This window comes from Melospiza melodia, chromosome 22, assembly GCF_035770615.1.
Source record: "Melospiza melodia melodia isolate bMelMel2 chromosome 22, bMelMel2.pri, whole genome shotgun sequence".
Lineage (NCBI taxonomy): Eukaryota > Metazoa > Chordata > Aves > Passeriformes > Passerellidae > Melospiza > Melospiza melodia.
In genome coordinates, this window is record NC_086215.1 from 6,263,596 (window position 1) to 6,407,774 (window position 144,179).

At 44.4% G+C, this 144,179-nt stretch overlaps 1 long non-coding RNA gene across 1 annotated transcript; it reads left to right on the forward strand.

The window, feature by feature from the left end:
• Positions 1–65,545: 65,545 nt before the first annotated feature.
• Positions 65,546–104,300, forward strand: LOC134428223 (uncharacterized). The gene is made up of 3 exons (XR_010030344.1): positions 65,546–65,577; positions 100,769–100,818; positions 104,214–104,300. It is a non-coding gene; the product is annotated as an uncharacterized LOC134428223 (long non-coding RNA).
• The last annotated feature ends 39,879 nt before the right edge of the window (positions 104,301–144,179 follow it).

Here is a 144,179-nt window from a genome sequence, read left to right on the forward strand (position 1 = left end):
GTCCCTGCCATGGCAGGGGTGGAATGGGGTAGGGTTTGAGGTCCCTTCCAACCCAAACCAGTCAGTGATTCTATAATAATTCTGTGATAAAAGGAGAATAAAATAATTAAATAAATTAAGGAGTGGATAGGAATGGGGAAAATAGAAGAAAACAGAAAATGCAGATGCAGATTCAGAGGAGAAAGATGACTTTATGAGGGCAGAGAGGGAAGTCAGACCAGTGATCCAAGGACTGGCTGTGCTTTGAGAGCACTGGGGAAATTCTGGGGTCACCCACCCATGCAGACAGACCTCTTTCCACCAATTTTCCTTTTCCTTCTATCTTCCCGCTGTCCTTTTCCTATCCAGCCCCCCAGGCTGAGCTGTGCTGGTGTGGGCAGGATCCTGGTGGATCCTGTGCCTCAGGCACCATCTAGAATAGAATAGAATAGAATAGAATAGAATAGAATAGAATAGAATAGAATAGAATAGAATAGAATAGAATAGAATAGAATAGAATAGACACCTTTAGCCTGATTCTCACTCAGGGCCATGATTTGGGCACTGCTCACGGGGGAGACCCTTAGCAAAGAAAAAGGGAGAAAGGGAACAAAATGGTCTCCATGTGGAGGAGGAAAGCAAAGCAAACCAAATCTCCTTCTGTGTTACTTGGTGGTTTCACAGGAGCCTGAACAAGGTAGGAAGATCAGGGAGGTTTGAGTGCTCTCTGTTATTAAACATCTCTTCATTTGTTCTGTCTGGGCTGGGATGGCCTCCAAACATTTGCTCCTGTTGGTTATATCTGCCTTCCTCTGACACCATTAAATGTTTTATAAAGCCTGCTCTGCCAGTATCTGTAGGCTGGAAGAAGCTGCACAGGGTTTAAGGGGAGGAGAAGGAGATTTTTTTCCCCTTTGGCAGAAGAGAATTTTTCCTCTTCTATTCCCCCACAAACAACTTGGAAAAGACACACATGGTGCATTGCATTTAACAAACTGACAATGCATTTAAATAGTGTACCACTGCAAGTATAATTGCAATTTGTTGTAATTTCTTCTCCAAATTCCACCCTGACACAGTTGATTTATTTTGCAAATCAGTGCATCTGGAGCGTGTGCCGTGTCACGTTATGGGCCTTTGATACAGAACCTTTGTTTTATAACAGGGAAAATAATTAGCTTTCGGACAAGCTTGAGCTGTGATGTCAGAAGCTATCCATGGCTGCTGAAAGAAGTTATTAGTGTTGAGCTGATGAAGGTTCCCTGGCAAAGCTCTGCCTCTTTACTAATTTGTCTCTCTGGGATTTTAGTAAAATTTAAAGGAAAAAAAAGTATGTGTAAAAAAATGCATTTATTTACGTATTAAAAAGATCTATATTTGTATTGCATAAATGCCAGTAACATTGCTGCTGCTGAGATCCGCAGACAGCTGAGAAATAACCAAAACAAAAGGCACTGCTTCATTCCAGCAGCAGCAACACTTTGCTCCGAGCAGGGAAACATTTGGGCATTTTTTTTAATTAACTTTTTTCTCTCTCCTCCTGCCCTGCTCCTCGAAATTCACAGTGTTCGTTGGCAAGTCTGGTAATTATCAGTCATTAACAGTGTCAGCTTTCCTCCAAGTGCCATCAGCAGAGTCCTCTCCCAATGTCAGGGGGGGAAAATCCTTCCCTGGCTGTCCCTGCAGTAATTTCCCCCAGGCTGGAGCCATTTCCCTGCTCCAAAACAAAAACACACCTGGGGAGAAGCTGCCCCTGGAACAGTGAGTCCCCAGTGCAGCATCCCACTCCATGTCCTTCCATCATATTTACCCCAATTACTGCATGTGGGTAAATGTGATGGGAAGATGTGGAGTGGGATGAATGAAAAGTGTCTGCCTGACCCATGAAGGGTCTGATTTGACCCAGGAGGAATGAATGAACACGGATCACTCCGAGCCTGGAATGTCCGAGGCGTAATCGAATTTCTCAATGTAGTCAACCAGTTGAAATGTGCAAAATATGGACTCTGCTGGGAATCTGGCTGAGCTGTGTCTGATTAGCATGTGCAACTGTTCACTGGCAGGTTTTTGTGAGCATTTAGTCACTGCTTTAAACAGAATCATCACCAGCTGGTTATTTTTTACTGTTATTAGGTTAGAAAATAGCACTGAGGTATACAACAGTAATCACGAAGCTATGATGCCAGGGAAAAAATAATCACGTTAAATTGACCTTCATGAATAAAGAGTGAGGTTCCATTTCGCCTCATTTCTGTTCATTTTAAAACCAGCATTAGCTTTTCTGGCACATAGTTTTTCATTGTTTGCTGAGCATGGCTCGATTAGAATGATTCACTGTCTTTAATATTAGTGATTATGGTCCATTTCAATTACACAATGTGTTGTAGTTTGTTGCATTACTCTCCTGCCATCTCTCTGTTGACTTCCTTTGAGGGAAGCAAAAGAAGAGAAGGAAATAGATGCTGAAAGTGGGAGCTGAGGAAGTGACCCCCCTTTTCCTAAATGGAAATCTCAGTGGATAAGCAGCAAGGTCTGTAATGTTTAAATATTAGGTTCCAAGCCCAGATGAAGTTACACCCTCCAACCCATAACTTGAGATTCTGCCTGGCAGCCACTGTCCACCTGTTCCATGGATTTAAATGGAGAAAAATGGGCAAGGCAAGGAATGCTGCATGCTCTGAGCCTAGTGCTGGGATTAGGGCAGGATCTAGGAGATTTATACAGGGGACAGATTAAAGGTTTTTTGGACAATGGTCTCAGAAACAGGGTGGGATTGTTGGGGTGTCCTGGGAAGGACCAGAGTTGGACTCCATAATCCTTGTGGGTCCATTCCAGCTCAGGATATTCTATTCTATTCTATTCTATTCTATTCTATTCTATTCTATTCTATTCTATTCTATTCTATTCTATTCTATTCTATTCGTCATGCAAGGATGAATGTTGACCAGCTGTACTGAGGGAGGGTCCCCCAAGCTGCTCAGTGAGCCACCAGTGCCCCATGAACTGTTCCAGAGCACCCCTGCTTGGCTCATCCTGGTGTCCAGATTCAGAGTGTCCTGAATTTTTTGCCAACCAGACTCGGAATGCAGAGAGAATACAGCATGGGCTTTCAAAACTGCTTTAATCCAAGTTTCACCACAGACCTTCCAGAAATACAGAGTGATCTGTGAGCACTGGGTTTGGCAGAGTCACTGTTCAAGTGTTTCAATAGAGAGAGATGGTGCAATAGGGAGAGAGAGCTGCTGGAGAAGCTGCAAGAGCTCAGAAGGGAAAGGTGAATAACTGACCTGTATTTTCAGGTGTTCCCCCAGGCACTAGGAGTCACCAATCATGTAAACCCTGAAGCATGAGATGTAGATCAAATTCAGAACCTTTTTCATTAAAAAGATCCAATTACTTTCAACTAATTCACCATCCTTTACTGAGAGAGGTTTTTCCAATCAAAGTCAGGACTGAGTCCTCCATCAGATTAAATCACCAAGGTTCCACTGGAAACAGCAATCACAAAAAAAGAGATAAGAGTCTGCTTCTCCCTTTTCCAGGGTGGAATATGCTGCATTTAAAACACCATTACAGGGCACTTGTTACTCATTCAAGCATGAGAATGTGAGTGACAGGGGAAAACATGCCCTCTTCATATTGCATCCTTCTTTTCACCTTTTGGTTTGGTTGTGCTCTCTCACTTGCCAAGGAAATTGCGTGTGTGTGGAAGAAAGGAGGAAGGAATTTGACACATTTAATGCACATTTATAAGGGCTGCAAAGCATTTATTATAGTAGCAAATGAATTAACTAATTATAGGTGACCATTAAATTGTGTCTGCACTCAGAGAAGAAATCCTGTAAAATTAGCTCAGTTTTATTCCACTGATCTGCTCTCTTGACCAAACCATGTTCCCAACTCTGTTGATGTAAATCCAGAGTAATTACTCTGACTTGGTGAAATTAGTCTCCTTGTTCTTTGGGGTAATCAAGAGCCCAATCTGGCTCCTTCCACATGTTCCCATCCCAAATGCTCACTTCTCCAGGGAAAACAAGTGTTGTTCTCTTAATACCACACAGCCAATGAAGCTGTGGGCAAGGAGCTGCAGATAGCCTGTCTTTCTAATCAGCAATAAAGTTATCAATTATGTTCTAGCTGTAAAAGCTTAATTACTGAGGATTATGAAAGAGGCAGGAGAGCCCCAGTCCAATGAGCACATTCCAGATGGAGAATGCTGCACTGGACCTAAGGGGAAAAACAATGATGGTTTTGGTTTGGAAATTGCATCCAAAGACTACTGTGCAGGAAGAGCTCGTGGCATCAGGTGTCTTTGGTGTCTTTGCTCAGTTATCACAGCTCTTTACTGCAAGTGGCGACACATTATTCAGGTTGGAGCTCTAAACCAGCTACTCATTAGAAAGTGGAAACTGAAGATGCTTGGGATTTTAGGAAGTTTAGGATCTGGAGCTTTTACAAGGAATGCAGTGAATTTCTCTGTTACTGAAACCAAAGAACAAGCTCCAGCTGTAGTAAGTCCACGAGCCTTTGATGCAGAGGAGTTGTAGTAGGAACCACAGACTGCTGCTTTGCTCTCGTGGGTTGCAGGTGATATAAAAATCTCTTGCTGAATAAGAATCACACAGTATGGTGGCTGGAAACAAAGCAAGGGGGTTGGCACAGAGGGGAGGGATCCTCTCACAGAAGCATTTTCTCTTTGGAGCTTTGCTCCTGTTTGGAACAAGCCTGGCAAGGCCTTGCTCACACAGGCAGAACTCTCAGGATGTGAGTGTAGTTATACCACTCCTTCTCTACTAAATACATAAGAAAATTAGGTGATAAAAATCACAATAAAAACACATTCTAAAAACAACCTCCTAAAAAAACCCCAAAATCTGGAAAGAATGCAGCCAAAACAGAAAGAGGAAGAGCCTGGTTCTGTCTGAGACAGAGGATGTGAGCAGCAAGGAGGAGGGGAGAGATGGAGTCAAACTATGAATGGGAATTAATAAATGTGGGTTTCACACAAGTTCTTCAGCTCAACAGGAGAAAAAACAAACCTATGGCTCTGAGTAGGAGCACTTTGTTATGTCCCATGGCCAAATCCCAGCTAAGACTATGGAGCACTTCAATGGGAATGATGCAAATGCTATTGATGGAAAGCCTTGGGAATGATGAGGAAAAGGAAAAGGACCTCTGAAATCAGCAGATCTCAGGCTTGGAGAGGAATGTGGGCCTGCCATGACACCATGGAGTTGCTTCCTTTGGAGCAGGATTGTCTATCTAGAAACAGAACTAAAGAGGGGATCTGTGAGGGGAGGGAAATACCCACCAGCTCTGATGGGAATCTATTTTTATCTCGTGAGAAATATCTTAATTTTCACTTATATTCCATGCCTGTAGCTAAGGGCCATTAAAACTAATAAAAGTAAATCATTTGTGACAGATCTTAAAAAACAGTTTCTGCAGTGCAGCGCACTCTCAAATGCTCATTAGAAATAGTGGCTTTCTTTTCGGAAGAATGCTTGCTGAATGTTTAAAACATGTTGCCTCCAACTTTTGACAACTAGCACAGGCTATGAGAAGCTTTGAAGCAAATGTTTGACATAAAAAAGATGGTCTGATGCTATATCAAATAAGATTGGGGAAGAAGCATCAAAGCAGAAGCATTAGGATGAAATGCAGTTGGAGGAAAGAAAATCAACATACTCATTTCTGATTTTACATTTTCTGGCATCAGTATAAACAACTGATTTGCATTTTCTGAGGACAGTACAATCAATTCTTAACAAATTAGCATTGAATGGAGTATCCTCCCCAAAATCCTTTCTAGTAACATAGGCCAAGGCCAGAAATAAAATCTTGGTTACTCAGTGATGGTTCTCAGGAAGAAAAATTATTGTTTCTGATAATGGGAAGACACCTGTTGTCCTCCTCCAGCCTCCATCTTTACATCTTTAATGAAAACCAAGGATATCCCTGTATAACACAATCTCATGGTTCATTCTGAGCCAAATCCCTGCTGGAAACCAATGAGATTGTAAAACCCCACCACAGTGTAAAATAACAAGCATGTCAAGCATCTTGGCTTAACTCCTTGGAGGGTTAGTGAAAGAAATGTTTCATTTGTTTTACATGGTATTTTTTGTTAAATACACTTCAAAGTCTCTTGTACATTGATCTAACCTGAGCAGTGTGATCTTAACCTCCAGAAGAGGGCTGAGCCACTGCCAATAAACACTGGATTTCCTGCAATACCCCTCAATCAGCTCAGCAAGGCTTCAGCTGCCAGTCCTGCTAAAAGGACAGTTGGAATAAAAAAACCAAAACAACATGGAAACCTTCAGACAGGAAGGTGCAAAGCCAGGATTCACAGTGTCCAGGCAGGGGTTTTCTGGAGAGATGCTCCTCAGATGCTCATTCCTGGCTCTGATTTCCTCAGATGCAGCAGCACTTGGGGATGGCTCAGGAGAATTCACAGTCTCAAGCTGTGCCAAGGGAAATTTAGGTTGGATATTAGGAAAAGGTTTTTCATGGAAAAAGTCACAAAGTTCTGGAATGCTCTGACTGGGGAGGAGGTGGAATCCCCGTCCCTGGGTGTGTTTAACAAAGCCTGGATGTGGCACTGGGTGCCAGGGTTGAGTTGAGGTGTTGGGGCTGGGTTGGACTTGATGATTGTGAAGGTCTCTTCCAACTTGGTCATTCTGTGAATTCCAGAATGGTTTTGTTCAGCCACTGTAGTAATGTTTTAAAGGAGGGGTTTGAGTTGATCCCTGAAGTTGGGAATGTGAGAAATGGGCAGTAGGGTTTTCAATGCCAAAGTCACAAGAGCATAGAAGAATAGTTTTGTAAAGATGAAGGGAAGCGAATTCTACACACCAGCCTGGTAAGACACCAGCCTTGGAGCCCTGTGCAGTTGCAAACCAAGCCATTTACTTTGCACATTAATTTCCAGGTGTTCCATTCCAATTATACTCTGCACAGACCCCACTAAGGCAGCCAATCATCTTTAGAAGTCCTACAATTTACATTTCCCATCCATATTTTATTCCTCTCTTCCGTTTGCCCGCAGTGCCTCTCCATCGCTCGATCAGTTTCCATGGTCATTCAAGTCGTAGGGGTGATTTGTTCAGGTAAAATGGAAAATTGAAATGGAACGGGTGCTGGATACAACCTCATCCACTTTTTCTATTTTGTCAAAGTGCTGCGGCTGCTCATTTTTCCATGGCCATGAGTTGAAATAAATTAAACTTCCCAGAGGCGAAACTTCTCTAAGATCAAATTGGAATATATTGATTAGGCCCTTTGAGGGCTGATGGATTGGACTCTTATGCTTTATAAACACATTTACCAACATGCTCTCAGAAAGAGTTGCTTAGCACTCGGCAAACTGATCGTGTTTATTTAAAACTGTGACAGTGGCCTACACCTGTAGCCCTCGTTGTGGCCCATAAAGTCTCACTCACTGATTGATGGAGACAAGTTGAGCTGTCTGCCTGCCTGACTCCCAGGACTGGTCCCAAAGGTTGCCGGGCTGATGGAGTCCAGCATAATGCATCACTGTCAGGAAAACAAGCTAGCATGTCATTGAGAAGATCTGATCAGCACGAGCCAGGAGGGAGGATGAAAGCAGTAAACTGGAAGAATTTTTGAGTGCTGATGATGGCAAAGGGGACAGGGAGTCCCAGAGCAAGAGAGTTTTGAAAGAGCATGTGTACTAACAGCTTTAGATGCATGACACAGGAGATGAATGAATGCAGTTGCTGGCCAAAATGTCCAGATACAAGAGTCCCAGGAAACAAAGTTTGGATGTAATTCACTCATATGAATAGCTGGGAATAAAATCATGTATTTCACACAATTAGAGAGAAAGGTAGAACTGAGAGTTACATCTCATCAACCAGCTCCAGCTCAGGAGCGATGCACGGTCCTGAACGACCTCAGCCTGCCTTGCATTTTCCAGCCTCAATCTGCAGCTACAATTTAGGAATTGTTTTCAGAATGAGAAATCTAAGGGAAACATAAGGTGAGGTTGGCAACGAAGGACAAAGATATGGAGGTAAGAACTGTGAACTGGAACTTCACCAGATGGAGATAAGGATTTGTGGAGATCGTGTCAGGAAGTCTAATAGTCCGAGAAGAAAAATTACTTTGCTAATTTCTTATGAGAGAAAAAAAAAAAAAAAAACAACAAAAAAGGTTTTAACATAAAAGATATGATCCATTGCTGCATCAAAAAGCAGCAGGAAGAAGAAACAAAGCAGAAGCCTTTAAATGAAAGAAGGCATCTTGCTCCCATCACTCTCTCAAGGTATCTGTAGCATTTCCAGCCTCGGTTGCTAGTCAGCATCAGAAAGTGTGGGTGGCACTTGAGTGCTTTTCTCCCAGTCTCTCATGGAATCTGCGTGGATCAGACCATGTGGGATGCCAACCTGCTCAGGCACATCTCAGTGACATCTAACAGGCTGTTTCCTGCCACAGCCCAGAGCAGCGTGGGAGAGAGCGTTAAAGAACAGAAGTCAAAGAGCAGAATTTTGCCTTCAGGTTTCTGCCTGAAACAAACAACTTGACAGGGGGTGTGCCTTCCAGGAGGGGATAAGCAGCCACTCCAGGGAGACAGTGACGTATCTCGTTTCCCCCAGTTCACCTGGTGCTACAAGCAGGATTTGTGGCTTGCTTTGGAATACTTGGGCTGCAGCCAGTGTGCAGAGACACTGCACTGGATGTTAGGAGACATTTCTTCACCATGATGTTGGTGAGGCACAGAGAATTTCTGGATGCCCTATTCCTGGAAGTGTTCAAGGCCAGGCTGGATGGAACACTGAGCAACCTGCTCTAGTGGAAGGTGTCCCTGCCCATGGCTGGGGTTGGAACAAGATGATCTTTAAACTCCCTTCCAACCCAAACCATTCCATGATTCTGTGATAGGTGCACATGGAGCAAGCCCCTGAGGGATCAAGGCATGAGAAGTCAGTGTGGGAGAGTTTCAGCAGGTCAGCATCTCCCGCACAGCCTAACAAAGTGTTTTCTGCTGTGTTATGATCTGAAGTGCTTCATTTCAGCCTAGCTTAGCATGACTCAAAGCCACACATTTTTCACCAACTGGCTTTATAGACTGTCTCCCTAAATCATACATTTTGCTTTTTAAAATTTGCACCATCTTCCTTTGAGATTATTCCCCAGGCTAACAGCTCTGGAGACAACTCCTCAGCCTAACAGACTTTGGTCTTTTATTCCCGTTAGTTGGCCTAAATTTTCCCTTCGCTTAATTCAAGCCAATTATTTCCAGTGATACCCACTGGAGCACCCTTAACATTTTCTTTTTTGCTTTATGGTATTTTAGCTCTTCAAAGGCTTGCAGACATTTGTCCTAATGGAGAGTGGATAGAGAGTTATCTGACATGTCGGGGAGGAGAGGTTGCTCTGTTCCGATTCCATTACAGCAGGAAACATGCTGGATATCAAAGGGAAATTTATGTAATGTATTCCTACATTGTTCACAATACAGCATCATGTTTTATGCAAGCAAGAGGAGCATGAGGAGAGAGGGGAAGAAAACTCTGCTCAACTGGCAGTGAAATGACAATAAAACAACAAATGGGCAAGCAGCAGGAGCTAAACCACAGCTTTTATGGGCAGATCCCTCAGTCACCATAATGAGTGAAAGGCATGGGGACATCTGAGTGTGGTGAGGACCAAGAGAGGGATGCTGGGAGGGAGAAAAGGCTCTGGAGTGGATTTGGGGGTTGGTTACACACCATTCAGAGCCGTGCCACGACCTGGCCCCATACAGGTACAGGGACAGAGCATGACAGAGCTGGCTCAGCCCAGCTCCCATCATCACACAGCTCTCAGGAATGACCTGGGTGAGGTTTGGAATGGGCCAGATGAGGTGGAGCAGTGCATAAAAATGCTGGGCCAGATGTGGCATTTGCTCCTGACAATTCTAGTCACAGACATGAACTGGAAGCAGAGTAACACTGGGAACTGCACACACTTAATCCTCCAGCCTGCACTTGTCACCTTCTCCCAGCTCTCTTACCCTGCCCAAAAACAATTTTGTTAGCAGAAGGAAAAAATTTGGATATTTTCCTCTGAAATTTAGAGTCCCAAACAGCCACCTCGATTTCCAATGAAGGTAGACGTTTTTCCTCTCCAGAAAAGTGGCACAGTTTTGGGGGAGCCTGGTGTTCATAGTGCATCCTTGATTTTCAGGTGAATTCTGATCAGTGGTGGCAAAGTAACAGGATGAAGCAACAGATATGAAGATATTGAGCACAGTAGGATGAAAACATGATAGTAAAAGTCAGAGGGAGAAGCTTGATTTTCTCTTTTGGGTCACCAGATCAGCTTCTGTTCATTACATTTCAAGTCCTCTAGTAGAACAAGATGTTAGTACCCTCTGCTAAAAAGCTGTTAATCTGATGGCCTAAATACTAATATTCACCTTAATAAAACCTTTCTGATAAAGTTTTTCCTTGATGCAAGAGTTTGAAGAATTAACAAAAACCTCACAGGGTGAGAAGGTGATTCAGTTTAGGGAACCTGCCACGAAATATAATTCCTTTCCTTATTTTTTTGTTGTTGAAAGAAACACACACGCACACACACATATATATAAATAAGTGAACAGACTTTCAGAGACAAAAGAACATTTCCATTTTGCAGCAATGATCACAATGTAAAAAGGCTGCATCGCTATGGAAACGGCCCTAAGCCTCATCATATCTAATGGTGATTTTCTATAGAAGTCCTTGAAACATCTTTTGTTTCTTGCTTTGAAGTCAAAGGAAATGGTTGAGAGCCAAGAAGAGGGCTATCAGCTCCAGATCTCCAATCAGGGGCCCGGGCTCGGCTCTGCAGGCTCCTTTACAATAATTGCCACACACGAGTTAGCAAGGGGAGGAAAGCAGGACCAAATATCCACATGCACATCTAAACACAGGTGGCTCTGGGGGGAAAATTTCCTCAACAAGTGGCAAACACACCATTTCCATTGCCCAGGCAGGATCCTCAGCAGAGGGCTGTTTTACCAACACTCAGAGCAGCTGGGCAGGGTCCTGCCTGTCCTTGCTGAGCCCACTTTTCCCTCGTGGCAGGGACACACAGCAGCTCTGGTGTGCCTGATTCAGGAATTAATGACCTAATTAGGAGCTCTGGAGAAGGGGAAAGAGAGGAGGGAGGGAAGAGGGGTTTTGCCACTGCTAAGGGGGTTTCTCTCTGTGTCTCGGTGTGGAAAGACAGGAGTCTGCTAAGGAAGGCAGGAGCCTCCCCTGAAATGGAGAATGTAAACCCTCCCCACCCCTCTGAATTGCTATAAATTTTAAATTAAGGGGCTCTCAGGCAAAAATACTGGAGCAGGAAATAACAGTTCTTTAACAGGGAAAAGAAAAAAATAAAAGGATAAAATAAACAATGCAGTGCACTAGAACAACACTGACAGAGTCAGAACCCAACCTGACACCTGATGCAAGGGCTTAAATATTAGAACTGCACTTCAGTGGCAACTTTGCACAGAATAAATAATAATTATTAAATAATAATAATAATAATAATAATAATAATAATAATAATAATAATAATAATAATAATAATAATAATAATAATAGTAATAAAGTAATGAAGACAGATGGCAAGGGGCAAGCAGCAGAGACGCTCCAGACAGTTGCCAGGTTGATTTTTTCTTTCAAGAAAGGAACAGATGCAAGATGTACCCACATGAAAGTGTTCTCTGATACCATCTCTGTGCATGAGCTGAACATGAACATCCCTCACCTGCCACTCGAGGTGCAGGGAATGGGCTCCTGCCTCACATCCATCCTGGTGATACCATCTCCCATGCGCTGTTCTGAAGCCTTCAAACACTTGGCAGGCAGTCCCAGCCCTTTCACTTCACAGGGAAGCCAGACTGTTTGCCAAGAAAAGGATTCAGAACTGGATAAACATTAAACAAATGCTTCAGGGAGATTTGTTTGTGATACACCTTTGGATTTTGCATTTGAACTTTCTGTGGAGGATTAAACTTTTGATGTGCCAGCCCCTTCTTCTCCCTCACCCTCCTCCTCCTCCTCTCCCAGTATGTCAGGCAATGGCTGTGAGGCAGGAAGACAGGGAACTTAGAGGCAATTTCATCCCTCAAGGAGTTCCCTTGGAGCAGGTTTGTTGTCAGGAGTAGCTGGGTCACCTTCATTCCCAGCAGGAATACACCCAGTCCTCCAGAAACGGCCCAGACCTGCAGTTTCACCTTGTCATGGGAGAGGATTGAAGGGTCAAAAGAAAGCTCAGCCTTCCCCTCACATTGGCAAGGCAGAAGCATCCCCTTGATCTTTCTCCAGACATTCCTATGTGTAAACTGGATATTATCAGAAGCACTTTTCATTCATGTCTTGCCCTCTAACAGTCCTGTGGCATAGAAGCAGATTCAGAGCTGAGGTGCATTCTTTGAAATGTAACATTAATCATCTGTGTCCTCATCTTCCCATTTCTCTGTTTCTTTGCCTCAGCACCAAATTTCACCCATTTGGATGGAAGGGTAGAGTAAGCAAACATGTATTCCCAGCTGTTGTGTCACAAAGCAGCAGCTGGATAGAGGAGGGAGAGGAAAAGATTTGGTTGCTGAGAGAGAGGAGTAATTGCTGCTCTTGGCAGGCATCAGACTCCCCACTGGCTGTCACACCCAAGATGCAAGTCCAGAGGAAGACCAGCTTTTTAAATCCTGATTATTCACTTGCCAAGATTTTCCTGGTTCCTAACACAGGCCCTGAATTTCTGACATGGAAGTGCTTTCTCTTGGCTGTGGAGGATATTCTGGGGCCTCTTACAAGTCGCATCCAAAATAGCAGAGCTGCCTGTGGGGCTGTTTGCTATTCAAATCACATTTGCAGAAGGCCCAGACAGCAGTAGGGGGAAAGATGGGAATGAATAGAGAGGATGGGAAAGGAGGGAAAATAGAAGCAATAGAAACATTAATGTGTTTTCAGCTGGTGGGACTTTTTGGGTTTTTTTTTGGTAGATGTTCTGTTCTCTCTCACCTTGATGCCTCATTTCACCTGCTCGCTGCCACAGGCGATTGGGCAGCATGGTTGTGCTCCACGGGAAACAATGAACAAGAAATTACAATAACAAAGTGCGTCAGCAGCTCCCCAGCTCTGATCAGCTGTGGGATCTTTGGCAGCTGGGAGCTCCCATTTACACAGGGGGAAGGAGCTGCTGTACAAAACGCTCCTCTTGCTGCCCTTGGCCAGGGAAAGAGTTGGAAACCAGTGGCAGCCAGGCTTGTTCACCTTGGGAAGTGCCATGCCTGGATCAGTTTCTGAGGCTGCCTGTGTCCCCTGGCTGAGCAGGAAGCTGGAGGATTGCTCAGAGTGTGTGCTGCTCAAGGGTTGGCTGCTTGAGGGCCCACAATGTAATTGGGAAATCAGTATTTATCCGCTCGTAGAGATTGTGTTCTTTTTTGAAGGAGCTGTGCCCCCTTTAAATAGCCCTTAGTTCATTAGGGTTTGTGGGGTTTCCTTGGAGAAGAATTAAGAGTGAACTTAGATTCGTGTCACAAGCCACCAGCTATCACCCAGCTCAGCTGGCTTTTCACCTCTACTGAAAAATCATCCCACTCTATTGCCACAGAGATGGGTTCTCTCAATAACAGATGCTCGTAAGTAGCTCGCTTGGGTTTCAGGGTGGCAAATTTAAACTCATTTTGCTTGGTTTTTCTTGTCATCTAGACAATGATGCAATGAACAAGAAATTACAATAACAAAGGGCGTCAGCAGCTCCCCAGCTCTGATCAGCTATGGAATCTCTCCGCAGCTCTGATCTGCTGTAGGATCTTTGGCAGCTCCCATTTACACAGGGGGAAGGAGCTGCTGTAAAAAACGCTCCTCTTGCTGCCCTTGGCCAGGGAAAGAGTTGGAAACCAGTGGCAGCCAGGCTTGTTCACCTTGGGATGTGCCCTGCTTGGTTCAGTTTTTGAGGCTGCCTGTGTTCCCTGGCTGAGCAGGAAGCTGGAGGATTGTTCGGAGTGTGTGCTGCTCTGCATGGGTTTGAGCAATCAGGGAATTGCAGCATCTGGAGCACGTGTGGTGAGCCTGGAGCTCATTCACCAGAGTCCTGATGCCCCCATCCCTGTGTCACTGTGGAGTAAAAGCCACCAGCCTTGTGCAGGCAGAGCTCCAACTTCAGCAAAGCACCAGGAGAGCCAGTGCTGAACGAGGATGGAGCACTGTGAGCCCAGGGAGTGACCAGGTCCTGTTTACACCCTCCACACCTGGCACCTTCGTCTGGAGGGGTTTTCTGCTCTGGGAAAGGGCAGGTGAATAATCTGGGATCTATCCCAGCCTTCATTTTCTTCCTTGGCCTTATAGTGATAAATATGATAAATATCAGCCATCCTAAGCTTCAAAAGTGATGGAGCAAAGGTGCCTCCCTGCATGGGAAGCCAGACTCTGTTCCACGATTTCCTCCTTCCCTCCCCTCACAGTGCTGTAAACTGAGGCACATCCCTTCCACCTCTGCCTTCATTTCCTGCCACAGCCCTTCCTCCGTCTAGTCACTAGTGGCAAGGGACAGGTCACTTTGGAGGCCATGGCTTTCTGGTGAGGGTAAAGCCAAGATTACCAGATCAGGCTGATTCTGAGATATCTGACTAGCTTCTTTTCCACTGCCTAGAAATCCTTGGTTTTTCCTAGAGTGGGTTGACTTCCAGACAGCAAACACATCATGATCCCAAGAGATAGCCTGGGTGCTGTTGGCCAACAGAGCATCCCTGGCTGCTGTTCAGATGGAGCCACACATGTTCAGATACGGATCTTCTCCTGGTCCCAATTCCCTCCCTGGATCTGCAGCTAGGAGGCCATGCTAGCTTGTAATTTGCCTGTCTCAGGAAGAAAAATGGGAATAAAATCCAAGAGGGGTCAATGCAAGCACAGGGTCAATGTTCCTGTAAGTTCATACCACCTCCCAGAGGAGTTTGGAGCCTGCCCACTCCCATGGCACCAAGGGGAATTGGAACCTGGCGCTCATTTCTGATGGTACAAATGACAGCAGAACCACCTCTAATAATCACCTCATTTGAAGCTCTTTTTAGGGATGGATTGGAAGAAAGATCCCTGTAATGAACAGGAAGCTGCGTCCCACTGGGGCACAGTGACATGGTGTCATGCAGAGGACACGCTTCAGACACGTTGGTTTTGATCTCTGTAGGAAGTTTGTAAAATCAAACCCACAGGAGCCATGATTCATCTGCAAAGGTAAAATGAACGCCTCTGTCACCGAACAGAGAATGTGAGCTAGCTCCCATTGGGAGTATTTCTGTTGCTTTTGATGGGGTTCAGAGCCAGTTTCATTTAACCTTGTATTAATTTAGAAATGGGGCTCTTTGGTCCCAGTTCTGATGCTCTTCCTCAGACAAGTCTCCCATTCAGGTTATTGTGTCTTTTTGTCATTCCAAAGGCAATGGACAAACAGGTACAAGAGGAGAAAAAATATCTTGGCACCTTGATCTGGAGGGAGAAAAGGTTCTGGATTTATCTCTTTTCTTGGCATCAAAACCTGGTCCAGGGCTCACTTGGGTCAACAGAAAATTTCCTGTTTATTCCAGTGGGCTCTGAGTGAAGCTCTGAGGATGAATTTAATCATATTTGACATTAGCTGTCTAAAACCTGGTCAGCTCAAAGCCAGGCTGAGCAGCTGGACTCCTGTAAAAGCAGCTGCAAGGATAGGCACTTCTGGGACAATCCTTCTGATCCATCTTAAACACCACCATCGAGTGGGATGAAACACAGCCCTCTCCACTTGCTACAGACAGAGTGGAACTGTCTCAGAATAAGTCCCTAACTTTTATAAGGATTAAATCTGATGAGATCAATACCGCCTAAATTGTTCCACGTGGCCCTTGACAGCGCAGCAGAAAGCCCCGTCGACATCCAAAGAGATCTTTGACAGGAGAAGAACTAATAAATGCAGAATTCGATCCTTTATTATTTCTTTTTTTTTTTTCTTTAGAAAGAGCGTTGCTATTCCTGCAGCTCCAACCAGAGCCTGGGTTTAATAAGACATGCTAATGTGTGTGGCTTCTGGGAGCTCTGCACTGAACCCATGTTGATAACAGGCTTAGCCTCAGAATTGATAAATCACAAGGGGGAGAAGAGATATGAAAATTCTTTTCAGCCCTTGCAAATGAAAAGAAGATGTGATTGCAGAATATGTTTGGGATGTATGAGTGAGGTTCCTATAATCAATCATCCTAAATAAACCATTTTACTTAGCATCTGTTTGAAGGCAGACAATCAGGCTAGGAATAGGTTTTCTCCATGTAAAAATGCTTACAGAGTCTTATATCTGAATTTCTCTATCTTTCTCTTTATATGAACCTTCATTTTATAGCATGTGAGTCTCTGGCAGTTTTCAGAGAGCTTTTAGGCATTATATCCAAACCAGAAAGCAATGCTTCTTGCATTTTACCCATGGTGCAAGCAGGCTTGTTCAGAAGCAAACAAGACACGTTTGGCAGAACAATACAAATAAAACCCAGCACTCTCCCAGCCCAGCTGGCATCAGTCACAGGAGCAGCTTTCCTGTTCTGGCTCCCTGGATGGCTTTTCTTATCCTCACAAACTGCAATGAGTGTCCCACTTTAAGATGTTTTTTGAAAGGAAATTCCTCAGTTTGGTAAATTTTTACTGCTGTAGAGGGATTATTGGTGTTTTATTTTGAGTTAATATCAGGAAATTATTGGTCAAGTAAAACAACTCCAAAACCCAACCAAATCCAATAACATTTATTCCATAGTCCCAGTGTCACAGGGTAGGAACAGGCTGCTGGAGTTTGCTCTGTCCCTTTCCTTCAGGACAAGTCACTATTGTGTTGCTCCTGATGTTGGACAAACCCACTCACAGCTGTCCTACAAGGCACACCCCAAACTCCCCCCCAGACAGCTCATTCCAGCCTCCCTGTCCTTCCTATGAGAAATAAAGAAATTCCCTTATGGGGATGTTGGGGATTTAGGCAGACCAAAAGACTTTTCCCCCACTATCCATTGGTCCAACTGTGATTTCAGCTTATTTCAGCTTCCAATTGGATACCCAGGTATAAATGATATACAAATGATCAGAATCAGGACCAGGATGCCTGGGATTGGGAAGAGCTGCCTTCATCTTTTATGGAGATCTGAGTCTGATACATTTCTCCCTCATCCCTCTGCCCAACTGATTCTTCCTTTCTTCTTTTTTCCCCTTTTTTCTCTTCTTTCTCATTACTGGTGCAAGCAATTACTTCTAATATAAGGAATATATAGGTGTACATTTCTGATAATTCCTGCCATGCACAGCAATACCCTAAAGCCTCACCATTATTTAGTTCCAGGGAGTCTTTGTTCACCTACAGGAATTTGCCTGTAAAGCCCTCACAGTCATTTTGTAGAGTAACTGTGTTTTTCCTCATCATTTTTCTGGCAAATTTCATCCTTTATTTGTTTTTCCATCCTGGGCAGGCTCTGTCAGAGCCTGGGTAGCTCAGAGCCTGCAAAAGGCTGGTGTAGGGTCACCCTGAGCACTTTGCACTCTCTGCCAGAAGCTCCCCACCATGTGAGGCACTTGATGCCATGATGATTTTTTACCTTTTCTTTTTATGCTTCTGATGCATTCTCAGTACCCTTAGCATGCATCCTTATTCCTTAAGTCTGATGTCTTAACACAGTCCTGGTATTCTATTAAACCAGAAGACCAGACGTCCTAAAGACCTCAGATTTGGAAGCTGCAAAGCCCTACCCTACCTTGAGAAAGTGAGGCCCTCTATAAAACACATCCTGTAAACTAAGAATAAACCCATCTAGGGGGAATACTTTGGGATAGGGGCATGGCAGAAGCTCTCTGGCTACAGAGAGCAGGCACAGATTTCCCCAGGGTTTTCCTGGGAAGCTGTGAGAAAGAATTAAAATAATTCTTATCTTCAGCTGCTGCACCTGTTGTGGTGCACATGTGGAATGTGTTATGGAGATTGTTTGCCAAAGTCTGGTTTCTTAATCAGACACAGGTGATGCTGTTTTGATGGATTGACCAATTAGGTCAAAGCTGTATGGGACTGTCTGGAAGGGTTAGGGGATTCTTATTAAGACAGTATAATATACTGTAGTGGAATAAAGCAATGGTTCAGCCTTCTGCAATCATGGAGTCAGTGCTAATTATTACCCAGCTGGGGGCCTGGTACCACACAGGGGATGTCATGCTGCTCAATTCAAGCTTCTCATTGGGACATCTTTGTTAGATATGCTAATTTGCAAGGTCTATAAAATTGTGTACACAATCTATCATGTGTGCATTTTGGTGTGGTCCACCTTGACTAATTGTTGCACCATAAAAATCCTAATTAAATACTGAGGTAAAAACACTTTATGCCTTGTGTCTGGCTCTTAATTTTAAGACCAAGAGAAAGGCATTGTCACTGTTTAGTAAGAAATGACATAGACTCAAATCAAGGCTGATTGGCATAGAGAGCCATTTACTTCAGACTGCTCTTTTACACACTGTTCCCATCCAGGTGGGCTTGATTGGTCATTTAGTTAATACATTTCACCTGAATGGATAATTAACAAGATGCCCTTTTATAAACAATCTTTGAGAATAACAAGAAAACAGATATTAGGAACAACAACACCTGCAGGTTGTTTTTCAATAATAAGCTATCATTGTTTATCTCCAGCTCCCTAAAGTCTCCCAGGCCAATTCTGGGAAAACTTATCTAGTTTTGTCACTCTCTTACCAGGCTGTCACATCCACAAGGCATCACACTGCCATGATGTGATTTCAGTTGTGCTGCTGCTCCCCCAAAATTTTGGAGCCGTGTTTGTGCCCATCTCGTTTTTGCTCAAGTTCATCCTCTGGCCTGGCTGCAACCTCACACCCAATAACCCGACAGTTCACAGCCCCCTCAGGCTGGTTTATTTGCTGTGTTTGCTCACATCCTGCACAATCCCCGCACAGCAGGAGTGTGAAGACATCCTTTTGTTGACAGACACCCAGCTCAGCTCAGAGCCATCCCACCAGTGGCAAGGAGCAGCCAGGAGCTGCCAGGGAGCTCCACAAGATGCTGCTGCTGAGTCCAAGCTTCTCCCACAGGCAGCTTTGAAGGTGACTTTCTGCTCCTCTTGTTCCATTCAATATCTCCCCTTTCCCCATCCCTGTGATGGTGTTGTGGCCACATTGAGATGCCCCTGCCCTCGCCCCTGCCCTGCTCACAGCCAGCACATCCCCAACAGCCGCTTTGCAAGTACAAGCATTTGACATTTTCTCTTTGCAAAGCATGTGTAAAACCAGCCCTGTGAATTACACAAAACAGGCCAGAATTTGATCACAAAACCTGATTAAAGGAGCTGCATGAAAGAGCAGCATATATTGTATGCAAACAGGAAAAGCAGCTTCCCATTCAGCCTTCATGCTCAAGAGAGATTATTGTCTGACATCTCTACAGTCTCCTCCTCTCTTTTGTGCAATGAAAAGGCCAATATAAACACATCCTGGAAATATTTATAATTTTTCAAGAGAATCAAAGTTTTTCTTAGGCTTCAACTCCAACCAGAACTGCCTCCGAATTGGTAGTGAACAGAAGTGTATCATCAATGAAACAGAAAAGAGGTAAATTTAAAACTTTTATGATTTGCATTTATACAAAAGCACATGGAACTGAGTGCTACAGATGTGAGTGAGTAAGATCCAGATAAGAAACGGAGATTTGTGAGAACAGAAACTCTTCAGCAGCCAACCCTCCCCACAATGTTCAAAGAGATTCATTCAAGGACACAAAGCATCTCCTCGCTATGAGGGAGCTGTGAGCCTCCCTCCCCTGTGGTGCCTTGTTCCAGAATCACCACTGGGGCTTTGCAGCCCTGATCCTGCTGATGAAATCCTTCCCTGGGACCAGGAGCTGCTGCTGTGGGTCCAGGGATCTCGGGTTTTTGGTTGATATTTGCTGCCCCGAGATGTGCAGGGTGTCTCTGCTTCGGCCCGCGCGACTGAAGAACGAGTCTGGGCTCTTCACTTTTCAGTCTTGAAGTTGTTTATTAATTCTTATCTATAAAATTTTCTTTCTGCCCAGCAGGGCAGCCACAGGCACTCTGTGTTGTCCTTTTATACTGCAAACTACCTATAACATATTTACACTGAATTCCCAATACCTATCACCTATGTTAGACAGTGAGCTTCTACTCTAAACCAATCCCAAAGTGCCAACATCACTGCAGAAAATGGAGAACAAGAAGAAGAAGGAGAAAGGCTGGACATGCCCTGATTCCTCCATCTTGTCCCCATAACCTCAATGCCAAAAATCCTAAAATCTACATTTTCACCCTGTGATAATTTTATCATTACACCATTCAAACCTGTGTGGCTTTCAGGTCCTCATACAAAGCTGGTAACTTGCTCCAGGGGTCACAATCAAATCCCCAGGTGCTCTGGGCTGTGTGCCAGGGTCTCTGAGCCCCCCAGCGGGGTCCTGGGCAACTCTGGGCACCCAGAGGGATGCACTGAGTTCTGACACAGGGAGAGGACACTGCAGTGGCACCAGCAGGGCTCTCCTTTGCCACACATGCTCCCTGTGCCTCTCTCCAGCCCCAACAGCTCAGAATGCAGAATCACCCCAGCACAAATCCCACTGTGCAAGCTCCAGAGCGGATGGATGCTCCGACGCAGAACTCAGATTTCTTTGTTGGCAGCTCCCGGCATCTTTCTTTTTTCCTGTAGAGCGAAGCTGACACTTTCCCTGGGTGGGATCATGGAAATCCACCCCTCTGCAGAGAGCAGGGGTCACCCCTGTGGTGAGTGGCAGGTTCAGCATCCTCCCCGTGCTCAGTCTCGCTGGTGCTGCACAGACAGAGCTGAAAAGCACTGCGGGGAGCCCAGCACTGCACACACTTCACTCAGCAAAGCTGCTGCATGCAGGCAGTTCCTCCTCCCCACAGCTTCAGTCCAGGCCCAGGTTTACTTTACATCTCCTTCTCCTTCACTCCCAAGACTGTGGTTGCTTGAGCAGAGAGATTTTTCTCACTGCCCTCCCTCTGAGACATGGGGGATGCTGAAACCCCCCCTGATTGCTGCTTCTTTCGCTGGCCCTGTCCCTCTGTGGGAGCTGCTGGGGGCTGGTGGCAGCTCTGGGGATGGGATGGCATTATATCAGATGGGATAGGACACAGACAGTCCAGGAGTGGCAAAAATTAGGAAACTATGGGCTCCTTTCCTTCCCTTATGAGGTACAGTCGGTGCAAAGGTTTTTTGGACTTGGCTATAATCCTGGACTTTGGTTTTAAGGGGTTGCTGAGCATTCACTGACATTGTCCACGAGGGTTAAAGCTTCAGTGCCTTCCCCACAGTGAAAATCATTCACAGATGGGGAAGGCACTGAAGCTTTACCCCTCATGGAGGATGATTAATATATAATATAGTATAATATAGTATAATATAGTATAATATAGTATAATATAGTATAATATAGTATAATATAGTATAATATAATATAATATAATATAATATAATATAATATAATATAATATAATATAATATAATATAATATAATATAATATAATATAATATAATATAATATAATATAATATAATATAATATAATATAATATAATATAATATAATATAATATAATATATAGCATATTTTATATTATGTAATATAACATATTATATTATGTAATATATTACATAATATATTATGTAATATAATATACTGATTTTTAAATATATATATATACATATATATAGTATTAGACTATAATATACTTAATCTACCTGCTGTAGATTATGTAATATAATATGTATATATTATAATATGTATGTAATATAATATGTATAATACATAATATACATATGTATATTATGTAATATAATATACTGATTTTTAAATATATATATATATATATACATATATATATAGTATTAGACTATAATATACTTAATCTACCTGCTGCATTTGCAAGGCATCTATCACCCCAGGATCTGAGTGCTGCTATGAAATTCCCCACTGTACACAGGACAAATGCATGCTGGATCCCCACAAACAGCCTGAGACAAGTACTGAGCTCTTCCAGCCTTTATTTCACTGTGCACATCACGGCAAGCATGAGAAGCTGGAATAAAGCACGAGGGGAGAGGAAGATTGGAAAATTGATGGAGTGGGAGGAAGCTTGGTCCCAGTTGCCATGAGCTCCTCCACCAGCCCCAATCCTGCTTCCCCCACCCTCTTCACTGCTGCACACCCAAGCCACTGCATTCAGTGGGTTTATGGGGGTGGGATAGAAAAGAACCCGTTGTTTAAACTCACTTCTTTCTCAAAAATGGAAATCTCGAGGTTATATTTGTTTAGCAGCCTCGTCCTGTGAGTTGTGTGACAGCAGGAAGAGGTTGGTTGTGTATGAAACCATCAGCAGCACTACCTGGAGCTTGGCTCCAGCCCCATTTTTCCAACTGCTAAGATAATAAAGAGGTGGAAAATAAAAGAACTGATTCCCCAAAGTAAAGTCAAATTCATCTCCTTGGGAGTAAAACTGAGCCTCAGAGACAGTCTCCAGAGATTCTTCATAAGCCCTTGTCCCACTGGAGTGTGAGTGCAGCAGATTCCCTCAGGCACAAGTTTTCAGCCAAAGTGGGGTTTTTCTTTTTAACTTAAATAATCTTGGCTGACAGATGAGAGTTTTTTTCAAGAAGTCATTTCCAGGTGACTAAGCCCAGTCCTGGGTCTGCTTCTAAGCTTTGCATCGAGACTCCTTACAGGCAGAGTATGATGGAAAAAATCTCGGCTGGGTCTCAGAATCCCCACACATTTGGTCTCAGTTTCTGGGACTGGGTCAGATCTGTAGCCTGTCAAAAGGATGATGAAGAAATTGGTGCACAGAGGAGCTGTGCAGCTGCAGCCAGGCCAGATTCAATGTCCCTCCCAGGCCTTGCTCATGTTCAGTGGCCACTTGTGGGGGATTTCTGGACACCACCCCCAGCTGGAATGATGAGAAATCCCAGATTTTGATAGAAGTGTTCAGGGGTTTTGTGGGCAGAGGAAATATGTCATGGGTAAAGCAACAGGCCACTGGCCTGCTCGGAATACCCAGCAGAACAAAGCAGAAGGGCAGCTTGATTTTTATATCTTAAATAAATAAACCTTTCTGATCCTTCAGGCAGAGCCTGCGATTCTGCAATGCATCCTTGTGAGCTGTTGCTTTACTGTAAATATCCTTTGCTATATTAAATCATACATCACCTCCCAGTGCAGCTAATTTTCCATTCACTCTGATGCTCGTGGGCAATATCCTCGTGCCCTGATGTCCCATAAAGCACCCAAGCAGCATCCCTCAGTCACGTCTCATTTGCATACTCCCAGAAGCTCTGGGTGAGCATCTCAGCCAAAGGAAGGAAAATGAAATATTTACTTTTTTTGTTTCCACATGCCAGTACTGAAAAGATATTGATGTGGTGAGGATGGGACATTAAAATCAAAATTATGTTGGGAATAAAAAGCGAGGCATAAATTAGCACTGTTTGCCTCATCTCTGTTTTAAGAGAGTTTGCATTACCCTGGTGCCATATAGCATGCCAGGGATATTTGGGGAAATCTGCAGCACTGTATTTCAAGCTTTGGAGCCAAGATGACATTACTAAAGGCCACAGCAAAATTAATAAATGGCCACCAAAAAGTCTTTGTCAAGGGCTGGCTGTGGAGGTGCCATGTGAGAAAGTGGAGACGAGAGCAGAGCAGATCCTGACAGTCTGTCAAGACAAAAGGAAGAAGATCAGCAAGAGGGGAAATGCTTTTTATGCTTCCCTGCTGGTGCCATTATTCATCTGCCCATTTTCTCCTTTCTCACTGTCTATCTTGGTGCTGTTTCCAGGGAATTTCTGCCACCATCTTGCAAACTTTGCATTTGGTCTGACACAAAGGTTTGGGTTGTCTGTGTCCACCCTAAAATGTGAGCTGAACATTGTGTGTGACACCAGTGTGTCCTTGGTTAATCGGTCAGTGCAGGTGAACATTTCATAGCCCAGAAGGTGACTCGCCCATCAGAGGAGCTCATGGCACTGTCTGCCAGCTGTGCTTCTTCAACCATGGTCCAAACCAGCTGCCACTGAGGGCATCATCCTTCCTGAATCCCCAGAAAAATTGGGACAAAAAGGTGAAAGAAATCTGTTGTGTCATCAAATCCAGTTCTGTCTCTTCTCAGGTAGTCACACAGAGAACCCTGATCTGAAACACATTGAACACCAACTTACAGAGAGCTTGATTCCTGTCCCCTTTCCCTTATTCCAGGAGTTACTCCACTCCTTCTCATAATTCTCTTAGTGTTTGGTTCACCTGTGACATTTTATATCCAGGAACTACTGTGCTACTAATGCTGCTTAACCTAAACAGCCTTTCACTCTCCTGTATTTTTATACCTTTCCCATTTTACTCTGAGGATGCAATCGCTTTTGCTTTCTGGTTCACTGAGTTCCCTCCATCCTCAGTCCCTAGGAGGAAACATAACCGGCATAACTGGAAAATATATATTTAAACAAAACCCAAAAAAACCCCATACATATCTCCATAGGGAGGAATGAAAAGTCTCCATTTCATAGCTCTCCTTGCAAGATAATGGAGGATAAAGATGTGTGCTGGAAGCCCACAGTTCATGCAAGGACTGGCTCAACTGCTCCTGTACGGACAATACAGTAAAATAAGCCCTTGGCCAAACATGGGCCCACAATGGCAAGGAAAGGGAGAAAAACTGGAAAAAAACCCCACCCAACAATTCATGAAGCATAAGATGGCATGGAAACAGTCGTGCTCAGTGTGACAGATGGAGGGAGCAGCCCTGATCAGAGGCTCACTCCTGCAGCTGGGCTCTCTGAAGCTGGAGGGGGGCTGAGGAAGTTAATGGACCTGCTCGCACATGTAAAGACTCCTGGATGAAACCATCAATTTTCTATAGGTCACTGGGACCAGACACAGCTTCAGAAGCAATGGGAGAGCAGAGAAGTAGAGCTATTAGCACAAAACCTGTCACTTTTTTTATTAAATCAGAACTCGTGCCAGAGGGCTGAAAAGTGGCCAGTGTTGTATCCATCTTTAAATGAAGGTGGGAAAGGGGGTGAAGGAATTACAGGCTGGCAAACCTTGCTTCAATTGAAGAAAAGATAAGAGGAAAGCCATTGAAGACAGAGTTACAGTGTCCCCAAATGCTTGGGACAAACCAGCATGGAGGCTGCCACAGTAAATCAGGATGATAATTTAAATGCATTTCAAAATGTTAGCAAAAATAATGGAGATCTCTGGACGAGCTGAGGTGAATTATTTAGGTATTCAAAAGCCTTTTTTTTGAGAGGAGCCCTCACAAGGAGCTATTAAGGAAAGCTTAGTGGGTTACCTTGATTGAGGTAAGAGGCAAAAGTTCTTTCATGGATTGAAAACAAACTATGGCATACAAATCAAAGAGCTGTAATAAAAAGTCCAATTCTCAGCATGGAAAGAGGTTAATAGTGGGAGGTGCTCCAGGGACTGCTCCCAGGACAAGCATTGTTAAAGAGATGTTTCAAGAGCCTGAGGATGTGGCAGAAGAAGGGCAACATTTGTTCAAAGAACAAAATTTCCTCTCTCCCCCATCTCCTTTTTAGGTCACTCAGGTCTGGGGAAGATGGCAAGAAATTAATTTAAGAGAAACCTTAGAGAAAGATGCAAGTGGGCAAAAAAAACCTCCTGCCAAGGATTGCATACAAAACAAGAGGCTTTGGGAAGAGCAATTGGAATTGTTCACATCCAAATGAATTGCGTCCTCTCTGAGATGAAAGAAGATGTTGGCTGCTGTGGGGAGTCCAGCGCAAGCTACGTGTTCAATGCACAGTGATCTTCAAAGGGCTGGATGAAATGTAAAGCTGTTTGGAGAGATATTGTATTTCCTCCCTTGTTTTCTAACAGCAGCTGCATGTTTTTGCCCTGGGAAACATCATCACATGGGAGCAGCAATGTAAGGAAAGCGTTGTAGAAATAGAGAAGGGCCAAAGGAGGTAAGGGAAAGAAAGGATTTCTGCAGATACAGGGGGAGGTTTAGTCACCCATAGGAAAAATGTCAACACCAGTGTGTCAAGCTCTTTCAAGGGCATCCAGATGGTGAAAGTGCAAAAGAAAGAAAAGGTAAAGAATTTAAAAGTGCTCTTGCTGTTTTGTTTGGTTTTTTGTTGTTGTTTGCTGGCTCAGTTTTATTATTTTTATTTTGTTTATGTGAAAGCAAATAGGCTGAAATCCCAGAGAAGTCAGCTGAACTGTGTGTGAGTGAGCACCTGGGTTCAACAGCTCAAGAATAAAGAAATTCAGGTCAATCAGCTGCTCTGTTTGTCCTTTTCAACATTAAATAGAGAAAAGGTCACTTGAGAAAATTAAGAAGAAAACAGAGTAAATAAAAGAAAACAATTTTCCTTTTTAAACATAACTAACCTGTGCCATTTCCAGCTGCTTGTTAGCTTGGAGGCAAAGAACAACAAGAGTTTCCTGAATTTCTCTGAGGAGGAAAGCATGGGCAGCAATGACAACCTGAAACCTCAGAACAGTGGGCACATAAAGTCACTTCTCATTTTGTTACTTCAGGACCCACAGCATGGAAATGGGACAACGCTTCTCTTGGAGGGGACACATCCAGGTCTGAAGACTTGGGATAGCAGGGAAATTGGGAAGGAAATTGCCCAGGTAGTTCAAAGAGATGAGGTACCCTAAGCTGCACTTCTAAACAGAGCCAAAATTGACCTGTAGTTCATGCAGGGAGGCAGAGACCCATATGGTCCATGTAACCCAAATAACCCTATAGCCTCTATAACCCTTATAACACAAATAACCTGTATAACCCACATAACCCAAATAATCCTTGTGACCCATAAAACCCCTTTAGTCCATATAACCTATATAACCCAAATAACCCCTCTGGTCTATATAACCCTTATAACACAAATAACCCAAATAATCCATATAACCTCTATGGCCCAAATAACCCAAATAACCCCTGTAGTCTATATAACCCTTATAAACCATATAACCCAAATAATCCATATAACCTTTATGGCCCATATAACCCAAATAACCTCTGTAGTCTATATAACCCTTATAACACAAATAACCCATATAACCCAAATAATCCATATAACCTCTGTAATCTCTATAGCAAATATAACCCATATACCCCATATAACCCAAATAACCTCTATAGCCTATATAACCCCTAAAACCTACATAACCCACAAATCCCATATAAATCCTATACCCCAAATAACTTCCCCACCTTCTGGCTCTGGTCCAAATGTCCCCTGTGTGCTCCAGATCACCACTTCAACAGGAGATGTTGTCCTGAGGGATTTGTATCCATGAAGGAGCACTTGTGATGTGAACTTTTAGAATTACCTTATCAGCCATGAGATTTAAGGTCTTTTAAGGCCTGTCAGAGACCCAGGTGCCCAACAGAGTTGGAAATCAGATGTGAGATGTGGTGTTGCACAGCCCTTCTCCATGGGCTTCCCAATTCCACCACCTCCCTTGTGCCTCCTCCTCCTCCAGACTTTTAACCTGACATGGGAAAAGTCTTAAAAACTCCTTTGAGCAAGGACAGTCAGCAACAGCAAGAGAGTGACTCTCACTTGCCTTTCTAACACTAATGGGGGAAGAATTCCTGCATATTTGCAGCCTGGATCACAGAGATTTTCTCTTTCTCCAGCTTCTTCCACAAAAAATCCCCAAGCTTTTCACAAATATTAAAGGTTGGATTCTTAGCCCCTTGCTCCTGATGAGTAATTCTTTGTTCAATGTGAAATGCACTCAAGTCGATGGGATTGCTCATGGAAGAAACACTCCTGACTGTAAGTGCAGATATCCCAATACAATTTATTAATTTCTGCTTTACGGTACATTTGTGAGGCTTAACAGATGGGAATATTGACATTAGAAGTTCATGGGATTGGCTCAAGGTCAGAAAGTGACAGGGCTGGGAACTTGGCCAAAGCCTTGATTTTCTTTTCTCTCGTTTCAGTCGCGAGATTTAAAAATATAGAAACCAGCAGCACCAGCAAGTCTGGAACTCTTCAGTCTGCAGAAAGGAGCTGCCAGATTGAAAGAACAGCCCCACGTGTGGCAGGCAAGGAAATCAGGCTGAGCATGGAGAGGATGTGGAGCAAAGTTAAATATGTTGAGGAGCTGGGAAGAGGAAGGAAAGTCCTCCAAAAACATGCTGATTTTTCTTTTCCTTATTTCACCCCCAACACTTGAAAAAAGTCTGAGAATGGGCTTGGGGTGATTGTCAGGGTACTGAGTTCTTCTGTTTGCTTGCTTAAAAATGGTATTTTAGAACAAACATTGGTTTTTAAAGCCTCTAAAGGGATGGAAGGAACTCTTTGTTCCTATCAGAAGACATCACGCTATCGTGTTTGACCTGTCTAGGCTGAAAAGAAACTCCCTGAAGGGACAAATCCATGTTTGGCTCTGGACAACCACCCTATTGTGGGGGTCTGCACAAGCCTAAGTCTTCCTAGGATCCCACAAAGGCTCCCTGTGATATCTTTTGGTTCAAGAGGGCACCACTTTCTCATGCTCACTCCTCCCTCATCTCTCACCTTTCCCTCTCCATTTCTCTCTTCTAACAGAATAAAACCCAAACCTCTCAAAGAGCACTTTTTTCTCCACCCCTCAAAGGCTTTCTCACACCTGCCTTGATACGCCAGCCGCCACTTCCATCCTGCAACATCTCCATCCTAAATGGTTTGGGAACTCTACAGCACCTGCTCAAACACCTGCTCTGGGATGGCGAGGACAGATAATTAGCACCATTTTTCTAATGACCAATTTGTAGCTGATGAGGCAAAGCAAACAGAGTGAGGGTGGTGTCCAGGAGCCCTCAGTGGAGCCATGGGTGCAGGACGTGCCCCAGATGAGCCATCCATTCATCTCCTTGACTCTCAGTGGAGCCAGGGCTGCAGGACGTGCCCCAGATGAGCCATCCATTCATCTCCTTGACTCTCAGTGGAGCCAGGGCTGCAGGACCTGCCCCAGATGAGCCATCCATTCATCTCCTTGAGCCCTCACTGGAGCCATGGCTGCAGGACCTGCCCCAGATGAGCCATCCGTTCATCTCCAACTCACCAGGCTCCTGCTAAAACCTGCATCCTGCCCATATGAGGTCCTTGCTTCCATTGTGTGCCAGGCTTTCCTCTTGTCTCCAGTGGCACGAGGACCAGGTTGTCATTTCAGCGAGCAGCAGTGAACAGAAGGACCCAAAATGTAGCTGAGACAAATCCTCAATCTGGCATTAATCACCTGCTTGGAGCTGGCGGCAGGCAGTGACATTTTCTCAGTGGCACACAACCAGACATCTGCTGAACGAGCCAGCAGCTCAGTCCAAGGGGAGGTGGATGCCTTTTTGTCTCCTCCCTGTAGGAAAGGAAAGGTCATGGCAGCCCCAGGGAAGCAGGGAGGGAAAGGTTATCCATGGAGTCAGGGTCGCTTGGTGGGGAGCCCAGTGCCTCCATGAACAGAACTCAGCACACGTGGGGGTGAATCTGTGTCACCCCAGAAGCTGTTGGGAGAATTAGATTTAAATAGAGAAGTTAAGGAATGTGAATGGCTCTCCAAAGGATGCAAACTTGGGGATTCACTCAGAGCAGGATCATGGAGAGCACAAGACTTCTCATGAAGCTTCAGCTGCATCACGGGCTGAGAAGGAAATTCGCCCAGAGAAGAAAACTCCATCCTGTGCTGGTGGTGATGGATTCTGAAATGACCTCTCTGATTCACTGTCAGATGCAAAATATGAATCCAATCGAACTATGGATCTGAGCCAGCACAGCAATTCACCTGGTCCCGAGGCTGCCCTGCAATATACATTTTTCTGAAATATAACACTGATCAAAAATAAAATAAGAATAGGCAGACAGATTTTCTATTGGAAAATTCTGATTTATTGGAACCAAGATGTTTAATAGGGATACATTGATTTCTTAAAAAAATTTGAGGACTTTCATTAAAAGTTACAAGATGCAAGGTGGGACAAAGCAAGAAGCCAAATTTAACTCTTTAGTGTCATTTAAGCTGAGCCTGAAGAATAACATCTAAATAAGGGTTTTGAAGGGGGTTGGAAAAATGCTGATTTTTCATTTCCCTCTCACTTCCTCTCACTTGCACATTGGCAAATTTGTGATCATATCACATTTGACACTTCTGTAGTAACTTCAGATGAAAAGACTTAGAAGGCTTCATCTCATGGAGGGCTATGAAGATGATGGAGAGACTGGAACAACTCTTGTGAGGAGAGGCTGAAGGAGCTGGGGATGTTCAGCCTCGAGAAGAGGCAGCTGAGAGGGGGCCTCAATAATGTGTATAAATACTTCAAGTGGGTGCCAAGAGCATGGTCAAGGCTCTGCTCCTTGGGGCCCAGCCATGGCACAAGATGAATGGGCAGGAACTGATGCCCATGAAGTTCCACCTGAACATGAGGAAGAATTTCTTCCCTGCGCAGTGACCAATATCCAGTGGAATATCCTCACTGGGTATATTCCAGAACCTTCTGGACACACTCCTGTGCCCTGTGCTCTTCTGGAGCAGGGAGTTGAGACCAGATGACCCGCTCTGGTCCCTTCCAACCCAACCCATCTGTGATTCTTACCTTCTTACCATTCTTTAAAAAAAAAAAAAACAACAACAAAAGAGCACTACAACTCTTACAAATCCTGTTTTCCAGAGCTGGTTGAAAGGCCCCTGTTTCTTTGAGGGTGCTGTGCAGGTTCCTTACAACAAGAATGGGGGTGGCAGGTAGTGACACAAAGTGTTTCCATCCTTGGGCTTTGCCCAAAATCAATATGTAATGTCAGCCAGCATGGCACCCCTTGCTAAAGAAGACTGTTTCATGTCAGCTCCTGTTTTTATATCATCCAGTCTTCATTTTGATTTTCAAGGGACGTTGCTGTTGATTATTTTTTTTAATCACAGATACATATCATGCCAAACATCGGCCCCAGCCAAAGAAAACCTTTTTTCCTGGCAGGGTTTGTGGATTTTTATCACTCTTGCTCTGTTGATCAGATTAGATAGGATGGGGCCAAGATTTCTCTTGGCTCTGGTACCTTCACATCATTCAGTGCACCGCTGGGAAGGGAGCAGGAGGGACAGAATGCAGAGCGTGCCAGAGGAAATCTGCTACCTCTAGGATGGCCTGAGAGGGTTTTAATGAAAATCAGCACTGTCCCACACGGTGGGTGCAACCCTAACAAATTCTAGGAAAAATTCTCTGTTTACAGCATTCCTCCCTTCCTTCAGGAGCTGGATAAAATGTATAATATGGACAGGGAAGCAGAAAAGGGTTTCTTTATGAGCAGCCATCTTCAAGGAGCAGCAGAGGGAGGATGATCCAGTAGCTGGGAGCAACACTTTATTGGGCAGCTGGGCACAAAAGAGTGACAAATGTCACTGTGCATTCTGATTACATGAGGGGTTTGGGGGCTTGGAAGGTTAAAACTTGGCTGGTACAAATTAAAATTTGGCTGCTACAACAGCATTGCCAGAGTCTGTTCTCAGGAGCAGTGGAAGCATTTCCGTGGTAGCTGCAGTTGGTCAAGACTTTGACGTTCTCTCTAATTTCAAAAAGGGTAAAATGGAGAGTCAGGCATCATTTAAAGCAAGGTGAACCACAAACACATGAGAATGAGACCTCATATTCCCACTCATGAACAACATAGGAATAAGTAAGTGTGTGTATACGTAACTTACTTTATATATAGTTATATGTATAAAATATATATATATTGGAATCAGAGAGGTGAAAACCTTGGATAGATTTCAGACTCCTGGCTGCTTTCCAACAACACTTGAGAAATACAGTACTAAATTTACATTGGTTTCAGTAATGCAAGACTTGAATTTGCCCCTGGAGATCCCATCTGCTCTTCACTTACATGAATCCCCCAAACTGGAGAACAGCAGGGCAGACATCCTATTAAATCACTGGTTTTATCACACCCATTCAGTTTTTTCCCCTGGATCAGATGATCTGCCAGGGCAGAATGCTGCATCATTTGCTTCATCAAAATGTACAAGGTGGTGTGCAGTAATCCAGGCAGCAGAGAGGTGTAGGGACAATGGCTGGTTCCTGGAGGATGCAGCCCCTATAAAGCTTGAACTGATGAGTTGCTGGGAGATGACACACTGGGGCCTCTCCCTTTTATCCAGGCATTAGCAAATTAATTATTCAGACTAGCTGGGGATAGGGGAGGGAGCAGCTCAGAAGTTTTCTTGAAAGTTAGTGGAGGGAGAATAAAAATTAAGAGAAAAAGAAGTGAGTCAGGGATGAGACATGGCCAGGCTTCCACAGAAATTGGAAAATCAAAGACCAAGGTGGCCACCTTCCAGGATCTGAAGGGCTGGAGAGGGACTTTCTGCAATGGCATGGAGTGACAGGGCAAGGACAAGGGGGAATGGCTTTAAGCTGAAGAAGAGTAGATTTATGTTAAATATTAGGAAGAAATTTTCCCCTGTGAGGGTGGGCAGGCCCTGGCACAGGGTGCCCAGAGCAGCTGTGGCTGCCCCTGGATCCCTGGCAGTGCCCAAGGCCAGGCTGGGCAGGGCTGGGAGCGGCCTGGGACAGTGGGAGGTGTCCCTGCCATGGCTGGGGTGGGATGAGGTGAGCTTTAAGGTCCTTTCCAACCCAAATGATTCAATGACTCTGTGATCAATATGAGGCGTAGGTGACAGGAGCTCATTCAGTGGCCACACCGTTTCTTATACGCTCTGCCTAAATAATTACTCATTTTACCCCTTGACTGTTACAAGGGATCCCACAACATTTTCCAAACACTTCATTTAAACTATTATAATACTGTGTACTTGGCACCGTGCTCAGCCAAGAGCAAAGCAGGAAGAATCAAAAAAATGGAAAATCATTGTCTCTGCATGTCCTGGTGAGGACACCACAGCAGAGCAGGGATGCAGGGGATCGTGGAGATGGAAAACACAATGAGGGTGGAAAGAAACGGAGAATCCTTTAAAAGCGTGTCCCAAAGGGGCGTTTTCCGTGGCGCAGGAGCCGGGATGAAGGCGGGGAAGGCAGGCGGGGATGCGGCGGGCCGGCGATGCCGTCGCTGGGCTCACGGGGGCAGGTGCGGTCCGCGGCTGCGGCTCCACACGGATACGGACACGGCTCCGCGGCTCCCTCCTGCACGGAAAGGGGGTCCAGCCTCCCGGCAAGGCTGTACCGGCGGGGGAAAGGCCACAGGGTTCTTTTTGTGGATGCCCATATCCATAAAAGCTACACAGCATCATAGCCCAGCTCTCCGATAGCCGCGCGTGGCTCTCGAGCAGTGCCCAGCAAGGGTTAAATTTTCTTCCAGCATCTCCTTGACAGTTTGATTCCTCTGTTCAGCTGAGGAATCACCTGAACAGGAGCATTCCTCACTGAACTGAGGACACACCCTGGAGGAAATGAGGGAGATCAGGTCCATGGCACCCGTGGCACCACAGGTGCTCTGGGTCGTATCGCCCTTGGCGTCCTCTTGGCAAAATCCATAGCATTGCCTCAAATAATCCAAAGGCAAAATAGAAATACAACGTGTGAAGAGCTCAGAGTGTCTCCACCTAAGCCCAGCTCTGTTTCCTGTCCTACCACACGTTGATGTCTGACCTTGACCAAGTTGGTCACCTCCGTGGCATCCATGGCTGACACACCACAGGCACTCTGGGGTCATACCACCCTTGGCGTTCTCCTGGCAAAACCCATAATATTGCCTGAAATAATCCAAAGGCAAAATAATTAGAAATACAGTGTATGAAGAGCTCAGAGCGTCTCCACCTAAGCTCAGCTCTGTTTTCTGTCCTGCCACACATTGATGTCTGACCTTGACCAAGTTGGTCACCTCCATGGCATCCATGGCTGACACACCACAGGTGCTCTGAACTCATATCATACTTGGCATTCTGGCAAAACCCATAATATTTCCTGAAATAATCCAAAAGCAAAACAATCAGAAATACAAAATGTGAAGAGCTCAGAGTGTCTCCACCTAAGCCCAGCTCTGTTTCCTGTCCTACCACACGTTGATGTCTGACCTTGACCAAGTTGGTCACCTTCTTCTTGTCTTCAATAAAATCTGCCTCGTAAAATCTGGATAATAGCATTAATCTTATCTACATCAGATGAAGGTTTTGATGCTTAATCAATAAAGATTTGTAAAAAGCTCTGAGATCCTCTTAAATAAAATGTCCACAAAAGGTTTCAGCATAAGCCAAGACTAATGAATGAGTGAGTGAGAGGAGGCACAAGCTGCCCCATTGCCAGGTAGGTGCTGGCAGGGCTGGGTGTTGGAGCACATCAGGGAAAGGCAGCCATGGCCATGCCATAGGAAATGAGAGAAATTTTGGGCTCCCAAAGGGCTCAGCTGGAAGTGGAAGCCAAGCTGGAAGTGGCAGCCTTGCACCAAGCATGGGCTTCTACTTTTGACAGGGTTTGGATCAGCTGCTTTGAATTTCTGACACACCAAAGAGTATTTCTTTCCAAATTCACATTTCACCCTACCTTGCCTTTCCTTTGACCCCTCAGGCTCTGGCCGTTTGCTGTAGAGTCAAGTGAATTATTTCTTTGGCAGCAAAAGAGTGCCCCCAAAGCTTGATGCAGTGCTGGGTGATCACCAGAATATAACATTATAAGAATACATAAATATTGTGTTTACCCAGGCACATTTGGAGACCTATCCCTAATTTTTTACCTCTGAAAATAGCAAGAAACTGAAGAAAAGGAAAGACTTTCAGATCTCAACTCCAAGCAGCAAAAACATCTGCAGAGCAGAGAAAAGGTCTATTCTTATCGTGTCTCTTGTCTGAGCAGAATTAGGAGATCTCAAGGCAGATACCAACCTGCTGAGAGCAATTTCAGCTCAGTCTGAGATGCTCTGCTGAATTTATACTGTAGAGAGCTTCTGATTAAAGCTATGTGAATTAAACCTCTTATTCCCAACCTTCCTTTGAGATGCCCATGCCTCCTGTACCTGGGTGCCACCCCTGGAATGGCAGTGGTCAGTGCTCAGCTGCCAGCCTTGGATGCCCATCAGGCAGGCGTCCCTCAGCTCAGGAACATTTTCCCTCTGCAATATTTCACTCCAATGTTTATGTGGAGGTGCAGGAAGCAGGCAGGTGATGTCCTGCTCCTCAAACAAATGAGCCCTGGGTCTGTCCAACCTTCCTGCCAGCAGCCAGGGGAGCTCTGCACGCTCTAATTCCCAAAGATGAGCTGGGGATTCACATGTTACTTACTGAGGTATTACATGGAATTTTAATAGGCCTTTAACAGGACTCCTGTGAGTTCCACAGCTGATCCAAACAAGATCTCTGCTCCAGGGTCTAATCCCCTCCTAGCCTAAAAGGATCTCCTTCAGAGAAATTGTTTTGTCTTCAGGCAGCGCTGCCGAGAAAGAGGAAGAAAGGGGTGGACAGAAAGAAGAGAAAGAGAGGCAAGTTTAAAGAAAAAAGTTATCTGAAAAGGAAAAAGTGATGTTAATGCAGGTAGAAAATGCTAGAAAGATTTTTTTTAAAAAGAAGTGTACAGCTTTTTTTTTTTTAATCTCACTAGTTAGCACTTTATGTCAAAATCTCCTCATTTTAACAATCACTAGAACTGAGTGAATAATTTAAAAGGAATAATTTATTCAAAGAACATGGCATACTGATGCATATCCACATATTGTCTGAAGAGATCACAAAGTTCTCCAAATTTCATATGTTACTCAGATCTATTTGCCAGTTCCTGCAGCTGACAACTCTTTGCTTCCAGATACTTTGTGACTTAACCCATGAAAGGAAATAATTTATTCTAAGCACAGATTCCTTTTGTTTGTATACAAGCCCTCCAAAATCAATTGTTATTTCAGCAACCACTCAAGTTATGCTGCTGTACAGTCAGGAGTGTCTCAGAAGAACTCTACTGCTTTTCTTCTCCCCAGAGGTTAAGTATCTGAATTTTGTGTGACTGCATGCATGCACTTACTTGCCCATACAAAATTGAACAGAACAACTGCATTTCTCACTCACAGAGTTCTCAAACCCAGCCAAGAACTCAGACAAAATCTTGTTGTGGTGCTTGAAGATGGCACAAATGTCAGTGTGCTTTAGGAGGTGTGCAGAGATCTGTGCTCATGCTCCTTCTTTCTTTGTGGTTCTAACCCAACCTGATGGGGCTGGTGCAGCACCAGAGCAGCTGTTGGGATGAACAGATGCCATTCCCACATTTCCCAGGGCTGAGGAGCTGGGAGCTTTGCTCTGATGATCAGGCCAGTTGTCCAGACATCTTAGGCACAGCAGTGTCTGCCCATACTGCAAATGAAGACACTTTAGTAAAGAGTTAGAAGGGCAATAATGGACCTGAACCCACAGGAGAAGTCAGGGATCTGAATAAAAATGCACATATGGCAAAGGTCTGGCCTGTGAATGATGTGCTGCACCCCTCACCCCTCACACTCACAGGTTTTGTGGTTCCTGCTTTGCTTCTGGTGGCAGAGGAGCATCCCCAGCTGGTTCCCTCTCTGAGCCATCCTTCCTGGAGGTGCAGTTCCAGCACATCAGAGCTGGCGTTTCTGGGGCTTTTAGGACTGGCAAAATGCACAGATGACAACTTGGGATAAAGTTTAAACTCCCTTAGGGATCATTCACACATTGAAATAAAGTGAGACATCTTGGCTTGCTGGATTAACCCACTCACAAATCTGCGGCTGAAGGTTTAGTCTGTGGGGGGAAATAACCAAACTGAGTGCATTTGTCCAAAATTCTTTGTACAGCAAGAAACCTCCAAATGAACCCCCCACAAATGAATGCCAGCATGGGAATTCAGGTCAAAAATAAGCTGAAAAGCTCCCTGGTGTCAGGAGAGGCATGATTTTTATTTGGCAGGCAGCGGAAGAAGAGAAGGTGAGAGGTTTGGGAACTGAGTGAATCGAGTAGCAGATGGGCTTTTCATTAAGAGGAGTTCCAAAACTTAATGAAATCAGTCAGGGCCATTTTTTACTGGCTTTGGTGGCCTTTGGAGGAGGCCCTGATCCAGGCAGCCTGAGCTGCAGGGGTGCAATCGCCCCTTGATCTGGGGGCTGGATGTGAACAAACACTCCTGCCACGCTCACAGGGCTGACAGGAATTTGGGCATCATTTCTGAGTCTCTTTTTGTTCTCAGGCTGGCTTGGGCTTTGAACTCCAGCCTCAGGGCAATGCATAGAGATAATGGATTTCCCTTCATCTCATAGATAGAGGTTGCTGCTCATTTTCTGGCTGCTGTGGTATTTGGTTGCTGCAGTGTCCAACCAAAATATTTACAGATTGCAGCTCTACTGTACGTGCCCAAAAAGACTGAAGGTGTTTTGGAGTGTTACTATGATCCCTGGGCTTGATTTTGTTCTGCTGGAACTAAAACCAGTTGTAAAACTAGCCCAGCTTCCTAAATAACCACATCTAAGTGTAACTGATTTTATGAAAGTGCAGAAAAATCTCCACCATTGTCATATTGTTCCCACTGGCATTTCTGAACAAAAATGGATTGACACTTTCTGTTTGGAAATTCCAGTTTATAGCACAAAACCCCCAAGCTGGGATGAAGGTCAGCATTGGAGTGGAATGCAAAGCTTCATCTATCTTGATCATCCGTGACCTATGTCCCCACTCAGTGCAGGTGGCTTTTGTTCATGGTATTGGTTAAAAAGATGAATTTTCAATCCACAATTTTGTTTTTCTTTAGAAGAAATTTCTCTAAATACAGAATTTTTTTTTCTCTGCTATTCTTATTCAGATGCCACTTCATCTTCTCACTTCTTCACATTCTGATGCCACAAAGTAAACTTCTGTTAAAATGAGAACAGCAACTCTGGAGGTGATCTTGGCCATTGGAGTGGATAAGGAAGGAAGGGAACAGAAGAGGGAGGCTGAAAATAGACTGAGATGTCCCTGCTGCTGCAAGAGAACAATGTGCTTTGTCAGAAACATGGAGCTGTGTTCTATTTTCATAAGAGCCACGACCATCACAGACACTAGACTTGATTTTTTCTGACTTGCAGGGAGACTGGAAAATAAAGGAAACCCAAAAACCTCCCTTACCACAACACTACAGTAATTGCTTGGTGTAAAATAATGTTTGAAAAGAAAATAAGCAATAGCAGCACAGAGAGGTGGCCCACAGACCCTCCTGTTCATCCATTGACTGAAAAGAGAAAAAAAGCAAAAAGAAAACCCTAACAAAAAGCCAATATAACATCCCCAAAGCTGCCAACACATTCCACTAAGCATAATTTCTTGCCTGAAGTGAACACAAGATGGATATTCACTGCGTGTCATCACCTTCCCATCAGCCCTTCCCGTGTCTGGCAGAATGTCTCAGGGCCCAGGGACCAGGAGTGACACGTCCCAACAGCTGTTGTATCGATTTTAATTCCAAGCCAAGCTCCCTGTTACATACCTGATCCCACTGTAATATTAATTACAGAGCCTCCCCGGGCTCCAGCCCCACTCTGTCATCCGCTATCAAAATGCAGCCACGCAAGTGGCTGTCACCTGCAATCCATTTTTCATTAACACGAGTGGCCAGCCCTGTGTTCAGCGTCCCTGGCTCCTGGATGACATCGCTGAAACGCCGCCTGGTAGATCGTAAATCACTGCGGTGCTAAAAGAATCCCCACTCTGAGCAGCAGGGAGCTAATCTGTGTCTGCAGGTTTTTAATTGAGTAAAACAAACGAGGATGAAACCCTCTTTAGGTGCACTCCAGCCCTTTCCTCTGGATTCAAAGGAGGTGAAATTGTTCCCTCTGGGACCACGTGCTGGCTACTGAGGTGTAGGGATGTGTCCCCTGTTGAGGGAGTGACCGAATTATGCTTTGTCTCCTTAAAAAAGGAAAAAAAATCTCAGAAGTTTCTCTCCTCGATTAGGCAGAGAAACCTAATTTCTCATAAGACCTTAGGGACTTCACCTCAAACTTAAGGATAGTCAATTGTACAGAACACAAAAAGTCCCACCTAAACAATTTACTAGAAAAAAGAAGACAACAAAGGAAATAATAATTTTTGTGAGGTGTTTTAACAGGAGCAAGAACCTCTTGCACCTAGATCAGTTTTTCCTCTGTAAGGAGCTTTGCTATTTTGCCTTTTATTAATTTTTTTTTTTTGTTTCCAGCACTACCACAGAAGCCATCCTGATGATTTTATTCCATCTGAGGTGGCTGAGCTATCTCAGGTGTGATACAGATCTCCAAGAGCTTATGAGACCTGGCTCAAAGAGGTCTCATAAATCAGCGAGGGAGGGTGAGATCAGCTGAGAAGGGGCACTTTGCAATAATCCTCCTTCTGCCCATCACCTCTGCCTGTTCCAAGGAGGAGCAAATAGATATTTTGGGATGGAGTAGGAACAGAGCCAAGAAACTCAGCAGACATTTCTGAGGTGACAGCCCCAAGCACTGAGCTCCTTGGATCCCTCTCATGATCCTTCTGAGAGCTTTTCTCCCCACAAGACCCAAGGACATGTGGTCATTATTCATTCTGAAAATGAAAGCAGCGCACAGAGAGTTTAATGTTGGGAACTAAAAAACGGGGCCAGCACCGTTGTCCAGAAAATGAAGAACTAAAGGAGTTTTGTAAGTGCCCCAAAATGGGAGAACAGGACCACCTTTGGTGTCTTTGAGTGGTCACCCTGAGTCCCAGCACAAATCTAAAACACCACACATGGATTTCTGCCTGGGCTCAGAAGCTTTCATGGCCTTGCTGGAAAAAAATATTGCTGAAGTGGAATAGGTTGGAGGAGGACAAGGTTTAGATGCAGAGAAATTGGCTCAAGTAAGGATGGGGATAAAGCCCTTATTTAGGAAAAATAAATACCAAGTTGCTCTATCGTGCACTTTCAAATTGATATTTAGGGCAGGAATTAAAAGTGCATTCCTCACCTGTCATCCTGCATTCCCAGAGCCACAGTTTCACTAACAGGGCCTGACAGACCCTGAGAGAACAGCAGGAGGTGCTTTCCAAGAAGTTTTAACCACTGGAGTTGGGAAAACCCCTTTTCCTCCACTCTGGAAGGAGATTCTCAGAGTTATGAACTCACAGATGAGCCAGGTTTGTTGGATTTTCCTTCAGGCATGTATAATATAGAGCAGTAGGTGCTACAAGAAACAAATATATTGACTTTCTAAGCACCTTTTTATATTAATCTGGACCAGAATGATGCCATGAGGGGAGCCCTGGGCATATTTCCCAAGTGGGTAAGGTGCAGTTTTAAGGCAGGAAATTATGAGAGTAGTTTGTTTTATTTTAAGCCTCAAATTCCATGTTCAGAGATACGTAGCACAGCTCCTTTTTTATGATATAATTAATCATCATTCCATTCAATGGAGTAAGAGGATCTAATAGGATATATTGTCCCATTTTAATGATAAGCACGTCAGATAACATAAATAGGTCAATTGACGTAATTGCAGTAAATACAGAAAAAAAAAAAAAACCCTCAATATTTCGAGATGAATTATGCAATTTACATAATTACGGCTAAAAGTGGCATGTCACCACTAAGAGTGCTTATGCAGCCCTACCCTCTGCCTTCCTCCCTCCTGTTTGGCACTGCTAGCCCGTGTCATGTGTGACTGGAGGTTTCTCCAGCTCCTGCAGCTTTGTCAGAGCAGTTTAACGTTGTTTGGACAGCAGCACTGGGTGGGTGCAGGGGAATTGCAGGCTCCCCAGCTGTCCCAGGCATGCAGGAGGCACGAGGGAGGATGGTAATGAGGCAAGGCACAGGGCTCAGACAAGAAATGCCTCTCCTGGCGCAGCAGAGCTCTTGTAGCGTTTTATTTTCCCCGGCCGCGCTGATGGGGGATGAAGGAAGGTGATGCCGCTGTGGGAGTCACTGTCTTCTCTTCACAGGGTTTCTGCAGGAAAAAAAGGAATGCAGCCAGGTTAAAACAGTAATTTGTTGTAAATTTAAAGATATAAATATTCAAGTGGCTGACCCCAAGGTGCCCAGCGGGAAAAACTGCACTGAGCCCACTTTGTGGACAACATTCAGTCAGCTGTTGGGAAACTTGGGGTGCTGCCAGCCTGGTGTCCCTCACAGCCCTATTTTGAAACCTATTGATGGTTTCAATAATCCTAAGGCTTTTCCCTAAGTTATTCCATGATTTGCAGCTGGTTACAAACACAAGATGTCCCAGAGCTAGCAGGAAAAATTCCGCCCCAGATTTCAGCGTGTCTGCTCAGGTGAAACTGCCTTGCACAGAACAGGGAGAAAAAGGCTGGTGAGTGTCTCTGTGTTGACTTTTATTAGGACAAATATTTTATCATGGTGACTTCTCCCAAGTAATTCCACATGTCAGTTTAACAGTACTTCCATGCAACACCTCCATTAAACCTGGATTTGCCTCCTTCTCCTGCCTGGGCCATACAAGGAGGATGTATTTTAGCTCTGTGGATGTATTTTAGCCCTGTGGATGAATTTTAGCTCAAGTTCATCCTTAGACCCAGAAATCCAGGTTCAATGGGACACTCAAATGGGGAAAAGGGGGAGTGTATTAACTATGTAAGGATGAGGATAACGTGATCAAGATCTCAGACTATTTAGAGAATTAGTCATTTGGGGGGAAAATAATAATCCAAATCGTGTTTAAAGTCGAGGCAGACAGGCTGACGCAGGTCTGCTCTTGCAGCACGTACAGCTGGAGTCTCCTGGCTGGGGGAGAGAGGGGGGCGAGGGGCTGGGAACAATCCCCCCTCCCTGCCCGCAGCTCCTTTTGACTTTCTGCTGCTCTGACAGTCTCTGGGCATGTCCTTGCTCAGTTAGCTGTGCACAGAAAGCCATTTCCATTGCCCCTGCACATTTCACCCAGCCACGTCTGAAAATCGGGAGAGAGAACTCCAGCTGCTGAAGTGCACAATTTGCTTTTAGCTACAGCCCAGTAATTGAAAACTGTCATTCTGCAGGAAAATGGCAATGGGAGCAAGAGCAGGAGCAGGCTGGAGTTTGTCACACTGCATCTGGAGGTTTTGTAACTAGTTTCAGCTGAACTTTTCCCCCTCTGGGCTCTGATAGCTTGGCTGCTATTTACCAGCCCCTCGGAGAATTGCTTTAGTTATTTTGTTATTGAAATACTTTAGAGGTTGTTGTGGTTGTTTACACTTTCTCTTGTTCGAGGGCCGAGGCAGGGAAAGGGAGGGAGATGGAGCTGGGGTTGAAGACAAAGAATATTGGGCTGGTTCAGGATCCCTGGGAACTATTTATGGGTGTGAGGGGGCAGAACAAGGGGGGATGGCTTCAAATTGAGGGTGGGTTTAAATTAGGTGTTAGATATTTATTAAATATTAGGAAAAAAAATCTTCTCTGTGAGGATGGTGAGGCTCTGGCACAGGGTGCCCAGAAAAGCTGAGGCTGCCCTTGGATCCCTGGAAATGTCCAAGGCCAGGTTGGATGGGGCTTGGAGCAACCTGGGATGGTGGAAAGTGTCCCTGCCATGGCCTTGGAGGTCCCTTCCAACACAAATTGAATTCTACAATTCAATGATTCATCATTTGTTTCTAAGTACAAAGACAGAAAGACATTGGAGGGATCAACATCAGCTTGTTAAAATCCAATAAATTAAAAAAACCCCACAAATTAAAAGTACTTAATTTGAAGCGGAGATGGAACAGAGTCATTTTTATTGCTTTTAAAATTAAACTTGGGGATATGGTTTTCTTGCTTTTCTTTTTTTTTTTTTTTTCCTATTTGTCGTTTTTGTCAGGAATTTGTTCCACAGCAAAGTTTGACTTCAATAATTTTTTTTTTTTTTAAGTGAAAAGAATATGGCAAAACTTTAAAGCTGGAATATCTTTCCTGCCTTTAAAGCTAAGTAGCAACCTGCCTGGAGAGCTGCCAAGCCCTGATGGCAAATGCCAGGTGATATCTGTTCAATTCCATACAACACTCATGATAATGTCATTTCTCCATGTCGAACTGTTAATCATAATTGACATTTCTTACAACTTTTTTTTTTTATTTTTTCGTTTAAAAGCAGAAATGTATTATCTAATCCAGATTTTTATTCAGTCACTTATTTAAAAAGAAAAAAAAATACCAAAGAGGAGTGATGAAAGAGCTACAGATCTATTGGTTCTCAGTAAGTGACCCAAGACCCTGGCTGGAGGTGACTGCTGGGATGCAATAAAGGAGTTTTGGCTGAGATTTTCACCTTAAATCCCTTCATGAGGAGGGGAAGGAAGGAGGGAGCTGGAGATCTGTTCCCATTTAGGACACTGGGGTTTGATGCAAGGAAGAAGGTAAGCAAGGAACATTAGCCTGTCACAGACATTTCTTCACAGAAACCCTTTCTTTCGGATTTCTGCATCTTCTGGAGGGCAAAAGGCTTCAGAAGACAAGGTAAACAATTGTTATCAGCTGCTGTGGAATGTAATGGGATGCACCTTGATTGGCTCATTTTCTATGTTTATAATTAAGGGCCAATCACCAGTGCAAGCCAGGGACTCAGTCCTTGGGCACAACTTTGTTATAGATTCTTTCTATCTATTCTTAGCTAGCCTAGCTGCTCTGCAAACTTCTCTCTATATTCTATTTAGTATAGTCTTAATGTATTATATATCATATCTTAATAAATCAGCCTTCTGATCAAGAAACAAGATTCACCGTCTCTCTCTCACCACCAGCGACCCACTCAGGTGCAGTAATATTAGCCCTATGTACAAAAACTGCTCAAACCCTGCAATTTTCAAACCCTGACAGCTGAAGGTTCTGGCCCAGCAAGGGATCAGGCTGAGTTTGGTTAAAGGTGCTGTGGGCTGTGCAGGGTTGGGAGCCTGGGGCAGCTGTGCAGATTTTGAGTTATCAAAAAAATCCCTTCTAAGCCAGATGTGTCAAAACCTGAGCTGCTGCACTTCCCTGTGTGTTGGTTTGCTTTTTTTTTTCCTATCCCTCAACAACTGTTTTCTCCTCGCTGTAGTCAAAATAAGCTTCTCAGAGCACACTTGTGGCAGATAGGACTGGGATCAACAGGTTGCCTTCTGAAGTGTCATTCAGTGTGAAGGAGAGATGTGGCTGCTGACGTGTGATAGCTCTTCTCCTCTGAAGGGAGAAAAGGCCTCCCCAGCTTGCTGAGCAGGGATCAGGGAGAAGAGCTTTGCACAGCCTTTAGAAGTTCCCTATCTCGAGAGCTGAGGGGGCCCTGCTGCCTGCCACAGTTTTGTCATCCCCAATCCCAAATCTTGCTGCCAGGATTGAGGATTGCTTTTACTGCTGCGGTTCATGTCCCCAGGCAGGTGAGGTTTTCTCCTCTATAAACACCTCCTCTCCTCCAAATCTGAAGCGTTCTTTGCCCTCCAGTGGGACAGTCAGTGAATCCTGCAATGAGGGGACATGGGCAAGGCAAAGGGAAAGGCTGTGACAGGAGCTGGGAGGAACAGAAGGTGATGTACTGTGACAGATGCCCTTTTTGATGCTGTTTGTTAACCTTTTTTGATGCTGTTTGTGAAACACGCTGCCACTTCCTTCTGTTCAGTTCCCCAGCTTGCCTGTGTGCTCCTGACATCTGCAGGGCCTGGGGAAGGAAACTTTCCCAGAGATAGAGAGAGGGGCTTCTGATCCCCTCTGACCATCCCATCCCAACAGCTGAGATCCTGCAAACTTCCTAAACCCATCCCCTTCTCGTCGTCACCTTGTGGGGTCTGCAGTGAGAAAAATCTCTTCAAAATTTAAGTGCTGTGTCCAGTTCTGGGCCCCTCTCTGTAAGAAGGACCTGGAGGGGCTGGGGAGTGTCCAGGGAAGGGAACGGAGCTGGGGAAGGGTCTGGAGCCCCAGGAGAGGCTGAGGGAGCTGGGCAGGGGCTCAGCCTGGAGCAAAGGAGGCTCAGGGGGCCCTTGTGGCTCTGCACAGCTCCTGACAGGAGGGGACAGCCAGGGGTCGGGCTGTGCTCCAGGGAACAGGGACAGGAGCAGAGGGAACGGCCTCAGGGGGAGGCTCAGGGTGGACACCAGGAGGAATTTCTCCACTTGCAAGGATTGTCAAGCATTGGAGGGGGCTGTTCAAGGAGGAGGTATGTCACAGACATCTTTTATGGAAAATCCTTTCCTTAGGATTTTTCCCCCTGAGAAGCTGGGAGGCCTCAGGAACAAAATGTAAACAATGATTGTCTGCTGCTGTGGAATGCAACAGGTGCATCTGTGATTGGTCTTGTGTGGTTGTTTCTAATTAATGGCCAATCACAGTCAGCTGGCTCTGACTCTGTCCAAGCCACAAACCTTTGTTATCATTCTTTCTTTTTCTATTCTTAGCTAGCCTTCTGATGAAATCCTTCCTTCTATTCTTTTAGTATAGTTTTAATATAATATAAATAATATAAAATAATAAATCAAACATTCTGAAACATGGAGTCAGATCCTCATCTCTTCCCTCATCCTATGACCCATGTGAACACCATCACACAGGTGAATCCCCGTCCCTGGAGGTGTCCAAAGAATGCCAGTGGCACTCAGTGCTGGGTGACAAGGCAGGGATTGGGCACAGGTTGGATTAAATGATGGAGGTCTTTTCCAGCCTAAATGATCCTGTGATTCTGTGAAAATACACTGCAGAGTGTCACCCTGATTTTTTTAGATTTTCTAAGCCTTCTGATGTTTACATTCTTGTAACAGACTTTCTCATGCCCTTTCTGTAAATAACTTCTTGTTTTGCATTCTTTTATGGAGGAGGAGAAATTTGATGGACTGTTGGTTTGTCCAGTGTCATTGGAGAGGTGGCACTGCCATCCTCCAATCCACTGTCACTTTTGGAAATCTATAAATGTTGGGGTCAGAAATTAAACTTCCCTTTTTTGCCTTGAGAACAGCAGTGTGTGTGCATTGTGTTATTTTGTGTCCTATAGTGACAGCAGAGCCCTTGAGAGCGTCTCCTAAGGATGCTGGGCTATTTACCTCTGTATATTCAGGAGAGGTTACACTTCTCATGTAACCACCTTCCTTCCATCCATGCATCTCCTTGATCTCTGTTACCCTCACTCTGAGGATGTTCAGTGCCTCTTGCTGTCTCTGAAGGCCAGACAAACCCTCCCTTCTCCCTGTCCCCATCAGGAGAATCCCTGCCAGCTGAAGCAGAGGTGCTGGGAAAAGCCCAAGCAGCTGTCTCTGTCTGTGCTCTCCTCCTTCTCCCTGCTTGGGGGAATACAGAGGGGAAAAAAGCCATTGTGGCTGGCACCAAGGCAGATGGCAGCACTAAAACGAAGAGCATTAATTACTACTATTATTTTTAGTGCAAACATATTGGAAGCAGTGTGATTCAGAGCTGTCCAAGCCCCTGCAAGAAGCTGAGCACTCCAAGCCGAGCAGGAGGCAGCTGGCAAGAGCAGGGAGAAGGGGTTGGGTGCTCCTCCAAAGCTTTGAGACACCCAGCATTTATTTAAGGTGCATCCTCAAACAATTTCAAGAAGCAGGTGTGCACTGGATCTGAGTTCAGAATTTGATTCCCAGCGTTAGGAATTACAGCTGGGTGGGATGACAGTGTTGCTTTCACTGGCACGGTTCTGTGGGCATCAGTGACGCACAGCTTTGGTGCTGGAAGTGGGAGACAAATCAGTCCATGGATTTCAATTTCTAGCATTTTATTGGCCTCATAAAACATGGAATGAGGTGCTGTGTGAACAGGAAGTGAGCAACAGTCCTGGCTTAAAGAATTTACAAGCAGAAAGACCAAACAATGGTTGGAAAGAAAGGGAGTACTTTTAGAGCTTGTGAGCTGGGGATGGCTCAGAGACACTTGTGCAGACCCTGATTCCAGAAAACTTGGAAATAATTTGCAATTTTTGCTCCTAATATACATGAAAAGGTTATAAAGAGGTAACAGCACAACTGGTGACTGCAAGAAAACCATCACTGCAATGATTTAAGCACAAGGTTCACCTTACTGCTAAATTCTGTGCTCCAGCAAGGTGTCTCAGGTAGGATCTAAAGGTGTCCTTAAAGAAAACACTTATTCAGGTGTCTTTCTAAATAAAAAATAAATTTGTGTGAAGTTGTTGTCAAAGTTAAGTGTGTTCTTCATGAGTCTGTTAAACTGAGACCCACCCTTGTTATTGGAGTCAAATAAAGGACTGAAAGCAAATACTTGTCAAATATATTATTATGAGAATTCTGTGCTCCCTCATTAAATCATTTATTAATGACTCCTGGAGAAAAAAAAAAAAAAGAAAGAAAAATATCACCAGATGAGTTATTTAACAGAACCCTACAAATTCAGCATGTAACACATTCATCAGAATCTCTTCAAGCAGCTTCAATGCTTGGATAAACCACTGTTTTTTAATCTAATTTCCCAGGCAGGAAGACTGCCAAAAAGTGCAAATGATGCTGTAAGAATGAAGGGAAGCTTTTTGTGGCCAAATACCTCAATGATGTTTACACAGACACTCAGAATCTCACTCCCTAAAAGTCACATTTCTATGCGTCCTTTGGACACAGGATTTATTTTTTAAATGCTTATTTCAGAGTGGGGGGGAATTAAGGGCGTATTTGTCCACAGGACTGAGCATATCACAGTGGATTCATTACAGAGGGATGGATTGGAGGCAGCAATTCCTCTGTGCTGAGCTATTGAAAGTGAAATGGGATAATTGCCACAGTTACAACGAGACTGATCAAGCTGAGAGAAACAAGTTTCAAATTGTACCAATCAGGCCTAATCCGAAGGAGTTATTAACAGAGCTCTACCCTGGTGAGCCTGCATCTGCTAACTTGAGATAATGATTTGTATAACCCTTTATGAAAGTTCCAATTTATTCTAATTCAATAAGGGAAAGGCAGCGAGCACGGAGGGAGCTGGGGACAGGGATTCAGTGGGAGCCCCTTGGCCACCCTGCTCCTCCCAGGCAGGGCCAGCAGCTCCTGGTGCCATCCTCTGGAGGGCAAAAGGAGAAAAAAAAAATCCAGCTTGGAGGATTTTTATATATTTTTAATATGTGACAGAACTGCGAGGTGCTTACGAAGATCGGAACGATGGTTTAGCCTTCAAACCCCTTGAGTAAGACCAGCAGTGAGGATGTGGTACAGGAAGGACAAGGGGAAATGGCTTCAGGCTGAAAGGGGATAAATTTAAAACAAAAATGTAAATAAAAACCAAAAATATAAAAATAAAAATATGGATAAAAATTAAATATAAAATAAAAATAAAAATCCAGCTTGGAGTATTTTTTTTTTTAAATATGTGACATAGAACTGCAAGGTGCTTACAAAGATCAGAGTGCTGGGCTCATCTGGCATCAACACCCACATTTTTGTGGACACAAGGCTGGTTTGACCATAGTGGAGATGCCATTGGGGCCAGAAGAGTGAAGTAGTTCAAGGACACCTGCCAGGCACCCATGAGAAGTCATTCCCTTGAAATAATAAATGGCATTTATTATTGGTTTTTAATGGATGGTGACACCATAGCTCTACCTATCCCAAAACACACCTCAATAATCCATGGCTTGCTGGAGAAATCCTTATCACAGCCCAACCCAGAGCTGCCATGAGAGCTCATACAAGACAAATGTCCTCACTGCCTCCCCCCTGTCCCTCCCAGGTGCACACACAGCCAAAAATGATTCCCTCAGGAATTTAAAGGGGTTTAACAGCAGGACACAGCCATTCCCACTCTCTGCTGGGCCCTGCACTGAGTGAACAAAAGCATCAAGGTTTCTGCATGTTGTTCTTCTCCTGAGGGGAAGCTTTATGTCATTTGCTGTGTTTGCACAGTTCCAGTACCTGAGATGTTTGCTTGGCTTTCTTTTATTCAAACACATTTGTTCCAGTTGCATTTCTGACCTATTTTACTGTTACTCTGTGAACACTCACTGAGTGATGGTTTTTGCCTTTGTTTCAAGTAAATGCCAAGAAATTAAAAGTACCACAAGCACTTCAGTGACTGCTCCTGCAAAGTTTCATGGACTAAAGGGCTTTTCTCCAATTTCTGTCCTTTTAATTATGCCTTAATATTTGACAGACTTCTAATTGTAAAATATTTGGTTATCTGCTCAGAGTAGGAACACCACCTGAGGATTGAGATGGTCGCTGGTACTTTTTTTTGGGAGTAACAGAGCTGGATACAGAGATGATCACAGGCAGGTTGGAACATGAGATTTATTTGCTGATTTAGGAGTTACTATTCAGCCTCATGCTCCTAAAATGCTCAATGAAAACATTTCAATGGGAGACATTTCTTATACCCATTTGTAGGCCAATCCCAAAGAGTTCCTGCTCCCTTCTCTTTCAGAAAACACCATATTAGTCATAATTTCATATATAAGCGCCAGATTTTCTAGGTTTTACTGCTTTATACTTATATATATTTTGAGGTTTATATTATATATAGTATGAGGTTTATTTGTTGACCTAGGAGTTACTATTCAGTCTTATTCTCCTAAAATGCTCAATGAAAAACGTTTCAATGGGACACCTTGCTGATACCCATTTGTAGGCCAATCCCAAAGAGTTCCTGCTCCCTTCTCTTTCAGAAAATACAATATTAGTCACAATTTCATATATAAACTCCAGATTTTCTAGATTTTACTGCTTTATACTTCATATATATATATATATATATATATATATATATATATATATTGTGGCTACAGCATCTGCCTTGCACCTCCCTGAGGTTACTGCCTTGACACCAGGGGAGTTCATTAGCTGCTGAGCTGCTGAGCAGGGAATGTGCTGCCTTTCAGGAGCAATGCAGGTTTTCAGTGTGTCTTCTGAGCAACCTGTTAAAATATTGACAGAAGTTAATTTGAAGTTAAAACCATCAGTCTTCCTTTTCTCTCCATTTTTTTTTCCTTGTTGAGGACTCCAAACAATATCTGAGTGAGTCCTCAGCTGCCACCGTGGCTTTACCCTGTTTGTGTCAGGCTGTGTGGGAGCATGATATGCTACCCCAAAGCTGGCACCTCTTAAATTCACACACAGAGTCAGTCCTGAATTCCAGCTGAGCCTGGTTTTCTGACAGCTTCCACATTGTGTAGCCTGAAAAATAGGGTAGCAAAGTTTCAATAAAAGGGAAAAAAAAAACATTTGAATGTAGCAATGGAGAGGGAAAAGAGTCACTGTCAAACGTTAATGACACGTTCCTTGCAGTGTGAATGAGACAAGAATTGGATTGGGTCAGGGGGAGGAGGGAGGCATGCACAGCTCTGAGTGTGCCTGAGTGGTCAGAGGCACAGGTTGAAAGGGAAAAAAAAGTGAACTAAATTCATGTTTCTGCACAAAGAATATACAGAAGTTATTTAAGACCAGTTTCTACTCAGGATAGAAGTAGCATCCTGGAGTGTGGTGGTGCTCACAGAGGTCCCAGGATGAGGGAATGGTGACTCCATGTTTCAGAAGGCTTGATTTATTATATTATGATGTATATTATAATAAAACTACACTAAAAGAGTAGAAGAAAGGATTTAATCAGAAGGCTGGCTAAGAACAGAATAGCAAAGAATGATAACAAAGGTTTGTGGCTCGGCTCTCTGTCCAATCCAGCTGACTCTGACTGGCCATTAATTAGAAACAACCACATGAGACCAATCCCAGATGCACCTGTTGCATTCCACAGCAGCAGATAACCATTGTTTACATTTTGTTCCTGAGGTCTCTCATCTTCTCAGGAGGAAAAATCCTAAGGAAAGGATTTTTCACAAAAGATGTCTGCAACAATCCTGCTGTGCATTCCCCTGCTTTTCTCCTGTTTTCCACACTGTAGTAAGGGTCTCCTGTGTAAGCACCCTCCTTCTCCCACCCTCGCCCCACAAAAACTTCCAAAATGGGGATGGACTTCTTCACCTCCATATTCAAGATGAAAATAGAGAGGAGATGGCCAGGAAGAGGAAAAAAGAGATTTCAATTGACCCTCGGTTTCTGTTTGACCGTCACAGCTAATTGAATTGCCTTCAGTCAGTGCCAGGATTTGATGGCTGCCGTAAGAATAGGGCTGGCAGAGTAACAGGGGATGACAGCTGCTTTCTGCAGCTGGTTCCAAACCAAGGAGCAGGTCAATGAGCATGGATGAACTGGGGCTTGAAAGCAAAGAAGTACATGCGCACTCTCCTCCCAGCACAGGCTGAGAGATGGGAGGAGTTGCCATTTCTCTCCTTTTTCCCAATTCAGCACAAAATATCTGGACAAATGTCACTGTGTTGTGGAAGCTGTCGAATTTTTGAGCTTTTTTTTTTTTTTTACCCCTCTTTCCTGTCTATAATTTTCCTAAGCCCATTTTTCTGCCCAGTGACTAGGATGGAATCAGTAATCGAAAAGCAGCGCTGCTGAAATCAATTGAAAAAGTCATTAAGCAGCTGTGGTGTAAAAAAAAACCTCCCCTGCCCTGAACTCTGGAGCTGGTCCCATTCAACCAGTTCTGCTCCTCAGCCTGGTGCAGATGCCCAGCTGGGACAGCATGTCCTGCAGATCCACCAGCTGCAGCCAGGAACAGGGGGAGCAGTGGCCTGGTAAATTTAGATTTCTTGAATCTGCCACCAGGCTGACACATTGATAAACAGCCCTGATTTTAGCAAAGGTTTGGAACCCTCGCTGCCTGCTGTTAATTGCTCCGTGGTGCTGAACCAGGAATCATGCTGTGACTCAACCTGAGCCACCTCCCTGTGATGAGGTGTCACTATAAAACACAAAATAACACGACACAGACATGCTGCTGTTCTCAAGGTAAAAAGGGAAGTTTATGTTTTGACTCCAACATTTATAGATTACCAAAAGTGACAGTGGATTGGAGGGTGAAGGGTTGCAGACATCTTTTAAGGAAAATCCTTTCCTTAGGAGTTTTCCTCCTGAGAAGCTGGGAGGCCTCAGGAACAAAATGTAAACAATGGTTATCTGCTGCTGTGGAATGCAACAGGTGCATCTGTGATTGGCCCATGTTGGATGTTTGTAATTAATGGCCAATCACAGCCCAGCTGGCTCGGACAGAGATCCGAGCCACAAACCTTTGTTATCATTCTTTCCTATTCTATTCTTAGCTAGCCTTCTGATGAAACCTTTTCTTCTATTCTTTTAGTACAGTTTTAATGTAATATATACGATTAAATAATAAATCAAACTTTCTGAAACATGGAGTCAAATCCTCGTCTCTTCCCCAATCCAAAAACCCCTGTGAACACGGTCACAGTGAAGGTGCCACCTCTCCAATGCCACTGGACAGACCAACAATCCATCAAAATTCTCCTCCTCCATAAAAGAATGCAAAGCAATGAGTTATTTACAGAAAGCGTGTGAGAAAGTTTGCTGCAGGAATGTAAACATCAGAAGGCTTAGAAAATCTTAAAAAATCAGGGTGGTGAGCAGCCCTGGGGACATCAAAGTCCCTCCATCCCACTTCAGCCCCTCCTTGATGGTTCTCAGCACAAATCCCACCTGGATTTATGGCTGGCCAAGCTGTTTTGTCAATAGGAGCAGCAGCTGGGGCCACCAGGCTGTCCCTGACAGCCAGCCCTCCCTCCAGAGGCCACCAAGCTGTGAAGGATTCAGTGTGTTGGGTCCTTGGAGGTGCCCTGAGTGTGGGACATGTGTGCTCAGGTGATGGAACAGGAGAGCAGAGCACTCTGGATGTACTCTCTATGTCCAGAACTCCTCACGCAGGCATCTCAAAATGCGCCTTTGCTCTGAGCTCAGGGAGGGAGTGAAGGAAATGCAGTAAACTTAGTGGTTGGGTTTCTGAAAACGAATAATAAAAAGAAAAATCTTGTCCTTGCCCGGCTCTGAACTCTGGCCCTGAATGCTGAAAATGTTGGGCTGTTTTTTTTTAATCTGGCCACGGATATTTTGATATGTTATGTGAGGACTATAAAACATCTCACTATGACAGGTAGTTCCTCTCTAAGCTGATGCTCAAATACTTTATGGAAAACAAAGGCATAAAACACAGGGAACAGATATCTAAAGAAAGAGAATGACCTAAGTTGTCAGTGAAAGTTATCATGGCTTTTTTCAACAATGAGTATTTTTTCCTAGCTTTCATTAAAAATGGAACAAGAGCAAACCCACTCTTAAAGGAGACTGCTTCCTTTTTTGCCTTTTTCCTTTTTTTAACATGGGGTATACCACACATTATTTCTGATGGAGCCAATCTAATTCTCAAATGGAAAAAAATTAGCATGACAACAAGTGACTTCTCTATAAATAGAGCAATTATCAGGAGAAAAATAAGGTCAAAATGTATTTACTACTAATTCAAAATCTTAGTGAGCCACTGAACAAGTGATTTGCTATAACATGGAAATGTCCTGGGGGGATGAGTTGAGAAGCAGAGCTGTACATGTGGCTGCCTGCAATTTTATGAAGTTAAAGTATTTGAAAATGCTGTTTTTCAAGGCTGTGGGCACAGGGCCAGCTGTCTTTCTGCCATGTAAATCATATCTATCACTTTAAACTTTACAACCCAAAGGTACCCCTTTCATCAGGGGTAATTAATTAATGAGAGGACAGAGACTGGGCAGCAGAAGATACTGATATAAACTGAAGAATGCCTCAGCCTCCTGTTTAAGCACTCATTACTTTTATTGTCACAAGAAGTGCAACAGCCTGCCTGGATTTTTGGACAGCACTAACACATCTCTCTCTAACAAATTTCCACCTGGTCCAATGGGGTAAAAGGACAAATCCAAGGAACCACATTTCACTCATACTTATCATAACCTACTCTTGTATTTATGGGCTCAAGCACTGTGGTTACTCATTCTGTTGGTATTTGTACAATTATTTGTATAATAATTTGGATAATGGAGATTGATCCCAATACAGGGCAGATTTCTGTCATGACAGTCACTGGGAAGGGTTAAGCTGTACTTGGATTTACGTCCATGTACATACCAGTTAAAAGTTAAGGAGATGAGCAAGAACAGTCCAAAGTCAGCCAGAACACTTGCTCTGCTTCCCTCTGAGAGTGAAAAGTGCTTTTACACCCGACACTGAGTTTTTGGAGGTGCCCTGAAATTTTCTAGAGCGTGTTTAGCAACAAGTGATGTCTGGGAAAGATTTAAGATGTGAACAGTGGGTATAGAATGTCCCTTCTGCTGAATAAGAGCATGAATTGTCCATTTTTTTCCCTGCTGGTAACAGTGGTGAGAGAAAACCAACCCTGAGCGTCTCGTGGGGCTCAGCAAAGGCTCTCCCTGGTCCATAGTGTGTGTGTCCATGCCTCCTGTGAGTCCCTGGGATCAGAGGGCCCCCAAACCTTCAGCAGCACTGCTGGGCTGTGAGCAGGGCCTGATTTTGTGCTCAGGATGCTCAGGAGGATGCAGTTCCACCCCAGTGTTCACGTTGGGGAGGGAACTTTTCCCTCTCTCTGTCCTCCCTGTCACCGTGCCAGGTCACAGCCTGTGCATAGCCCCAGTAATTAAGCCAGATAAATAAAATCACATTGCTCATAATTACTGTGGACAATTTTGTGTAATTAGATGTTAAGTGTGGTAGCCACTCTCCTTTATGGCCCTAGATAAGTACCTGCACCTTGACTTAGAAGAAGCCTGGTAGGAAATATAACTGCTTTGTTGCTCTCTGTGTAATTAACTACCATTAAAGCCGCTAATTAGATCATAAGTTTTAAATAAGATGCCCTAATAATCTTTGGTACACAGTGAACTGATTTGCCAGGGCAAAGCCTTCCAAAAGTAAGAAAGGAAAACAGATCTTTTGGCAGCTCTCAGGGTTATTTTTCTCTATCTCTGAATCTGCATGTTCCAGGTGCAGAAGGTAAATTTGGTGGTTCTTATTGCCCTGGAAAACTCAGACTTGGGGAAGAAGGGCAAAGCAGTGAGTAGGAGCCCCAAAACACACAGCAGGTGATCTACAAATAGGTGCAAGTGTGTGCACATGCAGGGACATTCTTTCTTCCAGAAAGGAATTAATTTTGTAGTGGTGATCATGTTCTTCATCTGTATATTTTGTTTTTCCTTGGTGACACTGCACGACAGAGGAAATTTGGAGGATGGCAGTGAAGTAAAATTTCTCTTAATTCTGATGTGTTTTAGGCACTCTCTGAATTGCTCAGCCAGCAAACTTTCTGATCTGCCTGCCCTAGGAACAGAGACCAGTGTGCACAGCAAAGAGAGCATAATCCAGCAAAAACCTGCATCTGAACCCTGATTATATAAAAGTTTTGCCTGGTTGAAGAACAAATATTCCATGTGGCTTAGCATTCAAAGCTCTCTGACTTTGCATTTCATGAGTTTCTGCTGTTTGAGCAAAGGTGAGGCAAAGCCAAAGCAATTCGTGGGGTGAGCACCTGCACAGAGATTTCCTGGTGTAAATTCCAGCCATACAGTCCCTCTAAATATTCCCCCTAAGCTTTTCATCCATTCTAATTGGGAGAGAAATGTATGCCAGCCTGGCACTCCACTGTTAGCTCAAGGTTTAAGTTCAATCCCATCTTGGATTTTGAAGAATGACAACTGTGAAAGCCAGAGAAAGTTAAGCAGGAGGCTGAGGAGGCAAGTGAGGGCAGAACAGAGCAGCAGGAATGAGGGGAGGCTCAGAAAGAGCAACCACATCAAGCCTGCAGCCCATTTGCTGTTTGCCAGGGTCGGGTGAAGACGGAAAATCCTCAGGGTGGGACTGAGCCAGGGCAGGGTCGGACTGCTCTGAAAAACTAAAACCCTGTGTGCAGTAGAGAAACTGAGATACAGAGACAACTCTAAATTGTTCCATCATTTTGTGCTCGTAGGACCAACCCTCTGCCTGGCCAGGGGTGAGAAGAAAAGCTGAGTTTGACACCAGCAGATTCCCCACGGCACGCACAGAGAGCTGCTCAGCCTTTGTCCCGGCCGCTCGCAAGCTGGGCTCTTCCAAAATCCTTAAATGAGCCAAAATGTTGCAGACCTCAGGCTCCTGACCCTTTCCCCAGGCAAGCGCCCTCTCCTACCCCCTCTCAGTGAGTGTCAAATGAGAGGAGCTCCTCTGCTCTCAGAAAATCGTGGAAATCACTTTCCCCTCCCACCGCATCCAAGCAGAGCTGAAGTCCATTCTTCACAGGAGCTTTCACTCCTGCCACAACCCAAAGTTTCTCTGAATGAGGGAAATATGAGGAAAATTTTTTGATCCCTTTGCAGATATAACTCTGCCAATGCATGAACCTTCAGGTTTTGAAAGAGGCAAACAACTGAAGATAAATCAATCTTTCTTTTCCTTCCAGGTTTGCCCATGGTGCTGGGCTGGCTTGGACCTCATGTGTTTATACTGAATTAAAAGAAGTATTTCAGCTTTTAGAAGGTCTGAAGTTGCATTTCTGAGAATCCTGAGTATTATTTGCCTTTGCTTCCTGCATCTGCCAGTCCCTTTTAGGGGTCTGAGCCATGGTTGTAATTTAATGTTTCTTTCCTGTGCACACCTTTGGCTCCCAGGAACACTTAAAAGGGTCAAAGGAAATTTTAAGCAGTCCCTCACCTCTGTTGCTGCACCCAAAATAAAAATATGTATAGAAATACAAAAATAGTGCCTAAATAACAATATTTGGTCCCATTCCTCCAAGGACCCAACAGATTATGGCATTTCCATTATGGCATTTCCTCTGGGGTGGGGAAGGCTTCCCTTGTCCCCTTGATTGGATGTGTACAATTGTCTGAGATGGTGCTGTTCTTTTATTCTTAAGGCAGCTCCAATAAAAGTCAAATAAAAATGAATCTTGCCTACTCCAGAGTGGAACAATCTTCCTTGCCACTCCTAATTCTGCTTAGAAATCTTTGAGTGTTGGAAAAAAAAAAAAAAAAAAAAAAGACCCAAACTCATCTGACTGTTCTGTTTTTCTTTTTGCTTGCCCTGCTCCTTTTCTCTCCTACCTTTCCTCCTACAATTTTATCCTGCCAACATCTCTCCTTTGCTTTCTCCCTGAGCACAGGGAGAGCAGAACCAAGCAGAAAGTTGTGCACATAGGTAGCAAAAAACCCAAAAAAACCACAAAAACATACGCAAAGCCAAACAAACAAACAAAAAATCACAAAAATATCACCAAAAAAAAAAAAAAAATCAATCACTTTAGATACAACCCCAAGTCTCACAAGTTATTTGCTACACCTTTAATTCCGTAAATGAATCAAGGGAAAAAATAATCTTGTGTTTTTATCCTCTGGTACTGCCCAGCCAATCAAGCCCAGAAGTTTCATATCTTTCATAGAGAGCTAAAATAATGCAAGGGATGATGTTGGTTTTGTGAATAACCAACAGGTGCCTGTGCCAAGCACACAGAGAAGTAACAACAGCAACTCCAGCCCCTCCTGCAGGACCCTGAATTGCTGCTACGAAAGCTTTTGACACTCTCTCTCCAGGCTGTCACCTCCTAGAACTTCAATATAAAATTAAATTTGAAAAGTGCAATTAGTTGGCTTTAAAAAAAATCCCATTCTCTACAATTAACACCAATCAGTTGAGGCTTTTCTGAACTGCTGCAGCTCCTCTTTATTTGGGGATAGGTTTTAGGACCTTTTGAATAGATACTTTTCCAATATCCCCATGTGCTAATAATAGGCATCACATTATTAGCAGAGTGTATGGATGGGATATTCAGTGAAAGGAGCTTTTACAGGGATAGAAGTCAGGAAGAAGCCTCGGAAATAATATTAACTTTTGGAAAACTACCTAATAAAGCATTTTCTTAGAATAGATAGGGCAGAGCTTTTCTGGAAACTTGACTTGTAACACAGAAGCTGAACCCCCGTCTCTCTTTTGAATAAAGCTTGATATTTAACAAAAATGTGCCACTTTGCAGAATTCCTGTACGAAACCTAGTGTTTAAATTTGGCAATGAATGAGATGAAAATCAGAATTTAAAAAGTCACGGTGCTGAGGTTTTTTGTTTGGATGGGTTTTTTGTTTGGAGGGGTTTTTTGTGGAATTTTTTTTGCTTTGGTTTGGGGGTTTTCTTTGTCTGGTTTTGGTTTTGAAGGTTTTTGTGGGGGGTGTCGTTTTGGTTTGGTTTGTTAGGGGTTTTTGGGTTTTTTTGTTTCTTTTTGGTTTTTTTTTGTTTCTTTTTTTTAGGTATTTGGCTTTTATTTTGAGGTTTTAGGGGGATTGTTTTGTTTTATTTTGGGGGGAGATTGGTGTTTTTTTGGTTTTGTTTGGGTTATTTTTGTTTTGTGTTGTGGATGTTTTGTTTGTTTGGTTTGGTTTCTCATTTTGGGTATTTGATTTGTTTTCTGGAAACTACACAACTCAAAATGGAATTGAAAGCAGATTCATCCCTGGCCCCAGAGCAGTTTTCCCCTCTACATGTCATCCTCAGCCGCCCAACCAGACCACCAATTTCTGTCCCCTCTTCCCTTCCTACCCATCTCACATCAGAGCTGGTTGCACTCTTTGGGGACCAAACTGATCCCTTTGAAATTTTCTTAAAAGACTCCCTAGAGCTCAAATATGTGGCAGCAGCTCTCTGGCCACAGAGAGAAACAACTTTCCCAAGCATTGTCCTGGGAAAAGTCTGTGAGAAGATCAGAGGAAAGAATGAGAAACAATTCTTATCTTAACCTGCTGTACCTGTGGTTGTGAACATGTAGAATGTGTTATGGAGATTTGTTTACCAAAGGGTGGTTTCTTAATCAGCCAATGGTGATGGTGTTTGGATTGGAAGATTAATTAAGTCCAGGTGTATCATAACTGTCTATAAAAGCAACAGGTTTCTTAATAATAATAGATATAATAAAGAAATGAATCAACCTTCTGTGAATCATAAAATCAATACTAATTATTGATTAATTATCAATAATTATTAATAATCAAGAGTTATTGATCCAGGGGCCCAGAGTGACGACACAAATACGTGTGGGACCAAGCTCCATTGCCTGCTGCTGTCTGCAAGGCAATCACTCACCGGGAATGGAGGGAGGTGATCTCTGCACCTCTGGTTTATAACTCTTGCAGAACAGGCAGAGCAATTACACAGAGCTCATCCCACTGAAAGGCTGGGCACTGAACCCTCTACAGAGCACTGGAGGCTGAATATCCTCCAACAATTCCTCCCGTGCTATTAAACCTCCACTCTGCCCAGTGCCCAGGCAAGATAAGGATGGGGATTTGTCAGAACCCAGGGAATTCCTCTGGCTGCCCTGGAGGGCTCGAGCCTCTGCCCAGGGGGCTCAGAGACCTTGGCACAGAGCCCCAGACCCCTGTGCCTTTGATTTAGCCCTTAGAAAAAACAATTACCAACCTTATACGAAGGATTACAAGCCACAACAGTTTAAGTAGAATGATAGTGAATTCATTACAGGGTGAAAAATAGATTTTTGGGGTTTTTAGAATAGGGGTTCAGGGGGCAAGATGGAGGGATCTGGGCATGTCCTGCCTTTCTCCTTCTTCTTCTTCTTGGCCTCCATCTTCTGCTGTGATGGTGGCACTTTTGGACTGGTTTAGAGTAGAAGCTCACTGTCTAACACAGGTGATAGGTATTGGGAAGTAATTGTAAACATTGTACATGTAGTTTTTAGTATAAAAAGATAACACTGCCCCAGGGGCAGGCAGAGTGCCTCTGACTGTCTTGCTAAGGGGACTTCAGCTGGACAGGAGAAAGAATTTTATAGATAAAAAACCATAAACAACCTTGAGAGTAAGAACTGAAGAGTTCTGACTCCTTCTTTGAGTGCTGGGCTGGGGAAAGAGACTTTCTAACACATCTCGGGGTCACTCTGAGCAGCTAAAGCCCCGAGATGGATTGCACAGGCAAGATGAGATATTGCATGGGCAGGACAAGGATGGGGATTGTGTCACAGACATCTTCTATGAAAAAGCCTTTCCTTAGGATTTTTCCTCCTGAGAAGCTGGGAGGCCTCAGGAACAAAATGTAAACAATGATTATCTGCTGCTGGGGAATGCAACAGGTGCATCTGGGATTGGCTCATGTTAGTTTGTTTGTAATTAATGGCCAGTCACAGTCAGCTGGCTCGTACTCTGTCCGAGACAGAAGCTTTTGTTGTCATTCTTTCCTATTCTATTCTTAGCCAGCCTTCTGATGAAACCTTTTCTTCTATTCTTTTAGTATAGTTTTAATATAGTATATATAATAAAATAATAAATCAGCCTCCTGAAACATGGAGTCAGATCCTCATCTCTTCCCTCATCCTCGGACCCCTGTGAACACCATCACAGGGACTGCATGAGCAGGGCAAGATGAGGACAAGACGAGGATGGGAATTGCACAGGCAGGACAAGGATGTGGATTTCACTGGCAGGATGAGGATGTGGATGGCACGGGCAGGACAAGGATGGGGATTGCAGGGGCAGGACAAGGATGGGGATTGCAGGGGCAGCCCACCCTGCTGCTAGCCAGGCTGTCAGCTCCACAGCGCTCTGCTCTGCTTGCCCGAGCAGCCCCAGTAATTACAGAGGAAGGGTAATTGAAATAAGGGGAAAGTAACACTTGAAAAGGAAGCAAATGATTCAGAACATGCAGAGCCATCCACCCACATCAGCGGGGTCGGGAGGTCTGTCAAGCTTGGAAGCAGAAATGCTTTTGTCTGGAAGGAAAGAAAAAGAAACCCTAATAGGATGCATTTATAATCTGGAACTTTTTTTTTTTTTTTTCCTTAAAGCAGCCCCTCTCACTTTGTAAAATGAGAAGCAAGGGATGTATTTGAGAGAGAAAAAGCCTCAACCAGCAGTTACAGGCAATGGTGGACAACAAGGAAGGGACCAGGAGAGGGGTCTGGTGCAGAGCCCCTCCAAAGGATTTGTTTCTGCCCAGTCCTCCTGCCTTTCAAACAGACACTTAATCCTTCTCTTTCTCCCTCCAACCAAATAAAACTCAGGAAAATATCTTTCCTTCTGCCTGTACCGTAACAAGCAAGATCTTCCTCTGAAATCCATTCCTTCAGGATTTGCAGTCCAGGTGCTGCAGCTGCTGTGCCCCAGGTCTGCAGACTAAGCAGGAGCCTCAGCAGCTGTAAATTGACATTGCTCCACTGATCTCAACAGAGCCAGACCCATTTGCACTTGCAGATGATCTGGACCACTGTTTTATAGAGCCATTTTCCCCTCTACTGCTTTATAATCACACCCATGCCAGAAGTGTTGTAGACTCCTTGTCTCTCTTGGAAAGATTTCAGAGCACCAAGACCCTTCCATTGATGTGATACCAAAAATGGGGAGAGAAACTGGAAAGTTCCAGGTTAACCAGATGAATTTTGCAAAGCTAGAGAGCAGCACAAACCTTCCAGGCCATAGCATGGCATGTGCTTCAAAATGCTGGAATATTCTCAAATTTATCTAAAATAATTCAAACATTATATTTACATTTTCTGGAAATTCAAATAATGCTCTGTTATCAGCTATAGATTGAATCAGAAGAATCAGCTCTCAGTCTGATTTGCTGCATTTTGAATCCAGTATTCCCATCCATCCCATCAGAGAACAGAGGGAAGCCTCTCAGAAAGTGAGAGTTCAAATGTTAAAGCCTCTGAAATCAAAAACTGTTATGAGACAAATCCACAACACATAAACTGTGGATTGGAAATCTGCTTCTCCATGATTTTGACCAGCTTAGTTCAGACATTTCCTCCTGAACCCAGGTTTCCCAGGCAAGCTGGGATGGATTAAATCAGTGTCCATGCTTGGACAGGATTACCTCCCTATCAATGAGACCCCACATTTGAAAGTTCCCTATCACACAGAAATGCAGAAAATTTCCTTCTCAGGTAACACTTGTAAAAAAGCACTGATGTAAGTTTGGGTCAACCAGCTCATTTAGTGCCTTGTGAAGTATTTTATGTACAGCAGAAAACTTCTGGCTTTCCAATCACACCCTTTTCATAGTCTGATAGTTTTTGTTTTTAGAAAGAACAGATATTCTGGTAACATTTTTTTTCTTTTTCTCACTTCAGCAATTTTAAATACATCTTGTCACAGGCCAAATATTTTTCCCATCATTCCACTTTAATAATTTGACAGATCTGTGGGGAATGTTGCCCTCAAGTTAGATTATTTGTCCCAGGAGTTAGAAATAAAACTAGAAAGTACCTTCAAATTGTTGATTTTTTTCTGCCCAATTGTTTTCCCAGCTAGCACCACTTCTGCTCATCAGCCCTTTAAATCCAGGAGGGATGGGCAGCAGTGCTTTAGAGAAGCAGGGAGTAGAAGGTTTTGGGGTTTTTTTTTCCACCTGGTCTTTTTGTTTTAGTGGTTTTTAGCATTTATTTTCTTTAGGGGTCAATTTTCTATAAGCAATGAATTTTAAGACTTTTTTGCCATTCTTTCTGTATCTTTTAAGGAGAGTTAGATTGCCTATTATTCAGTTTATTTCTCTAATATGAAAATTTATTTTTTCTATCAGGTTTTAGCCTGGAACTAGGAAGTGTTTTATGTAGGCTTTGTTTTGTGGAGACCTGAAAAATACAGGATTTGCTGGAAGAGGGTGCTAGGGAGCAGGGAAAAGCAGGTCATGCTTGTTCATATTTGGTTCATTTTAGGGGATGTATTAAGATGAGCAGTGAGGTGCCTGAACAGATCACTACTATTAATTGCAGACGAGGGACTTCCAGTCCAAATTCTGAGCCCATCACTAGCCAGGCTGCTGATTTCCTGATATTTAGGATATTTTCAGTAGCTGTTCCAAATTCTGGGGGTATTAAGTTGTGGAATACAAGCCTTTCCCAAAGAGCAGCTCCTCTTCCTCAGGAGGGATCCCTCACTCTCTCCCTTGAATGGAGAGGAGGTGAAGGGTGCCAGGGATGTACCCAGGGCTGGGTTTATTCCCCTTCAAGTGAGGTCAGGGCAGTTCTGAGATGGGTGGTGGCACCAAGAGCTGATGTCTAAGAAAACTCTCTCCAAGCTGCGAATGAAGAGAGGAGGCGGCTGTGGCACAATCCAGCCAAATTATATTGATAATATGTAGTAATTATGGAGCACTTCACACGAGCAGAGCACTTTACAAACATTAACTAATTTACAGCATTTACAGAAAACAGATGTGCTTCTTTTTTTTTTTCTGGGAAAACAGAGGGAAGCACTGGCTGTGCTGGCAGAGGGGAGCAGTGGCCAGGCTGAAGGCTCCGGTTTGTGGAGGAGATGGGTGGTGGTGCAGGGATCATGGAGCACCTTTGTGTCTGCCTGGACCAGGAAAGGGAAAATGCCTTCCTTTTCTGTACTTACTGAGAATGAAGGGTGGTTTCATCCTGCTGGGTGATGTTTTAATGACCAAGGAGAACACAGGCTGCAGCTGAAGGCAAGGAAACTGCTCTGCTGTGGTGACCCTCAGCCTGTGATAACCATGGAGCAAGGCAGCTGAAGGAGCACACCTGTCTGTCCCCTGGGGAGCTGCACACAGGTAGGATTGCTTTGCTGAGCCTAAGGCTGCCTTCTGATCTTTGAGTCTTGATTTTTGTCCTCGTTCTTGGTTTTGTTTTACACCCTGTGTGTACCTGCCCAGCCTTCTCTGCTCGGAACACCAGCAGCTCCTCTGACATGGTGCCTTTTATTAAACCACTATTAATGCAGCTATAAATGACACCATGCCAGGTGTCCTGGAGAGGCACAATAAGGATGTGACTTTGTCCCTTCACCTTGGGTAGCTACAAGGTGACAGGTATCTATAGGGAATCATCTTAGAAGGTGCTGGAAGAAAAATCCTACCAGCCATGGGTATGAGTGCACAAATAGCTGAAGTTCCTGTGATAATTTGATCTTTGAGTCTTGGTTTTTGTCCTCATTCTTGGCTTTGTTAAACACCCTGTGTGTACCTGCCCAGTCTTCTGTGCTTGGAACACCAGCAGCTCCTCTGACATGGTGCCTTTTATTAAACCACTATTAATGCAGCTATAAATGACACCATGCCAGGTGTCCTGGAGAGGCACAATAAGGATGTGACTTTGTCCTTGTGTAGCCTGTTTGGTCACCAAGATGAGAGACATCTATAAGGAATTATCTTAGAAGGTGCTGGAAGAAAAATCCTACCAGCCATGGGTGTGAGTGCACAAACAGCTGAAGTTTCTGTGGTAATTTCCTTTTCCTGTTCTTGTGATCAGCCACTGCTAGCTTTTCCTCCTACTTTCTTTGCAGAGTAATTAAAAGAAAGATGTTTACATGGATAAGTGTTTTGCTATCAATGCCATCCATATTAACCTTATAAATTAGCCTTTTATGTGGTACTGTATCAAAGGGCTCTTGAAGTCTGATTGAATTATGCTTTATTTCCTTGCCCAGTCCCTTGTCATTGTCACCTCCTCAAAGAAATTAATCAAGTTTGTTAGGCATGACCTCCTGTTAGTAAATCCAGGACAACTCTCTAAAGTCTGTGCTTGCCAAGGGTGCTCTGATGTCCCTGAGCAGGGAATGTGGACTTGTGCACAAATACAGAGATTTTTAAGCTGTGCTTAAGGGGTGGAGAGAGGGGTAAAGCTCGTGGGACTGGAGGGTAGGATCTGGCTAAAGTATGAGGGGTGTCTTGAGGCAGAAGGGGAATCCTTGCAGCACCATGGGTGTGGGTTAAAGAGCATCAAAGATGGTCAAAAAAAACCTCTGGGATTCTCCAGTCTGGCGTTGAGCAGAAGGAAAACGGGAGCTGTGATGTCCCAGGGCTGGGCTGTGCCATGGAGCACGGGAGGGAGGTGGCAGAGCCAGGGAATTTGGGGGATGCTAGGGTGGAAAACTGAACCCTGGGGCTGAGAGGAGGGAGATGGAGGGGATGGGAATGGAGCAGGGCAGGCTGGAAGGCACCAGGGTAGTGCAGAGCGGGGAAAAATGGCTTGGAGTGCTGGGTTTGGCAGTGCTGCAGTGAGGAAGGGCAGGCTGGAAGGCTCCAGGGTAGCACAGAGATGGATGTGCTGGCTTCTGGCAGTGGAGCAGGGCAACCTAGAAGGCTCCAGGGTGGCACAGAGCAGGGAAAATGGCTTGGAGTGCTGGGTTTGACAGTGCTGCAGGGCAGGCTGGAAGGCTCCAGGGTGGCACAGGGCTGGGTGTGCTGGGTTCTGGCAGTGTAGCAGAATAGGCTGGAAGGCTCCAGGGTAGGAGACAGCAGGGAAAATAGCTTGGGGTGCTGGGTTTTGCAGTGCTGCAGTCGAGCAGGGCAGGCTGGAAAGCCCCAGGGTGGCACAGAGCTGGGTTTGGTAGTGCTGGAAAGCTCCAGGATGGCACAGAGCTGGATGTGCTGGGTTTGATAGTGCTGGAAAGCTCCAGGGCAGCACAGAGCTGGGTTTGGTAGTGCTGGAAAGCTCCAGGGTGGCACAGAGCTGGATGTGCTGGGTTTGGTAGTGCTGGAAAGCTCCAGGATGGCACAGAGCTGGGTTTGGCAGTGCTGGAGGGCTCGAAGGTGGCACAGAGCTGGATGTGCTGGGTTTGGCAGTGGAGCAGGACAGGCAGGAAAGCTCCAGGGCAGCACAGAGCAGGGATAAGGGCTGGATTGCTGGGTTTGGCACTGCTGCAGTGGAGCAGGGCAGGCTGTAGAGCTCTAGGATAACACTGTGCTGGGTTTGGCAGTGGAGCAGGGCAGGCTGTAAAGCTCCAGGGCAGCACAGGGCTGGGATAAGGGCTCGATGTGCTGGGTTTGGCAGTGCTGCAGTGCAGAGGAGCTGCACAGAGCCGGGGGAGGGAGTGCAGGGAGGCAGCCTCATGCAATGATGCAGTGCAGAGCAAGGAAGAGGGAAAGCTGTGCTGCAGATCCTAGAGCTCAGGTAGGATTTGGGGAAAGAGCAAGGAGTGGATGGATGCTGAAAGGCTGGAGCACAACAGCTCTGGGTGTTCTCTTGCCTCTACCAAGCACAGCAGCAGGGAGACAATGTTTTTTTTAGGGACGCTCAAAAATAATTTATTTCATAAAATAGCATTTGTATTTTATTTTTAAAAATAATTGGGGTTTTTCCAAGCCTTTTTTTTCCTTCCCTGTGAGGGTGAAATTTGATTTGACAGTGCCTCTTGTGTCATCAAATGACTCCAGGATCTGGGGATTTAGGAGAAAGATGAATGATGGGATCTGCAGGTGTGATCTTAGGAGGCACAGCCACAGTGACAGCAGGAGCAGAGCTGTGTTCCTTTGATACTTGAATGACTGCTTCCTTTCATTTCAGTTTTCACTTTCATTTTGTGTTTTGCTCCAGAAACTACTTTTTTTTTTTTTTTTTTTTTTTTTTTTTTTTTTTTTTTTTTAAAAAAAAACTGCTTTCACCCAGTCTTGCATAGGATTCTTCCATCTTGGTGTGGTGTGATAATGGCTTTACTGGACAAGAAAATGGTCAGTGTTGCTGCAGAAATACAGGAGATCCTCATCAAGCAGATTCTTTTCCAATTACATATGTATTTATTTTGCTTGTTGTGTGTTCTGTTGGTGTTGATGCTTGGGTAAAATTTCAGCAGAACTTGAAGTCAACCTACTTGAAGTCAGGAGAATGTAATTATTCTTTTGTTTACTTGATTTCTGTTCCCTTTCAAATATCTACAGGGTTTTTCTGCTTTGAAGAGTTCAGGGTTACAAATTCCAGCTTAGGAGAAAAGCTCTACTTGAGGGACAGGAGCAGATTTTGAAGCACAAAGTGTGTTGCTTCCTCCTATAGCACTTGTCACAAATTAAGACATTCACTGAACAAAAAAATGCTGAGCCTTGGAAGTTACTTAGATTTTAAACTTAGAAGAGAGATGTGTTTAAAAATATCCTATGAGATCTGTGTGAGGATATCTGGTTGTGTGGTGGGCAGGAGCTCTGCTGAGGGTGCAGAAAGACAAGAGCTGCTGATGGGGCTGGGACTGTGGGCATCAGTGCCAGGGTGGCACCCAAGCACTCAAAGGGCTGTTACCTTTCCCGTGTGCCCCGATTCATGCCAACCCATCTCAGAAATCTCAGTTTGCACCTGAAATTCTGCTCTAAATTTTGCCTGGAAGTGCCTAGCCTCCCTCACTATGTTCCTGGATAGGAAATGGCATTTTTCCTAATTAATTCCAATGTTTTTTAAAGTCTAGTTGCTGCTGGCTGAGACAGTTTCAGGAATCAACACAGGAAATCAGCACTATTGAAGCAACACCCTTAGAATCAAAGCCAGTGCTGCCTGAGAGCAGGTCTGCACAACCAGCTGGGAAAAGTGCTGTTATCTGCTGTCACCTCCCAGAAATTACAGCTGGAGAGCTGGAGCTGTTATTACTGCCTGGCACAACATCCCAGATTGTCAGAGGGACCCCTCTCCTGCAGCCCCAGGGCAAGGAGCTATCCTGGACTCTTCCAACAGGTTGGAATGGGAATCACTGCCATCTCACTCAACCCCTCCTGGAGGAGGAGCAGGAAATGCTCAGGTCTTGATTGGGAAAAAAAAAAAAAAGAAGGTTGATCCCTGTCACAGACATCTTTTATGGAAAATCCTTTCCTTAGGATTTTTCCTCCTGAGAAGCTGGGAGGCCTCAGGAACAAAATGTAAACAATGATTATCTGCTGCTGTGGAATGCAACAGGTGCATCTGGGATTGGTCTTGTGTGGTTGTTTCTAATTAATGGCCAATCACAGTCAGCTGGCTCTGGACAGAGAGTCCGAGCCACAAACCTTTGTTATTCATTCCTTCTTTTTCTATTCTTAGCCAGCCTTCTGATGAAACCTTTTCTTCTATTCTTTTAGTATAGTTTTAATATAATATAGATCATAAAATAATAAATCAGCCTTCTGAAACATGGAGTCAGATCCTGATCCCAAGACCCCTGTGAACACCATCACAGATCGCTCAGCTGATTATTCCCCAGTTTAACCATCACCCATGTCTTCCCTCTGTTCTGCTGCCTGATTTCCCTCTTCTCTCCTCACCAGGAGCAGCCGATGAGAAGATGGAGTGCTCAGTGAAAACTGAGAGGTTTTGTTGGTAGATCTGTTCATCTATCAAAGTCCAGGCTGCAGCCTTTTTTTTAAATTGACTCTGCTGCTTTTCTTCTTTAGTAAATTACTCTAAAAAAATAGAGACAAAAGGCTGCCAACTGTGTTAGTTCCCGGAAAAATCCTTCTTCTGTTTAATATACAGCTCTTGAGAGACATTTAAAAGTGAGATGCAGCCATGTGTGAATGCCTGCCTATATAGAGCCATATCACACCAAAGAATTTCAGCTGCTCACATGCTGACTTTGCTGCAGATTCCAGGTTTTTGTGGTTTTTTGGTCGTGTTTTTTTTTTTTTGTTGTTGTTGTTTTTTCCCCTCAAAGATGCTTCTTTCAGTTTGGGCAGGTTTTTGTGGTCAGCCCTTCAGAGACAAGGCTCTTCACTCACCCTCACTGACTGCATCACCCAGGGGGGTGTTGGTACCCAAATCTACCCCCTCTTCCCAGTTCTTTCAGCTTGCCTGGGCACAGGAGGTTTGCAGACATGTTGTTGCCACGTCTGCAGCCTTGTGGTTTGGGAATGTTGCTATAATGACCAAAATTCTGAATTTCTTGTTATATTTATCTATTGCCATTTCCTAGGAGCTTTTCCTAGGTCTTGGGAGCTCTGCAGATGAAGGGAGGTTTCTGCTGGTTCTACCCATGTGCACACATCTTTAAAGCCTTGTTACAATGGAAATTTCATTAAACACTCATGGTCATGGCACTGGAAATGTGGGATTGTTGCTGTGCTTCAGGTCCTTTTCCAAATGTGGTGGCAGGAATTCAGCTGGTAGCTCATAGGGAAAACCCAGAGGCACCTGTTAAAGAAAGAGCAGTCTGGAGGTTCATTGATAAAAAAAAAACTTACATCTTCTGAACATTTAGGAAACACTCTGACCTCCAAAATATCACCCAAACTGGTGATGCCATGCCACAGAATTGTGTTTTCTTGCCTTTCTCTTTGTATTTCCCCACTATTAAGTCACTGCTGCTGTCAAACATCCACAGGGAGATGGGAGCACTGAATAACTCATCCCGCTGCTGGAACAGGTGGTGATTCACATGTTCTTCAAAACTTGAAGTCACTATTTCTGTTTTGCCTTTCTCGGTCAGGGGAATTTTTTATACCTGGCATATTCCTATTAATAATCTTCATTCACTGTCATGGCACCACCTCTTAATCTTTTGCTTTAACACATTAAGTGCCTTTACTCTGAAAACAGATCTTTAAGTGAGTACTTTGACCTCTCTGTGCCTTCATTTGGGCTCTAATGTGGGGCAGAATGTCAGTGGCAAAGCACCAGGAATCCATGATGTGATCCTGAGAACCCCAATGAGGTGAACAGGAAAAAAAAGGCTAAGCCAAAGTATTTTAAATTCTTGGTTTCTAATGGAGTATATACTCAAATGGAAATGATAATGGGAGGGAAGCAGAAACAAGAATTTCTAGTGCAAAAACCACACTAAAATACTTGCAGAAACTGGCAGAACTGGTCCTAGGACATGGTTTGGTTGGCACTGAGCTGTGCATGAGAGCAGCACCTTCAGCTGAGATAAATTAACTTAGAAATTATTGAAAATCAGAGGGATGGGAGCAGAGCCTGAACCAAAACTTTCCAACTGGAACAGTTGCTTCTAATGGTCACCAGCTTTGTGCCAGCACTTCAACACCCCCTTTCCCAAGCAGCAGTGAGAGGACTTTGCCAAGTTTGCTTTTATTTTGTCACCTGGGGGAGGCACGACCCTGCTCAGCTCCCCCATTGCAGTGGGAAACAGCAATGTTTGAGCTCCTTCAAGAACACTTGACTTTGTTCTGATTTGAGAGTACAGAGCAAATAGAATAAAATAGGCGAAAGGACATCAAATATCCAAGATGTCCAAAGGAGTGGGGAGTGGTCATTACAGAGCAAGAGATGAGTAAGTCCATTCATCTTTTGCCTTTAAGGACTAAATGAGAGAGTTGAGTGTTTGTTGCCTCAAATTTGCTTCCATTAAACCGCACTGTTTGAGGGAACAAGACAGATTTAACCTGCAGCAGACACACAAGGACAGACTGGCATGGAGAGTTGGTGCCTGACTCTGAATTCCTGGGGACTCTCATTGTGAGCTGTCCATAAACAGGCTGAGATTTTCCTCTTCCCAAAGGAGTTTAATCTCTCAGAGCTGCTCTGTGCCCTGGGGGCAGCAGCCCAGGCTCCTGGCTGCCACCCTGTGCCCATGTCACAGGACTGGTCCCCTCCATCACACGGTGCCACCTCAGCCCTGCCCCACCACCACTGGGGAGTGATGCCTGCGTGCCATGGATTTTGTCACAAATCTTGATTGTATTTTATGCTCCAGTGCATTCAGTTTACAAGGGCAAAGCCCCTTTCTCTTGGCACTTTGCGCCAGGCAGCCTTCCCTTACCAAAATGGATTTTCCAACAGGAACAAACAGATGCAAAGCCAAAGCTGTTTTCTGTTACCTACACTGCAAGAAGATTTATTTATTTTCCTTTCTTTTTGCCCAGTCCAAGGTGACAGACCAGCAGAACTGAAAATATTTATCAGGCAGTTTTTCAGAATATTTCCTTTCACTAAACACTGAAAAAATTGTAAAGATGAGCATCAGAGTGGGGAACTCATCTGTGTTACCAATGAGGAAGACTCATCCTTTTTAGCTGTCAGGAAGTTTCCAAAGTTGCTTATGTCGGCTTTGGTTTCATTGTCAGACGACTTAGTTCCAGTTGAGCTCTTCCATTTAAGCTGTTAAACAAATGAAAAGTAAAATTGTCACTTTTAAATAGAGTCCGCACATAATCACATTTTGAAACGCTCCTCCGTGGTAGGAGCAGGAGTTGTGTGCATTATGATATTGAATTTTAAATAATATATTACACAAAATAGCTTCCAATTTGATTTGGGAGGGATATATTTTCATGAATTATTGAGTATTTGATTATTGTAGAAAGCCTTTGCTGTTATGCACTGAAACTGTCACTCTCCCAGGCCTATGATAGATGAGTTTGGTTATCAATATTTAAAGTTCCGGTCAGCCCGTGTGCCTGGCTGCTGATACTGGTGACACAGACTAATCAGTAGTAATGTATATGTGCCTCCTGTCTCTTGTTTGCCAGGCTGAGCTGCAGCAAATTGAGTGCAGAAGATTCCCAAGTGATTTGTGGACGGGTTTGTCATTCTGAGCAGAAGCCCCTTTGACACCAGTGCATGGAAATGAGGTGGAGAGAAGTTTGCTGGGCTCTGGGAGTGGAGGTGAGCAGAGCCCAGCAGGCAGCAGATAGGAGCCTTTCTTTGCTGGGGTGATAAGAGCTGAGCAGCATTTACAGATAGGAGCGTTTAATGTGAAAAAGAGAAACTGGCAAGCATCAAGGGACTAGAATTTTACTGTCATCTACCAAAATATTCTGAGTTGCTGAATATGAGCGCAAATTTCCTGGAGGGTTGTTAACCCCAGAGACACCTTAGAGACTTGTGCAAGTAGGGCTGGGACTTTTTAAGGTCTTTGAAAACCTCATGGCTTTCTGTGGAGAAGCAGCCTGCATGCACAGGACCTTTATTTTTATTGCTGTGTCCACTCAGAGTATTTTGTGAAGGGGATTGCTGGCACAAATACTCCTGCTGCACCTTTAAAGTATTGTGCAAACCAAATATTCCACAGGAACGAAGAGATTCATTGAAAAGCAAAGCCTGGTACTGAGTGACCTCTGTCCCTTGCTCTAGATGGTGTGGAGATGACAATGACTCCAAACAGGTTAATTAAATCCAAATTGCCTGGCTCCAGTGGGAATGCTGCAGGAGAAATCCGCACGCAGAGGTTTGCAGTGTCGGGCTGTGGTTGCAGGCAGGAGAGAACCAAAATAAAAGAAGCACTGTTGCAGTTAATGTGCTGACTTGTACTTGTCTAATTAAGGCTGGATGTGCCAGTGGGTAACAACAAAGCAGATGACAAATATTGTGGTAACTGTCACTCTGTGCAGTCCCTGTAAGAATTGAAGAGCACTGTGGTTTGGATACCTGCTTTGCAAAAGGGGTATTTAGCTTTAATTCAGTGATTTAGCTGAGATCAGAGGCCAGAGGAAAACACAACAGTTTAATTTCTGTGGCTCTTATGAAAGAAAGGCTGACAGTTCTGTTTTCAAAAGGAAAGAAAGAAGTAGGAGAAAGGAGAAGTTGCTGCTACACAAGTGTTTAAAAAGGTGAAAAGAGCAATACAAGTTTCTTTCTTAGAGCGGGGTGCAAGGCTTATATTAAGGGCCAGAGGAAGCCAAAAGAGACCCCAGGCTTGTCCTTGTGTTACTCCTGTTTTGAGTAGGTGTTTTTAATCACAATGAACAGCAAACTGCAGCACACAAACCCACCCAGGCCGAGCCCTTGGGGTTAAATAGAGCCTGGTCATCATTGCACCACTGAAAGGCAGCAAAGATGTCACAAACCACACCAAAATCACCAAGGCCACTTCAGTTCCCAGGAGCATCTTTAAGTGATCTCTTTCATTCTCCAGTTCCATGCAGGGGCAGGAGGCAGGGAAGGTTTCAGAGCAGGCTGTACTCTCTCATTTGTGTGTGAGCAGAGAGCTGGGGCAGCAAGGCAGAGGCAGGATGGTCTAGAGGAGAGGAATGGCTCAGGAGGGTGAAGATTAATCTTGTTATGACCCCATTTCCCCCCTCTTTCTTCTCATTTCCTTTTCAAGAGTCTCATCTTCTCTCCTGGAGAAGGGAATATCTTTGGGTAGAGCTGTAAAACCTTTTATCATTTCTGCTGTCTCGCTCCAGAGATGTTTTCCCTCTCACCATTGATTGCAGTGACATTCACAAAAGTTAAACATGTTTCAGGTTAGGAGATTTAATGAATCAGGAAGGCTTGGTGTGGTTAGAGAGGAGAGGATTCTCAGGGCATGCTGTACCACAGATGTTTCTCTATAAATGCACACCTCCCGAGTCCAGATCCTCCCCTTACCTCCCCCTCCTTCCTTGCTGCTGTTAGATGGATTTATTCTGTGTCTGGGGTCAGTTCTGGCTGTGTTTGGTCCATTTACATAAGGCTGCAGTAAGGGAAGGAGCTGACAGGGAGGTGTTCCTTTCCTTGCTCTCAGTCTCATAATTTAGCTCAGAGTTGTGCTTGGCCTTTGGGGATGGCAGGTTTCCAGCTGATGGGCTGTAATAACATGCACACAGGTTTCATATTTAAAAATTCACAGAGGCTGAATAATTACAGTGTCCTGCCCAGCTGTGGGGTTGGTGACATGTCCTGAAGAGCCTTGCTGACCTGAGATGTTTTAGTGAACAGGGAAGGGCAAAGATGCCGTGAGCTTTTGTTTCCTATTAACTTTGTGCACTCAACAGAGGCCAGGTTGTGCCCCCAGGTGACTTGCAGGGGCACAATAAAATCTAGAATTTCTCAGTTTCCCTGCTCATATCTCTTATCTTCAGGATGGTTTTAAATAAGACCAACCTGCATTTATAACCTGCTGTGGTTCCTGCCTGCCTTCATCAATAATGTATTTCTCACCTGGTCTCCTGACTTTGGGGAAATGTGAGATTTGCCTCTTGAATGCTTGAGATTGGACTCATCTCTGGTTCCTAGACAAGTTCCAGAACAGCTTTTATCTTTACTTCATTACAAGGGTTGTCATTCATGCCTGAGGAATGACAAAGCCGTCCCTTTCCCTTCAGCAATGCCTGGCCTCTGCTGTCAGAGTTTGCCCTGAGCAAATCAGCAGCTTCTGGGAGGGGACACTTTTCTCCTATGTTGCTCTAAGTATTTTTAAGAAATTTTTCCTTTCCTGGATGTACTGGGACTACTGGGTTGAAAGTTTACTTGAAAGTTTCAAGAACATCTGAGGAGAATCTTAGTTCTGAAGTCGGGTGCAAGGACAAGTTAGAGCTCCCAGAGCAACTGGGGACACTCTTGGCCCTCCTAATTACCAACAGCCAGGTTAAAAGGGCATCCCTTGATGTACTTTGGAAGAAGAATTCCTCAAGTCCTGTCAGGAACATAAATCCAGCAAGAACTTGAATCCTTACACCTACTGTCCTGCAAAATGCTGATGCTGCTTTGTCTTGGAGTATGGGAGGACTTGGGCAGTAACTGTGCAAATAACGTTGTCTGGTATTGTTCTAATCGCTCATGTGCACTCAGCTCAGTGCTGTAGCTATAAATATTTCAGCCCTGTTCCTCTCACCTGGGTTCATTAAGCACTTAAAGGCTCAGAAGTGAGGCAGCAGGGAGGGAAGCAGACCCCAATCACGCTCTGCAGAGCACCACAACTTCTGCGCTGCTCCAGAGCCTCCATCAAGCCCTGCCTGGCTGTGGGGATGGCAGGGGCTGAGCAGTGCTCAGGACACCTCAACTCCACTTCTGTGCTTTAATAGATCTTGTTTTAGTGCACAATTTCTCACTGCATTAAGAGGCATTTTTGCCGTTCTTTCTGTCTTGACTTTGCACAGCCTTAACCAAAATTTAAACCAGGGATTTTGGGCTGCCTGGCTGGGTACCCAGCTCTGTGCCCACATGATAACTCCAGAGACTGAAACACAGAAATACCAGCTGTGTTTTAATGCTCAAGGGCCATTTTCTAGCAATTAAGGGAGAGAACTGAAGGCATGAGGCTTTTCCTGGAGGATATTAACCCCAGCTGCCCTTTGGCTGTTTGAGAGGCAGGCTGCTTCCCACACAGCTGCAAAGGATAGGTATGGTAAAAACTTAGAAGAAATATCTCCTAAAACATGGGGTTTTCCCTCTTCATTTGTGGATGTTTGCAGTGATGTTCCCTTATGCAGGTTGCAGCCTAGGTGTTGTTATGGACCCATTCTGGTGGAGGAATTTCCTCAGGTGGTCTGGAGGGTGAGGCTGTTGCTGGATGAGTCATTCTGGTTATGATGATGGTGGTTGCAATGAAGGAAAAACCTCTCTGTGGATAAATCCCAGCCATAAATCCTGTTTGTGCTGCAGGGATCACATGGGATCCTCTGAAGAACCTCCTCTGAGAGATCAGGAGCAGCCCTGATTTCTCTGTTTTGGGACAGTCTACTGATGGCACAAAGTGAGGAGAGCTTTATTTGCTGGGAAAGTGCTGACTGGGCCATCAATCAGCCCTCATACAAGCCTGGAGTTATTAATAAAAAACCTGGTAATCTAACACCTGCTCTCAATCTTCTTTTCGGAGGGCATAAAAAGCCACAAGATCAGCCTCAGCAGTTTTGTGCATCTCCTGGACTTGTTAAATCTCTCTCACTTCCTTTAACTCACTTCCTGAAATCTTAAGCATCAATGCTTTATGCTCTGCCTTGTAAATGAAGCCTGTTATTATCATTGAGGTAGTGTTTTTATGGCATAAATAATGAGCTGAAACAGGGGAAGAGGCGTTGTGTGGAATTACTGCCTGAACTGAGATGGAAATAATCAATATGTCCTCACTTACAAATCTCATCTGCATGTCGGCTCCATCTCCCTGCCTGTCTGGCTCCCAATTCATTGCACAGGAGGCCACATAAAACATGATGGTGTCATTGATCTGCTTTATTCATAGCTGGAGATAGAAATGCATCATTCAATATAAATGGAAGGCCTTCTCCTTGCTGCCCCATCCTGGTGGGAGCATCCTACAGCCCAGCATGGGTGAAGGTCCCAACATCTCTGCTGTTTGGAACCTGAGTCACCGTGTTTAGTCCTATCACATGTGGTAGAGCAAAAGCAAAAATACTCTTTTTTTGAAGTTACTTTATCATTACCAACACTTCTTTTTATTGGGAAGCTTGCAATGGGACCTGGGTCTGCAGTTTGAGTAGTTTGGTCTGAAGACGTTTGAGAATTAACACAGGGCAGGACAATAATGGCTTAAATTGGGTATTTGTAGCATCCACAGAGAAAATTTGACTCGTGATATATTGAACATATTAAAAAACCCTGCAGGGTAGAGGTGAGGTTGAAGGTTCAGGGTTCATCTCTACTGTCTGGAACCTGGGTCACCATGTTTGGTCCTGTCACATGTGGTAGAGCAAAAGCAAAAAGGCTTTTCTTTATATTACTTAATCTTATCCATCGCTTCATTTTATTGAGAAGCTTCAAGTGTGACATGGGTCTGCAGTTTGAGTAGTTTGAGAATTAACATTTGAGAATTAACACAGGGCAGGACAATAATGGCTTAAATTGGGTATTTGTAGCATCCACAGAGAAAATTGGACTCATGATATGTTGAACATATTAAAAAACCCCATGGACAGTGTGGTGGCAGAGGAAGTGTTAATCAAATAGCAGGTTTGGACACAGACAAGTGGAAGAAAAGCCAGCACTGAATATATTCCACTGAGAGGGATAAACTCTTGTGTCTCGCCACACTTGCAGCTCCCTCTCTCTGTGACAGAAGGCTCTGGTTCTATTTCTATAGGATCACCTAATTCTCTTGAAGAAATGTGTCTGATTTGAAGTTCTGCTGGATTAAAATAATTATTTGGGACTTGCCTCTAATGGATTTAGGGACAAGTGTAATTAAAAGGTGAGCACCTGAGCTGGTCTTCCATTTCTTCTGCAGTCAAAATGACTGATCCCCCTGCAGCACTGCTTCTTGTCTCCATAGGTTCTTTGGCAAAGAAATTGCCAATTATTTGCTGAGGAGAAAATATTCCTTAGAAAGCAGGTTTCTTTTTTTGGGTATCTCATCTGTGACCTAGTTAAAGCCTGCCTATTGATCTGGGAGGTGGAGAGCAAAGAAAATCATCTATTGGACCTTTTGCCTCCGAGGGGAAGGAAATTTGGTTAGTAAGCACAGCTCTGGAAGAGTTTCCACTCTTGTTTGCTTTGTCATCCCTTTTCCTGCCCTCAGCTCTAGTCACTACAACTGCTGAATCCCAGAGAGTCTTTTTCCTCTGATAATCCAATATTTATCCAGAGGAAAACATGGTCTTGCAGTGTATGAGATCTTCAGTCACTATTTTGCCCTTTGCAGCCAGTTTTGAGATGCTGCAAAACCAGAATCTGTCCAGCCATAACAGCTTTACAGATGGAGTAAAGGGAAAAGGAGATCAAGGGAAAAAGAGCTGAGGAAAAGCCGGTTATCTCTTAATGATAGAGGGGCTGGAAATGGTTCAAGTTGCTCCTCCCTCTGAGAGGGAACAAGACCTGAAAACAGTACAGGGAGCTGAAGACTTGAGTCAGATTTACAGGGCTGAGCTGGCTGATAACAGGCTCTCACAGGCAAAGCCTAATTCTTAATTCCCCTGGCAAACAGCACCACCAGGACCTGGATTCTTCCCACCCTCACCAAATCCCACCCTGGCCTGCCCCACAGAGCTGTTCCAGGCTCAGAGTCCCTGGGTCACTGCAGAGAAGCAAGCCAGGCCCTCTGGCGTATTGGAAAACAGCTCTCAAACACAAATAGAGTTCAATAATTGCTCAGCCAATTGTTATTTTCTTCAATTTACTGTGCCCAGTACTTATAGAGAGCATTTTAAGAGCTTCTCTCTAAATATCTGCCTTATTGGGAGGCAAAACCTCAGCCTCTATGGTAGATCTTAAGCTGGAATAAAGCAAGGGATACAGTAGAGCTTCTTTCATGGAGAGCATGGCATGAGAGGCTGATAAAACATTTTGGTACCCACACAAGCTCTTGTTTCTTGGATCTCAAAATATTTTCTAGTTTAATCTCATCTCCTTCAAGCTCCGCTGACTTTGATTTCTACTGAACTTTAAAATTAAGTGGAAAACTGAGGGTGAGGACTGAGAATTTCCCCGTCTCTGTTGTGTGAGAGCTTGAATACAGCAAGGCAGGAGGAAGATGAAGGGGAGGGAATAACTGTGAATGACAAAGTTTGTTCTTTCCCTGTTTTTGTTAGTGCTTGTCAGGGTAAATCAGTGCCCTTGCTAGGTCTGCTGGAAGGCAGCCCCCTTGGCTGGAGCCTTCCCCTGCTCCCTGCAGAGTGCTCAGGATCCATTAAGGAGCTGAAGGACATGTTTGGAGGGAAGTTTCATCCTTTAACATGTTTAAAATTGTTGAGAGTCTTAGAGGAAAGCCAGGTTGGGAATCTTGCTACTTAGTGGAGCTTTCTGAGCAATTTTCTCCCTTATTCCCTAATTTAGATTAAATTAACCTGTCATCCAGAAGGGGCCCACTGCCAGCTGGGACTTCAGCACAGATCAGGTGTGTGTGCACTTCTGACGAGTTTTAGCAGAGGTGAGCTGTGCTTAGGCACCAGCTTGAGTCTACCTAAGACTGGCTTTGCATTCCAGCCTGGCACTGTGCCCTAAACCTGGCAGGGTGTGTTGCAATCCAAGACTGCTCCATAGGAATGATTAAACCATTAATTTCAAATGGTTTTGATGTTATAAGCAACAAAACATATTTTTTTAATTGGGATCCTGTACTGAGGGGGGGTTTTGGGTTGGTTTTTTTTTCTTTTTTTTTATTTGTTTGTTTTTTTGGTTTTTTTTTTTTTGTTTTTTTGGTTTTTTTTTACAATTTCTTAGAAAAATTTAGAATCACAGAATTCTGGAATGGTTTGGGTTGGAAGTGACCTTAATGATAATTTTGTTCCATGGGCAGAGACACCTTCCACCATCCCAGGTTGCTCTGAGCCCCATCCAACCTGCCTTCAACACTGCCAGGGATGGGGCAGCCACAGCTTTTCTTGATAAACTGTGCCAGGAAAGAATTTCTTCCCTGTATATTTGGAGAAATGAATGCTGGCAGAGACACTGTTAGATACCAGAGTGAATAGGACAATTAATCCTGTGGATTTTAGCCTTTCTTTTATGAACCAGTCTGAGGAAATAACTTTGAAAACAAATCTTTTTGAATCATTTCCCCATTTCCCTGAGTTAATTTTTGGTATTAAGAGAACTGCCTTTTATAAGTGTTTGAGCACTAGAAAACATCAGGTGGGCTTGTAGAGATATTTTAAGGATAATCCTTTGGGTTATACTTTGCTTTCATGAAGCTATCATAACCCCTGTAAATGTCAGTGGAAATTAGGTATTTATATTAATGGAGGCTCTCTCCTCCCTTCTTCGTTCTTAAAGGTGGGATTTTTACATCAGTGATTCAAAAGCAAGATTGAATTTCATCAACATTTCCTCTGAAGGAGCTTGCGCTTGTCTGAGATCTGCTGGCAAGCAGCAATTATTTAGAGGGGCTCCTTAGAATCTAATTTACAATGAAACAAACTCAAATAATATGCAAAAATAAAACTAAAAAGTGCATCAATTAACATACAAAAGTAGAACTACAACACATTCAGCTTTAACAACTCCTCAGAGGGTACAGCAGCCCATGGAAGGGAAACAGCGTCGAGCATGCAAAGTGTGCAGGGGAAATCAGTGGGAAAATAAACAGCCAAAACCAAAGATTTTAGAGTGAACTTTGAAGGTGAGGTGCAAAACCAGGCAAATAGTGTTTGGAAAATAGGCTGTGCCTTAAAAATAGCTTGGCTTGGCTGGACAGAATGTTGTATGGAAGGTCTGGTGTAGCAGGACACAGTATGGATAATGTAGAATGTAATCTTATCCCCCAACGAGTTGCAGCTGGACTCTATTACTAAAGATTAGGAGCAGGCTGGATGATAACAGGCAACACCTGGAGCCAATAAGAACTAGTGGCATAAAAGAGTGGATTGGTGGGAACTGGAATTTAGGTGGCTGCTGCAAGGGCCAAGAACAGTCAGTGCTTAGAGGAGCTGGCTGCAAGAAACATTGAGGAGGTATGAAACTCTGAGGATACAGAATCCTTGCACAATAATGATAAAAGAACTCTTGATATATAAGACAGTAGAACTTTTGGATCTATAAGACAACGTATAATGATAATAGAGCTGTTGTAATATATAAGACAACAGTCTGGGGCTGTCCCTGGGGATCAGTCTGATGTTGGTAGCTGAAGTCACAGCTGAGTGTTGATCCTGCTGTGCTGTGCACCTTCAAAGGTGTCATCACTGCACTGAGCAAACCAAGGACTGGAGTTTTTGTAGATTTTCTAAAAGCCAACATGAGGAACACAGGCATTACTATTGCCCCATTGCCCAGAGCATAGACAGAATGACAGAGTGGCTCAGGCTGGAGGGGACCCCAGTGGGGTGATCTGCTCCAGCCCTTCAGCTCCAACAGGGCCATCCCAGAGCTCCTGGCACCTGTGTCCAGGTGAGTCTGCAATATCTCCAGTGGGGAGACTCCACACCCTCTCTGGGATCCATCCAGGGCTCGGTCACTGCACAGGGAAGAAGTTCTGCCTCCTGTTCTGGTGGAGCTGAAGGACATGTTTGGAGGGAAGTTTCATCCTTTAACATGTTCAATATTGTATAAGTTGGGAATCTTGTTGCTTTGTGGAGATTTCTGAGCAGTTTTCTCCCTTATTCCCTAATTTAGATTAAATTAACCTGCCATCCAGAAGGGGCCCACTGCCAGCTGGGACTTGCTGGGTATCAATCCCTGCCTGTTCCTCTTGACCAGTTCCTGGGCCCCATGGAGCTGAGCCTGGTCCCTGCTCTGAGCCCTCCCTGCAGACATGGGTGAAATCTCCTCTCAGCCACCTCTTCTTGAGGCTGAACAAGCCTATCTCTCTCAGCCTCAACTAGAAGATATCACTCATCTCAGCCTGTGCCTTACCAGGGATATTGTGTTCCCTTGCAACCTTAGAAAAGCAAAAAAAATCTCGGGTTTTGGGTGCATCCCCTCAGAAAAGCTGGCAAAAGGTGGTGTTGGCCATGAGTGTAAAGCACAGCGATGACATTGATCTCTGGATGTTGGGTAAATGTGGGATACTGTGGATTTGGATGAAATCCTCTCTCAGCCATCTCTTTTGGAGGCTGAACAAGCCCATCTCTCTCAGCCTCGACTAGAAGCTGTCACTCACCTCAGCCTGTGCCTTGCCAGGGACATTGTGTTCTCCTGCAACCTTAGAAAAGCAAAAACATCTCAGGTTTGGGGTGTATCCCCTCAGAAAAGATGGCAATAGGTGGTGTTGGGGTGACATTGATCTCTGGATGTTGTACAAATGTGGGATGCCTATGGAGCTGCTGCCATCCTCACGTGAACACAGCTGTCTGCACCACCTTATTCCAAAGTGAGCTGAGCCCACCTCTGGGTGGATCAGCCAATTAGTTCAAAATCCTCTGCTGGATTCAGGAGGATTACAAGCATGGCAGCACGGGAGGGTTGGCTTTGCAAAGTCTGGGGGGGAAGGATTTCTCCAATGTGTAGCCAAGCCCCAAAGGAAGTGCATTGGTGCTTGTCTGAATGTTAAGTGCTTGATTAAGCACTTTGCTGAATCAAAGCTTTAGATCATTCCTGTAGGCAAGGATTGGGATGTATTTTTATCTCTTGCACAATGCATTAATACATTCATGTGTTTTTCAAATTGCAGCAGTTTTTTTTTTATCGGGTGTTTTGGTATTAAAACATAGCTTCAGGGATCCTGAAAAGTTTTGGATGGCAGTGATAATGTCACTGTGCAGGGCATACAACTCATAAGGAAGTGATAATTAAGGTTTATGCCACATTTATATTTTCTGTGGACTTCACTGACCACTTTGGACAATTAACGACCCAGTACACCTTTTTTAAGTCTCTGGGAGCATTTACTCAATGTCAGATCTCATCTTGGTTCATTTGTTTTATTCATTTCTCTTCCTTCTATTAGTATTTCAACCCAAATTCCTCTTTGCTTTTCCTTTTTGCTGTATGGAAAGTACTGAAATGGGGTTCCTCCTTTACCCACAGGTGCCAGCAATTCAATGAATGACTGAATGGTCTTTATAGGAAAGGTTTGCAGTAGGCTTTAGGATCTGTCTGCTTGAGAAGCACTGTGTATTATGTGCTGTTATTAATATTGCTCATCATGCTGAAATAGTTACCTTTTCCAGATGAATCACCACTGGCATAGCATTATTCAGGATATTGAAACTACCAGAAAATAGTGTTTTTCTAGGAGTAATATTCCCTCAGCACATTAGTTAGTAAATGTCACACACAAATTGCTCATGATTTCCCTTAGATCAAAGGAATATTTCATAACAGGTGCAATATGCTTTTTTGCCTTCAAAAGAGAATGTGAGAGTCAGCATGTGATACATCCTATGGAAAAGCTGTCTGGGATAAATCAGATTATTATGAGGGATGTGTAAAAGGAAGGACAGTTTCTATTTGAGATCAGGCATGTTGTCCATGGTATTGAAAGATGAAATATTCTGCTCTGCTGAAGGGCAGCTGAATGCAGTGACTGCAGACGTTCTTGCTGGCAAGTCAGGAAAATGACTTTCCATCCTCTTCACACCCAGTCACACAACAACACAGAACTGATGATGCTGTCGTGTCATTCATTCCCTTTTCTTTCCTTCCACCCCATCAGCAGGCAATGCTAAATTGCTCACCCCACTGCATTGTGGGGTGCAACTGAAATGGGAGAATAAACAAGGGTTTTGTGGGTTTCATAGTGGGACTGGAGGTGTGCACTGCTGCGTTATGGGTCTTTAAAGCTGAGGATTCATGGGGTAGTTCTAGCACCCATGTTTCCATGTGAAACCCTGGGAGGCTTCAACACAAGGGCAGGAAAGGAAGCAGATGGTGCTTGGGTCAAGCTGTGGGATGGCTGGGCTTGGAGCAAGGCTGGATATTCCTATGAATAAAGGGAAGGTTCAGGAGTGAATTTCACCAGCTGAAGAGCAAGATGTTAAATTCCTGCATGTGATACAACCTGGTCTGGGAGCCAGCAGCACATCCACCCTGAGCACACGTTTGCTCTGGATGAGATTTTTTGTGATGGTGTTGGCAAGCGTCTTAAGATGAGGGAAGAGATGAGAATGTTGACTCCATGTTTCAGAAGGCTTGATTTATTATTTTATGATATATATTGCATTAAAACTATACTAAAAGAATAGAAGAAAGGATTTCATCAGAAGGCTAGCTAAGAATAGAAAAAGAATGAATAACAAAGGCTTGTGACTGACCAAGACAGTCTGGACAGCTGGACTGTGATTGGCCATTAATTAGAAACAATGACATGAGACCAATCACAGATGCACCTGTTGCATTCCACAGCAGCAGATAATAATTGTTTACATTTTGTTCCTGAGGCCTCACAGCTTCTCAGGAGGAAAAATCCTAAGGAAAGGATTTTTCAGAAAATGTCATGGCTACAATTCTTGGTGTTTCATAGGTTTGGGTGTTATTGCTGCCAAAAAAGTGTGAATCCAGAGTGAATGGTAGTGTCTGCAGTCCAGGGGCAGTTTGTGGGCAGATGATGAGTGAAGGGCAGTGAAAAAGCAGCAAATCTGATCATTCTCTGGGCTGCACATGTGCTGAAACCTCAGCGCTCAAACTGAGAGTGGCTCAAAGCTGCCTAGTGAAGGCATGGCAGGGTGGGATGGAGCCAGCAGCTCCTGAGACCCAAATCAGCTCCTTCCCCCCACAGCAAAAATCTTCTTCCCACCCCAGTCCTGCAGTTATTAACAGCTGTTTCCAAACTGAAAGCGGCTTTCTGAAATTGGAGCACAAAAATAATCTTTCTCCTTCTACTCAAGCTGAATGCAAACCCCTGTGGATGAAGGGTAACGGGGAATTAGGGAAAGCAGAATATTTCTTTCTATTTAATCCTAGCAAAAATACATCCTTCTTAAAACCTTCCAACAAACAGAAAACCTGTGCTGCCATAGATCTTGTTGCTAAGAAGGAGTCTATCCCAGCAATCTGTCCGCCTGCCTTTCTTGCTGTGCTGGTACTTTTCTGAAAGTGTTGAGTCTGCATTTTTTATTCCTCCTCACACTCTGTACCCAGAGTAAATGATGCCAGACTCTATCAGCTCTCTGGACATCTTTCCTATAGAATTTGCAATCTTGGCTGGGGGGAGAGGGGTGGGTAGTTATCTCCTTCAGTTTAAACACCACAAAACAAAACAATTCTCTAGAAGAAGGCCGTAGAGATCATCTGAATTTACATAGCTTAGGTGGGAAAAAAAAAAAAAACTTTACTGTCATTGAGATTGCCTATTCTCCCTTCACACTTACGTTTGTTGTCAAGGGATCATTTACCAGCCAAAAATGCAGGTGGAGCAGAGAAACATCATCTGAAAGGCTGGCAGGGAGGAAATGAGCATCACTGCTTGTGTCTTACCCACCCCCTTCCTTATAGCTTAGCTTTGATGGAGAGATCCTGACAATGGGGCTGTTTATAGGGACAGGTTTAGTATTTTTAAAGGTTTCAATCCTGAGCAGGACCTGGGAGGTGGGTTTATTCTAAGTTGTAAAAAGGCACCAATTAGGCAGGTCACAGATAACAAAATTTGCCTTTTCTTTCCTCAGTTTCCTACAGCTGCGAAAAACAGCAAATAGGAGGTCCTAAAAATAAAGATTAAGTTGATTTCTCAGCAGACAGAAGTAGAAGTTCTGTGCTCCATGTGAAATATTCCTGAGTGTTTTGGTGTAAATAGTGATTTATGTTTTCCCAGTGTCATGGCACCACTGAAACTCCTGAACTTGGTCAGCTGTGGATCCCTGAACCCCTGGCATGGCAGAAATCCCCAATGTTGCCTCATTCTAAATCAAAACATAAGACCCTGATATTTTCCTAAAAGGAGAAAAGAGACTGTCCTTTATTTAATGGTAGCTTCAGACAAAGCTGCTTTCCTTGAAGAGCAAATGTTCTTGAGCACATCATTGTCAGAGCACAGTGTGCTTTTATAGCAGGCACAGCCTGTTTGTCCTCTGCATTTAGCTCTCATTTGGCTGATACCAGTTAAGGAGGAAATTCATAAAGGTCAGTTTACAGAATCCCAGGCTGGTTTGGGTTGGAAAAGACCTTGAAGATCACTTTATTCCAACTCCCTGCTGTGGGCAGTGACACCTTTCACTCTACCAGGTTGCTCAGAGCCTATTACAACCTGGCCAATAGGACAGGTAGTGACTTATTATTCACACAGCCCCAAAATTGTGAAATTATGAGTAATTTTCAGCTAGGAAAACTTGTGTCTTACCTCACTGTAATTGTTGGGGCTTTTATTTTAGCCTAGGGTAGGTTCTGTCTCATCTTCACATGCAAGACCTTCACGACTCCCGTCTGGAAATTAGCCCATATTCCCGTCCCCTTCATTCTGGGAAAAGTTCCCCATGCCGCCTTGAGTCTTTTATCAACTTATCTGTAAATCCAAATAAAATAGAAATATCCAAATAATATTTTCCTGCCTGCCAGTGGGCAGGTGGCACAATCTTAAAGCGATTAAAGGCTTTCCCTCCTCTTTAGAAATAGTAATTTTCTTCTATTTTTAGAGGTGGAGACTGTCTCTGTGTGCCTCTACCCGGAGAGTTGTCCTTTACCCAACGTACGCAAATAACAGCCAGCATTAACAGGAAAATAAAACCAAACCTCTTAAGTCCTGAACAACTGGGACACCTGCACAGCAGTGACCAAGCCCTGTGGTGAAATGTTGTCCCCTCGTGGCAGAAGGGATGTGACTGTGATGGTGTTCACAGGGGTCTCATGGTGAAGGAAGAGACGGAGATTTGACTCTGTATTTCAGAAGGCTTGGTTTATTATTTTATGATATATATTACATTAAAACTATACTGAAAGAATAGAAGAAAAGGTTCTCCTCAGAAGGCTGGCTAAGAATAGAAAGGAAAAGAATGATAACAAAGGCAGCTGTCTCAGACTCTCTGTCTAGGCCAGCTGACTATGATTGGCCATTAATTACAAGCATCCAATATGGACCAATCCCAGATGCACCTGTTGCATTCCACAGCAGCAGATAATCAATGTTTACATTTTGTTCCTGAGGCCTCCCAGCTTCTCTGGAGGAAAAAATCCTAAGAAAAAGATTTTCATGAAAAGATGTCTGCGACAGTGTGGCAGCAGATCTCTGACCACAGAGAGCAACAGGCACAACTTTCCCAGGCATTGTACTGGGGAAAGCTGTGAGAAGATCAGAAAGAAGAATTATTAAAAATTCTTACCTTCACTTGCTGCACCTGTTGTTGTGAACATCTGGAATGTGCTATGGAGATTTGTTTACCAAAGGGTGGTTTCTTAATTAGCCAATAGTGATGGTGTTTTAATTAAAGGACCAATTAGGTTAAAACTGCATCAGACTGTCTGTAAGGGCAATGGGTTTCTTAATAAGTATAATATAATAAAGTGATGGATCAGCCTTCTGGAATCATGGAGTTAATGCTAATTATTACCCCTTTGGGGACAGATGCTATGACAAAGGGGATCTTGGGGATGTGCAGGGCACCTGGACCATCCCTGGAGTCCCAGGAAACAGGCAGCCCTCGTAGTCATTCAGCTCACACCACATCCCTGTCTGGGAGTCCCTCATTTAGCGATTTATGGGCCATGTCAGCGTAATTTAGTGTCTTAATACTGCTGGTCAAGGACCATCAGCGTCTTCAAAACCCCCGTTGTCCTTGGTAGGGAATGGAAGCAGAACTGGCCCTGGAGTCAGCTGAGGGACAGCTGAAGGCAGAGCTGATATACACCCTTGGAGATAAAATGATTTCCCTGCTGGGAAAAAAACGGCTTTAAAAGCAACATTAAAACCCGTAGTGAGAGAGAGAACGGGCTCTGAAAGATGCAGTTCATGGGGCTGTGCTCTGCCCTGAGGGCAGCAGGGCCGGGGGTGTTGCAGGGCAGGCACAGGAGCAGGGGGCTGTCCCCAAGCCCTGCTCCCTGCCCAGCCATCCCTGCTGGACAATCACTGCATGCCCAAGGACGGGAGGTGAGTGCTGGAGTGTTTCACACCTGCACTTTGGGGTAAAATATTCATGGTTTTATGCTTTCCATGAACCCTCCTTTCAAGGCAAAGAGGTGATGGCTGATTTCTCAATCATCTGTGTTCAAGACTTTCACCACTAGCTCTAAGTGTAGCAGAGATATTCAGAGGTTCACTCACCAGGAAGAATGCTAGAGGTGACTTTCTATTGGTGAAAAGGGACAGTACAAAAAAGAACTGCTTAAAAATCCATATTAAAAAAGAATAGTAGCTCAAATGAGATATTTGTAAGCATAAAGTAAGGACACAGTGGACTGGATCTGCCTGAGTGTATGGCTTCAGTGGAGTATTGCAGGGAAAATGATTTGATTCTCTTTTTGAGGGTTTTGTGGGAAGGATTCATCCATTTTGTCTCACACAGAGTGTGCACAGCCTGAAGTCTCTGCTGGTACAGTCAGGTCCTTCAGTCCCTCCTGCTAAGTTCCCAAGGATATTTATTTTTTTAAGAGGGCGTTTTTCTGTTCAGATGCTGAGTAAGTTCTTCACAGGATGTAGCAGAGTGGAGATTCACATGTGATTGTTCTTTCTGACTTCTAATGAAGAAAATACAATTATTGTCATTATTTACAGCAGTAACATCCTATGATGAAACCTCTCCCTGTCTGATCCCACTTCCAGCTCCTCTGCTCCTGTGCCCTTGCTGCTCTTCACAGAAGGTCCCAGAAGGAATCACTTTGCAGGTTTTTAGAGATGTTTTTCTCCTGTTGAAGCTTGCTGCTCTTCTCTTGTTGTTTTGCAGGGAGTCCAGGCCAAGGACATGCAGTGAAACTGTTTTCCAACCAAGCTTCTTAAGTGGGGGGACAGGGAAAAAATAAACAACTCCGGCTTTGAAATTCCTCATGCAGTGAGAAGTGAGAGCAAGGCCTTTTTTTTTTTTTTTTTTTAGTTTTTTTCAATAAGAAATTTTCAAGGAAAGGAGTGAGGAGCATTTTATCTTGCTGATAGGAGAATATTAAAAACACAGGAGGATGCCGTGAGAATGTGAAACCTTCATTGCTCTGAACCCAAAGAGAGGCAAGAGATAAAGTGCCAGTGCCTTTGTCCTATTAGCTGCTCCTGTTTACTCCGCTGTGCCAGTCTGCTGAGGTGTTTAATGACTTTTCACATCACCATGGGGGCACTGAGACAAGAGAAGCATTCATTTCCAGTCTTCTCTCTTTCTCCTCCTTTTCTTCCACTCCTTTGCCTCAGCCTCTGGTGTGACACATTCTTCCAGTGTGTCCCAGTTCCTGTGTCACCCTTCTATTTGCAGTTTATTTGTTGCAGGCAGCACCTCTGGGGCAAGGAATAAGTGTGATGGTGTTCACAGGGGTCTTAGGATGAGGGAAGAGACGAGGATCTGACTCCATGTTTCAGAAGGATGATTTATTATTTTATTATATGTATTACATTAAAACTATATTAAAAGAATAGAAGAAAGGATTTCATCAGAAGGCTAGCTAAGAATAGAAAAGGAAAGAATGATAACAAAGGTTTGTGGCTTGGGCTCTGTGTCTGAGCCAGCTGACTGTGATTAATTAGGAACAACCACATGAGACCAATCCCAGATGCACCTGTTGCATTCCACAGCAGCAGATAACCATTGTTTACATTTTGAGGTCTCTCATCTTCTCAGGAGGGAAAATCCTAAGGAAAGGATTTTCCATAAAAGTTGTCTGCGACAAATAAGCAAGACAAGGAATTGGCTTTGGAAGCCAATTTGGAAGCAAAGGAAAAGGTGCAGGTAGGAGTAGCAAGCAGAAGGAATTTCACGGTGAGAGAAAGGAAAGCATCAGCTGGTGTTACTGCAGCAGAGACATCCTGGCTGTGCATCCCCAGCTCCTGGGGGTTTCTCCAGTCCCTGCTCCTGGTGAGCTGCCTGGATTTGCTGGTGAGAGCCCCAGGCTGGCTGAGCTGCTCTGCAGTTTACAAACAGCTCTGCGTTGCAAAGTTCAGCAGGATTTATAACGCGTGAGTCACCAGAGCTGGGGACTGACCTCGCACACCTCACCCTCTAAATCCAGGAGCTGCCACAGGCTGAGGCAAAAGGCCACGTCTCTGAGATGAAGGAGAGCCATGAAATACCCCTTGATCTCTCTCTTTGGTGTGGAGGACAGTGCTGGCTGTCCCCTCAGAGCAGTGGGACATGTTGGGGCTCCATGCCCTGCAGAAAAATAACAGAGGTGTGTGGATGTTCTTCTGCTTTTGGATTTTGTCAGTGTCCCTGCACTTAATGGAGAGACTGAGGATGGGAGGGGATGGGCAGTGAATAACCCCTCTGGTTTTGCCCTCTGGGGAAAAAAGCTTTCTGTTGTCTCTCTCTATAACCAAAATATAAAGGTTTGAACCTTGGTTTTCATTCTATTGATGTGGGAAGATGGAGAATTGCTTTTTTGGCTGAGCTTTGCCCTTTTATTGCCCAAGGATGAGCCATCTCCAGAGCTTTGAACCTCTCTGCATTCCTGATGGCATCAGACAGGTCACAGATTAGTGATCAGTCTACCAGCTTTAGGATTGTAGAAGTCCCATGCTGAATTTAATGGAACAGAATTTCCCAATGGGAAAATCAATAAGGTCTGCAAGAATTAAGAATTAAGGGGAATTTCCCCAAGGATGCCCATCCCAGGGCACAGAATCTCACAGAGGTGTGGATATTCCCAGCCTGCATCAGAGCACTCTCACTGTAACCAGAGCTAACAAAACTATCAATTTGACTCCATTTTCTTTTAATCAGATCTCAGATCATAGCCAATATCAAAGATATTTTTCGTGTCTTCCACTCTGGATCTTGAGAAAATAATATGTGGTCCAAAAATTTTTTTGTTTTGTCAAAACCAAAATGTTTTGCTGGAAGGAGTCTGTTTCAATGATAGTTCCAGCTGGGAATAGTTGAAACAAATAATTTAGATTTTGTTTTGATGCCACTCCACTATTTTGATGAAATAAATGTCAACTGCATTTATTATGACAGTTCACACTGTAATAAATATAAATGTCTATGGCCAGTGTTCTGTAATATATTATGCTGCTTCAATGTAACCAAAATGGACCATTTCCCTATTAAAATGTAATGTTGCAACACAATTGAAATAAAACATTTTAAGCAGCAAATCATCTCTAAAAATTTTATTCAATAAGAAATATAAAAATTTCAGCTTCTTTCCCTGAGTCAGATACAAAAAGACAGACAATTTTCTGTATAATTTGTTCTCCCACCCAAGTAATTTTGATTTGGAGAAAGAGGTGAGAAATAACCTACTTGACAATTCTGAAATAATTTATTCAACAGATTAGGAACTGATGGAACTTGTGCTTCTGTAAAATTAAGTGGTGGGGTGAGGCCACAAATGTTTGTGTGAAGATGGGAGTGGATATATATATATATATATATATATATATATATATATGTATAATCACTTATAATTAGTGACATTTGCTGAACCATTTCTGTGCTACATGTCCCATGGTTCCAGTGTTTAGAATCTCAGGAGATGAGGCAAAGGAAAGCTGGAACTGCCCAGCCAGGTGCAGGTGTGTTTGTGACAGGCTTTAGGACACCTAAAGGCTTAGCCAACATATTGAAAAATAAATTTATTTCAGGTGCTAGGGATGAGTTTGCTCGACCCTTCTAGGTGCCAGCTGTGTGTGGAGCACTGGTGTCCCATCAGCTTTGCAGCAGGTCAAAAGTTGTCCTCACATCATCCAAGTTCTCGTGGTGTATCTTGGCCTGGACATCTCTGCTGCATGTGTGGTTAGAGGCTGCTCTCTTAAATGGAACACGGTTTGGGGGTTGATTTCAAAAGCTGCTTTTAAATATTCTGAATTTGTACTGCAGGATGGCAACAAAGGTGGAAGCCCTTTTAATTGAACAACCTCAGCACACTGTGGAATATAGAGGTTTATAAGAATTATGGAGTGGTTTGGGTTGGAAGGGATCTTAAAAATCATCTTTTTATCACCCCACTGCCATGGGCAGGGACACCTTCCACTATCCCAGGTCGTACTAAGCCCTGTCCAAAGTAGCCTTGAACATTTTCAGGAACATTTCCACAGTCTTTTTTAGGTGGGAGAGGAAATAAAAAGGACAATAATCCTCCCACGGCTGCGTGAAAGCACAAGTTCTGTGTGAGTGTGCTGGCTGAGCCAGTGGTATTCAAACACAAGTGTATTTTGTCAAGTACATTGCTTCAAGGCCCTGAGTCAAAACAGGAGTTATTTATGCACACATAAAATTAATCCTCAAATGATTAGCTTGGGAATGCATGTCCTGCAAGTAATCGCTGGTAGTATTTTAATAATGAGAAGCTAAGTCAGGAGAAATTCTGCTTAGTTATTCTGCTAGAGAATGTGGCTGCTGGTAATGAAATAATTCAGTGAGTTATACATTTTGCTTTATTTATGGATGTACTCTTTACTTATACATATTTTTATTACTTAATATTTAAAATGCACTAAGGGCATGGAAGATGCAGCAGCAGAACCCTGGTGATGCTTCAGTCCTGTGCCAGGATTCTGTGGAGAAACAGCAGCAGGAGGGCTCAGATCCCCCCAGTTGTTGTGCCTGCTCTGTGGTCACCTCGGGGATGCCTGGGTGGGAAAGATGGTGAAGTTTCAGATCCCACAGGAGGCAGGAAAGGAGCAGAACAAACAAAGCCCAAAAGCAAAGCTGCTTGTCTGGGCTGACAGCGGCACATCCCTGCTGCAACACTGCCAGCCCTGAGCACACAGAGTCATGGTGTAAAACATCACAATCATGAAATGTACCAAAAAAAAAATAAAAATATAACAGCATATGGAAGATTGCTTTTATTTGGCACAACACGCCTTGGTAAATGTAGGAGCTGCATTTTTAAACCTTTCTCCTTCCTCTCACTGAAACGGGGAGGGTTAGAATTGTGCTGTTATTTTTGCAAAAGAGACAACGAGAAAATCCTTTAATGCTTTGGTTTAAAAATACCAGGTTATTACCCAACATGTGGCACATGGAGAACTTTTTGCTCACATTTGCACCTCCATGTCCCCAAGTCTGTTTGTACAAGTAAAGGGTTGGCCCAAGCAGAATTTTTTTTTCCTTTTGAGGTACAAGGAGGTATAATCTATCTTCAAGAATTGAGAGGAAAACAGATGATTTCTCTTTTTCCTTTTATCATTACCCCAAGAGGTTTGCAGTCTGGTCTCTGTGTGAAAATAAATGGGTGAGGCCAATAGTCTGAAAGCACCAGTGAATGATGCAATGATGTGTCTTCAAGCAGCAATATTTCATGGTAAATCATCTTGCTTTAAAACAGAGACAAGATGCTTCTGTTTTTCTCCAAACTACATCTGTTTTCTTTTGGGTTTTTTACCCTTCTCTTGCAGAAACCTGGTTCAAATCCAACCCATGGCTTGAGCTCATTCTGGAAAGTGATTTTAGCCTTGGTAGCGTGAGTTGGGAGGTTGCAGTTCCCTTGCTTGATGGAAAGTCATTTCGGGCAGAGAAAGCAAAAACTTGTGGTTTTGGATCCCAAACATCCTCTTGGTGGTGGATTCAGCCCCAAGAGCTGATGTTTGAAGGCAGAGCTGAGCTCTCTGGTGCACAGGACATCAGGTCTGGCTGCTGTGAGAGGAGCCAAGCAGTTGGATGGCATGGCATGGACACACTCCAATATTTTCCAACTAAGATCCTGAGAACATTTGGGATGGGCATGGAAACCACAAATAAAATTGCTGGGTTTCCTTCCTTTCCTTAGTCCTCCTTTTTTCAAATATGAAATACAAAAGAGTTGTTTCAGCAGCTTCAGAAAACACCTACAGGTTTGTTTTTGTTTTTGTTTTTATTTCTCTTCAATAAATCATTTGATTTTGAGATAATTGAATTGGAAAATTATCAAACTGAAGAATTGGAAGCATAAAAATCAGCAATAATATTTTCTTCTGTATTTTTTAAATAAATGAAAAAACTTAAAAAAAATAAAAAACTATTTTTAGAAAAAGTTGCTTAAATAATTTTTAGTAGGGAAATAAGAGGTCAAACTCTTCCAAATTCTGCTGATGGGCTCCTCAGTGACTTGTGCAGGTGGATGATGCTGTATTTTGATGTGTGGACTCAGAAATGTGGCAGTGGGTGCCTTTACTGAGGTTTGCTTTCCTCCAGCTGCAGTTCTGGGGTGAAACCAGGGACAAATCTCCCAGTTTGAGCCCAGCTGACTGAAGTGCACTGCAGGTTTATTTGCCATTCCCCTGTCAGGGTCAGGTGTTGGGCACTGCCCGTGGCACAAACCCACCCTGAGAACCTGTGGCTGTTCCCTGGCTCAGGATGGGATTGGATTGTTCCAAACCTTTTCCTTTATTGTTATTGGTTTTGGATGGACAGAGGGAGGTGAGTTAGGAGTGGGCCATAAATCTGTGGCTGAAGTTGGGGAAGGGGGGACAGGCAGGGGGAGACACAGCCCCTTCACAGAGCTGTTGGCTGTGGGGGGATTTAGCCCTGCAGTGAAGTGCCATTCATGTGCATGTGGATGCAATAATGAATAAATATGACTGGCAAGCTCCTCCCTCAGAAATATTGGTGGATTTTATTGTTCTTTTCCTCCCTTTCCTGGGTGTTTGCTCCATTGATTGCTCTGTTCCAGGGGTCCTCCACCATCCTGCCCATGCCCAGAAAATTACCATGGCACCTTTCAGTGCCTCCCTGTGGCTGCTTGTTATCATCATCCAAGGGATGATGTGAGGGGAATGAAGGAAATGAAGGGAAGGGAGTGAAGGAAACCAACCCAGCCCTGCTCTGCACGAGCACTGGGGGCTTTATTGTCTCCTGCCTCACCTAACTCTGCTCATTAACCTGAATTTCTGCAGCGTGTTTGGCAGCCTGGGCAGAGGGCATTGATCTTTCTGCTGCCCTCTGGCAAAGCCAGACACCAACATCCTTACCTGCAGCCACAAATCATACACACGTGGGGTGAAAGAAGCTCATGGCTCACAAGGAGAGCTGGGACTAAGCTGGGATGGCACCTCTCTGCAAGGAGATGGGGTTTGGGTGCTCTTCAGACACTCAATAAGCCAGGATCCCAGGGACACTTGTCTCCACAGCACCAATTATGCATCCAACCCAAGGCTGATGAGCCACTGGCCAGTCACAGAAAATCACCATGGCACCTTTCAGTGCCTCCCTGTGGCTGCTTGCTTGTCATCATCCAACTTGTGAAGGGAATGAAGGAAACCAACCCAGCTCTGCTCTGCATGAGCACTGGGGGCTTTATTGTCTCCTGCCTCACCTAACTCTGCTCATTAACCTGAATTTCTGCAGCGTGTTTGGCAGCCTGGGCAGAGGGCATTGATCTTTCTGCTGCCAGGCAGTGGAAAAGGGGGAGAAGCAGAGAGGCAAGGACTGGCCTGCAGTAGTGACTCAGCTGGAACTGCTTGGCAGGGCTGCTTGTGAGCTCAGGAGAGGTGATTGCAAGGCACGTTTCCCAATGAAATTTGCAGGAGGGCTTCCTTTCAGCCTGGGAGACCTGTGGCTGTTGCTGATTGTTGTGGGTTTTGGGTCAGAGCTTTTGCAAATCTGTCTCGTCTCTAAATAGTCCAAAGGGTTTATTTTGCCTCCCTGCTCCAGCCAGAAGGGGTCTGGATATTTGTGTGTGTGTGTGTGTGTGGTTTTATCTCCAGCCCCGCAGTGGTTTTCAAAGCTGAGAGAATGGTAAACACAAGAGCTTAAAAGGTGTTGGGATTTTTAATGCCCCTCTGGTTAAAAGAGAAAGAAGCAAATGGGAACAAAAACAGAATAGGAGAAAATGCTCTGTGTACAAGGGAACGAGGAAATGTAAAGAAAATGGATGTTTAAAATGAAGTGCCCCAAAAGAGTACTCTGCAGACAGGAAAGGGTCTCCACCACCAGCCTCTCTTCTTCCTTTCTTTTTGTCTTTACAGAGATGTTCCATTTGTAGCTGATGGGCGGATGGTCCATTATCCTTATTTACACTCTGGCAGAAACAAGCCAGGGTCGCTCACAATGTTCCCCCCATCAAAGGCCCTTAGCGCAACCACAGCAGCACAAAATGGATGTGGGGGTACAGAAGGCTGGCTGGAGAAGTGGCACTGCCCCATAACACACCCCAGAGTGTCTGGAAGGGCTCTTCAGTGGCTCCTTCCTGTGGCTCAGTGCTGCTGCCTCCAACAGCCCCTGCAGCCCTTGGGATTTTTGGATTTGAACAAGCCTGAGGTCCCCATGCCCTCGAGTGGGGATGGAAGGGCCATCCTCCTCTTCCTCACAGATCCTCACTTTGTTCCCCTCACCCCACGGCTCTATATAGTTTATTCTGCTCCAAGCAGGCTCAAAGGCAGTGATTTGGCCAGGATCTCATCCCATCCTTCCCTTCCTTTGGCTTTATCTGATGAGCCAAGCCAGGGGAGAGGGCCTCCAGCAATGGTGTCATTTCTGTCTGGGTTAGTGTCTCCTACAAGGACTACAGAGCTCCTTTGCCACCAAAAGACTTTTCACCACAGGGAAATGTAGAGGGATACAGTATGAAGGTGGTAGAGAATGTGATCTTATCCCCCAACGAGCTGCAGCTGAACCAATTACTAAAATTAGGAGCAGGCCTAATGCTAACAGGCCACACCTGTAGCCAATAAGAACAGCGGTATAAAAGAGTGGATTGGTGTGCTTTGGAGTCAGATGATTAATGCAAAGAACAGTCAGTGTTTAGAGAAGATACCTACGAGAAACATCAAGAGGTATGAAGCTCTGGTGACATGGAATCCTTGCACTGTATAAGACAATAGAACTCTTGCTATATAAGACAACAGGGAAATCCCTCTGAGACCACTTTGGATGGGGTTGTCTACTCAGCACTGCCAAGTGACCAGATGGCACTGGAGAATCAGGCCACCAAGTATTAGTCCAAAAGCCCATCTCCTCCTCCCCTTCAATTCCTTATTTGGCTGCTGGCACAGGGAAGGCTCTGTGTGCCCAGAGTTGGAGGTTTGTCAGCATCCTCCCTGCTCAGCCATCCACCCCCATCCACCCCAAACTAGCTGCTCACACTGCAGATGTGATGTGTCTCCAGCCACAGAGTCCCCATTACTGAGGGATTTGTATTCAAGCAGGGTTATACGTTTATTTTCCCCCCTTTTCTTCAGCACACCTCGTATTTAATTTGGCAGAAAGCTCTGTTGAAGCTGCTTTACCTTTCCTCCATTATTATTCAATTGTATTTCCCCTGATGAAAAGCCTGGCAGTCTGCTGCTCAGTGACAGATGTGCTAGCTTTGGTTGAATCACCACCACCAGGCTTATTATGGGTTTTACTAATGTTTGCTGTTTTACACTGTAACAGGTAGGGTGATTCACTCACTCAAGGCAAACACACAGACACACATATGCACACACAATTTAGAGACGCCCACGCACACACAGAGAGGTGAATCAGCCCAAAATGTTCCTTCCTTTTTGCATCCCTTTGACAAAATGTTCCTGAATCCCCTGCCTGTGTGCTGGTTCCTCACTGAGCAGCCACCCACCAGGAGTTATCACTGCCCAGAGGGGCTGGGCTGCAGGGGCTCTGAATTTTAGTTACCAGCACAAAAAATTATCCTGACTAATCACAGGCAGCTGTGACTGGTGGCTAGGTCACCTGTGTGGAAGATTAATGGAATGCTTCCTCAGTTAATACAGGCTGCAGGAATTCATATTATTCAACCCAGAAGTCCTGAGGCTGGTTTTAGCAAAGGGCTTATCCAGCAGTCCCAGTGCCTGGCGTGGGCAGCAGGGATTTGTGGCTGCTGAGGTTAATTGTGTGGGGTTAGAGGGGTGTGAGCCTGAGCCTGCTCGAACAGAGCAGATCCCTGTCCCTTGCAGTGTAAACCCCAAAGTCTCAGCAAATGTCAGTGTGTCAGCAGCCCAGAAATGCCCCCTGCCCCTGTGCCCAGGTGAGACCCCACCTGCAGAGCTGCCCCAGCCCTGGCCCAGCACAGGGAGGAGCTGCAGCTGCTGCAGAGATCCAGAGGAGGCTCCAGGGGGATCAGGGGATGGAGCAGCTCTGCTGGGAGGAGAGGCTGGGACAGCTGAGATTGTGCACCTGGAGAGGAGAAGCTTTGGGGTGACAAAATTGCAGCTTTCCAGTACCAAAGGGAGCCAAGAGGAAAAATGGAGAGACTGGTTACAAGGGCCTGGAGTGCCAGGACCCAGGGAATGGCTCCCACTGCCAGAGGGCAGGGATGGATGGGATATTGGGAATTGGGAATTGTTCCCTGTGAGGGTGGGCAGGCCCTGGCACAGGGTGCCCAGAGCAGCTGTGGCTGCCCCTGGATCCCTGGCAGTGCCCAAGGCCAGGCTGGACACTGGGGCTGGAGCAGCCTGGGACAGTGGGAGGTGTCACTGCCATGGCAGGGGTGGGATGGGATGGGATTTAAGGTTCTTCCAACCCATCCCATTCTGTGATATGCCAAGGCCTCTGGGGAAAGTGATGCTGTCTCAAGATAGAGCCCCAGCATCACTCCAAGCTTTCCAATCCAGGCATGTGATGTTACAACCCAGCTCAGTGCTCCAGAGAACTGCCTTTTCTATAGTGAGTTTCTCTGCCTTTTCTATGGTGATTTTCTCTGCCTTTTTTATAGTGATTTTCTCAACTTGCAATGCCAGGAAGCCTGAAGTGTTTGCAGATTTAATTCTACACGTCCATACACTGAAATCTCCAGAGTTCTCCTGAATTATGTAAATCTCCAGAGGCTGCAAAACTGGGCCAGGAATCTCCCAAGAATAGTTTTTTCTTGAGGCCCTGCACCCTCCAAACTGCTTTGTGTCTCAGCTTTCAGGGTGGAATTAGCCATGCACTGTGCAGCAATAGGAAAAAAAAAATGTTTAAACTAGGAAAACTTTGGATTCATATTTAGTGAGATATTAGGGTACAGTATGAGGCAGTTTATATACAAACTGCCTGGTCTCTTTAATTAAAACTCACAGGGATTAGTTGTAAAATAATGAATGTCCCACTCTGCAGTACTGAAACTTTCTCTAATGAATTCTTTGCCTTGTGAGCCTCTGTTCCCACCTGACATCCTGTATTCATTCACAGGGTGTTCCTCTTAATGAAAACAAGGTCACTCTTTCAGCATTTGATGGCCAAGAAAGGAAAAGGTGATGGAGCTGCAGCCTTACAGAGAGTGTTATGTTTTTTCCCTCCTGCCATAATTGCAAAAAGCTCCCATTGATGTCGACAGGACTTAGGCTTGAATAGGAAGAGGAGAATAGTTGCCAGATTGGACACCAGGACAAATTGGGGTTTAGTCCAGATATTCAGCTCCTCACATCGATTTTCCACTTTTGTCTGTCAGTGCCTTATGGGACAATAATCCCAGTTTGTATGAAGGAAGCATTTGTTCTTCCCTGCTTACAGGCTGGTGTCTAATGCTTATTAGGTGGTAATATTGATGTCACATTCACAGACTAAATTTGAGTCCTGCGCCTGGCAGGGCTGCTCTCTGTACAGAAACTCGATGGCAGAAGTTGTGGGTCCTGGCAAGTAGGACAGCAAAAGGAGAGGAAGGAAAGTTTTATAAACTCCTCTCACAGGCAGGGAGCTGGGCAAGGAAGGCAAAGTACTTTTTTCATGCTTTTCATGTGGCAGTCACAGAGCCTAAATCCCTGTCCCCCTGTGCCTGAGGGTACAGCCAGGAGAAAGAGGGGTATAATTAACCCAGCAGTTCCCTGCCACCTCCTTCCTCAGGGTCACTTCTTGGTGCAGAGCCATGCTTTGAAGCAGCGCTGCGCAAACTCTTCACAAACTGTGGGGTTTCCTGATCTCCTGCCTGCCTCTGGCCCCTGTGAAGCATCCTGAGCATCCCCCAGGCTGCTGCTCTGCTGGCTGTGTGTTCCCTTTCCCAGCTCCCCAAAATGTAAAAGGCCATTCTCACCTTCCCACCACAAGGCACCACCCCCAGAGTGGCTCTCCAGTCAAACAGGAAAGGATGGAACCTGAAAGGAGCCCACAGGAAAGGTGGAGAGGCATGATCTACACGGGGATGGAGTGCCAGGACAAGGGGGATTTGTCACAGACATTATTTTATGAAAAATCCTTTTGTCAGGATCTTTTCTCCTGGGAAGCTTCAGCTTCTCCATGTTTTGCTGCTTTGGAATGTGATTTGGAGAATTGTTTACCCAGCATGTGAAATTGTTTTTACTTGATGACCAGTGACAGTCAGCTGTGTCGAGGCTGTGAGCAGTCACAAGGTTTTGTTATCATTCTTTTCCTATTCCTTTCAAGCCTTCTGATGAAATCCTTTCTTCTATTCTTTTAGTATAGTTTAAGTATATATTATTAGTATATATATAATTTATATTTATTCATTTATATTTTATTATTTATATATATTAATTATTTATATTTATATTATATTTATTAATTATTATATACCTTATTATTTAGTATATATGATTAGTATATAATTTTCTTTTAATATAATATATATAATAAAATAATAAATCAGCCTCCTGAAACATGGAGTCAAGATTCTCATCTCTTCCCTCGTCCTGGGACCCCTGCAAACACCACCACAAGGAATGGCTTCAAACTGAAAGAGAGTGGATATTAGGAAAAATATCTTTATAAATATATATTTAGAGTGGATATTAGGAAAAATATCTTCCCTGTGAGGGTGGGGAGGCTTTCACAGAGAAGATGTGGATGCCTGGGAGTGCCCAAAGCTGGGCTGGACAGGGCCTGGGATGGTTGGAGGTGTCCCTGGCCATGGCAAGGGGTGGGATGAGATGGGCTTTAGGGCTGTTCCAACCCAACCAGTGCATAGTGAGAGCCCTATGGATCTTTGTTCCAGATCCCATCTAGTAAACTGTGTGGCAGAGAGCTCCCACTCTGCCACCCCACCTTGTGTGTGCCCCACTGAGCACTAAGGAGTTCAAGCAGAAGGAGTTTCCTGTTTGTCAGAGTCAAGGAAAGTTGGTTTTTTTCCTACTTCCTTGGAAACCTGTGCTTGGAACAGATTATTTTTTAGCATAAATCCACAGAGCTCCCTGTATGACCATGTTCACAGGGGTCTTATGTTGAGGGAAGAGACGGAGATCTGACTCCATGTTTCAGAAAGCTGATTTATTATTTTATTATATATATTACACTAAAACTATGCTAAAAGACTAGAAGAAAGGATTTCATCAGAAGGCTGGCTATGGATAGAAAAGAATGATCACAAAGGTTTGTGGCTCGGCTCTCTGTCTGAGCCAGCTGACTGTGATTGGCCATTAATTCCAAACAACCACATGAGACCAATCACAGATGCACCTGTTGCATTCCACAGCAGCAGATAATCAATGTTTACATTTTGTTCCTGAGGTCTCCCAGCTTCTCAGGAGGAAAAATCCTAAGGAAAGGATTTTTCATAAAAGTTGTCTGCGACAGCTCCCTGATCTGTTTCTAAGAAAAATAAACATCCCAGCACACATGGCAGCTGCAGGAAGAGCTGGCCTGCACTGCTTTCCCCAGAAACACCCTGGAAAATAACTTTGAGCAGCACATGGTATTGAAGATTGGAGGGGGAAGAGGGAAATCACAGTCTGCTCACTGATAGCTGGCAAAAAAAACGGGGAAAAATTAATAAAAAAATATCATTACAAATTATTTCTTGACCTCAATGGGATGAATACAAACACTGGCACCTCTGGGAAGCCCCAACATGTAACCCCTGCCCACTGTAACAAATCTGGGAGCTAATCTGTCCAGGAGGTGAATGTCACTGCCAGGGGGACACATCAGACTGCAGCTCTCAGTGACATCCACCTTCTGGGGACACTAAGCCAATTTACCTAATTCCAAAGAAATTTCAGTAATAAAAGTAAAGGTGGCGAGCGGAGCAGAGGCTGGGGAAGGATTAAAGGCATTTGCATTAATAAATAGAGATGTTATCATGGAGAATTAATGTTCTTTGATCTGGATCTTGGCAGCATTAGGAGATGCCAGGTACAGTGCCTCATTATCTCTCAGGGGTTATGGGGTCAGCCTGGGACAAGGGGAAGTGATTTATGCAGTGTCTCTGTCAGAGGGATGAGAATATGTATGAAATAATCAGCCTTGCAGAGACCATTAGTGAAAACCTCCCTGGATCCCAAGGTCTCACATTGCACTGGATTCCCTCTGTGCGTCCTTCAAGCACTTTCCTCCTCAGCTGTGTCCCCTCTTTCTCTCTCTCTTACCATTTTTATGTCTCAAATTAGGAATGTTCCTTCCCCTTCCAGACTCTGATGGGCAGATGTCATTTTCAATGGGTGGTTAATCCAGAAGAAAAAGCAGGATTCCTTAATTTGAAAATTCTCCTCCTTCTTCTCACCCCTTAGGAGAGACTGGTTTGGGAGGTGACATTTGAATGAAAAGGACAAGTGAAGAGGTGAGCGTTGAATGGTTCAGGTGCTAATGAAACCATCAAGGACAAACGAATGGGTGTGTGGGAATTGAGAATCCTGCAGGTGGGCATGGCAGGGAGAGTCCAACCTGCCACACCTTGGCTTTTACTAACAGGGTAATCTAAACTCCTCACTGAAAAGAGCTTTTGGGCAGGATGAGCAAAAATCTACAGACTTCAGTTCCTATCTTGCAGGGAAAAAAAAATAATAAAGTATGACTTTTAAAAGCTTGTTTCTCAAAGGAAATGAAACTTACTTGAAAGCATTGTTTGGCCATGTTCTTCTCCTGATTATTGTTTGAAAGAGTCCCATTTAAAACAAAAAAAGACAGGAAGATGGAATCCTAAGAGCTATTGATTTCTTTATTCATTTTTTACAAAGAAACAAGTGAGAAGAAGAGAGATCTCTCTAAATAAATAAATTTACTGACGGAGAAGCAGAGACTGAGCTCAGACCCAGAGAAGCCATAGGAAGGAGAGAAAAAATTCTCTTTTCAAGGGAGTTCTTGTGTGCCACATGTTTCCCTGGAGTGCTCAGAGCTAAGGGTACTCATTAAACACTGCAATAATCTGCATTTTTGGGCTCCAGAGACCCCAGTGAGCCCAGGCCACCCCAACCCTACCTCCTCTGCCCTACAGCAAGAACCACAATGGATTTCAAGCACCACCATCAGGAATTAAGCAGTTCATTCTCATTTATATTCCAAGGGAACTGGGCTCTGGACTGCTCCAGCTGCTTTGGAGCCTTCTCATCTTCCCTGCTCTCTCCTCTACAACATGAAATTTATCAATAACTTTTCCTATGCAGGATCAGGGTAACAGGTAAAGTCAAAATTAAATTGGTGTGTGAGAGAAATGGACCAAAGAATCTGGATCAAATCAGATGAAATCCTCTCTTTGCACCTTATCATATTTTGTTCTATTTTTCCTTTCCACCTTTTCCCTACCTTTCAGGAGAAATGCAATGCTTTTGACCAAAACCACCTGAACTTTTCATTTTTAAAAATACCTTTCTCTGTGCTCCCATCCCATTCACTGGCATTTGCCTGTCAAAATGTGTCATTGAAAAGTTGCTGTCCTGCCTCATAAAAGTTACCATTTCTGTTAGCAACTATATTTGGGGCTGTCTTGAGCCTTATTTATGGACTCCTTGATTTTCCAAATGGAATGCTGTCAAATTGAATGGTATTTTTAAAGCCAGGGAAGAAAAGAAATCATAAAGGAAAATAAGAATGGAGGCTATTATAAAGTTAAAAAGGCGGAAGCCAAGCATGGGGCTGCATAGGAGGCAGGGAAAAAATGCAGCAGAAGATTTTGTTATAATATAATGAATGTCCAATGCCATTTTTTGTGTGGGTGAGTGTGTGGAGCTTGGGACTACCTAGGTTTGTGCACCACTCTGGTTCAGAGATAGAAACACAGTGCCAGAGTGAGGGAAATGAAACTTTTTGTACCTGTTTTCAGCACAGCTTTGTGCAGGAATGCACAAAGATCAATACAAATGTGTGTAACGAGCAGCCTCTCTCACAGGAGGAGAACAACTGTGTTACCCCAAAAAGGATAAATTGGGTGACTTTTAATCCTCCTGAGGCTGAAGGGGAGGGAGTTTCCCCAGTGGTTCATGCTCCTGTGTGTGCTGGGTGATGGAGCACAGCCTCCCATGTGGGGAAACACCACCCTGGCCATTGCTGCTTCTCTGCAGAGCCCCGAGGAGGCAAATGGACCTACAAAGAGCTGCAGGGCTGCTTTCAGACATCCTTTCAACACCTGGCATCTTCAGGAGTTAAGAACTTCTCACAACACCCAGGATTTTCTGTCTGCCATGTTTATGCATGATGAGCTTGTGCCAAGGACCCGATTATGATTTTCTTATCTGTCTCCCCTCTTTCTTCTCCACTTCTTCCCCCACCCATTATCAGGGACACCTGGAAACAATAAAGAGCTGTTTGTTTGGTTCCTCCTGCTCCCCCTTATTTTCTGGTGTATTTGATGTTGTGAAAGCAGGGCTGTTAGAGATCCATTAAGCAGTGTTTGTAGCAGAAGGGAAGAGTTCTCTCTGGTTTGAGGAAGATAAGGCACATAAATCGAACTCCCCCTACATCTAAACATTTTTGTAAATAGCTGAGAAGGACTACAAACATGGAGCAGCTTTTCCTGTGTGCTGCACGTCCCATCTTGTCACCACTGGAAGCCAGGAGAGCTGAAGAATTGGGATCAGAAGCTTCAGACAAGACTGATGAACCATTTTCCAGGCTGGAATCAGGCATTTACAATGAGATAATTAATTTGTTTGCCAAGGTTTTGTTTATTCAAGGAGCATCCAGCATGTTCACCCGGGCAGTGAGGTCGTTCTTCTGTAATGATCCATTTGGGAATTGCCTCCTCTGGGGTCAGGAAAGGCCTGTGAGTGCCAACCACCTCAGTCATGGAGTGCAAAAACCTCAGAGATCTGTCTGTGTTCAGTGAGATTCTGCACTGCAGGGCCAGAGTCTCCTGCTTTAAACAATCCTCTACTTTGTGTTTTTATTTGTCCTGCAGCAAGTAGGAAACCAGTCAGATCCTATGCATCTCTGTGGGATGTCCATGCCATTTTCCCCTTCCATATATTCAAGATTTTTCTCCCAAGAGGCACTCCAGAACGTTTGTTAATGATGCAGTTCACAGCTCATAGGTGAAGGAACACAGAGTCTTTTGTTTTAGAGCTGTTTCATCCTGGATCCCTTGGTTTAAATGATACTCTTTCCTTTCAGCAAGCTTAATATGGATTGGAAAGTCTCCCAGACATAAAATCTGTAAATTAAAACTCCCCCTAGAATGATAAGGAAGGAGAGTATTTATTCTCTCTCCTTACCTAGCATCTCAAAAACCTGGGTCAAGAAGATTAACCCGGGTTTTTGAGACACTGGGACAAGAGTGAGAACATTCTTCATTCTGGAGGAATGAAGAAATGTGGGCAATAGCCCTTGACAGACAAAACCTTCAGGATCTGAGCTCAGAGCTGAGGGCCCAAGTGGATAAATGAGTCCCCTGATAAAGGATGAAGAGTCCTTGGATTTAATCTGTCCTGGAAGGGTTTTGTGGGCAGTTAACAGGTCAAAGGCTCTCACTGACAACTCCAGAAATCTTTCTTTTGGGCCTTCTGGTGGCATTGTTTAAGGAAAACATTGCTGTTGGGTGGACAATCAGGTTTAACCCTGATTAATTAGGGATGACACACCTAACCATTGTGGTGAAAAGCTGGAGGGGAAGGGGCCAGAGCAGAATGAAGCCACACTAAAAGAGTCCTGTGGTTTTTCTGCAGCTCCCACTCCATGGCATTGAGGATGATGGTTTTGCACTTCCTTCTACAAATCATTTTGTGTTTTTCTCTCCAAATACAGGCCCCAGTGGATTTTTGTGGCCCTCCCTGAGTGAAAAGCAGAGGCCACAACATCTGAGACTCCACGTTGCAAACTCCTCTGTTTTATTAATAGGTGGGAAAAGATTTTGGAAGGGAGGAGGGAGTTTGAATGATTCTAAAGAAATATTTCAGCAAAAGAAGAAAGAGCTTGAAAGGCCAAACCAGTTCATTAATCCATTGCCAGAGACAGTTTAATACCCATTAGGAGGCAGACACAGGGTGTGTTTCCCTCCATGGGGACACAGATTTGGCTCTGGAGTTAGAGACACTAACTTAGCATTTCAGGGACTGGCACAGAACTGAGGAGTCCATTCCCCTTTGGAGTGTAATTTCTTAATATATTAAAAACAAAAGACACATAATGTTAAAGATGACTTTAAAAATGTTGCTAATAACTCCCTGGGGTCAAGAGATCTTGAAGCACTCAGTTATTTCTGACTTTGAGCCAGAACTAGCAGGGTTTTCCACTTTAATATCTCTGGTGTTTGTGGCTGCAATGTGCTGCCTCTATTTTAACAAGAGATTTTGACAATTTTGCCCTCTGAGTCTTACAGAAATCTACTGTCCCCAGGGAGTGTGGCCTTGCAGGCAGTTTATACTTAATTTGTTTTTCTCTTTAAACAGAAACACTTTCTCAGAGACATTTGCTAGGCAACCACAGCGTAACTGTTCTTTTCTCCAGAACATTTCATCTAGGCCTGCTAGAAAAGCTTTAAAATCCTGTGAAGAGCCACATTATGCTTCTGTTCTGTAATTTACATGGTGTAGGTATGTGAAAAATCAAAATTAAATGTTACATAACAATTTGCAAAGGGAACCAAGGGAAGTTCCAAACATCATGTTCCTGGGATGTTTTCCCTAGTTTTGAGATCATTGAATTGATCTTGTGCTTTTATTTTTCGAGAGTTACATGAATCATGATTTTTTTTAGGTTTCTACCAAAATTGGGGATGCAATCTGTGTATTTCTTTTCCACTGCCCTCCAGCTTCTGATATCAGCCCCAAATTCTCACCCTATTTGCTTCCAAATCCATATCAGATGGAGATGATCCATTTTCATTTCACAAGAATTTTGCCTGCTGTTTTAGCATCCATCTCACCAAACATCTCCTTCACTTGTCCAGCACTGCTGAGCTCAAGCCTGGGTGGAACAGCACAATTTTAAACCAGATCTGTCATTTCGATGCAGCTTGTTCCATTTAATGGTCACAAATTATATTCTTTGAAAGTAAAGATTGGTCACATCCACCAAAAAAAAATATTTCCCAACAGATTATGGGTTGGAGAGAAAAATTGTGATAAAAAACTATAGGGGATTTATGTCACCGACATCTTTTCATAAAAATCCTTTCTTTGGGATTTTTCCCCGTTCTGAGAAGCTGTGGCCTCAGCAACAAAATGTAAACAATGGTTATCTGCTGCTGTGGAATGCAACAGGTGCATCTGTGATTGGTCTCGGGTGGATGTATGGATTTACTGACCACTCACGGCACAGCTGGGTCTCACTCTCTGCTGGGACACAGACCTTTGTTTTCATTCCTTTTGTGTTCTTAGCTTAGCTAGCCGTCTCAGAACTTTCCTTCCATTTCGTTTTAGTATAGTTGTAATGTAGTACATATATCATAAAATAACGAATCAAGCCTTCTGAACATGAAGTCAACATTCTCATCTCTCTCTTCATCCTGCAACCCTTGCAAGCCCTGTGACGGATTTATGCTTCTTGGTTAATTTATATGTTAAGGAAAGACGATTTTTAGACAACTCTGCAGATTTTTTTTTCCTTTTGACACCTGGTTGTGGACTTCCTGTATCCTGAAAACATGGATGCATGTTATTAGTGGGTGCTAAAGATGTGGAAATTATAAAAGTTATACCAGACTCCAGGATCAAAGACTTGGTTTCTGATGTTGTTCAGGGGCTGGTCCAGCTGTGAAGATTCCTATGGGAATCCTTGGTCAGCAAGAGCAGGGAGGATCATTTTTTTTCTCTAACTTCTGCCTCCAATAGGGACTGAGCAGAGCAAATTCAGATCATCATCCTCCCTGCTTCACGTCTGCATTTTCCAGACTGCCCTTGCTAAAGGTCAGGGTTACACCATGCACCAAGGTCCTGTCAATGCCAGCAGATGCTCTTCCAACATGAAGGTTATTAATGGGCATAATCCATCAAGCAGGAGACTTGAGGAAATGAGGCTGCAGAAATGCACCTTTATGACTTGTGGAAGCTCAGCTGGCTGTTGACAGGGCTGAGGAGACTTAATAAGAGGGGTAGGAAGGAAAAAAAAAGAGCCCTTTATGAGGAATTAATTTCCTGTCTCCATTATGAAGCGCTGGGATGTTCATTTAGCATGCAGAAGGTGGGTGTTAAGATTAGAGCTGGGAAGGAAATGGATATCCAAACGTGCTAAATCTTCCTCAGTGCCACAGCAAGAAGCTCTGAGAACATGCTGATGATCCTTCTTCATTTGATGCAACCCAACAATATCTTCCTGGAAGCAGGAGGCCACTGCTTCCCATTAAATCTGTTCTTCCTGTGCTTCAAGCCCTCAAAAGAGATGTAAAATATGTCAAGACCCAGAAGAAGAGACATGCAAATGTTACTGATGAGAAAACTTTCAAGAAGTCTTTACAAATTTGTCCTCAGAATTTTGGGATTCAGAATTTGTGAGATTTCTCTTTATAACTTCTCTCGATGTGATAACATATTATATTATATTATATTATATTATATTATATTATATTATATTATATTATATTATATTATATTATATTATATTATATTATATTATATTATATTATATTATATTATATTATATTATATTATATTATATTATATTAATATATTATATTACATCACATTACATTACATTACATCATATCATATCATATCATATCATATCATATCATATCATATCATATCATATTATAATATGATGCATTTAATCCTAAGTAAGAAAATTGACGGTCTGCAACCCTCGGAGACTTAAATAGAGCTCTACTGATCTGGTCAGCAGACCCAAACTCACCTGATCTAGCAGCCTTGGTTCCTTTAAGAAATCTTACTCCAAATCTGATTTCAAATATAAAAAGTGCCCTTGTTTTCCTCAGGCAAAAAAGAAAACAAGTTTAGGTCATGTCATGGAATGCCATAGGATGTTTAGCACTTTCATTTCTTTCTGAGTGCTGGAAGAAAGACTTATCCAGGTGATATGTGAAACCAGAAAAAGACAGCAGAGTTGCCCATGAAGTTGATTTTTATGAAGATTTCCAGCACCTAGCTTTTCCCAGCACTTCAGTCACACTCTCTTTTCTGAATACAGCAGTACTCAGGGCTCAATTTTCTGTGAAGAAATACCACCTTCAGTGGGTGTGGAGAGAGCATTTTCAGGGACTTTGAGAGCACTCTCAGTTCTCAGTGTGTGGTGTCGTGAGGTCCCCAGGATGAGGTGAAAGATGAGAATTTGACTCCATGTTCTCAGAAGACTGATTTATTATTTTATTATATTATATTATATTACATTAAAAGAAATTATATACTAAAACTATACTAAAGAAAGAGAAAGGATACATCAGAAGGCTAAACAAGAGTACGATAATGAAAGACAAGATAATGAAAGATGACAAGACAAGTCAGTCGTGACTGACTCCTCAGAGTCTGACACAACTGGCTGTGATTGGCCATTAATTAAAAACAATTCACATGTTTGGATGAACAACCTCCAGACCACATTTTAGAGCAGCAAAACATGGAGAAGTTGAGGCTTCTCATCTTGCCTGGAGAAGAAATCCTGGTGAAGGGATTTTTCAGAAATTATTGTGGTGATACTCAGTGGGCTGGATGTTTGCTCTTTGTGAAACGCTCCCCCCCTCCTTAGTCTGTCATAGTTTCTGCTTTGACTTTTACATGAAGAATTGGATATCCAACAACTCTAGTATCATCACGCTCCTCCTTGGTCTGTCTTGTCTGTCGATGGTATTCACCCACTGGGAGATTTGAGATATTTAGGGTGAAAGCTCTCTAGAGAAGGCCACGTTTATTCCAAACTGCCCTTCTCCAGTTCCTGGCAGAGTCCCAGCTCTGAGCCACCATCCTGCTGGAGATGATAACCAAGGACATCCCCCCTTGCAGCTGCTGTAACATCTTGTCACCATCAAAGCCCTGTCCTTCACATCTCATGCAGTACACCTGCTCTGCCTTGTTCCCCTCCTGCACTCACAGACACTGTTTGGTGTGATAATGCAACTTAAGGTCGTATTTTGCCTTCAGCCATCAGCATGTGCAAACGCTGTATGACTAATGAGGCAGTCCCTGATGACTCCCTGTGCTGTTTGCCTACAAGATGCTTTGTTGTGTTTGCAGTCCCTCCTGACTGCTGCTGAAGAGCTGTCTTTTCCCTGGGCTTCTGACTTGAGCTGGAAATCCAATGGCAGTGCAAGGTTTCTGCCCATAAGGGATTTCCTTCCCCTCTTCTTCCAGAAATGTGCTGAAAGGAAAATCTGCTTTTTGAGTTGTCTGTCTTGCTTTCAATTTGTTTTCAGTCTCTTTTCTCAGGGGACTCTTCTGCTGGCTTGGGGAGGTTTTGTTCTCTCTAGGATGTCAGATGGTGGCTTGGCCAATGCACATGCTGGGGATGAGTGGGACAGATGTGGAGATATTGGGGCAGCAGCAGGGTTGGTGCATAGCCACAATGATGGGAGATGAAATAAGGTTCTCCTCCCTTCTTCCCTGTTTCATGGGCAGAAATGACTCAGCTCGACGCCACAGAAAGCCCTTGGACAAGAGAGATTTAAAAGTGATGGATTATAGGATGCAACTCACCAGTGACTCAGCTTGTCAGCGTTCATCACTGGAACTCTGACCCTCCCTCTTCTCCTCTGGGATTTTCTAGCCCTGGATCATTGATAGGGATTAAAGGGGCAAATGGACAATATTTTCAGACACTGAACACTTTTGGAGAGTGCACTCCCAGCGTGTACTTGAGCATGGACACTTTTAGAAAGGACCTGCTTTTCATGAAGCACTGAGTGTCATCTTGTCTGAAAAGTCAGGTCTCATTAAGGATGCCCATACTGGACATTGTTGAAATACAAAAGAGAGGGGGGAAAAAACGGTGGTGAGGTCCTGGCTCAGAGTGCCCAGAGGAGTTCTGGCTACCTCAACCCTAGAATGTCCAAGGCCAGGTTGGACAGGGCAACCTGGGATAGTGGAAGGTGTCCCTGACCATGGCAGAGGGTGGCATGGCATGAGCTTTAAGGTCCCTTCCAACACAAGTCAGTTTATTATTCTCTGATTCTACAAAAAAAAACTAACTCCTGATTCCATTTGGAAAAACACTCTAAGGAGCTGCAAGGGACTTTTCAGGATTCTTAGAGAAGTCTCTGCTGGGTCAGACTGGTGTGTCTGGTACACATTGACCCAAATAGGCAAGCAAAATTTCCCTTTCTCCTTTCAAATGTAGTTTGCAAAACTTTCTCATTCCACCCTACATTTCCACAATTTATTTCTCTCCCTGACATCTAAATCCACACTCCTGCTTTGCTCTGAACTAGAGAAAAAAAGCACATATACAATTTTGTTTTGATCGGATGCCTGACCCTCTCTCCTCATCTCTTTTTTTTTTTTACCCATTGAAGGGGATCCATCAAGATAATTTCCTGTTATTAGGCCTGAAGTGTTTTGAATTTGGAATGGCTTCTCACTTAGAAAGAATTGATGCCTATAAGGTGTAATGTGCTCGCAGTTGCGTGCAGTGCCTGACAGCCCAAACTCCATTGCAGGGAGCTAATCCCAGTGGCTGAACTCCATTAAAGCCTAGATGGTATCTGTTAATACAGCCCTGCAGTTTGGGTCATTGTGCTGATGTAAGGAGCACAGCTGCCTGGAGACAGATTATGATGTGAAAGGACATCTTTATTCTATTTTAAACTGAAAAAAAATGGATGGGAGACACACTAGTCATGATTGATTAAAGATACGAAAAGGACTTTATGAGCTTTTCTGAGTGCTCTGTGTTTCTCATTCTGTTTGTCATTCCTCTGTGTTTGGTAAATAATAAATACATAAACCCAAACCTTGAGGATAATAGCAAAGAGAGAGACTCCTCGTGTTCAGTGGGTTTTGTTATAATGGGCTGAGAACTGTGAGTCTCAGGAATCAATTCCCAGCTCTGGCACTGATCTGTTATGTAGTCCTGGGACACCTTTTCCCCTTATATCTTCTCCAACTCTTATTTCAACCAATCTCTTTGAAATTATAAATACAACATGGCAGTGTCTTTGTTCTCCTGGGTGTGTGTGCAGACCCAACCACGCTGGCAATCCAGTTCCTGCTGGCTTCTCTGGGTGTCATCCAAGCAATGCCTCATTCCCTGTCCACTGAGTTTCAGAGCCATGTGCCATTTTGCCAAATAAATATTGATCCCTCATTTCCCAGCACTGGCTATTCCAGGGGCACTCTCTGAAGCCTTCAACCTCCTTATCTTCCTTCTCACTGCATTATCTGTAATATCCAGGGTTGGAGAATGGAATAGAACTTTTGTTCTTCATCTCTCTGGATGTGGAGTGGTTCCTGTGTGTTGTGCTCACCCTTATCTAGGAGAGACATAAACTGGCTTTGCTCTGCCTCTGGATCCATCTCACCACTCCTGCCACAGCTGCTCATGTCTGAGGTTGTACTCTGACAGCTCCATGTACTCCTTGGCAAGCTTGGAAAGGAAAGAGTTTTATGAAAAAAAAAAAAAATCACATTAAGCATAGCGTGTGTTTCATGCTCCTTTAGCATCTTATCCTGCTCCAGAGCATTGTAATTCCCCTGGCTGCTTTTGAATTTCGTGTCACACTTTGAAATGTGGTTTGGTACATTCTCTACATGCTCTGTCAGTAGAGTTCTGCCAATAACCTCAGCACATGAGCACTGGGAAAGCAGCTCCTGGCTCTGCTTCCCTGTGTGCTGGAGTGTGGGGTGTCACAAATGGGGATATTTGTGACATGGGAAGTAACTCTTCCTCCTGCTGGAGCCACACAGGAGCCTCTTTGAGCAAGGCAGGGTTTTATTAATTGGGTCAGCCATCTGAAATTGTGTCCTGAGCAAGAAGCATCCACAGGACAAGGATACAAAGGGATGCCTGAGCATGTTGGTTTGAATTAACTTCTAAAGCAAACAAGTCAAAACTTCTTGTAATGGTCTTAAACATTCTTGCATGAATTATATAGACTTGTCTTAAACTTGAATAAGGTTTGGCAAATCCACTTTGAACCTTCATTCAAAGAAATGTTCAGGAGTGTTTTCCATGGAGACACAGAAGCCCTGGCTGTCCTTACACTAAGCCAAATCAACAACTGCATTTTGCTGGGAAACAAGAGAACGAAGGACTGTGGAAAGGAACCTTTGAAAACCCTGAATTATTGGTGGGGTTGGAGTCCAATGAGAGACAATATCAAGACACAGAGACAACAAGAATCTTTGGGAAAAGATGAGAAGCAAGGGGAAAAACTCTGCTTATTATTAGTGAAAATTGAGAGTAACACAGATCTTGTATGAGAGTAATAATGTCTATTGACTTCAGCTCCTCTTGAATCAAGGGTGGTATTTCTGCTTGTTGTCTCACAGCAGCCTCATTTATCCTGTTTTTCCTTGCTCCTCTTGAAATTTATTCATCATTTATAGATGTGCCCAGTGTACCAACATGTTGCCTTTAAATTGATCATATGGGTTTAAAGGAGCTAAAATCTACTTTTCCCTGAAACTTCAGTTTATGTTTGATTTGAGGGCAATGCAAAGGTGAGATTTCAGACCAGACTTTCTGATGATGTGCATTGATTCTTTAAGCCAAAAAACAGCAATCAGAAATTTCAGTTTTGCCAAGAAAGGCAGCAGACACTCTTCCAAAGAGGGAGCGAATGGATTTTTAAACTGTGAGGTTTTAGTTTAGCCACAGCCATTCTTCAGGGCAACATCACAGCTGCAGATGCAGTTTAGATACTTTGAGGTGTTTGCAAAGATTAATTAGCTGCCTAAATGGGAACTGAGTTCTGATGAAAATCTGGCCCTTGTGGGCACTGAGCCTCGGGCTCGGTGTGCTTTTGAAAAATCTCACCCCAGAGGACTCAGTGGATGCACTTTCCTGACCTGAGCTCATGCATAGAGAAGAACCTCAGAGTTATTTCAGTGCTTCCAGGAGTTCAGATTCATTCTTTAAAGTGAACAACCAAACACTTCCCAAGTTTGCTGGGAAGTGGTGAAAATCCCCGGAGGGCTCCCTTTTTGGAGAGAGTTCATCCGAGGTAACACCTCTGGGTAGGCAGCAGACTGTGTGGGTGGAGATGTGGATTTCAATAACTGCAGAGCAGGATCTGAGCTGCACCCAGCACATCCCTTTTAGTGCCACCCTCCTTCCCCTGCCCACCTCATCCCTCCACAGCCACCCAACCCTCTCCTCTCCTCTCTTCATGCAGTGGTGGGATCCAGGTCCCCTCCCTGCCCATCTCCCACCTTGCTGCTGTTCCCTTCCCTTTGCTGGAGCTGCTTTGCTGCTGCTGCTGACTGAGTGTGTTTTGCAAACTTGCAATTTCACGCTGCATTTGTTGCCACGGCAACATAAGGGGGAGTTCAAAGTAGGGAAAGAGAGTCAAAAAAACTCTCCAAAAAACTCTTGGATCAGCCCCTTATTCTGTGCCTTGCCCATATAAATTTGGCCATGCAAAGAGTCAAAAAAACTCCCCAAAAAACTCTTGGATCAGCCCCTTATTCTGTGCCTTGCCCATAAAAATTTGGCCATGCAGCTACATCAGTAGTGGGGTCTGCCAGGAACCTTTTTACCCCTGGGGACCTCAGAGAGTGGAAATCCAAATCTCTTTTCCTTATTTTGTGCCTTGCCCATATAAATTTGGCCATGCAAAGAGTCAAAAAACTCCCCAAAAAACTCTTGGATCAGCCCCTTATTCTGTGCCTTGCCCATATAAATTTGGCCATGCAGCTACATCAGCAGTGGGGTCTGCCAGGAATTTTTTTTTGGCCCTGGGGATCTCAGAGGGTGGAAATCCAAATCTCTTTTCCTTATTTTGTGCCTTGCCCATATATATTTGGCCATGCAGCTACATCAGCAGTGGGGTCTGCCAGGAATTTTTTTTTGGCCCTGGGGATCTCAGAGGGTGGGAATCCAAATTTCTTGTGCTCCTCTTCCTCTCTTAGATCTTCCTTCTCCCATCTCTCTTTTCCTGGGTAGCCAAGAGTCTGGAGCCTCCAGCAGCATCCCTGGACATTCCTGCTCTCAGTGGCAGCTTTTCCAGTGATCCCTGCTGTCTTTGCAGGGAATGGTCAGGAATTTGGGAAACTGGCACAAGGCTCCAAGAGCACGATGGCAACGCTCAGTGGCAGCACAATTTCACCTTTATCTTCCATCCCAGCAGCAGATCTGTCAGCACAGATGATGGAGTGCTAGTTTCAGCTGCCTCCCATCCCTCCACCCCCTCCTCTTCCTCTTCCTACAGCCCTTAAATGAAAACTTCATGGCTAAGAGCTGCTGACACTTCTTCATGGAGAAGATACATGGGGTGGCTGGTGGCTAATGAGTGTCAGTACTCCAAAGGATAATCTCTGCTTCTCTCTGATACCATTTAACATCGTATTTCCCTAATTTGAGGCTGATTTAGTCGCTGGGGTATTTGGATGCCTCTTCTATGGTGCCGATAGTTAATTAAACAGATGTTGCAGAGGGAATCATTAATTTTAGTGCTGCAGATGGGAGCAGAATGACTTTGTGAAGTTAATGTTTCAGCAAAACAATAGGCTTCTGTCATCAGTTGCTATAAACCGAGTAAATTAAGAGAACAAGTAGAGTAAAGGAGATAGCTTTGAAGGAATATCAATTATTCATTTTAGAGTTGTACTTTCCCCCCCATAAATCATCACAGGAAGAGAGGAGGGACAAAATCTGCAAAAAAAGCTGGGAAATGGGGAAGAGAGGAATCCCCAAGTCAGCAGCCTGAGAGTTTAACCCTGCTCCCATGGGAGCTCTGCAGGAGCACAGAGAGCCAAGGCTGGGGCTGCAGCACTGGGACAGCACCTGGTCCTGACCCCTCCTTCTGAAGAAAGTCATGGCAGCGAGGACAGGTGTCCATCCCTGTGTCTAAAAAGCAGGTGAGCACAAACACCTTCCCTTTTTTTTGAAGGCTGTGACACTTTTTGCACTCCAGGCTGGCTGTCCCATACCTGTGGATGAGGTTTGCTGGAACAGCTGGCTGGATTTTTGGGGTGTGGTGAGAGTTTCTAATGGCAAGCTGACATTGTTTTATACCTTTCAATAACCTCAGGGCCAGTGTAAAAATCCCCTAAAACTCGTAAAAAACTTGTAGGGCTGCACCTGTGTATCAAGTGTGGCTGCTCTGACCCAGAAGTGGAAAAATTTTAAAACCTCAAGGTTTTTACAAGTTTCATACTGGAATTAAATGTCAGTAATTTCTGCTGAACACAGGTTCCTATTTTTGTACTAAAAGGAACAGAGGTAAAATCCAGCAACCTTTGCTCCATAAAAGGGCAGTGGCAGAAGAGGATCAGGGAAACAAATGAAGTCCATCCATCGTGCTGGAGTGAAAGCACTACTGACTGCTTGAGTGCCTCATAATATGAAAATTATGTTTCTTTTTTCAGACAAATGAGTCATTTGACCACTCAAACTTCTCCATGAACACAACTCTGGACATTTATATTATCTTTCTCTTTCTCATATGTGCAAGTTTCCTTCCTTATTACCAGCTATTCCTTTCTCCAAAAACAATAATCACTGGTTACTCTCATTTATTTGGTAAGGCCAAAAAATTTCAGTGCCCAGAAGGTAATTATGAACTTGGCAGTTCTGATTAATAAATCTTTCAGGAAGCACACTGCATTTTGTCCATAAACAGCACCTTCCAATCACTCTTTCAATGAATAATTTTTTTCCTGATGTCTAACCTAAACTTCTCCTGGTGCAGCTTGAGACTGGGTCCTCTCATTCTGTCAGTTGTTGCCTGGAAGAAGAGCCTGACTCCCAGCTGACTACAAGCACCTTCCAGGGAGCTGTAGAGAGTGATGAGGGATGGTCAAGTTTCCCCAGGCACAAGTTGGGGTGGTTCAGCAGCATTTCCCCCTGGTCTTGTCCTTGTGGGTGCTGTCACAGTGCCACTCCTGTGACTCCTGAGTCCCACAGTGACTCCTGTGCCACAGGGCTCCCCAAGGATCACCGTGGTGTAGGAGTGTCAGGGGGTAGGATGGTGGGGATGGACAGAGATGAGAAATCTCTGGAGCCAGGGCTGGAACTTGGGGTTTATTGCAAAGGGCCTGGGTGCAGGGCCCTGCTGGGAGCTGCCAGCCACAGCTCAGAGCAGGCCCCAAAGAGGGAGGGAGAGGTAAGGAGAGAGAAGGCAAGAGCGTGTTAAAGAGGATGAGAGACTAAAAGAGAGGATCAGAGCACAAGGTTCCTGTTACAATACAATAAATCTTCTTCTGGTCCTGGAACTTGGGGTTTGTTGCAAAGGGCCTGGGTGCAGGGCCCTGCTGGGAGCTGCCAGCCACAGCTCAGAGCAGGACTGAGAGAAGAGAGGGGGAGAGAGGGTGAGAGGGACAAGAGCGTAAGAGATCAAGGTTCCCATTACAATACAATAAATCTTCTTCTGTGTTGAATATTCTGATTCTCACTAACCAATCTAGTACAAGATAAAAATCCTACAGCATTTACATACAGCCTATAAGAATCACTACATTACCATACTCTGTTACATTTTAAACCCTAAAAACTCCTCTTTGGGCCCCTCCTGCCAAGCTGTAGGGTCTGCTCTGACCCTTGGGCCTGTCTGCAAGCAGAGGGTGTTGTTCCATCCAAAGGGGATCACCTTCAGCTGGCCACACCATTGTTTTCCAGTTGTTCAGTAACTGAGGGATCTCAAAGCTTGCTTTCATTTCAATCTTACTTATAGTTTCTATATTCTCAAAATCTTTTGCCAGACAATCATATTTACAAGGCTTTCCTGTTTCATCTTCCCCAACACCCTGGCTTCTCCCCTTGGGCACCCCCAAGGCAGGGGGGTTTCAGCAGCATTTCTCCCTGCTCTTGTCCTTGTGGGTGGTGTCACAGTGCCACTTCATGGCAAGCTTCCCTGGAGCCACCAAGAGCTTTTGGCACACAGAACTCTCCAAGGAGCATCCCAGCCTCTCCCCTTCAGGGTGCCTCAACATCCTGCAACAATTATTTTTTCCACACCTGCCAGTGGTGTCTGCCCCTGTGAGAGGTAATTGATTCCCTTCCCCTTCCCAGCCCTAATTAAAAGCACACCATATTAAAGCTGAATGCACTGGAAACAATTATCTCCCTCTTTTGTCTCCTCGTTGGAGCCGGCAGCGCGAGCCAGCCAGGTGTCACGTTCCACAAATCTCCATCAAGTGATTTCTCTGGGAGGAAATGAAGTTTGAAGAACTCCTCTGCTGCTCCTGACGCTTTGGCTCTGACCTTCTCCTGCTCCCAGCTTATCTCCATGGAGATGCTCATTTTGCAGATTGGCTCCATCTTCTGCCAGCAGCCGCTCGTGGAGGCAGGAGGCAGGGCCTGGGCAGGGGAGCCAGGTTGTTCCAAGGATTCAATCCCATCCTTTTCCACTCTCTAACACTTTCAAATGGGCTCTGGAGTTGATCATTCTGCAGGAAAGCTGTGGCCTGGCCACTCTGACCTCATCCAAACCCTAAATTGGAGGATTTTAGCTGGAATTAGAGGCTCCCACTCTACCACAGCAGTGACCAGCCTCAAGGACAGGTCTCCACTTTGTTTTGGGAAAGCCTGACTGTATCCAGGCTCTTGCCAGAGCTGGGAGAAAAAGGGGATTGTCTGTTCCATCCTATACCAGGGGGATAACTCGTGTCTGCAGGAGAAATGTGCTGTAACCTATTGTTATATATAGAAGAATACACATATATATATGTGTGTGTATATATATACATGTGTAGAAGTCTCTAGAAAATGGGAACAAAAATTCTTCTTTTCTTCTTCTACATTGTAACCTATTGTTATATATAGAAGAATACATATATATATATGTGTGTATATATATACATGTGTAGAAGTCTCTAGAAAATGGGAACAAAAATCCTGCTCCAAATCTCATACAGATTTTATGTGACCTGATAGCCACAAAAAATCTCCTGTGAGGGCTGAGGGGGACCCACACCCTCCACATGGAAAGGGAGCATTAGCAGGACTGAGCTCGGCGCTCTCAGGAAAAGCACTTGTTAGGAAATTTCAACAAACCATTTTTCATTGGAAAATGCTGATTCTTTGAAACAGGCTTTTTGGTGAGAATAAAAGGGCAATTTTTCCTCATTTTAGCAACTCTAAATATTGCGGCGGCTTTAAGTGAGAAGAGAAACTGAGAAAAAACCTGCTTGAAAGTTGGTTTTTTATCCCCTTGTTTCAGGTTGTAACTTTATTATGATGAAAACCAAAAGAAAATCAAAACAAATGTTGTTAAAGAAAAAGGAAACTTTTAAGACTGCTGTAAAAATGAAATCCATTGATCTGACTAGAGGTATTTTCCCCCAGTGTTTGTTCCTACCATTTTTATTTTAACTTCAGGTACTTGAGAGAGGAAAGGGATGGAGAGATCCCAGGAGAAGGGGAGAAGGCTCAGATGAGCCTGTGGGCCAGGCTTTGTGTCTGCAGCATTGTGGTGAATGACAAATTACAGCTTCTCAGGGCTTTGGGTACCACAGGCAGGATTCATTTAGGGGCCAAACCCCTTCAGGAAGGGAATGGGGTCAGCAGGGCTCAGGGCTTGTTCCCCAGCTCAGCTGTGGGGTGTGATGAAGTGTGGGAGGAGGGATGTCATGGTTTGATGTTGGCCCAATGCCAGTGCCCCCATGAAAATACATGCTTCTTGGTGCCCGCTGTGAGATGTGACCAGGAATAAGCAAAGCAGGCCCCCACTTAGGAATAGAAGGAGAACTTTATTAACTAAACTACAACTCTAAGTAACAAGAAACACGCAGGGAAAATGAAAACTTTCCAAAAACATTTCCTCCGCCCCCCCACCAAATTTCCAAACACATCCGTCTCCTAAATCACTAACTCTTGGTCCATCACCACCCTTCAGACAATCAATTCTCAGTTCATCAAGAGGAGAGGAGTCCTTTTTGTGCCAAGGGCTTCCCCAGGAAACACAGTTGAGACCTTGTGTGTTCCCATGTCACTCGTGGCACTGCCAGGAGAACATCTGCCATTGTGACCTCTTTCTTCCGTGCCCAGTGCTCTCACCACACTGCACATGGACCACGACAAGGGAGAAGGTGGTGCCTGAGACTTTGCCTGAGTTTCCCCTGAATTTCAATGCTAATTCAAGTGCCAGAGCACTTGCCAGCCAGATGGCACCTGCTGATGCTCTGCCACCTTCACCCGGGCTCCAAGGGGTGCAGTGAAGCTCTTTGCAGCCAAGTGTCTCTTCCTTCTGTCCTCAGGGATTTCACAGCCCTGCAGTTCTGCTCTGGAGCGAGCTGAGAGCTCCAGGGCTCTTGCATCTCCTTTTTTTCTCTTGGCAAGGGCAAACCTGAGCATCGACACAAGGCCCCCTCCTTCCTGCAGAAACCTCTCTCTTTTTTCTCATCACCACTTCTGCTTCCTCCTGCCTTGCTTGTGCTGTCACATCAGCCATCCCTCAGGGAGTTACAGCCCTGTCTCATCTCTCCATCACTCCTCTGCAGTCCTTGGTGGAAGAAACAAGGACTTTCCTTGTTTATTTGTTCTGCAAAGTTTATTTGGAGATGGATTTGTTGCTGCTGTATATTTTTTTGGTTTTCTTTTTTTTTTTTTTTTTTTTTTTTTTACAAAGACTTATTGAAGAAAGTAAGCTGGAGTTGGAAATATGCACAGCAAGGGGAAAACTTCATTTCCCATGAACACAGCCTTTGGTGGAGCTAAAACAATGAGTAGCAAGATGCAAAAGCAGAATGTGTTTGAATTTTTAGGATGCAGCTTCTCTGAGAAGAGGCTGTGAGGTGAAGTGGGGCACAGCCTCAGCCCCTTTGTTGCCACTCACATCTGTCAGTCCATCTCCAGGACTGGCTCTTACTGATCACTGGGGATCAGTGAGAAGGGCTCTCGTTCAAGCCGAAATCAAATTTGTTACTGTTGCTCCAGGAACTGTAAACCTTGCCTGTTGCTAATCAGCTCTAGTTCCTATGGTTTACGTTTTTCTGGCAATTTCTGATCCCACATAAAGCTGAGAATATAGCTGCAGCCTTCAATTCCTCTAAAGGAGAAGTTGTCTCCTTTTTAATTAGCTTTTCATGTCAGGACAGCATGGACTGGCAATAAAACCATAGGAGAGATCCTCCTCAGTGAAAATGTGGTGATGGAGTGAGTTGAAAGAGAGGAGAGGGATGGGGACTGCGGGGAAGGAGGGCATAAGAAGCAGGAAGATGCTAGCGAGGAGGCAGAAAAGCACAGAGTTCCAGCTCTGACACTGAGGAAATGCTGGCTGGAGACCCAGCAGAGGGGACAAGCCAGCCCTTGCTAAAGGTCTCTTTGCAGGGTGATAATTTGGAAGATCAGAGCCTGGCAATGGAGCCTGGGTGGGAGCAAGAACATCTCTTCCTTCCCCTGCAAAGAGCAGAGGGAGCCACAAACCAACCATATGGAGCTGCAGCAGAGTTTGCCAGCACCTTCTGGCTCCTGAGGGTCACAACCAGTGTAAAGGACACAGTGAGGCACTGAGCTCTTTGCTTTTTAAATCCACGTGGAGTGAACTGAAGTATGTGTTTTGGAACTTGGATCTAAAATATCAGTGCTAGAACAGGAGACCTGTGAGCAGGACCAAAGAATGGGAATTTCTGGTCAAGTTTAGGGAATCCCAAGGCCTCTTTGGCAATCACGCTTGGGAGTGAGGGCCAGAGCTTTGTGCAAGGCTCTCTCTTTTTGTTTAAAAAGCTTTTGTGGCCTCTGCCCGGGTGCAAGTTCTCCCTGGGGAAAAGGGAGACCTTCAATCCCATTGCCCAGATTGGGTGTGGAGATGGATCCCAGCAGTAAATTCTCCCTTCCAGGCAGGATCCTGTGCAGAAACTGCAGACTCTCCATCCTTCCTGCTGAAACCAGACCTGATGTGCAAAGGATGTGGGAGAGAAGGACTTGAGTGAGCCCTCCCAGGGACTGAATTATTGCAAATCATGCAGGAAAAGCAGTGATAGGTTCTGGACTGTGCTCAATGAGTTCTTTATTCATTTTTTAGGTAATTATTGTGTTAAACAATAATTTGTGATAGTGATAGAGGGGAAAGGACTCTCAGCTCCCCAGAGCACCCAGATCCCTGCACACATGTGCCTGCTGCAGTGCTGCTGGTGGTGTGGGGAGGAATTTACATTTTTTTTCACAAGCTTTGTGCTGAAACAAAGAGCTCTGTGTAATCCATTTATCACAAACTACTCCAATTCCTATCTTAAGCAAGAGAGGAGTCAATTAACAAATGAAAACAGAGTGCCAAAACACTCTCTCCATTTAGATCACAAGATGGTCTGTAGTGGCACAGCATGAACATTGTTTTCCAGAATGCGAATTTGGAGATCACAGGAGAAAGGAACTCATTCTGGGATTCAAGCTTTGGAAATGGACTGTTATCTTTCTGATGATTTCCCTGCTTTTGTAACTCCCTCACCAACATTTTCTGGCTTCGTGGATTTGTCTGCCCAACAGATGTGACAGAAAGAAATATTAGCTTTACAAATGGGGATAAAAATGACATATACTGAAAGCTAAAGCCAGTTAATGAGAAAGGATTTTCAAAATGTCACTCATCCTGTTTCCCACATTCAGTTTATATTTCTAAAATCTCTTATCCCTTTTCTTCCCATGGAAAGTCCATTTTCAACTTAAACTTCCTTCCATCGACTTCTAACCAAATAATTATTAGCTTCCAAATTAATTTAACTTGTTAGTCAAATTACAGCCCAGCAAAAAGGAAACCACAAATGTATTTATGGCTTTATTTAATCTTTATTAAGACTAACAAGGCTTGAGCAGAAATGATCTCTTGACAAAGCCATTAAGAGCCCAGACATGATCACAGGTCTGTAACACATCTGAAAGGGTACAGCAGAAAAGTCAAACGTTTGTCTTCTGGGAGGCAGTCAGAGCCAGATTATGCTGGAATTAAAGAAAAATAGAGCTACTGAAGGACCAATCCTGCAATGGTTTGATAATAATTCATTGCTTTTTAAAGAAAGGTAACAGGGTTTTTTGATGCTATGACTGATGGCCACATTTCAAGGCACGGAGAAATTGTGCAAATCAGAATCCCAGAATGGTTTGGGTTGGAAGGGACCTCAAAGCTCATTCATCCCACCCCTGCCAAGGCAGGGACACCTCCCACTGTCCCAGGCTGCTCCCAGCCCTGCCCAGCCTGGCCTTGGGCACTGCCAGGGATCCAGGGGCAGCCACAGCTGCTCTGGGCACCCTGTGCCAGGGACTCACCACCATCACAGGGAAGAATTTCTTCCTAATATCCAATCTTCACTTGTTCTCTGTGAGTGTGAAGCCATCCCCCCTTGTCCTGGCTCTCCACACTCTAGGTTAATGTTGGCCGTGTCAAATCCCAGCAGTTCAGGGTCCCTGGGCAATTTGGGCAAAGCCAGGACTTGGTGGCCTGAGGGGGACACATCTCCTTGTGTGGCACCAGACAGGGAAGTCCTCTCCTGTCCAGTTCCCAGCAAATCCCCCCTCAGATCCATGTATGACAGCACAAAGCATTTCTGGAGCCCCTTGGACAGAGGTGTCCAGGAAGGAAAGTGCCCCATTCCAAATTCCAGCTGGCTCCTGGGTTCCTGCGTGCACAGCCTTGGCTCTGAACCTTTGAACCATTCACATTCTCTGAAAAAATTCCTTTGCCTAGAATTTTTCTCCTGTGAAGCTGAAAAGCCTCAGAGAAAAGGAAAACAATTCTTATCTCATTTGCTTCTCCTGTGCTGTGCTCATGTGGAATGTGTTTGGAGATTGTTCACCCACAGGTGATTGTTCCTTTGGATTCTGCTGGGAGTTGTTTTCACTCATTGGCCAATCAGGAGCTGCCAGCTCCTCTCAAAACTGAAGTTGTTCTTGCACTGCAGGGACTCCCAGCCCTGTTCTCTTCCCCCGTCCCAGTGCAAACCTGGGAGGTGACTTGTGTGAGGGCTGAAGGGTCAGAGAAGCTGCTGGTGTGAGCATAGTGCTGGGCTCTGAGATGCCATCTGCTCAGCTCCCTGTCTTCAGGGAGACATTAACACAGCCTGAGGGCTTCCCTGTGTCTGACCTCCCTTCTGCTCTCTGCACAGAAACACAGCCCATGGGCATCTCTGCTGCCTCAGTGCAAAATGGACTCAAATCCAGGACAGAACTGCAGTGGAAATGAAGCAAAAACACACAGGCTTCACCTCACCTTCAAGGGAATATAGATCTCTGCAGAGCTCTGTGGCATTCACATTCTCTGAAAAAATCCCTTCACCCAGGATTCTTCTCCTGGGAAGCTGGGAAGCCTCAGAGAAAAGGAAAACAATTCTGATCTCATTTGCTTCTCTTGTGTTGTGCTCATGTGGAATGTGTTTGGAGATTGTTTACCCACAGGTGATTGTTCCATTGGATTCTGCTGGGAGTTGTTTTCACTCTTTGGCCAATCAGGGCCAAGCTGTGTCAGGACTCAGGAGAGAGGAGTTTTCGTTATTATCTTTTTAGCATTCGGTAAGTATTTTTTCTATATTTTTGGATATAGTATAGTATTCTTTAATATAATATACTATAATAAAGTAATAGATTAGCCTTCTGAGAACATGGAGTCAGATTCATCATCCCTGCCTTTGTTGGGGCTCCCTACAATACAACAGAGCTCCCAGAGCCTTGGCTCCTCTGCCTGACCAAACCAGCAGCAGGTTATTGCCTTGGCCATCACAGGATCTCATCCTCTCTGCCAGCTGTGCTGCTGTCCAGCAAGGATGGGGAGATGTGAGGGCTGTGCAGGCCCACAGGGAGGGCTGGAGATCAGAAGGGATTTGGGAAAAGGACAGGCATGAGCATGGGGCTCAGCCAGCTGGGATGTTCGCACAGCCAGAGCAGCCCCTTGTGAGTCTGGCTCCTTTTTCTGCCGTGCTCTCTCTCTGCTGATTTTCACACTGAAAGCTCCAGCTCTGCCAGCTCTACAGCAGTCTAATCTTTTTTCCAGCCTCAGCTCGTGCCTACTAATATGTTTCAGGCATAGAAATTTCATTAGGGCTGCCTTGATGTCCACAGGCTTTAGCCATGGACTTTGTCATCGAGTGGGTTTCATTGCAGCCAGTAAACAAATCACCCTCTGCTCCTGGGTGGGAGTGGAGGGCTGGGATAGAGGAGGCACAAAGAAGGGAAAAGAAGCAAACAAAATTTCCATCCATCCATCCATCCATCCATCCATCCATCCATCCATCCATCCATCCATCCATCCATCCATCCATCCATCCATTGTTGATATGGAATAGCCACCCCCATCCTCAGGAAAACAGATGCACAGAGCTACCTTTAAAGACTTTTGCGAAAACCCCTTCAACCTTTTCTAAATTTTTATTATTTTACTCTGAATTTAATCCAAACATGGTTTTCTGTATAGTCCTGGGCAAAAAATAAATCTTTTCCTTCCAGCAGCAGGAGATGTGCTCCCACATGGGGTGTCCTCAGTGGAACCCACAGAGCTCTGTGCATTCCCTACGTGGAGGGCCAGGGGTGAGAGGGAGCATCTTATTTGAGGCTAATCAGAGCAGCATGCAACAAAAGGAGCAGCTGTCATCTTTTCCTTTCCCTCAGCCACTGCTTGATGGATCAATCAGATCAAAACATTTTCAGAGTCACTTTTTTTTTTTTTTTTTTTTTTTGGGAAGGATTTTTGAAGTATTTTCTTTTCCTCTAAAATGCTTCAATTTAGAAAGGAAATATATAAAACTGAAACAAGTCCTGTAGGTTTGTCAGAGAAATAAACCTCATTTTTCCCTCTGAGAGGACATACATTTGGCAATGCATGCAGCTCATCTGCAAGAGACAGAAGCTTCCTAAACATCCAGAATGAAATTCTTTCAAAATTCAGACAGCATCAAGCCAGCGAGTTCAATTTGCTCTTTGTCAGCATAATCCTGGTTGTATTTCCTCGAGGGCTGGAGCTGCAGAGCCTTGTTCAAGACCAGACAGTCCCAAAATAGATTTTGGATGATTATTGGGACCAGGACACACTGCTGGGGCTGTGGTCCCTCTTGCAGGCAGGAGGTCCTGAGGTTTTTGTGTCTGTGTCCCACTGGAGAGCAGAGAGCTGCTGGCTCTGGGATCACTCTCTCCTCTGGCTCCAAGCACTCAATGCTCTTGTTGTGACCCTCTGGTTATCAGAGATGCCATGGGAATGCTGGATGCAGGGATGCAGTGGGGCTCTGATGTCTTACTGCCTTTACAGGCAGAGAAGAGAGTGGGTTTATTGCCTGAGCTCTGCACAGTGTCCAAGGAAGAGAAAAAGAAAAATTAAAAAAATCTCCTGTTGCCTTTTTCTGGCCAATTGTAACTCCACACCTGGGCCACCTTACTCTGTGATGCCCAGATTTTATCATTTAATAACACAAATTTTGCTTTATCTGCCTGTCCTGTGGGCTGGGGGTGCTAATTTATAAACTGAACCAAGTACCTGTATTTAGCTCACAATCATTCTGCCTGTCTGGGGTGGAACATGCCTGCAGCACTCCAGCCCTGAGCTGCCTGAAGGTGCTGATCAGCTGGAAAACAAACCAGGAGCCTGGGAGTCCTGGCTGGGGCATCCCAGTGGGAGGGAGAAGGGGCAGACAGCAGTGCTGGAGGTGCTGCTGGAGCTGGGAGAGCCCTCAGGGAGGAAACAGGATCTTCCTTTAAGTCTGAGGAAGGGCAGCAGCCCAGCTGGGATGTCCCTGCTCACCCCCTTGGCAGCAGAGGACCCTTCATGTCTGTGCAGCAGCTCTGGAGAACAGCGAATAAAACCCCTTGGGATGCTCCAGTGCCTGATGCCTGTCACTTAAATAAAGTTTGACCTTATATTACAGTCCTTATACCCTAGTGCTGCTCCCTGGGGGCCCACAGGGCTTCATCCCTGGCCATCTCTGCTCAAGCCCATCAGGATTTTGCCTGGCTGATGATGCTGTGCCAGTGCAAGCTGCTGTCTGCAGGCAGGAGCCGTGTTAGCATTGATTCTTCCAGCTGCCAAAGCAGAGCACGGATTTTCCTTGAGATGTTTCCCCTTCACAGAATCCCCTTTTTGTGGAGCAGGAGGGATGGGGGAGAGAGGGAGGAAAGAGAAAGAAATGAGCAGAGCAGTTCTTGCTGCTGATGGGGAAGTGCCAGCCAGGCTCTCCAGAGCACTGCCTAATGTGACCTACTTCAGTGGTCTGCAGAGAGGAATTTGTCTTGCAACAGTTCTTTTTGGAGGAAAACAAATGATGATCTCAAGCAGCTCCAGAGCAGGAGCCTGATTTCCAGAGGAAACTCTGGTTTTTCCTCTGTGTTCAGCAGGGAAGGGAGGGATCAGGGCTTACCCTGGTGTGACTGTGTTCACAGGGGTCCCAGGGAGAGGGAAGAGACGAGGATCTGACTCCATGTTTAGAAAGCTTGATTTATTATTTTATGATATATATTGTATTAAAACTATACTAAAAGAATAGAAGAAAGGATTTCATCAGAAGGCTTGAAAGGAAAGCAGAGAATGGAATGATAAAAGCTTGTGATTCTGAGAGCCCAAGCCAGCTGACTGTGATTGGCCATTAATGAGAAACAACCACATGAGACCAATCACAGATGCACCTGTTGCATTCCACAGCAGCAGATAATCAATGTTTACGTTTTGTTCCTGAGGCCTCCCAGCTTCTCAGAAGGAGAAATCCTAAGAAAAGGATCTTTCATAAAAGATATCTATGACAAACCCTGGTTTGTCACCCCCCTTCAGCACTGCTCAGCCCCACAGTGACACACACAGGGGTGCTGGAAGTCTCTGGCTGTGCTGTAATCCCAGTGCAGTGATATTTTTGAGTTGCTGGAGTTTTATAATTCACAGGCTGTTTGTGCATAGAGGTCTCCTCTGTCAGGGGTCTGCCCAGTGACCTCAGATCTCCTTCCAGGATAAGAAAAAGTGAGAACTCTGGGATAGCTGGGTCAGTGGAACATTATTCTGTTTTTCCAGCACTCTGGGAGACCTGGACTCATCTGGAATTTTAGACAAATCACTGTCTTTCCACTCTCTCTCCAAAAGATGCAGGGACAGTGAAGTGGGTTATCCCTGACCCACAAATTTAGGGAGATGTGAAGAGGACCCAGGACTACAGGGCTTGTATCTCAGCCTGGGGAGCGGGGTGAGGCTCTGAGGGAATCTCAATGGGAGATTCTCACCCTCAATGAGAACCTCACCCTCCATGGGTGAGGCTCTGAGAGAACCTCAGTGTGAGATTCTCACCCTCAATGGGTGAGGCTGTGAGAGAACCTCAGTGTGAGATTCTCACCCTCAATGGGTGAGGCTGTGAGAGAACCTCAAAGCTCCTCAGTCAGGCAAAGACTCGTGGCAGCTGTCCTGGATCCAGCAGGATACGAATCCCTCCAGCTGCCAAGAGATTTTGTCAATGCCCCTGGCCAGAGATTTATTTTAGCCTTTTAATACTTCCTGCATAACATTTTGTTACCCTTCTTCCTCTCTCTGTCTAATTTTTTTTTTTTTAATTCTCTTTTCCTGGAGCACTTTGCTGTACTCTCTGAATAGATCCCCGTGCAGCAAACGGCATCAGCACACTGATAAATTAGCGATGAATTGGAGCCTGGGATTAGCTCAGGCCAGTAATTTAACCTGATACAGGAGATGTTTGCATTTGTTCTGTTCATGCACCAACAGGCAGCAGCTATCCTGGAAACCTGACACTTGTGGGCACTGCTCTCCCCATAAAGCACCCCTGTGGCAGCCCACAGTCGCTTCCCATTTGTCTCACCCCGGGCCATGCCGGGTGAGCCAGCTCTGGCAAAACCTTTTAGGAGGGGAGGGAATGGGAAATGAAATATTTACTTTTTGTTTTTCGCTCGCTGGCGGTGAAAGGATATTGATGTGGTGCGGATGGAACGTTAAAATCGGAATAAAATAAATATTTTTTTTTTTTTAAAGCCAGGCATAAATTAGCAGTGTTTGCTTCCTCTGTGGCTGAGGGAAGTGTGAGAAATAGCTGCTCACTTTTCATAGTTTAGGAAGGTTTATTAAACCTTATCAAAAATACAACAGAAGACTGAATGAAGAAAAAAGGTTACGGTGCTGGGAGCAAAAGATTTTCCTCACCATGTGCTCAGCCTCCACACAATGGAGGTTTTCCCATTTTAACAGTTTAACCCCTCCCAAAGTTCTGTCCATCAACCCCTTCTTTGCTGTCTAGTGGTGGAGATCTCCTCCTCAAATCCTGACTGGAGCTCAGGTGTTCCACAGTGACAAGCCAGCCTGTCACAGACATCTTTTATGAAGAATCCTTTCCTTAGGATTTTTCCTCCTGAGAAGCTGAGAGGCCTCAGGAACAAAATGCAAACAATGGTTATCTGCTGCTGTGGAATGCAACAGGTGCATCTGTGATTGGTCTCATAGAGTTGCTTTTAATTAATGGCCAATCACAGTCACCTGGCTCAGACAGAGAGCCCAAGCCACAAACCTTTGTTACAATTCCTTATTTTTCTATTCTTATCTAGCCTTCTGATGAACTCCTTTCTTTTATTCTTTTAGTATAGTTTTAATATAATATATATCATAAAATAATAAATCAAGCCTTCTGAAACATGGAGTCAGATCCTCGTTTCTTCCCTCATCCTCAGACCCCTGTGAACACGGTCACACCAGCCCTCCCAGATGTCCCAACCCCAGCTGTCCCTTGATAACCACCTGAGAGGGTACAACATAACTGTAAACCTATAAAACTTTTCTTAACCTATATATATATATATATGATATTTGTCTGTTAATTGTGAGAGTCAGTCATGGCATTACCCATCTATCACAGCAGTCTGCATTACACCAGTGCCATATAACACACCAGGACGTGCTTGGGGAGCTGCTGGCCATAAATCACAGGTGGCATTTAAACAGACAGGAGGAAAGGCCACAGAGATGGATGGGTGTCCCAGGAAGGGACTGTCTGAGGGGCAGCTGTAAACACATCAGGAGGCAAGACAGAAGCGGGAAAGGGGATTTTGAGGACTGAGGGCAGAGGTGAGTGCTGGCAGGGTGAGTCGGGGGAGAAGCTGACCTCCAACCCCTCGGTTTTCAGGTATACAGGCTGAGGATGACAGCCCTGTTTTGCCACACTTCAAGACTTCTAAATTACCTCTACCTTTTTTCCCCCCTGTGAAACAGCAAAATGTTGTAGTATTCATTTTTCACTAAAAAGGTCAAGTTTTCGATTCTGCTTTCTCCTTCTGACAAGAGCTGACCAGAAAACCCAAGGCTTCCATACTTTTACAGGATATCTTCATCCTATCCGAAGTGTCGATACAAAATCCTTTCCCTAAAATAACCTGCCAAAAACTCTCAGTGATGAGGTTCATGCCTTGTGCCAAACCAGGATGACAGCTGTGACCTTGACAGGTGACAAATTCCCCCCAAAGTAGAGAGAGGAGCCTTTTCTTCACCTCAACCTCTGTGTGGGACACGGAGATGATGCTGCTGTGACTCCGAGCGCTGTAGGACTCCAGGGGCTCTGTTCAAGGAGCCCTCTTGACTTTAGCAGGATTATTTCAGGAACAATGTTGTGAAATCACTCTCAGCTTTCCACCCCCTGGATATCACAGTTCAAATGTGCCTGCAGCCAAGGGAGGAAGTCCTTGTGTGGCAGCAGCTTTTTGCAATGTTTCGCTGTGCTCTACACACTGCCACTGAAAGGTTACTGGTTTTTTTTTGGTTTTTTTTTTTTTTGGCATGGTCACCACGCACTTTCTCACACTTCCAATAACAAGAGAACAACAAGGGCATTTGCTCTTTACTGAAGTGCTGCAGTCGTGCTCTTTAGAAAGAGGGCCTGAAAAAAAAAAAACAAGGAGTGTGATTCAAGTCAGGCTTAGGATCAATAAACAGACTTGGGGTCAGGGCTGGAGTAAAACTGGGGGATGGAGAAGGCAGGAAAATCTCAAGGAGAAGGGATTCAAGGACAAGGACAGATGGTTCCTCAGAAGAAAAGTGAAGAAGCAGACCTTGTTCGGTGGGTGGTGATGAAACAGGCTCAGGACAGGGACCAAGGAGCTCCAAGTCAGGACTGGAAGTGTTAATTCTGTTTGGAAAGAAGCTTAATCCTGGCAGCTGGCAGCCTGGAGTGCCTCAGACTCCAGCACGGCTCTGGCTGTGAGGTTTCCCTCCTGCAGGAACACAAGTCCCCTGCTGCAGAGGCAGATGCACAGGAGCCTGTTCCAGGAGTCAGGACAAAGCAAGGGATGTGCCACAGCACCAGAGGGCCCTGACTGTCTGCACAGGGAAAGGCAGAGCTGCTTCAGAGAGAGACTAATTCGTCAGTAAAACATTAATTATCCTGGTGGCTCCATTCATTAACCTCTGAAGTGAGAGGAGCTGGTCCCTCTCCCACTCTGGATAATTTTAGCCCCTCCCAGCTTCAGCACAGGAGTCTCATTTCAGAAATATAGCTAAATGAACCTGTTAAAAATGGGACAATCTGTGGAGCAAATATCCCACAAGGGCCCAAATCCCCCACAGGCACCAGTGCAACACCATTAATGTCAGCAGAATTTCTGCCTTCCCCAAACACTTCTGACTCCAGGTGTGAACATCAGGCTTGCTCTCCAGCAACTGTGCTTGTGATTCCCCACTTGTACTCTACCAAAAAGAAAATCCCATCTTTTGGCCAGCAGAATACATGGATCAGTCCCACTGGGACTGCAAATAATATTCTGTTTAAGAGCTGGTCTGGAAAAAGGCTTAATTGTGTGCACAAATATTGCTTTGGCAAGGAGCTCATGCTGTGCAGGCAGCTGATGTGTATGAGCTGATCCTGCAGTTCCCCCTGTGTTTGTAAGGGCCTGCATCTGTCAGATAAATTATCTGGGAAGCTTGGAAATGGATGGAAACTCCTCTTCTTCAAAGAGGCTCTGCTCCTGCTCTGGTGCTGGCTCCCAGCTCATCCTGTCTCCTCTCTGCCTGGGTTTGCCTCCATGCAAACTGCTTTATGGCCTATTAATTAGAAGTGCTGCATTGGAGCTGGAAACCAATGTTATTTCTGGGATGGAGCCCACCTCTGCCCCTGGGAGACTCCATGGCAGCTTCTGAAGCCATGTGCTGATTAAATTCAGCTCCATGGTGTGCTCGAGCCATGAACCAATGCAGCCTGCAGCTCCAGGGGTCTCTGTAAGGCATTTCCAGCTGGGGCTGACGCCTCACACTTCACTCTGAGCCCCTCACACGTGTGCAGCAGCCTCTCCTGGGCTCTTCACAATGTCTGTGTGATCCTTTCTTGGACATCAGTGTCTCCTGCACACTCATGGCCATGCACCTGGGATCTGCTGGGCTGGATTATTTCTCTGTTGAGTGCCAGGATCCCCTGCCATCCCTGCCTGCCTTGCTGGATTGCTGTCGAGTCACTGGAGCTATGTCAGATCTCTCCTAAGTGCTGGATCTGAACTGGATCCATCCTGGGTTTAAGATGCTTTCCAGGAGCCTGAGCAGAGCCATTCCAGAGTCCAATAATTTTATTTTTAAAAAGCTTTCAATTTCTTTTGACAGGGCTGGAGTGTTTAAAGATGGCAAAGTGAAGGAGATAAATAGATTATTGATCGGACAGGCTTGTAATTCCTTAGTGAATTGGATTTAGCTCCTTCACTGAGATCAGGTCTCTGCCATAAATCTCCCAATGAATCAATAGGGTGGAGAGTGCCTGGTGAGCAGGATTTTGTTTGTTACCATGGCCACAGGAAGGGACTGGGAGCAGGTTTCCCATGGGAGTGGAACCTGGATCCACACATTTCTGCTGAGGCAGCTATGGCACAGCCTTAGCCTGGAACTCCATCACAACTGCTCCCATGGCCTGTCTGTGCCATGGGGAGGCAATTCCAGGTGCAGTCAGTGCTGGACAAAGTTATCCTGGCATTAAAGGACAGTTCAGCAGCAGGGGCTGGAGGTGGGACTGTTACCTGACTTCCTGGGGCAGGAAATGCAGGCACAACAGGATGGAAAATTCCCATCAGGTGCCCGTGCTGTCCATTCCTGTCCCCTCCACGCCCCCAGGTGTGACAGTGTTCACAGGGGTCTGAGCTTGAGGGTAGAGACGAGGATCTGACTCCCATGTTTCAGAAGGCTTGATTTATTATTTTATGATATATATTATATTAAAACTATACTGAAATAATAGAAGAAAGGATTTCATCAGAAGGCTGGCTAAGAATAGAATAGCAAAGAATGAGAACAAAGGCTTGTGGTTCGGCTCTCTGTCCAAGCCAGCTGACTGTGATTGGCCATTAATTAGAAACAACCAACCTGGGCCAATCACAGATGCACCTGTTGCATTCCACAGCAGCAGATAAACATTGTTTACATTTTGTTCCTGAGGTCTCTCAGCTTCTCAGGAGGGAAAATCCTAAGGAAAGGATTTTCCATAAAGGATGTCTGCGACACCCATGTGCTCAAGTCCTGTCTCACTGCTCACTGGAGGCATCTCCAGAGCCTTCCTGGCTGGGCTGGGCAAGGATTCAAACCATGATTAGAAAATCAGTGGGAGCTGTCAGCAGTTAAAAATGCCAATACCCCAAACTTCTGTTGACTCCCCAATGCAGCATTAGTGCCAGGGAATAAAATCTGGCTGCTGGAGGAGTAAAAACTCCCTGCAGTCCGTCCCAAGGGTCTGTGTGTGCTCTGTGCCTGAACCTGGCACTAGCACAGCATCCGTGGCTCCTCAGAGCTTTGGGACACAAAGGATTTTGCCATTTTGCTAATGGATTTCCATTTTGGAATGGCAGGAGTAGATTTGGAGCCTGGGGTCCAGAACAGACTCTGTGGCATCATTTCTTGAGCTAACTGGAGATCTATTGCTGCATTGGGGAGTTAAAAGAAGTTTGGGGTTTTGGCATTTTTAACTGCTGACAGCTCCCACTGATTTTCTGAAGGTTTGTGGGTATCCAGATTGAGGGTGAATAAATGTCCATACCCTTTAAGCTGGTGTGGAGCTCAGCCTGTCAGTGCTCCTGCTCTCTGTTCCTCCTCCTCTTCACCAGCAAATTCAGAACAGAGACAACCACAACTTCCCTAAAATCATTTATAATCCTGTTTATCAGCATTCTCATAAATGAACTTGAGCATGACCCTACAAAAATATATAAATTCAGACCTTCTGGACTGATTTGTTTCTTTTTTCTAGTCAGGTGTACACTGTTCCAGTTCCCATCAAGTCTGCTTTGCTCACACAGCTGAAGTCTTTGGGCTGTATGTGGCATTTCCCAGAAGTTCAGCCACTCTGCAGAACCCCTGGAGCCTCAGGCCCCGACAAAGTGGGCTGGAGGTCTTCCAAAGCTGGACTTGGTTGGGAGACTTCCAGCGCTTCCTGGTTCCAACTGAGCTGGCAAGGAACAAAACAGCTTTTTTCACTCCGTTTCATTCTCCTTCTGGTGCTGGCTACACCCCAAAAGGCAGAGACAATGAAAGGGAAAGGAGGGAGGAATCAGCTGCATCTTTTCAGTGCTGAGCAAGGGATCTGTGGGCCCTCAAGGTGGGATCCAGCATGGGGATGTGGGAAGGGGATGATGCCTACACACCTTGGTCAGTTGTGGAAATTAGGGAAAATCTTATTTAGAACCAGTGAGAAAAACTCATTGTTTTCCCATCCTCCATGGAAAACCAACACAGAAACTGGTTGTGGCTTTTGTTAGTTTAAAGAAAAAAAATTCCCAGATATGTCATTGAGAGCCTTTGATGGGAGGGGGCAGAGGGAGTTCTGCTGAAAAAGCACCTTGAAGTTTGAGTTGAACACTTTATTTTAGAAACTGATGTAGAACTGATTTTATTTTAGAACAACTGCAATCCAGGAAGAGATTTTAAGCTGAACAGATCTGTTTGCAAACTTTTTATCTCGCCAGAAAATCCACAACCCATGAGTCACATTTTCCATCGTGAAAAACTTTTGGAAAACATGAGCTGCTCAACCAAAACTCATCTTGTTTGACCATTCCCAGAAGCGAGTGATGCAGAAGAAGCTGAGGCACCTAGAGCTGCAAATCCACAGCCAGTCCCATTTTGTCATTGTGTACAAATCACGGAGCTGCAGTGGGGTGTAATCCAGGCAGGCATTGCTCCCAGCCCTTCCAGCTCACCCAGCAGAAAGCTGTTGTGGTATTTTCTGAGACTCCCATCAAAGGGAGGAAATGGGGAATTTGACTTCGTGTTTTTAGAAGGCTAATTTATTATTTTATGTTACTATATTACATAAAAGAATAATATACTAAAGTATATTAAACTATGCTTAAGAATAGAGAGAGGATACAGACAGAAGGTTAAAACATATTAATGAAAAACTCATGACTCTCTCCATATTGCATTCTACTTTGGCGCAACACAGGCACAGCAAGTGATAAGAATTGTGTTTTCCCTTTCTCTGAGGTTCAGAGAATGTGAATCTCAGAAATCCTTGTGGAGAATTGTGCCTTGCTTTTCTCTGTGAAGAGGAATGTGGCAGCACAGGGATTTGCCCAGGTTGTGCCTCCATAGACCCTTGGCTGTTCCTGTTCCTAGGCTGTGCCTCTCCATGCTGTGGATGCCTTATTTCTCCTTGGAAACAAGAACCTGTGGGTGCATCTGAAACCCACAGAACCATGCACCCAGCTCATGGATCACCTGGGAGATCTGACCCATCCAGCCCCACAGGTGCGTCACAGACATCTTTTATGAAAAATCTTTTCTTTAAGATTTTTCCTCCTGAGAAGCTGGGAGGCCTCAGGAACAAAATGTAAACATTGATTAGCTGCTGCTGTGGAATGCAACAGGGGCATCTGTGATTGGCTCATGTTGGATGTTTGGAATTAATGGCCAATCACAGTCAGCTGGCTCGGACAGAGCCCGAGCCACAAGCCTTTATTATCATTCTTTTTCTATTCTATTCTTTGCTAGCCTTCTGAAGAAATCCTTTCTTCTATTCTTTTAGTATAGTTTTAATATAATACATATCATAAAATAATAAATCAAGCCTTCTGAAACATGGAGTCAAATCCTCGTCTCTTCCCTCATCCTCAGACCCCTGTGAACACCATCACACAGGGGTGTGCACATGGAAGGAAAAGTTTTGTTCCTGCTGGGGACACTGAGGATGCTGAGCTGTGAGAGGCTCCCTGTGACAGGGAGAAGCAGCTCCCTGCCTGCACCCAGGGCAGCAAAGCCAGCCTGAGCTGTTTTATCTTCGTGTGCTGTCAGAGCTCCAGGGACCGTGACCTTGCTTTGAAAGGTATTTAATGTCTACAAGGAAGATACAGTCAAAACAATTCTCTTCCTCCAAAGTGAAACACAGCAGCAAAAGAAGTGAGGAGAAGGAGTGAGAAGAGACTGGGTAAGTTCTTCAGAGAGGCCGAGGAGCAGATCTTTGCTATTTTGAGCTGATGTCTGCTCCAGGCAGCTCTGGGGGCTGAGCTGGGCCTGGCTGCTCAGCTCTGGATGCTGAATCGGAGCCCCTCTGGGGATGGCACAGCTGGAAAGGGATCAGGAGCCAGAGTTCAGAATGCTGGCAGTTCTGGCATTGCCCCTCCCTCCTCAGCAGGGCATCCCATTAGTGTTTGCACAGCTCCTGTGTGACACTGGGACAAACTCTGTGCCCTGCAGCAGGTCTAGTGACCAGCCTTGCCATGGCCAGGAGGCTTAGGAAAGGAATAAAACAAGGGAAAACCAGGAGTGAAGACAGGCCTGAGACACAGGAAGCAGCCGTCCAAAGATATCTGAAGCTTCTTTATTATATTCTCCCTAAGATTCATCCATTCGTCCCTCAGCAAAGGAGTTTGAACTTGTTTCCTCTTCTGTGTCCAGAACTAAGAAATGTTTTCACTTCTACCAAAGATGAAACTGCAAAATGTTCATGTCCACTTGACAAAATCAAGAAATTCAGTTTTTATTTTTTAACATTTCCTTTGAAAACTTAAAAATCTTTCATTTTTGTTAAAGGTGGAACAACAGCATTTTGAACATTCAGGTGCTCCTTTGAAAAACTAATTAAAATATTCCACGAATAAATTTAAAACAGACAGAAGGGCATGAGACCCCCAGGCACTGACTTGGGCTGGGAGGGAGCTGTTTGCCTGGGCATGGGAATGGGAACCTTGGGACCCTTTTCAGTCCCTGGTGGCTCATTTCACCTGAATTTTCCAAGTTGTTGTGTCCAGTTTGCCTTTTCCCAGGTTAGACACTGAGTTCTGCCCCATCTTTGGGGTGCTTATGATCTTTCTGCTGTTTGTGGATAGTGGAAGAGCCGGGCAATATTTTATAGAAGGGAAGGAGTCTGATAGATCCATGAGTCCTGGGCAATATTTTATAGAAGGGAAGGAGTCTGATAGATCCATGAGTCCTGGGCAATATTTTATAGAAGGAAAGGAGTCTGATAGATCCATGAGTCCTTGACAGGTTTCCCTGAAGATAACTTGGATTAAGAAAGGAGGGAAGAACTGGGGCTGCCTGGAGACCCAGAGATGTCCACACAAGCTCCTTGAGCAATCTCAGACTGAGGTAGAGGAACTGTTAGGACATCAAACTTCTCAGATCCACCTTCCACCTGTAACAGAGCCCCTGAGGGGCTGAAGGGTGGAGTTCCCATCCCTCTCTCCAAACTCAGTGTGCAGCTTGGTGACCCATCTGGCTGCCATCCAGAATGGAGGTTTTGGGATTCCCATTCTGAGCCCCTGAAGCCTTTTCATCTGCCTTTAAATAGAACAGGGCTTTGAGGGAAACTGGAACTGGAACAAAGCTCCTTCCCCACTGTGGGGCCAGCGGGGTCGATGAAGAAGCAGCTGAGGGTGAAATCAATTAATTCATTCATTACAGAGCTACTGCAGTCACAAAGATATTTCAATTGTGCTTGCTGAGAGGCCCTCATGAGAGATACATCTCATTTTCAGAGAGGTTCCCAAGGGGAGGGCATCGTCAGACAATTTCATTCCTGCTGACTTGAGGGTAACAGACGTTCTAAGGAAAACGTACCCTCTTGTCACCTCAAATTTCACTCCAAAACAAGCAAGAGTTTGAGTGAAATCAGATCCCACTTTAATGTAGGGAGATTTGTAATAGAAAACCACAAAAACTTGGGGAGATGGGACGTGGTGAATGCTATTTTCAAGGTTTAGAGAACAAGAAAGTGAGGCAGAGAAGTTTGCTGTCAGGCTTCTGAGATGGCTCCACACTCACAGGGAAAACCTCCAAGCTCCTTGGTCATGATTCCACCACAAACCAAATGCTCTGGGCTGTAGCCTTCTACCCCAAATTCCTCCTGCTGGCTTGGTGGGCACATCCTGCAGCTGTATTTGAGTCCATGCCCATCGTAGCCCTCCCCATGCTTCACACAGCCCTGTGCTGTCTGATCTTGTAAGGGAAATTTAATGATTTTAAATATAAATTTAGGTCATTTAAAAAAGACTGTGAGGTCTGATCACTTAACAGCTCTTATAACAAGGTAAGGCACTTTTTCCGTGCACTTTAGTGCCCCAAACCAGAGAACAGGATGTCAGTTGCTTAATCACAGCCGTGATTTCGAACCCTTTGCTCCTTGCAGAGAGATTTTTCAAGAGTTCTACAATCAGTATCTCAAAATCTTCTGAAGATACAGCTATTTATTGCAGGGTTTGGCTGGGTAATGTTTCAGAGAAAAAAATGTCATCCTGTCTGGATATTCCATGTTAGCAAGAGAGAAAATGCACCTACTGGCAGATGAATAGACAAAAAAAAAAAAGAGCTTGCAATTCTGGAGAAAAAACAGAGCTTTTCAATCATTTCTATGTACCTGACAGCAAAGTTCACCTGCAAAGCAAGGGCACAGTCTAAGCACCTACAGCATAATCCAAAAACCACTGAAGGGAGCAGGGCTATGGGGTAAAAAAGCATAAAGTGCTGATGAATTCAGTCCAGTGCTTTAATACAGTGAGGATACAGATGGCACAAGCAGCCCCTTCCCAGGCTGGGCTGAAACCAGAGAGGAGCAATGGATCAGAGGAGGGAAAGGCTGAAATCCATGGAAGGGTCAGGGACAGCAATGGAGCAAAGCAATAACTGCTTTTCCTTGCTTGTCTTTCCAAACAGGGATCATTGGTAATGTGGAATCAGCTTGGAGGAAGGAAGGAAGGAAGGAAGGAAGGAAGGAAGGAAGGAAGGAAGGAAGGAAGGAAGGAAGGAAGGAAGGAAGGAAGGAAGGAAGGAAGGAAGGAAGGAAGGAAGGAAGGAAGGAAGGAAGGAAGGAAGGAAGGAAGGAAGGAAGGAAGGAAGGAAGGAAGGAAGGAAGGAAGGAAGGAAGGAAGGAAGGAAGGAAGGAAGGAAGGAAGGAAGGAAGGAAGGAAGGAAGGAAGGAAGGAAGGAAGGAAGGAAGGAAGGAAGGAAACCTTGGTTTTGCAATTCTGTGTAAAGAAAGTTCATATACCTCATGCCACCATCATGTGAAATTTTATCAGGAGTTTGGTTATGTGTTGTTGGGTGTGGTGTGAGCCATACCTGGAATAATGCTTCTGAAGGGATAAAGACTTAGCAGAGTCTGGAAGTTTGATGTTTCCATGTCCCTCATTCAATGCTTTTTAATTTTCACTTTTTTTTCCCAAAGCTCCAATGTACATATAGAGATATCTTCTTGCTTCCATCCCCATTTTCAGGCCTCAACCAAGAACCAAAAGTGCTCAAAATACTTCTGAGGGCTGTCTGCATAGCCAGTTGTCCAATTTCACAGGCTTTAATGGCTCTGAGAGGAACTCACACATCCCTTTCTGTCTGCCCTGCTCCAACCCAGACACAGCTAATGACAGTGACAGAAAGCCAAGCTAAGTGGCCAAAACAAACCCTTTGATGTACAGGAGGCTGAAAGGGATCATTATTTTTACTATTTAAATTACCCTTCTTTTTAAACATTTTCAAGATATTTTGTTCTTAGTACAACTACTTTTTAGTGGTAGAAGAAAAGACATCAGAAGTGTGACACAGACAGCTCTGGGGCTGATTTGAATAGCTTTTCACTGACGTATGTCTTCACATGAAAATCCCAGATGGTCACTTGCTCAGTTCACCAAATTTGCAATATTCAGCAAGATATGAAAAAAAAAAGCCTTCTCCCTAAAACTTTATCATTTGTAGCTGTCTCTGGACTGATTTTTTCAGCCCTTCAGATGCTTTGTCCCCACAGCCAAATGCAAAGCCTTTCTGTGAGGGTTGGTTCATTACCTCACTTCATTGTCTGACTTCTAATTTTCAAAAAAATACACAGAAAAAAAAAAAAAAAAAAAAACCAAAAAAAAAAAAAAAAAACAACCAAAAGAGCCAATTAACAAGAGAACCTGAGAAACAAGGGGGATGATTCTCCTGTCCCAAGCCTATCCTACATTCCCTGTGTCCTGCAGTGGGGTCTGCCCACATGGGAAGACAAGTGGGAGCTGCCTCTGAAAGCCCCAACCTCTGTGTTTATTTAAGCAAAGCTTCATCTGGCTGATGGGGATCAGTGTAAAAAGAGTGATTCCACATGGCAGCACAGACATTTCCCCCTGCTTCCTGGGTTTCTTTATTTTCTGCAAGGAGAATGAAATCCCCACAATCTGCCTGGCTGCTGCTGCTTTCAGAGGGTGGGTTGTTGCTCTGTTTGACGTTCTCAAACTCCAGAGAAAAAGTATAATTAAATTAACCTGAAAAGGCCTTCTGATTCCAATGTGTGGATACATTTTCTGAAGGCACGGTGTTATAAAAGGACTTATTTTCTGTGTTCCTGCTGCAAGATTTAAACCCTCTCTCCTGGTGGGATTCTGCTGTGTCCCAAAATCCAGACTAATGTTCATGACATATTCACTAGCTCAGTGCTGCATTATCATTGCCTTGCTAGGCTGTGCAGGAGTGTAAATACAGGAATTCAAAATCTTCCTGCTCATTTTCTTAATTCCCACTTCCAGCTGCTCTGATTACTTTCCAGCTTTGCTCTCTGCTCCTTTCTGGTTTGTATTTGGCTGCAAAGATGGGAGAGGAATGGATGGGTGTCTATCACACAGAGTCCCAGGTCCCTTTGGAAGCCCAGGTCAGTGGAGTTATTCCCTCTGACAGGTTGTCCCTGGGGGCTGCAGCACAGCATCTTCCAAAATTCACATCCTGGGAGCCAAGAGTGTGGCCAGGATATCTGCAGAGGCAGCTCTGTGCCCTCATCACTGTCAATCCTGTATTTTATGGGAATAAATTGTCCAGGCCAAACCCTAATTTGGGAATGAGAAACCTGCCAGCACCAAGACAGAGTTGTAGGGAAGCCAGTGGGCCACAGGAACAAATTCAGGCAAACTTACAACAGGGAAATAACCAGAAAGGCAGAATTTTCCCAAGATTTTAAGAGAATTTTTGCTGCATTTAGAATAATAGAAAAGTTTGGAAGGGACAGTAAGATCATCCAGTTCTACCCCTGTGTTTAGGACTGTCCTTGGCAAGGCAGGACAGCGGCAGTGCAGTGGCTTCTTGGGGGCTGTGCTTGCAACTTTCCCCATTTAAATACTCTGCTTTTAATTGCTTTTAATTATCTGGACTCTGGTATGTCATGCTGAACAGCTGCTGCAAGCTGGATTCTGCATGAACAGTTTGAGATAAAGTGAAGCACAGTTCTGTTCCCCCCCACCTCCACCTTGGAGATCATGCTCATCTCCTACCCATTAAAAGGAAAAAATCTCTGGTAAAAATAGTGTGAGATGATGTCATTTAAAATTATCATAATGCATCTGGAAAGAAAAACCATTGGGGATACCTGGGTGATCTTAAATCTGACTTTTTTATTATATGTATATTTTTTTAAATCCCTGATTTATTAATTTTAACCTGCTTCTAGCAGGAAAGAGGACGTGATTTGTATTTGCAGAGGACGTGATTTGATTTGATTCGATTTGGATTTGGATTCAGGCTCTAACCTGAATAGTGTGGGAGAGGAAGGTGTGGCTTTGTGTGATCATTTCTTGTCCCCTTCCCTGTGCAGGCTCCTCACAGGACAGAGCAGTGTCAGGGGTTCAGCATGCCCTCCTCAAGATGGAAAGTAGAAGCAAAAATGATCACCAGAATCTTCAGGCTCTGTGCCATCCCCTTAATCCTCCCCAGACTGAATGGAAGGACTGACAGAAATGAGGACAGCATGTCCAGGCAATTTATATCCATCCTTTCCCTGATAACATCTCTGCTTCCTCAGGAAGGGCCCATTTCTGTGCTAAGAAATAGCCTAAGCTGGTGGCTGTGCAGCATCTCTTCCTCCTGACGAGCTGGGGCCATTCCAAATGAGGATAATAAACGATATAAGGAACAATATAAGCGCTGCTATAAATAAGAATGCTGCAATTCCACTGATGACTTATGGTGGCATTATAAATGATCACAGCAAAGTCAGGAGGTCTCCTCACACCACCAGAGCCTCATGGTAGAATTATAGATCTAATTTAAGTGCATTTTGGGGGTAAATTATTTATTAAAGTGTAAAGCGTATGGAGACAAATGTTCAAGTAGTCAGACTCCTGGACTAGGTGAGCATTCCTGGTTCTAATAATTACAGGTAGAATTTGCTCTTGGGCAAAAGGACTAGATTAAGATTTTAGCAACGTTTTAGGTGTCCAAAAGCCCTGCAGAACACTTCTTGGCACAGGGCTGCAATCTCTAAACTTACAATGGAATGGGCTCCTTGTACAGATGATCAATCCAGAGCACCTACTGCTCATAAATCCATTTTAATGATTAAACCGGAGTTGGGAGAGGGGAGCAAGAAGAAACTTCTCTCAGGCTCATGAAAAATCACAGGTTGTTGTCTTACAACTTTTGTTCTAAGTTTTCCTGCATTTCAGCCCTGAAAAGGACTCCCATTGCTGGTGTTTGCTTTCATATTTCACTCTAATTTCAGTCAGGATTCGATAAACCAGGAAAGTGCTGGCAGCAATTTCACCATGGTGAAATTTCCTCACATAAGGGGCTGTGAAATACTGGAAGGGGCTGTCCAGGGAGGATCCCATCCCTGGGTGTGGCACTCAGAGCTCTGGGCTGGGTGACAAGGTGGGGATCAGTCACGAGCTGGACTTGATGGTCTTGGAGGTCTTTCCCAACCTTAATGGTTCTAAATGGAATTCCCTCTGCCACACACCCCTTGAGTAAAAAAAAAAAAAAAAATGAAAAACAACAACAAAAGCCCTCAAAAAACAAAAAGCAACAACAAAAACCCAAACAAACAAACAAGAGCAACAAAAAAAAAAAAACCACCTTGTGTGGGAATCCACAAAATCAGAGGGTTTTTTGAAAGCTGCAAAAGGCAGACCTCAGAGACAGCAGAAGTGTGAGTAGAGCTAAGCAGCAACCATGAGATTGGTCAGCAGAAAAATTATTTAAACTGTAGAAAAGCAAGGACAAATAGAACAATGGTCTGTGGATTAACACTTGTCTAGAATAACTCTCTCAGCTACAGAAAAGTTTATCTAGCAAGATATTAGGAAGTTTGAAGCTTAATAATGGAGCTCTGTGCATTGTGTTTTAAGGCTCACAAGCAGGTATTGTATTTGAAATAAGCAAGCATTGTTTTAACCAAAGGTATGTGTGTGCTTATAGTGGTTGGATAGAACTACAGTCAACATGCTTTTGCTTTGTGTGATTGGTCAAGAAACTTATAAAGTGACATTAAGTTCTTGGTCTGCTGCCTGGGATGTGAGCTGGTGGCATCTTCCCATTGTCATAATCATGGAATGAGACTGATGCTGGAAAATAAACCAGCTCAAGGCACGTTCCACAGCAGCCCTGTCCCGTTTGTGATTTGTACACAGACCCCAGCTGGCAATAACCTTGAAATGTCTAATTTTGTATTTAAATACACGTTGCAAGGACCTCTCCACACCAGGCTGGCTGATCTCCCTGTGCCCAGAGCCTGCAGGTCCCATTAGGCTGAGGCAATCCCAGGTGTAACATGAAGCCTGCTTTTAGCAGGGGAAGCAGAGGAAGACTCAGCCTATAAATCCCCCCAAAGACTGAATTTTCTGGAGCCTTCTGCACCACAAAATTAGCCTGTGGAACAGGAGGCTCAACACTCTTGCACCACTGGGCTGCATCGAGGATAAACACATTAAGGCGAGGCATTAAGATCCTGTGGTAATTAGGAGCCATATAAGTAACTTAGATATAGAATGAAGCTACTAATAATGCATGAATGCAAAGCCATAAGAAGTTTGCTTCATATAAAGCACCCAGCTATTCCCTGGCTTAGCTCAGTTCTCTGAAGCTGCAAATTCAGGCTGAAGATCTTAGGAGAATGTGCTCATTCTGGGAGGTTTTTTTTTTTCCTTGTCATACTTAAAATATTGCTGAGCCCAACTTTTTGTTATAGGCAAGGTTTCTCCCATAGCTCCCAGCCAGACTAGAAAATGTAGAAAGGCAGGGCAAAAATATTTTTTTTTTTTAAAAAAAGCACATAAAATTAAGCAGAGGGCTTGGGGGAAGATTCAGATTAAGGGAGTGTATCTAATGGTCAGACCAGGGAGATGGAATCAGTATTCCTGCCACTAATTCACTGTGTAACCTTGTGCTGCTGCTAAGCTTTTTCGTGCTCTATTTTCCTCGTCAGGAAAATGAGCATTATAATAGTTACCTTCCTGATAAGGGTTTCAGTTAATCAATTTCTAAAGCCCTTAAGTACAGGGAGACACAAGATATCATATCAACAAAGTCCAGCATTTATCTGTGCCTGGATATTCCCTGAACTGCACCAGTTGTAAAGGAACAGAACCTGAGCTGTATAAACCTGAAAAATTCCCATTGACTTTGATGAATAAACACCATTCCTTGGAAGTACTACCTGTGTTTTTTTTGGTCACAGGCAGGATTTGCTGCTCAAAAATGTGTTTTAAAAGCAAGTTAAAAGGTTTCAGGTGGGCTGGGAGAATTAAACTCCCCCATGACTGAATTGCTTGCACAGTTTACCTGTGCTGCTCCTTACTTGAGTCTGTCTTCGTGCTGCTGCTGGTAGCAGGAGACAGAAAAAAATAAAAGTGCTACAGTAGGTTTTGCTCAGAATTCTGAATTTTTGCCAAGGAAAAAGGAGGAGGAGGAAATAATGAACATTTGACGGGTGTTTTTCAAACAATAGAATTCTAAATTATGGTCTGGGAAGGAAGATCTTTTCTTCTAAGAGCTGACTAAGGAGCTTAGCAAAACTGAAGGGTGAAAGAGAGGAGGGATTGTTGTATTTAAGTAGATCAGGGTGTAGCAGCAGGGAAGGAAAAGAGCCATTAAATCAAAAGCACAATGCTGGAAGAACAAATGGGTATAATAAACAGGCCTTTATTAAATTCAGGTATTAATTAGAAGAATGCATTTAAATATCAGAAGAGCTGGATTATGGCCAGCAGGCATGGGCAGGTAAGGAGCCCACTCAGCCATAAGCTGGGCAGGGGAGTGGACCTGAATCCAGCCCCAGCCCTGTCTGATGCTCAAGCAAATAAATTTATTTAAATACTTCAGTCTTCCTTCAGTTTGCTGCATTTCCAGGAAAATGTAGAAGATATTCTCCTTTCTTCAAAGTACCTTCCTACACATCTCAGAGAAGATTTTAAGTAGAGCAGGTAGCTGCATCACCCCTGTGTCACACACACCTCCCTTCTACCCCACTCTTCGCTCCACACTCAGGGTTTGCTGCCTTCTCTCGCTCCTGTTACTGCCCAATCCTTATTTCCTCCTCTTCCTTCACTTGGCAGCCCAAACCTTTTAGCCCTGTCCTTATTAAGTAAATAAACAGC